The following is a 144,179-nucleotide window of genomic DNA, read 5'->3' on the forward strand; positions in this document are numbered from 1 at the left end:
CAAGTTCCCTCGAAGTCCCTTCCCATCTCCAGCCCCAGCCCACCACTCATCTGCTTTCTGTCACTATACCTTAGTTGTGCCTTTTCAAGAATTTCATATACAGAGAACAAACTCATATAGTAAGTGTTCCTTCTGCACCTGGTTTATTTCTTCGCACACCGTTTTCGTAATTCACCATATTGGCTGCCTGTACTGGTAGTTTGATCCCTTCGTTGCCAAGGAGTGCCCCAATTTGTTTATCCCTTCACCTCCTGGTGGATATTTGGGGGGTTTCCAGTTTGGGCAATAATGTTGCTATAAATATTTGCCGCCAGCTCTCTGTGTAGACATGTATTCTTTCCTCGGTAAATTTCTAGGAAAGCAACTGCTGGATCTTACAGTAAGCGTAGGTTCAACTTTATAGAAAAGTGAAAAATTATTTTCCAAAGTGGTTGCAGTAATTTATATTCTCAAGAGCAGTGTATGACGGTTCCAGTGGCTCTGTAACCTGAAAACCTTTCTGAGTTTCGTTTTCCTAATCAATAATATGTAGACACTATCTACCTCTCATGGTTTAGGAAAGGATCAGAGGAGACTGGGCTCGGCTCAGAGCCTCGATATGTATTATTAAGAATTAGGGATGGCACCATTACATGTTTTCAAGGCCCTTGCTTGACCACGGTGGCCTCTCAATGATTTTCCTATTTTTTTCCAATTCTTCACCATCAAACTTCTTGAAAACTCCCTGCTTTCTGCCTTGTCTCACTAACTCATCCACCTACAGCAATCTGACTTCCAATTCTACTGCCACTCTGAAAAGTCTCTCCCAATGTCCCCAATTGTTTCTATGCAAACGATTCCTAAGTAGCATCTGTTTTAGTTTGCCAAAGGGCTGCTGATGCATAATACCAGAAATATGTTGGCTTTTATAAAGGGCATTTATTTGGGGTAAAAGCTTACAGTTCCAAGACCATGAAAAGTCCAACTCAAAGCTCCCTACGAGGTGCTTTCTCACCCAAGTCACCTGCCGCGTGTTGAAGCAAGATGGCGGGTGGTCCCTGCCTGGTCTCTGCCTCCCCCTCTGGGCCCTACTGGCTCCAGGGCCTCAGATCAGGGCAATGAGGTTTACAGCTCGTCTCTTACTGGGCCGTTTCTCACAGGCTCAGCTGCTCCACTTTCTTCCAGATTTCAAGAGCAGGCTACCAGGCAGATGGCTCATCAGGCAGATGCCTGAGCCTCTCCTTTCTGTCACAGGGCAAGGCTTTCTTTTCCCTGTGTCTAGCAAGAGGGTGGAGACTCCACCCTGCCTCACTGATGGAGTCAACTGAGAAGGTTGCTCACACTCACAGGAGTGGACCAGGCCACAGACATAATCGTTCTCTTTTTGGGATTCAAAAAATAATTTCAAACTGCCACAGTATCCTTGGTACCCAAAGAGCAACGGAACCCACCAGCCCCATTCTACCTGCCTGGTGGATACTCCATGGAGCCTATTTTCCTGGCTCGGAATATCCTTTCTCCATCTCTATCTAACAAAAGTTTATCCAGCCTTCAAAGCGTTCCTCAAGGACCACCTTCTCATGAATCGCCTTCCTCCGTCTCCCAGTGTCTGGCTTTCCAGAGCACTACTTTTTATATTATTAGTGTGTCAAAAAGCAGACGCAGCGCTCGCTTCGGCAGCACATATACTGAAATTGGAATGATACAGGGAAGATTAGCATGACCCTTGCGCAAGGATGACATTCAAATTCGTGAAGTGTTCCATATTTTTATTTTGTGTCCTGCCATGGCCCACTGGGTGGACTGGGGAAGAGTGTGGACTACAATGTGGACCACTGTCCATGTGGTGCAGCGGTGCTCCAGAATGTATTCACCAGGTGCAGTGAATGTGCCACGATGATGGAAGAGGCTGTTGATGTGGGAGGAGTAGGGTGAGGAGGGGTGGGGGTATCTGGGGACCTCTTATTTTTTGAATGTAATATTTAAAAGAAAATAAAGAAGAAGAAAAAAATTTTCTTCAGATTTAAAAAAATTTTTTTTTTTAAAAAAGCAAATGCATTCATTTTAGTGCAAAAATTTCCACTGCCTTATCTCAGACTTTAGATAAGGAGTGCTGTATTTAAATCCTAAATCTGCCATTTTCTCTCATGGGATCGGAGGTAAATTTTTTGGGGTTGTTTTTTTTTTTTCAGCTTCACGTTCCTCTTCTGAAATATGGGGACAAACATAATACCTACCTCATGGGATTAAGGCGAGGATTAGACGAGATAATACAGTAAAGCAATGAAAGCAGTTCCCATAATAAGTGCTAGGGGAGTGTTCGTTTCCAATGTCAAAGACAGAAAAACCAAACAAGGAAGGAAAGTGGTTTCATTCCAGCTACTGCAATAGGAAGACCACCCCAGACTGGGAGACAAGAGGGTGCTGGGCAGGGTGGCTTTGCCTGAGACATCTGGAGGGGGGAGTGGACAAGGTCCAGGAGGGGTGGCTTGTAGGGGGAATTGTTTTATGACAGGAGGAAACAATCAGCAGAATAAGAAGGGTCTGTCTCTTTCAAGCGATTTTGGGGGGCACAGGGGAGCTGGGGGCAGACAGTTGGGCCAATCATATAAGAGACAGCAAATGGGAATTGGGAGGTCTGGCAGGGAAACAAGGAGCCATCTGTGAGTATTACGGGAGTTCCCAGAAAGAGGGGACAGCGAGTCTTATTCAAGTCACCTGAAAAACCAGTCAAACTGTTTCCCAGAACACAAAAGTGTGGACGGTGAACGTCCCTGTTTTCCAGGAGCGTGTGGCTCAGGTAAGTTCTCCACTGCCGGCTCTGCTCACCGCAAGCCTCGATTGGCCAGTGAGGGCAATGGGCAGAAAAGGATCTAAAAGGGCTATGCAGAGCCTCAAAGAGAGCTTCCACCCGGTGGGGGAGGCTCACAAAGGGATGAAGGAAGGAATGAGGCAGCCAAGCAGCAGGACTGCTCTGGACTTCTAAGAGAGAGAAGATATTAAGCCATCGCCAGGGGACACGGGACTGGAGGGACCCATAGGAAAAGGGGATTATTTTTGCCCCAGAACTCTGATTCTGAGTTGACCCAGGTACAGGTACAACACTCTAAGACCTGTAGGGCCTTGGCGGGCTTCCTTTCGTGTCTGCCCTGTGCGGAGAAAGGCCTAGCAGCAGGAAGACTGGCTGGCACAGCCCACCCCCCACCTGCTGGAGAGGTGGCAGGTGCCTCATCAACGGCCTCGTCACGTGTTGGCAAGCACCACACTCGTCCATCCTCCCCATCCGCAAGATTGTGTGGATGTAACTCCCGGATCCCTTATCAACTGGCCACTTAACTAATCTAACTGCGTATTTGCGTCTGATTATGTTTTCAGCTTGGACCCCCTGTTGGGGTCAATGAAGTCAGTCTCCCATTCACTCCCTGTCCTAATCGGGCAGTAGCTGCGTGGACCTCTGAACTCTTCTGGGCCAGGGTGATAAATGTGTAAATGTTGAAAGAGAAAGGCAAACAGGTCCTCTTTGCCCCTGCACGGTGGCAGCCCAGACCTCTGAGCGGGGGTGGAGCCAGGGAAAGGGGTCTTGTAGCAGTTTGATATAGTTATGAATTCCAAAAACAGACCCTGGATTGGCTAGGGGAAAAATACTTTATTTAGTAGTAATATTTTGACAATGCTCTTTAATCATTACTTAAAAAGGTTTAAAAGCAATGTAAGTTATTGGTCGTAGGGTGAGATGTTATATATGTTTGATGTTATATGTTTGTTTCGTAAGTTCCCAAAGCAAGTTATTGGTCGTAGGGTGAGATGTTATATATGTTTGATGTTATATGTTTGTTTCATAAGTTCCCAACTATTATACATTTATTGTTTATGTATGTTTATGTATGAGTGATAAATTTCAATTTTAAAAAAGTTTAAAAAAATAGGCACTGGATTAAGTTTGTAAACTGGTCTGTACCTGGGTGTAATTAAATTATGATTAGGGCTTTGATTGGGCCACATCAGTAGGCTGTTAAGGGGTGGGACTCACAGATAAAAGGCATGGCAAAGGACAGAGTTGGAGGGTTTTTGATGTTGGAGTTGATGCCGCAGTCTGAAGCTGGAGCCCCAGGAAGTAAGCACACAAAGGAGAGAGAAGCAAGCCCTGGGAAGAGAGGACCTGAGCCCAGAGAGAAGAGAGACTTGGGAAGGGAGGAACCCAGGAAGCCTGAACCCTCATAGACATCAGCAGTCATCTTCCTCCCACATGTAGAAATAGACTTTGGTGAGGGAAGTAACTTATGCTTCATGGCCTGGTATCTGTAAGCTCCTACCCACATAAATACCCTTTATAGACGCCAAAAGGCTTCTGGTATTTGCATGAGCACGCCTTTGGCTGACTAATACAGGTCTGTGGCCCATAGCTGTGGCTTCTGAGTCTTGGGGACCCAGTCTTAGCCGCAGATGCCTGCCCCGAGCCATCCCCTTTGAAGATCTGGATTTAGCCGAACGCTTGGAAACCTGTTGGAAAATGAGGCAACTGCCAAGAAGAGAGACGGCGGCCGGAGGAGGTGGGCATGGGGGCGAGGGCACCGCCACGGGAGAACCTGGCCAGGCCAGGCGACCGCGGTCCCCGCCTCCTGCGGCTGCCAACGCCGGCCCGGGCTTTGCTCTCGGGTCGGTGGAGGAGGCCTGGGAACTCCCGCAGAAGCAGGTGAAGGCCAGCCCCGGGCCGGAGCGTGTTTTCTTTTCTCAGGGGACGTGCGAGGCGCGCCAACCTGAGCCCCCCGACTGGGAGCAAAGCTCTCGGGGCAGCAGGATTCCGCGCGCGGGACGCATCGCAGTGGCGCTGCTGGCGGCAGGTGCGGCCCTTGCCCCACGCGAGAGCTCCTATAGCTTGGTGTGGCTTTCCAGTTTTCAAACGCAGACAAGCCCGGGGAAGGATGGTTTATGATCCATTTGCGTAGCGTTAAAGCAATCTGCCTGTCTTCCTGAGAGTTTCTGTAATTTCCAACTTTTTAAGCCGCAAAAGAAAAAAAAAATCCAGAAGAGCAAATCGTCCCTAGAACATAAGGTTTTTCCTTCTGCCAATGTCCCCACACCCTTCTGCCTAAAACAGCTCTTCCAGGCTCACGCCCTCTACCGAAACATGGTATTGTCTCTTAAAATGAAAAATAAAACCCACCAGAGCTGGCAGATGGAGCAGAGGAAGGCGTGGCGTTTCTTGGGCATTCACCTCCCAGGAGTAAACATTCCAGCTTTCCCCCAAGGAAGCGCCGTGTTCCAGGGCGAACCTGGGACACCCATGCTCTTAAATCAGTTTAATGAAAGCATCCACGATGCTCATCCCCGCCCAGGAATTTTTTCATTAAGAATCAGCTGGAATGATGCGCTGGGTCAGCAGATAGGACTGAGCAGAGTGGGACCCAGACACAAAGTGTGAACCCTCTCTCCTGCTAATTAAATCTCTTGCCTTCCCCAGGTTTGATGGGCCCTGGCATTTGCTCGCAGCACAAGGCCCTGCTGCATAAGATGGCGCAGCCCGGTCCAGCTGCAGGAGCTGCCGGCTTGGAGAGGTGGTTCCCAAACAGCTGCACAGCAGCCGGGAAGCATCAGTCTGTCTCCCACCCCCGGTGCCCCACCCCACTGAGCTGCCCCGGGATGAGAAGGGCCGGGCAAGTAGCCACTCCCTCCACACAGCTTGCATTCCAGCTCTTTAGAGCCAGGAGCCTGTGGAGATTCAACAGAGTTCTTGCGAGTGATCTGGAGGGATAAAGCCATGCTGCCTTAAAACAGAGCCCCAGATTCTCGCCTTCCTCTCATTTAAGAAAGAGAATGTATATATTATCCCTGGAGTAAATAAAATAATGAGGACACAAGAGAGAGGAAAGGAAAATAGTTTGCAAATGTCATCCTTCAGGTCCCCAATGGGAGAGACTTTCACATCTAGAAAGGGCTTAATCTGAACTTGATCACTGCACAAAATAGTGGCTGGACTTGACCTGAGGCCCCTCTCCGCAGACATACCGATCCCGTGAGCACGCTGCGCAGCTACAGCAGGAGCTGGGGCTGGGACACTGGTCATGCCTGGGCAGCCACCCTTCCATGTGACCAGTTTGTCCTCAAAGCCAGAGGTCACCGGCTTTGACCCATCTCCATGTGCAGAGTGCTCTTCCCCTTTCCACGACAAGCCTGCACTTTTCAGCCCTGAGGCACCATATTGTCCCCTTCCAAGGGCTGGGGCTGATGTCCCACAGCTCAGTGACCTCCTGGTTAACCCCGGGACACCAGGGAAGGTAAGGGACCTCTCCAGCTCCTACTGATGATGTCTTAGTTTGCCACGGCTGCTATGACAAAGACCACACATGGGAATTTACTGGCTCACAGTTTCTGAGTCTGGAAGGCTTATTTCCTCCCAGCACTAGTAGTATTCCAGCTGCTGGCAGTCCTTGGGTCCCTTGGCTTTCCTGTCCCATGCGATGTCCTCCTTTTTCTTCCAGATTCTGCAGAACCTCTAGGTTTACCTCCCCATAGCTTTCTCTCCCATGAGGATTCCTCTAATAAGATGGAGACCCATCCTGAATCAGCTGGGCCACACCTTAACTAAAAGTAACAACTTCAAAGGGCCCCATTTGACAATGGGTTCACAAACACTGGGATTAAGATTCCAGACACGTCCTTTTCTGGGGCCTGGAGAAAGGCCAGGATGCACCCCTGGGGTCAGAGGGCGGGGGATCCCCAGGTACCATCCTGTACTTTGACATCTGTGGACCTTTGGGGACCAGAATTCCAGGAACCAGCCCATGATTACACAGAGGAGGCTGGGATCGAACCACAGGGGTAAGCCATAGATCATCTCCGCCAGTCTCGTTTTCAAACAGACTTAATCTCCTTTGTAACTGTCCTTTACAGGCCTGTATTAGTCAGCCAAAGGGCTGCTGATGCAAAATACCAGAAACTGGTTGGCTGTTATAAAGGGTATTTATTTGGGGTAGGAGCTTACAGATACCAGGCCATAAAGCATAAGTTACTTCCCTCACCAAAGTCTATTTCCACGTGTTGGAGCAAGATGGCTGTCGATAGCTGCGAGGGTTCAGGCTTCCTGGGTTCCTCCCTTCCAGGGTCTTGCTTCTCTCTGGGCTCAGGTCCTCTCTTCCCAGGGCTTGCTTCTCTTTCCCTTGTGTGCTTACTTCCCGGTACTCCAGTTTAAGACTTCAGCATCAAACTCCAACATCAAAACTCCAACATTAAGAATCCTCAACTCTGTCCTTTGCCATGCCTTTTATCTGTGAGTCCCCACCCACCAAGGGGTAAGGACTCTATGCTCTAATGACGTGGCCCATTTATAACTTAATCACACCCAGGTACAGACCAGATTACAAACATAATCCAATGTCTATTTTTGGAATTCATAACCATATCAAACTGCTACAGGGCCTTTAGGAGAAATGGATGGGGCCAGTCTGAGGTTGGCTGACCTGTCTCTAATGAGGTCATGAGCAGCGAGACCACGAAAGGTGGGCTTCATTCTCTACACAAAGCACCAACTAAATAAACGAGCAAAGGTGGTAAGTCAACAGGCACGTATACCCACTGGTAGAAAGTCTGCCACTGCAGCATCAGAGAGATTCCTGCTCAAGAGAAACAGGCAGCAGAGCCGCTCACAGCAAGGAGATCGGGCAGCCTGAGGGCACCGAGGGCACCGAGGGCACCGATTCCAGAAGGGAAGTCCAGAAACGTCTCCAGGGGCACAGGGATAGGAAGCTTTTCTTGAGGAGTCTCAGGGCAGGAAGGCATCCAGGAAGCTGTGTTGCCGCAGCATTCCCAAGTGGATTCAAACCACGCCTAGACAAGTGCAGGAAGGCAGGATGGGCTGCAGGCAAGAAAAGAGAGAAGAAGTAACGCCAACCAAGGAGGCCCAAGGTCAGAAAAGAGCAACGGCCAAAGAACTGGATTTGTTAACATGGAAAGGAAAAAAGAAGAGCCAGGGCTCGTTTATATCTGAAGCTGTTCTCCGCAACTCATTCATTCGTTCACTCATTCATTCTCCTGCCATGTTCTAGAAAAATTTCAAGAAGCTCCATGTCTCCACACCTTCTTGGAGATGGGGCTTGGGAAGCCCCTAAGAAACCAAGGAGAAGGGAAACCCAGCTGGTCCCTGCACTTCTACGCCGTAGCTTTTCCCTCACTGAAAAGCCCTTTCCGCTGGCTGATGAGAATAAACATTTAAATGGTCCTTGGTCCTCCTGTGTTGAGTGAGAAACCTAATCCTATTGGAAGATGCTCCCCTCTGACACCAGGCTTGGAAGGGCAGCGTCCAGAGCTGGCCAAGTGTCAGCTGCAGAAGTCTTGCTGTGTTCAGCGTTTCCTTTGTCTTTGGCTCGTCTTCAGGTCCTGACAAGTATGTGAATTTTCCCCTAAATTTTCATGGAACACACAAAAAAACTTTTGTGCGGTGGAATTTCCGAGGGGGGGGGGGGCGCTGGTTTTTGCCTGTGGCTTGTTTGTCACTTTTCTTCATCCACTGGGCTGCCCTGGAAAAATGACTGGGGACACCTGCTACATCTGTGCGCACGGAGGAGGCCGGGGTGATGGGGGCTAAGCTCAGGAGACCTGGCGCCGTCTCATTCCCGTTGCTAGATATAAAAAAGGATTGCTCTAGACCAGGGTTTCTCAACCCTGGCGCTATTGCTATTTGGGGTCAGATAATCCTTTGGGGTGGGGTGGGGGGGCTGCCCTGTGCGTTTTAGGCTATTTAGCAGCTTCCCTGGTTTTGACCCCCTGGATGACGGTAGCACTCCCTTTCTCAGCTGTGACCACCAAAAATGCCTCCAGACACTGCCAAATATTCCCTGGAGGGGGAGGGGGGTTTGTTGCCCGTTGAGAGCCGCTGATCTACAACCCCACCATCCAATACAAAGTCATGCATGGCTATAGAACATTCGAAATGTGGCTAGTCCCACTGAGATGTGCTGTAAACCTAAAACAGATGCTGGATTAGGCACATTTAAATGAAAAAAGAAAAAGAACATAAAATGTCTCATTATTACCTTTTATATTATGAATTTTATCTACGACCCCACCATCCAATACAATAGTCACACGTAGCTACACAGCATTTGAAATGTGGCTAGTCCCCATTGAGACGTGCCATAAACCTAAAATAGATTCTGGATTTTGAATATTTAAATGAAAAAAAAAAAAGAACATAAAATATCTCATTCTTTCCTTTCATATTATGAATTCATTTTGTTTTCTCTCATAAAATTAATTTATATTATAGCTTTTATTATTAAATGTACAGTTCTATGTTTCAGTTTTTTTCTGTTTTCTACCGGCTACATGATACCGTGAAAATATATTTAATATATTGGGTTAAATAAAGTATAAAAGGTAGTTTCACCGCCTTGTTTTGCTACTTTTTTTAACGTGGCTCTAAAAATAATGGGAACTACATGTGTGGCTCGTATCGGGCCGGCATGATCTCTGTGGTCAGAGCTGGTCTAAAGTCCCTGTTAATGATTCACTGTGACCGGAGCGAGTTGTTCTTAGGAATAATCTGCAGTTGTGATGGACCAGATAGGCGACCCACAACAGCAGGGACAGGGAATCCTATCAGGACGTTTCCCAGCCTTCTGCCGGGGTGCACTGGAGTCTCTCCTTCCTCGGTGATGAACTAAGCAGAGTCTGCGGCGTCAGCGTTTGCAGGGGAAGCCCTGCTCGGCCCCGCAACGGAAGCAGCCGGACGCCGACATCCTGCTCTGGCTGGGGATGGAGGCGACCAGTAGGACACCCGTGAGCAGCCAGGGAGCCTTCCTCGTGGTGATCACTTTTGCCCCCACACCTCTTCCAGGACGGGACGGGTGAGTGCACCAGGATTTGCTAAGTGCACTCCCAAGCCCCCTTCCTCTCCCAAGCACGCTGGGAGCCCGGCCTCAGGATGTCTCCATCAACGGCCAACACCAACGTGCTTTCTGCTCCAGAAATGTGGGTCTTGGAGAACGAACATTGCCTCATTGTTATCAAGTCAAATGCAACGTGACTGAGCTCCAGTCCCACCAAAATGGCCAGAGATTCCATCTTCGCCCACCCCCGCCCTGCAGGTTGTTTGAAAAGCGAAGCAGAGCTTGCACAGTGGCCCCTCTGGTTTTGTGCTCCCAGTCATCCCTCAGGCACTCACTGCTGGCCTACGGGGCGGCTTGGAGAGATTCTGCCTGCTCCTAACCGGGAGCCTCAAGCATGCCCACGGAAGGTCTGGCCACCTTCCCAGGCTGAAACTACAGCAGCCCAAGGCTCACATCCTTAGGACTCCCCCTAAAATCTCCAAACCACCGACTCTTTCCTAGCCACGGGAAAGCACCCTCTCTTGTCTGCTTTGCAGCTTTCTCCCCTCACTGAGACAAAACAAAACAAAGAGCACCAGCTTCAGTCGCCTCCCCCACAGCACACACCCCATCCTTTGGGCATTCTCTGGAATTATCTCCTAAATGACTTTAAGCTTTCAAAACAACATCCAGCAGGGTGGGTTTGGATTCAGGCAAAATCTGCTTTCAGGGGGGGGTCCCACAAACCTCCCAGCAAGAGAAGGAATTCAGAGAGCCTTCTTGGAATGGAGGCAGAAAAAATATAACAGACAAAACCCAGTGTAAGAGCTCTGTAAATTATACAGCCTTCCGCAAATGGAGAAACCAAGGCTCGGCAGGGTCAAGTGAATTGCTCAATATCACGTGTCTGGTTAACTCAAACCCAGGAGCTCTGACTCCATCTCAATATATCATGAGCTGCTTGCCTGACCCCACTCTGCATCCTGGAAGATTGACTACAGTACATGCAGGAGGTCAGCCAGCTCTTGCCAGCCATAATCATGACATTGGTGACGCTAGGGAAGGGGCAGCTAAACCCCTAAGCCCTTATTTCTATTTCTAGAGAAGCCCCTTCCTCTTAGGAAACGCTGATACTATTCTGTGGCTACCATGCTAACTGATCCTGAGTCTCCTGAACACAGAAATAAGTTGACCTTTTTAAAGGGTCAAGTTTACACACAACTAGATAATCTGGTTTACAAGATATCTTTCTCTCCCAGCTCTCTGCAAAAAAATGGTAGCACGGGAGAGGGAAGTGAGGGCCCACAGGTGCTTCAGGGGTGCTGCAAAGGTGTGATTCATATTGTGTTATTTTAACCGGGTGGGTGTGGATGAAGGGTGCCGTTGGAGAAGATGGTTTGGAGGAGGTGTGGAAATGTAGTGTTATTTTATCTTATGTGGTGGCTATCAGCCAAGATAATTGAACTTGGGCTCAAAGTACTCTGTCATAAGATTATGGAATCAGTCTTAAAACCGGAGAGGACATCTGCCATCCTTGGAGCCCAGCTGTCTTGCACAATACAGGAACCTTCATTCGGATATCTGCGACCTCAGCATATGAAGTGATTCAAGTAGCAGAAAAGCAAAGAGGTGGCCCAGGCCACCACAAAGAAGCAGAATCTTAGAACTTGACAAGCTTCTACTAAATATTTCCCCCAAAGACTCTTTTGAACTCTAAAGAAGCAATGCACTACTCTACTCCATAATCTTACAAAATGCTGCACGGCTAATTAACAGAACTAGATAGATCTATATAGCTTGAATAAGCTATGGGAGGATATGAAACAAAAAATCACCTTCTCCAAGTAAACTATAACTTCTTACAACACTGGATACCTGTTAAAATTTAGAGAAAACCTGAATTTCACAAAATACAAAGTTTAATGAAAAAGGACACAAAAGAGTATAGACTGAATGGGTCCATATATGTAAAGTTAAAAAAAAAATGAAGAAACAGACAAAACTAAATTATGGCGGGGGGTCAAGGAGTGTGCTGGAAATGGGGTGGGGGAGGGGCTCTGGGTGCTAGTCAGGTTTGTTTCTTAAAATAAGTGCTCGTTCCATGCGTGTTTCCACACGCATTTACCGAATTATACACCTATGACTTGGGTACTTTTCTGAATGCATGTTCTACTTTCATTAAAAGTTTGAAAAACTGGGAATGGACGTGGCTCAAGCCATTGAGCACCTGTTTCCCACATAGGCACTGGGTTCAGTCCCCAGTGTCCCCTAAAAACAAAAACAAGCCACAAGTAAGCAAACGAGAAAACCAGACCAGCGGAGCCGATGTGGCACAGTGGTTGAGCACCCTCTTCCCACATACAAGGTCCCGAGTTCAATCCTTGGGCCTGGTATGGGAAAAAAATGTATGTTAACCCAAATAAAAACCCAATTATGTGAGCCGATGAAAGATAAAGTCTATAACATGATAGAGAATCAAGCTAGAGGCAACTTAACTATTCACTTTTGCTCACGTTTGGTTCCATAGTAGCTTCTGGAACTCCCAAGTTTATAGAGCAACTCCTATTTTTGTTTTCATTCCCACTCCTGCTAATGGGCCAAAGCAGCCCCCCCCCACACACACACACACACAAAGAATCAGATTTCTTTGAAATGTTCTCCCTTGGTTCCCTTCACCCACGGGCTGCTCAGCACAATTCCCGCTTAGTCAAGCAGTTAGAGTGAAAAACGTCGCGGCTGGACTCTGTGGCGACCTCATGGTGTGAGCTTTACGTGGATTAGGTAAATCACAGGTGCACACTTACCTGGTCGAGTGGCGGCTTATTCATTAATCAGGTGCTTAACAGGCTCTTGCTCCAAGTTCCCTCCTGGCTGGCAGGCCTGTGGTGTTGGATTAGTGCCCAGTTCGGGGGCTCCCGTGTCCCCTCTTCCACTCCCAGCCAAGACTCCCCCTGCAGGCTCCAGGCCACAAGCCCAAGGTCTGTCTGATCCTCTCCTCTGCGGGGCTCCCTGCCAGCGTGACTCTGCCCCATTTCTCTTCCCCATTCTACCCCTGCTTCTGACTGCCCCCCACACCTTTCACCTTGTGATCTGACCTCGTTTCTCCAAAAGAGACCCTCGCCGCCCCTCTCTCTCTCTGCTTCCTCATCTTTCTCCTGAATTTTTTATTTCTCCGTTCATCCCGAATTCCTTTTCTGGCCTGACCCCAAGCCCAGATGCAGCACAGAGCTCGCATAAGCCAGTTATATGGTTCACTACCTTCGTATCCTTGGAATTCAGCGGCTTTCCTAACAATCACAGCGACTTCTTCCACGGCGCTGAGCGCGTGAGTCCTGCATTCTAACATTCACAGCATCCTTGTTTACCAAGGGGGAAACTGAGGCTCGAGGGGGTCACCTGCCTGCGACCACATGAGAGGCAAGGCCAAGATGCAAGGCGGGCCTGGGTTCGACGTGCCCACCCACTGCATCGGCTCCACTGAGGACCTGACACCTGCTCCCATTGGTTGAGATCCTACTGGCCAGCGCTTCGGCCATTGCCCCAGCCCGCCAGGACGTTGGGGGCACGCTGGGTGCCGGAAGGACAGGTCCCGGAAGAAGCACGCGTGCCAGGAGTTGAGCGTGCCCTTGGAAGTCCTCTGCCTGCAACGTTTTGTTTTAAACATTCCACTTAAGCCTAAAGCCCCTCTGTTTACCCTCAGGTTTACCAAATAAAACCAAGAAGCAGATGTGTGCAGCTCAGCAGGAAGCCGGCGTTGGGGAAACACTTAACTCTCTCGCAAGGGGTCTTGCCTAAAATGTAACGGGTGAGGGAGGGAGTTACCTGGGAATCCAGAGAAAAAGGAAACTTCTCCTAACGCCATACTCAATCTGGAGGGAGAAAATGTACATGTCATTTCAGCTCCAGCATGGGACCCTGGAAGGAGGTGCTCCCAGCTCATCTTTAGAAAGCCACTCGCGCCTTCTGGGGCTGCGCGAGCACCATCAGGCATCCAGAAATGAACAAAGCCAGAGCTGCTGAGCCGCTCCGTCAAAAGAGAGGAAACTTTTTTTCTTTTTGCAGCATTTACTTAAGATTTTCAGAAAGGCGGAAACAGCCATCCTTCAAAATTGAGCGGCGAAGGGGCAGGGAAAGATTTGTTCCCTAACGACACGCTTTTACAGCCAGGGAACCAAATAAAATGAAGAAATAAAAATGCTTCTTTTCCATTTCAACAAGGAGTGGCCATAAAGAAAAGAGGGCTGCTTGTTTAAACCGCACGAGCAAACCAGGCTCATTAACTCAAGTTTCCAGTCCTGGCTTCTCCACTTCTCGCCCTCCGTTACCCAGTAGGGCGGGAGAAAGCACCCGTTTGCCACCCCCAAACAGCTGCTCCGCTTCTGCAGGAATTCGCTCATTAAACTCTGTGACCACCAACCCCAAATTTAAGAAACACTGGAGAAAGCCAGGCTAGGCTGTTTTACACTAAGTCGTTTTCCTCAATAAGCTCCACAATATAAAACGCTTTTAAACTTGCAGAGATGAAATTGCCCGTTCTGTCCCGCTGACCTGCTGAGCTGGCCGCACGATGCGCAGCTCGGCCAGATTTAGGCTCAGTGGAGGGAAATACCAGCTCCCCGCCTAAGCTCCTTTCCATCATTTCTGGAGACAAGCTGCCCAGTTTATCCTCCCACAACTAGGAACGTTTTTCCTTGGTTAAATCCTAGATTCCCCTCTAAACAGAATTGGACAACGTCCAACCCGTTTCTTCAGGCTCTTCAAACATTAACTCAGCAGGTATTATTTCAAGAGATTCCTGTGTTCTCCCTCCCTGTCCACTTGGCTTTGAGTGGGTTCCCAAGACTCCAACTGGAACGTCCGAGGAGTGTTTATCAGCAGCATGCACCCGTCTTCTCACCACCATTCCCCCAGCTCCCCTCTAATTAGAAGGGCCGAAGAAGCAAGCTGCCTTGCCGCCCCAACCTGCCAACTGACATACGCCTTTTTTTTTTAGGTACCAGGACTGGGGATTGAACCCGGGACATCCTATGTAGAAGCTGGTGCTCAACCCCCGAGCCACATCGGCTCCCCTGAGCTGGTTTTTTTCATTTGTTTTGTTTGTTGTTTGATTTTAGGAGGATGATCCTGGGACCTTCCATGTGGGAAGCAGGCACTCAACCGCTTGAGCCCCATGCGCTCGCCCGACATAGGCTCTTGGCGCTTACACGTGCTTCCCTCTCCTGTGTGCACTGAAGAGCAGCAAGGTAGCAGGTGGAAAAGTCCAGCAATGCCTCCCTAGGCTGATAGGGCAGATGGTCCGGGAACCCAGCTAGGACTCAACCAGCCTGGTCAACTCAGGGGGCCATGGCATGTTGGATCAGCTACCACCAGAGCTGCCTGACTTTTTACAGCCACGACTCTTTGACGCAGGGGCAGGGAAGACAGCTAGCTTACCTGGAAGGAAGCTTGCCACTCACCCTCCAGACGCAGGCCTTGGGGCGTGTTTCCTGCAAAGCTTGGAACAAGACAAGCAGGAAACCATTAGAGGGCAGCATGGGGCTAATCCAGGCGCCCAGCGGATTCGTTTCAATCCCAGGATGTCTCCCCGAGCAAAAGCGCTAGGGCTGGAGTCAGCAGAAAAACAAGTTAGAAAGACACCCGGAGAGGGGGGTGAGGGAAACTTCAACCCAGCCCGAAGCTCTGCCAGTGAGAGCGGCTCCTGGGGGGAGCCAGGCTGCGTTTCCAGCACAAGCCAGGAATATAAAACCGGGCGGGGGCGATCGGGTTTTTGAGAGAAGCTGCCGCCCCCTGCCCCAGAGGACTTGGAAGGACTACTTGGCCCTGAGCAAAGAGCCCCGGCGAGCAGGAGGGGCCCTGGGCTCTCGGCCCCTGCTCAGCCTCCTGGACGGCGAGCACAAAGAAGCACCTCGGTGCTGGGGGCACCGCTGGTTTCTCCAAGGAAGGATGAAATCTGATCCCACCAGTCTGGATTTATCATCTGCCTGTCTAGGGGGGTGACCCAATTCTGGAAGCTGCAGCTTGCCCCCCGATCAGCTCCGCCCCATGCTCCCAGCTGGCAACCCTGGGCTGGCCCGGGAGGGAAGAGCGTGGCGTCCTTCTGTGGGACAAACGCAAGCTGGCGCTTGGCTGCATTTAAAAGGGCTGCCAGAGCAAAAAGGTTCTGGCCCTCCTCCCTCTTCCCACACCTGCTTTTGATCACCGAGGAGTCCCACCGGACAGGAAAAGCCCAGGTGCCCTGGCAAGACTGGAGCAGTGGCGTGGAGCCCTCGCCTCTTTCGGCGTAACCAGAGTCAGGGAGCAGAGGCACTTGTGCCATCACAGCCCAAGCTCTCCTGCTTATCCCCGTCTGATTGGAAGACCTGGGAATGTCAGTCTCTCCCCCAGAGGTCTTGGCGGGTAAAAGGCCAAGTGGAAGGCGACAGGGGACCTTGCTCCCAGCACCCAGCCCTCACTGCACGTCCTGGGCCCAGGTGCTCCCACCCCCATTGCCTCACCCCCACTCTCGTCTTTATTTTTAATTTCCTCCCTCCTGAATTCCATCCTGGCCTCAGAAAATGGCAGGCTCTTCCTCACCCAGTCCCTGCGCTGAGCTGATGTTCAGTCTACCGCCTGGCCCAGTGTTTCTTTCTGGAGCGATGCATGGTTTTCGATCACCATCTGCAACTACTGCAGGGTGGCCAGTCTGGAGAGTGGGGCCTCTCCTCTTCCCCCGCTCAGCGCCCCCCAAGTTCCCTGTCTTGGCCATGAGGACAGCTTCTGAGTCTTCCTCCTCCTGCCTTCTCATTCAGTCCAGTGGTTTCAGGTGCGGAGGACCAGGGGCTAAATCGGGTCCATGCTAATTATAGAAATGAGATTGGCCATCTAGAATAGAATGCTCTTGGAACTGACGAGAGAGCCTCACATCTTTGGGAGGGCTTCCAGTTTCCAACAGCATTGGCCGAGTATTCAGACTCGGATTCCCACTGACAACAATTTAAAAGCTGGATAAAGTACAAAAGAACTTCGACTTAGGTTTTGGATTACAGAGAAGTTACAGCTATGGCAGGGAGGGTCACTGGTGCTGGCGGTGGGGGTTGTGCTGGGAAGGGCTCAGGATCCCGGGAAATCGGCAGCCCCTCAGTGGGCTTCACCTTGGAATATCTGAAACTTCAAAAACAAAGTTTAAAAAAAAAAACTTTAAATCTTTTTGTTTTATTGTTAAATATTGAGAAATACAGAATATTGGCTGTTGCTGCAACAAATAATGAAGGCCTACGAGTCGCTCTTCTCCAGTTGATATCAGGTAGAAATTTATTGGGGGAAAGGAATAGAATAGATAGAAGAGGGGCTATTTAGGGGGCAATGAAAGTGTTCTGCATGATCTTGCAATGATGGATACAGGCCACGTGAAATTTCATAAAAATTTTCTAAAAGTGCACAGTCTAAAATGTAAACCAGGCGGTGGACTTGGCCCAGTGGTTTGGGTGTCCATATACCACATGGGAGGTCCGCGGTTCAAACCCCGGGCCTCCTTGACCCGTGTGGAGCTGGCCCACACGCAGTGCTGATGTGCGCAGGGAGTGCCGTGCCACACAGGGGTGTCCCCCACGTAGGGGAGCCCCACGCGCAAGGAGTGCACCCCGAAAGGAGAGCCGCCCAGCGTGAAAGAAAGTGCAGCCTGCCCAGGAATGGTGCCACCCACACGGAGAGCTGACACAGCAAGATGATGCAACAAAAAGAAACAGATTCCCGTGCCGCTGACAACAGCAGAAGCAGACAAAGAAGACGCAGCAAATAGACACAGAAAACAGACAACGAGGTAGGGGAGAGGGAGGGGAGAGAAATAAAACAAATAAATCTTTTAAAAAATAAATAAAATGTAAATCATTGACCATGGTTAGTAGCTATGTTTCTATATTTGTATATCAGTTGTAACAAATGTACCATCCACTTGTAAAAAGGTTATTAATATTCGAAGGGGAAAGGGGGGAGGAAGTTGGGTATATGAGAGTCTCCTATATTCTGTATGTGACTTTACTGTGACATAAAACTTCTTTGAAGACAAAATGAAAAAAAGTAAGACACTGGGGAAGAAATGGAAGAAAATGCTACTGTATATACAGGACAATAGATATTACAGTGGTAAAAGGCAAAACGTCAAAAAATTTTTAATATTTTTCATTATTTTTTAATATCCCAATTTTTTTACTTTTAGTTTTTCTAAATTATTATGTATTTTATTTCTTATGTTTAAACCTATCCTTATTATTTCATTTTCCTATTAATTGTACTTGACAATATTCTTGGTTTCATTTTTTAAGAAGTTTTGGATCACAGAAGGGTTACAGCTATGGCAGGGGAGGATCATTGGTGTAGGGTGTCAGTGATGGGGGATACATGGAAGGAAGTTCACCTGAGCAAACACATAAGGTATATAAATATGTTCAAATGTTCATGGGGCATTGCCACAGTGGGTAGGAATTAATAAAACTACTGAAAGAATATTGAATTCCCATCCTGGGGAGCTCTACCAATTCTCTAATGGAATAGCAACAATCCCCCAAGTACAGGGGCAATGACTAGTGAAAAGTATGGTCCATTGATGGGCCCTTGATATTGATGACTGTGCTTAAGAGCCTTTGCTCCTGAAATTACAACTTAGCCTATGTTGTAGGGTGGGGTGCCTAAGAGTTACCTCCTGAGGGTCACCATGTTGCTCAAATGTGGCCTCTCTCTAAGCCAAACTTGGCCTATAAATCCATTACCTTTCCCCAGCATGGGACATGACTCCCAGGGATGAGCCTCCCTGGCACCAAGAGATAATTACCAAGCACCAGCTGGTGATGCAACTGGAAAAAGTCCTTGAATAAAAGGGAGAAAGGGAAAGGCAAATAAGTTTATATGACTAAGAGACTTCAAAGTGAGTTGGGAGGTCATCAGAGAGGTAACACTTATGCATGTCTCAGCAGGATATCATAGACAGCCAAAGTAGATACTACCCCCACATAGTGGGGCTCCTGAAGGCTCTGGAGACATCCAGGTCCTACAGTCATGGCACATAGTTCTGGAGTTTGGTGCCATGCCAGTGGGCACTACTTTGGAGTTTGTACTTCTGGGTGTGACAGAGTTGGACTCAGATGTGACTTCTATACACATGCCTCTTCTGTCCCTTTTATTTGAATCTATAGTTTGTGCTGGAGGTGGTAGGTATACATCTAAGAGATTTGAATCTCTGGGCTATCCATGAGCCACCTGGGCCCTGAGCCTCAGCAGAGTTGCACAACCTACTCTCCAGTTCGTTGGGCTCACCCAGGACAACTAACAAGGAGGTGAGGATGTACAACCACCATACCAAGGAACTGAGAGAATCTACAACTGCAAGGAGGAGAGTTCCATTCATTAACCATATGGGATTGAAGCCCCCTTTCAATCAGAGGTGGAGTGGGCATCACCATCCCAGAATCCTCAGGACTGAGGAATAAAATATGGACTAGTGTGGACATACTGGTATTCTACTATAGACTTTTTGTGATTCTAGCAATGGAAGAAATTATATCATTGTTTTGGAGACAGTGGCCACTGGAGGTGCTGAAGTCAGGAAGAAGGAAAAAGAGGTGTAACATGGGGGCATTTTCAGGACTTGGAATTGTCCTGAATGATGTTGCAATGACAGATATAGGCCATTATATATCCTGCCATAACCTACAGAATGGAGTGGGAGAGAGGGTAAACTGCAATGTAAACTATAATTCATGCAATGTGGCAATGCTCCAAAAAGTGTTCATCAATTGCAATGAATGTACCACACTAATGAAAGAAGTTGTTAAGGTGGGAGAAGTGGGAGGTATGAGGAGTAGGGCATATTGGAATCCCTTATATTTTTTATGTAACATTTTATATAATTATCTTTTAAAAATAAATCAAAAATATTTTTTTTAAAAAGAAACTTATTGGAGTTGTAATTTAAAAATCAAATTGATACTAGAAGTTTTAATGAAATTCTCTTTGTAAATTATCTTTTAAGAAGTAATTAAGCCAGATAAAATATATACTGCATTCATATTAGCGTGATTTTTTTTTTTTGGGTAGTCTAAATCCCACCTAGAAAAAAAAGATAGCCCTGCTATAGCCCTCTGGGACTCCTTTTTTTCCGATTTATCGCTATACCAATCCCTATACTGAAGCCACAAAAGTAATCTGCCCTTGTTTGCAGCCATAGAGGAGGAAGTCACTAAATGCTGCTCCAGCCTCACAATATCTGCACTTAATAACCATGAGATATTCTCTTCACCTTAACTGGAAGATTTTTAACACCAGTCCCAACAAGATCTTATTCTTTATTGTCTGTTGTCTTGGACTTTATCTTTTTATATATTTACTGTCTGTTGTCTTGGGCTTTACTTTTTCTTTACCTTTCTGAGCCAGTTTCCTCATCCCTAGATCATAGTCATAATAGTAACAGCCTCATTATGTTGTTGTAAGGTGTAAGTAAGAGTATGCAGATAAAACATTGAGCACTGTATACAAAAATTAAGTCAAAACAGATCAAAGACATGAACATAAGAACCAGGACTATAAAACTCCTAGGAAATAAAAATATGGGAGCATCTTCAAATCTTATATTAAGCATGGTTTCTTAGAATTTACATCCAAACCCAAGCAACAAAAGAGAAAAAAAATGGCTAAATGGGATCCATTGAAATCTAAAACTTTTATGTCTGAAAGGACTTTATCATGAAAGTGAAAAGACAACCTACTCAAGGGGAATATTTAGAAACCACATATCAAGAAGAATATCATACCCAGAATATGCGAAGAAATCCTGAAACTCAACAATAAAAAGACAAACAACCCAATTTAAAAATGGGCAAAAGACCTGAACAGACATTTCTTCAATGAGGATATACAAATGGCCAAAAAAGCACATAGGAAAAAATGTTAAACATCATTAGCTATTGGGGAAATGCAAATCAAAACCACAATGAGATACCATTTCACATCCACTAGATTCACCTCTATTAAAAAAAACAGAAAATTACAAGTGTTGGGGAGGATGTGAAGAAATAGGAATTCTCATTCACTGCTGTTGGGAATGGAAAATGGTGCAGCTGCTATGGAAGGCAGTTTGGTAGTTCCTCAGAAAGTTAAATATAGAATTACCGTATGATCTGGCAATCCTACTACTAGGTATATACCCAGAAGACTTGAAAGCAGGAACTTGAACAGATATTTGCACACAGATGTTCATAGCAGCATTATTCACAATTGCCAAAAGATGGAAGCAACCTAAGTGTCTATCAATTGATGAATGGATAAATGTGTACTATACATGCAACAAAATATTATTCAGCTGTCAAAAAAGGAAGGATGTTCTGATTCACACAACAACACAGATGAACTTTGAAAACATGATGAGTAAATATGTCAGACACAAAGGACAAATATTATATGATCTCACTGATATGAAATAATTAGAATAAGCAAACTCATACAGTGAGAATCTGAAGTATAGGTTACCAAGAGCTGGACTGGAGATAGGGAATGGGGAGTTAATGTTTCAGTTGTACAGAGTTTCTATTTGGGTTAACGGTCAAGCTTTGATAATGGATGGTGGTAATGGCAGCACAACATTATGAATATCACCAACAGCACTGACTGTGGTTAAAAGGGACATTTTTAGGTTGTATATATGTTACTAGAATAAAAGAAAACAAAAACGTATAGGACTATAAAACATAATGAACCTTATTGTAAACACTGGAAAATAGCTCAATTTAAAAAATATTCTTTCATGAATTGTAACAAATATAGCACACTAATGCAAGGTGTTAATAATAAGGTGGTCTATGGCAACTTCTGTATTTTAGGTATTTTATGCATGACTTTTCTGAAATCCTCCAACTACCCTAATAAAATAAAAAAATTAAAAATTAAAAAAGGTGAGCACTATATACCCAGCCAATGATAGTGCTCAATCACTGTTAGGCATTATTATTTGCATGATGATCGACCATAAAAGTTATAACTGGTGTCTCGTTCAACCACATGTCCAGTGTTTGAATCTCTTTGGAGACAGTCCACCAAGAGCTCGAGGAGTCCCAGTGACAGGGGGCATACTTCGTGAAGCATCCCATTCCACCTTTGGACAACTCAGCCTGCTGCCAAGCATGCCCTGATGTTGAAAATGAAGTCGCATTCCAGGGAACTTGGCTCTCTTCCTTGGAGCCAAAGTCTGCTACCTCTTCCTCATCACACCTTTCACATCCTTTTTTCTCCCTGCTCACCCAGTTCCTTCGACTCTCCTGGCGTGATATGGTTTCAAGCCCTTCCCCGTCCTAGTTACTCTCAGCAAACGCAGACACTGGGTCATGGCGCTGACCAGCCCAGCTCACTTCAGACACTTCTGGGGGTCCGAGGAGCCGCACCTGCGGGTGGTTCACTTTGAACCTACTGTTGGCTCTAAACCTTTTACGTCATTTTCACTGCTCAGCCGCATGTCTCTCACCCTGTTTTTGTGTAGTTCTCTTTTCCACCCATGCGAAGAAAGTGCCATTCTTCCCCTTCTTAAAAATTTTATTAGATCCATCCATCTTTAAGCCTCCCAAGATCTTTCGGCTCCTGATCTGGGACTCTATGTGTTTGCTCATCTCCCAATGTTGAATGATTAACAAATTTGATAAGGAGTGTCCTTTGACTTCCTACAGGTAACGAGGAAAGGGTTGAACAGGTGGAGCTGGAGAACCCCCTTTCTACATTCAGAGCCCTCCCCAACGGTTACCTCCCACCTTCCTTTTTTGTACCCCGTATCCACTGTCTCTGAAACAAGTTCTGTCCTTTTTTAGGCCTTCTCAATTCATGGCAAGGAGGAAGTGAAGAGCCTTTGGAAAGGGGAAGGGAAGACTGGGGGGAGAAAAGGAAAAGAACAAAACTTGAAACACAAAGGGCAGAGGAGCATTTAAAAAAAGAGGAATGAACAGAACAGGATAGTAAGGAAGCAATAACTTGACATAAATGGTTGGAGGGAGGAAATTAAGGAGGAAGTAGGCATAGGTTAACATAAGGACAAAGAAATGGATAGCAGAGAACACAGTGCAATGATGGTAGCAAGGTGAAAACAAGGCAAGGGTGATAGAAAAGGCAGAACTCCAAGGTAACAGGGGATGACAGAGGAAATAGGGAACAAGATGATAGGAGCCAGGGCTGCCAGGTGGAGTGATGTCCTTCAGGAGATCCTCTATGACCACAGGATGGTAACTGCATGTCATTTCCATGCATGAAGCTGGTGGTGATCTCATCCAGACAGAAGAGAACTTCCCAACCAAGAAGCATTTGATTCTAAAAACATGGGTTTCATTGAAGGATGTTTTCTCTTCCTGAAAATCTTTAAGCACAGGAAGTATATACTTCAGTCCCTGCTGAATACAACTGCTGGAAAGGGCAAGATTGGTGTAAAGGGCCTTGGAAACAAGCCTCAATCCTGCCATGTTTTACAGCTCCAAGTTTACAATAGCGTCTCAGCAGAAGCCTAGCATGTCTCCTCTTCTGAGCTCTCCAAATATCTGGAGAGTGCAGTCTTTTGAGGTTTCTTTGCTGAGAGGATGGATTATGCCCAAAATAGAGATTGGCACATTTTATGAACCAGCCCTGACCACCAGGCACAGGTCTGAGCCAACCTCCATATAATGGGCCTCTTGGTCCTACCTCCCTGCTATCTTGTGAGGGCACAGAGAGTATTTCTGGATCTTGGTCTCTTCCCTTGGAACACAGAAACGAATAGGCCAACCATGATACCATTTGTTTCCAAGAGATTTGAGCAGCTCTGTGGGAGCGCGAGGGCTTTTTGTTGTACCACATGTGATTTCGTATCCACTGAAGTTCAACATGCTTGCTTTGTCCTTCTAACCTCATACAGCTGTAAAACAAACCAAAATAAGACAGGACTTTAGAGCACAAAGTAGTCAGAAGAGATTTCTTTAGAGCAGTGCTTCCCAAAGTTTCTTGAGTGTGACTTACAGCAAGAAACACTTGACATCCCTACGCAGCGTACACGAACATGTACTCAACTGAAGCAAAAGTTTCACGAAACAATAGCAACTCTCAATCTATGCAGTACAACCTGGTATTTTCCATTCTATTTCATGTCTTTAAATTCTTCACATAGCTTACTAATAGGTTAAAACTCACAGTTTGGAAAACACTAGTCTAAAATATATGAAGATGCAAAGATCAAAAGCATTGGCTGGAGGGCTTCCAATTAGAGATGGCAAATTGAACACATGCATTGAACACAATAGCAGAAATCTACCAGTTTGAAAAACACAAGAGAGGGAACAGTAGCAGAGAGGAAACTTTGACAAGTTTTTATAAAATATATCACTAACTCTCCATCAAAATGAATGACATAAAAATCCACACCAAGGACATTGACACTTTTGGTTGCCTACTCAAAGCCTGTGCCTTATTCTTCCTTGAAATGGGATTCAGATTTTATTTGAAATCCCCATGTTCTCAGGGTTACTGACCCTGACTCATCCCCCATTCTAAGAAGTAAATCTCCATTAGTCTAAGACAATCATATTAATTTTATTCCTCTTGTCTAGAGATTAGTTTAGGAAGGGGCATGTAACCTAATTTTGGCCATAGGGCTATGAGAGAAAGTTTGCTAGGGATGGGGATTGGTTCTAGGAAATATTTCATAGTGTTTTAAAGGAGTCACAGGAAAAGATAGTCCCAGTTTCTGCCTCTGAAGTGTACACTGCTGCCATGTTTTGCCCATGAGGCAGCTAACCAATCTAGTCTAGCAAAACAGATTTTTTAACCTGGATCCTTAATGATACAACTTAGCCACTAAGTTAATCAACCCTTAAGCCACTTTATCTCTGGATTTCTTTTTTTTTTTTAAGATTTATTTTATTTATGTATTCCCCCTGCCCTTGTTGCTTGCACTTGCTGTCTGCTCTCTGTGTCCATTTTCTGTGTGCTCTCTGTGTCTGCTTGTCTTCTCTTTAAGAGGTGCTGGGAACTGAACCTGGGAGCTCCCATGTGGGAGAGAGGGGCTCAATCTCTTGAGCCACATCAGCTTCCTGCTTTGTTGTGTCTCTTATTGTCTTTCCTCTTTGTGTCTCCTTGTCACATCATCTTGTTGTGTCAGCTTGCTGTGCTTGCCTGTCATGCCAGTTCACTGCCTTGCTCATCCTCTCTAGGAAGCACTGGGAACTGAACCCAGGACCTCCCACGTGGTAAGCAGGAGCTCAATTGCTTGAGCCACATCTACTTCCCTATCTCTGGACTTCTTAATCAAAATAATAAAACCCACTGAAAGTGTAAGCAGCAAGTTTCTGATATATGTACACACATCACCATACAACTCCACAACCCTAAGGATAAGGTGAAGATTCTAAACTTTCAAGGAGGTAATATACAAAGGAACAAGAAAGAAAATGGTGTTGGGCTTCAAGATTGACATTGGATGCTGGAAGAGGACAATAAATGCCTTCAAAATTCTGGGAGAAAACAATTTTCTACCTAGAATTCTACCAGCAACCAAACTAGCAATCAAGAATAAAAGTAGATAAAACATACTTAGACATTCATGGCCTAAGAAAATTTACCTCCCATGCATCTTTTCCTAGGAGGAGGTGGACTTCTGGGAAAGATAGGAATAAAAATTAAGGAAACAAAGGACAAGAGGTCTAAGAAGCAGTGATTCAGTTAGCAGGGAGGGAAAGGTAACTGCTACTCTCCAGCACTAGAGAAAAAACAGTCCAGACAGAAGAAGGAAGATAGAGGAATGGGGGAGGGAATTAGGCTTGAATGAGTAGATAATATGACAGATATAGTGTGGCAGTTTGAGATTATTTTATGAATCCCAACAAGAGAAAGATTATGTTTGTAAACTGATCTATTTCTCTGAGTGTGATACCCTTTGATTGTATTAAATTCAGCTGAGGGGCGTTTGATTAGCTTACCTGTTAAGATTAGAGGGTTTTTTTTCTTTATTTTTTTAAATGTTACATTCAAAAAATATGAAGTCCCCATATACCCCTCACCCCCCCTCACCCCACTCCTCCCACATCAAAAACTTCTTTCATCATCGTGGCACATCCATTGAATTTGGGGAATACATTTTGGAGCACTGCTGCACCACATGGATAGTGGTTTACATTGCAGTTTACACTCTCTCCCAGTCCACCCACTGGGCCATGGCAGGACATACAATGTCCAGCTTCTGTCCCTGCAGTACCATCCAGGACAACTCCAAGTCCTGAAAATGCCCCCACATCAAATCTCTTCTTCCCTCTCCCTACCCTCAGCAGCTACCATGGCCACTTTCTCCACATCAATGCTACAATTTCTTCCATTACTAATCATAATAGTTCCATAGCAGAGTATCAGTAAGTCCACTCTAATCCATACTCTATTCCTCCAGCCTGTGGACCCTGGAAAGGTTATGTCCACTCCACCTCTCTATCAAGAGGGGGCTTAGATTCCACATGGATGATGGATGCAATTCTCCTGCTTTCAGTTGTAGTCACTCTTGGCTCCCTGTATGGTGGCTGACCTTCTTCACCTCCCTGTTAGCTGGCCAGGGTAAGTCCAATAAACCAGACAGTAGGAGTTGCAAGTCTGCCGAGGCTCAGGGCCTGGCTGTCACGTGGACAGTTCAGAGATTCAGGTCTCCTGAGTATACACCAACCCGAACACCAACCACAGATCTGGTAAAAGTAACAGAGGAGGCATGTGTAGAAAGGTCATATCTGAGTCCAACTCCATCACACTCAGGAACACAAACTCCAAAGTAGGGCCAGCTGACATGGCACTGAACTCCAGAGCCAACTGCCATGACTGTAGAACCCGTGGGTCTCTGTAGCCCTCAGGAGAACCAGTACCTGGGCTTCTATCTATTTTGGCTATCTCTAGGACCCTGCTGAGGTGTACATAAGCATTAGCCCTCTGAAGACCTCCCAACTCTTTTTTGGGGGACTCATAGCCATATAAACTGATTTGTCCTTTCCATTTCCCCCTTTATCCAAAGTCATAAAGCAGTTTTTAACACCAGATATTAAATGTAGGCTGAGATATTCTGCTGGTCTGAGTTGATCTTTTTATTCAAGGTCTTTTTCTAGTTGCATCACCAGCTGGTACTTGGTAGTAATCCCTTGGCACCAGGGAGGCTCATCCCTGGGAGTCATGTTGCATGCTGGGAGGTGGTAATGCATTTACATGCTGAGTTTTTTAGAGTGGCCACATTTGAGCAACATGGAGGCTCTCAGGAGGTAACTCTTAGGCACCCTGCAGCTCTAGGCCTAGTTCATATTTCAGGTGCACAGGCTCAAAATCGTAGCCATTAGTATCAAGGGCTCATTGCTGGACCATCTATCTTTATTGGTCTTTGCCATTGCACTTGGAGGGTTGTTGCTGTTCCATTGGGAATGTGATAGAGCTCCCCTGGCTAGGAACTCAGCACTCCCTCAGTTGTCATTTTTAACTGAAACCGTATGAAAATATCCAAAAATTTATATGTACCCTGTATAAATGCCCTGGAGAACTCCCTCCCAACCATGTGCCCCCTATCAATAACACCCCACACCAGTGTTCCTCTCCTGCCATAGTTGAACCTCTCTGTTGTCTGAAACATCTTTAAAAACGAAGCCTAATATATTGCCAGGTTCCATTAATAGTAAAATGGAATATAGTGATGGGTTTGAAGGTTAGATCTAGAATACATACTAATTTAGAAAAATTAAATAAAGTAAAAATAAATTGGGGTATCAAAAAATGAAAAAATGAAAATGCTCTGTTTTTGACATTTTGCCTTTCATCACTGCTATAGGTGTTGCCCTTTATGTACAGAGGCAAGGCAATTTCTTCCATTTATTCCTCAGTGTCTACATCCTTTTTTTTCTACTTATTAAGTTTGTCTTCACAAAAGTTTTAAATCACAATAATTCACATATACAGTATATGGTACTCCCACATATCCAACATCAAACCCTTTGTCCCTTCACCAGCAATGATCTTTTTTACATGTTCATATTATATTTGCTGCAGCTGATGTACAGATATTGAAACAATAGCTTTCAAACACGGTTCTGTTTGGGTTTACATTATGGTTTATATTTTAGACTATACAATTTTCTAAATTTTTAATTATCTTATGTTTTACATTATGGTTTACATTTTAGCCTATAGACTTTCATACATTTTTGGTGTAATTTAACATGTCCTATATCCATCATTGTATGATCTTGTGGAACACTTCCATTGCCCCACAGTTACACTGATTCCATCTATTCAATACCTCTTCCCCCCTCCCCTCAGGGTCCACAAGTGACAATCAATCTTCATTACTTGAAGGACCATATTCAGAGATACTTGCAACAATGTTGAGGGCTTCACATACTCGACTGCACTAACCCATTGGGAGTCACCAATTCTCTCGAGAGATACAATTCCTTCTGTTTGAGAACATCAGTCCTCCCCAGGATGTGGATATACCTTCACTCTCATTGTATGGGTCTCCACCCAATGATATAACCCACTATGACAAAATGAGCACTCACACACTCCCTAGAAGCTTGCCCTGTGTCAGATGCCCCCTTTTAAGCATCTTAAACAGGTAAACTTCCTTATTATATTTTCTAAAGATCTTTCTCTATATTATAATTTCAACCACATACCTGGCAGTCTCCTATGTTCAAATGTTCCCCCCATCCTCCCCCCAATTTCTTGGGCCATCTGACTCTTCCTCCCATCCCTAGCCCCCCTCAAGCCCACAAAGCCCCACCCAAAGGTATCCCTATGCCCCCATTTTATCCCTTCCCTGAACAAACACTTACCTCCAGCCTATCATAGATTTTACCCATGTAGGTGTCAGCTCGCAACTTTCCTCTACCCCCCAACTTCCTTTAAGCCTATCATCCAGTCTCAAGCTCTCTGAGACAGCTTGGTTTACTTATTTCATATCAGAGAGGTCCTGTAGGTCATGTCCTTTAATGCCTGGGTTGCTTCACTCAACATAAGGTTCTCAAGATAGATTAGAGCTTTTTGATTAAACTAAGTTAGTAAGGTGTGATTCAGGTTGAGTTTCCAGCTCCTTGCTGGGTATGATCTAAATGGACACTTACTCAAGAAGACACACAGAAGAGAGAGCTCTTTCAGTTTTGATCCTGCCATGTGACAGAAAGGAGAAAATTCAAACAGCTAAAGCCCCAGGGAGAGATGAGCCATGTTACCTGATAGTTTACAGCTGACCTTGGGAAGAGATCCAAGACTGATATAGGAAGCCCTGAGAGACAAGCCTTAGGCCAGCCTGCAGTTGACATCAGGAAGAAGCAGAGCCTCAAAAGGAAGAGGAAACAGAGACCAGCCAGAGATCGGTGGCCATCTTGCTTCAAATCGTGGCTACTGACTTTGGTGAGAAAGCAACCTTGAGTTGAACTTTTTGTGGACTTGTAACTGCAAGCTATTACCCCAAATAAAGGCCTTTATAAAGCCAACAGATTCTGGTACTTGGCATCAGCAGTCCTTTGGCAGACTAATACACATAGTATCATCAGAAAGAAAAAATAAAGATATCGTATTAATTATCTATAGCTGCATAACCAACCACCTTATGACTTAGAGCCTAAAACAATAAATATCAATAACCTCATATCATTTCTGATGGGCAGGAACCTAAGAGCACGTAACTAAGGGTGGACTGAGCCCAAGGTCTCTCCTGAGGTTGCAGTTAAGATGTTGGCTGGGTCTGCAGGCAAGAGAAAGCTTGATTAGGACTGTACGATCACCAAGTGATTAGGACCATGGTTCATGCAAGTTATTGGCAATAGGACTTAGTTTCTTGCCATGTGGACCAGTCCATGGGGCTTCTTGAATGGTCTCATGACATGGCAGTGAGGTTTCCCCAAGAGGTAATCCATGAGAAAGGTCAAGCAGGGAGTCACATATAGTCACTTTCCCATATTTTATTTCTTGGAAGCAACTCACAAAGTACACCCACAAGAAAGGAAATTGGGTTCTGCTTTTGGAAAGGAAGCATACCAAAGAATTTGTGGGCATATTTTTTAATAGCCACAAAAACATATATAAAAATAGCATGTAAGTACTACATGAGGCAGATAGGGTAACTCAAAGAAAAATAAAATGCTAAAGAAAAAGCATAATCATAATAGATTACTCAATAGCAACAATAATTTTGGTGATAAAAATGATTATGGATTTAGTAAAAAATAGTGATATCACTCTATCAGGGGAATGGTGAGAGATGAACCAGAAGGTATAAGAGAGCTAACTTCACAATTATCCTAACAGGAAGTCAACAGACATGACCTGCAATGGATAAACCAAATAATAACACTACAGAGATTTGCAGAATTCTGCCCTGCTCCCAGCCAGCCTGGTCCATCTCCTTCCTCCCAGTGGATCTTGTTTTGATATGTGTATTACCAAGAGTAAAGGGGCCCCCAAAGCCTCTCTCTGGATAAAGCACATGGAGTGGATAGATTTTTTTCATAAGAGAGTGGTGGCAGTTTGAAATTGTTGTTTGAATCCCAAAAAGAGAAAGATTATGCTTGTGGGTTGGTCCACTTCCATGGGTGTGAGGCCTTTTTTCAACTGGACTACCTTAGTGAGGTGTGACTCAGGTTCAGTCTCAGCCCTCTTGCTGGGTCCCATAAAAAATGGAGACACAGTGGAAAAGAGAGCTCTGCTACTTTTTATCCTGTCATGTGACAGAAAGGAGGGGCTCAAGCAGCTGAGGCCCTGGGGAAAGATGAGCCATCTGCCTGATAGCTTGCAGCTGAAATCAGGAAGAAAGTGGAGCAGCCAAGCCTGAGGGAGAGAAGAACCCCAGTAAGTGACAAGCTCTATGCCTGGTTGCCCTTAGCTGAGCTCCAGGAGATTGTCCAGCCCCTCAGGGAAGGCAGAGACCAGCAGAGACCGCCCGCCATCTTGCTTCAACACATGGTAGCTGTCTTGGGTAAGAAAGCACCTCTTCTGATGCCTTGAGGTGGGCTTTTCCAAGGTCTTGGCACTGTAAGCTTTTCACCCAAATGAATACCCTTTATAAAAACCTACATATTTCTGGTACTTTGCATCAGCAGCCCTTTGGAAAATTACAACAAGAGCTAAGGGAAGGGAAAGGGAGCAGGCAAAGGAATCCCTATGCCCCAGCTGAAGCTCTCAGCAACCTTGGCCCTGTGGCCCTCTATCTTACCTGCTTAAAACCCTTGAACTCTCCTCTAGTTATCAAGGCATCTTCTTCCCTCCAGCAACCTGACTGCATGATGGAGAATACTCTAGACCACTTGTGCCATGAATACACGAAGCCTGGACCCTCCATAGGCACTCAGGCCTTCTCCCAGCCCCAGCCTGGCCCATCCCAGTCTCTACCCCAGCACATCATTGCCTTCCCACACAATAGGAAACTTGCCTCCTACTGAAGAAAGCAAGTAGAGCTTTCAGGGGTGTCCTGGTTTGAGTCTTTTGTGGATCCCAGAAAATTAGGTTCTTACACTAACCCATTCTTGTATATGTGAACCTATTTTGTTAAAGTCAGGGAAGGGACCTTTTGATTAGATCACTCTTGATTAGATCACTTAGTTAAAGGTCTTTGATTAGAATATGGGACCCAGGTGAGTCTTAGTCTTCTTACTGGAGTCTTATGTAAATGAAGACACAGAGAGAGCCACTCCCATTTTATCAGCCTTGAGAGAGAGGACTCCATGATCACCTACAGCTACAGAAACACAGAGAGACACCCAAGAGTCTGAGAGAGGGGCTGGAGGCTGGAATCACAATGCAGCTCAAAGTTGAAGAAATGAAGTCCAGAGGAGAGGGGAGAGACAAACTATGTGCTTGATAACCCACAGCTGAGCTCAGAGAGAAAGTGAGCCTGGAGGAAAAGGCAGAGAAAGACAGGCAGACCCACCATTTTGCCTTGCCATGTGGCTGGATTTCAGGATCTGTCTCAGCCGACCTTGGTAAGAGAGGACCTCTGATGATGCCTTGATTTGGACACTTTCACAGCCTTTGAGTTGTAAGATTTCACCCTAATAAATCCCCATTCTAAAAGCCAACCCATTCCTGGTATTTTGCACTGGCAGCCTTAAGCAAACTGAAACAAGGGGTGGACTTCCTGGACTTGCTGACCAGTACCTACCTTGCCCTTGCTCCTACCAAGAAGCCCTCTGTCCTCCTGCCCAAGGATGACTTTTCACTGATGATCTTGACCCCATTCATCTTCCCTTCTCTAGGAATCTTACCACCACCTCACCTTTACTTCTCATCCTCTCCCTTTCTACCGATCATTCTCTACAATTAAAACTCAGACAATAAGGAAGACAAATGACAGCAGAGACTATTTTCCCATCCATAACAGAAGCCATACAAAGCAATTTCACTAATGGGGCTGAAATGCCATGCTGATTTTTATTGGACACTGGAAGAGGTGTTTGTCTGGTTTAAAAGTTTCAAACGTGTGGGGTAGACACACAGAGGGGTGGAATTGAATTTGGAAAGTATGTGGCTCTCTTAGCTCATTCCCACCTCACCTATTTTCTTTCACAGCTTTCCTCCAGACACACCTATAGGGAAACTAGTCCTCTTCCTGAAGGAAATCCCATTACAAAGCACCCATCCCAATGTCCAAACAAACCAAACCAAGCAGATCAAACTCCTCCCTCAACCCCATGTTCTCTAACTTCTGCCCTCTGTCTCTCTTTCTTATTTGCCAAATTCTCTAAAAAGCAGTTTCACTCAGTGTCTTTATTTCCTCATTTTTTAATCTACTGGCCTTTAGCCTCATCCCTCCCAACTAAAGAGCTCTTACAAAGGTCACTAGTTACTGCCTCATTTCCAAATCCAATGGACAATTCTCATTCCCTTCTCAATAACTGTCTGCTGTGTGTTGACTCATTGTTTCTTCCATCTTCAAATTCGCTTCTCTCCTGGCTTCCATAAAGCCCTCTCCCCTGGTTCTCCTTCCACCACCTTACCCCACACACTTGTCCTTCTCAATCTGCTTTGTGAGCTCGTTTTCTGCCAACTGCTTTTCCTTGTTGGCTCTCCCCAGAGCTCCATGCCCCATCCTCCTTGCTTCTCACTCTACACACTCCCCCTGGCAATCTGATATTCTACATGGTTTCATATCCTCCACATGCCCTCAAAACTCCTAAATCTACAGTTTTATCCCAGCTGTTTGTAACAAGCCTCCCCACAGGGGGATGAAATCTGAAGGTACAGTCCAGAGAGAAACCCAGGTACAGGCAAAGACCACACACTCTTGGAGGATAACAGGAGGTGGGAGATACCGCTGCTGGGTGGTTGGGCTGGGAGCTGAGGGTCCATCTCTTCCCTTCAGCAAGACACTTGCCACGAGGTTCGGTGGGGATGGAAGTTCACAAGTACAGTGAGGAAGGATCTCATCCTGGGCCCAAACAGAGGGAGTGTCAGGCCACCCTGGGGTCCAGGCTTTCCTGGATGTAAATAAAAATTGCCCTGAACCTTCCTTGCATGGATCCATAGACTCCACACTAGAGCAGAATAAATAGCCCCCAACAGCCCACGCATTTGTTCTGGCCCAATCACACGAGTTTTCAACTCCAATACAAGCGTGTATATGTTTTCCTCCTATCAGGGTAGGGGCCAGCTTGTGGTTATTTTCTTTAGTAAATATATATTATATTTTGTATATTAAAAACCACTGACTGGAACATTGTCACAGTTCATTAAGAGCAAATGCCGACTCTAGTCCTGTATAAAATATAAATTGCATGAAGCATGATAAGCATCAACAGAACAGTTTATCATGGCCTGCAACCTTGTAAATGTGCATCTCTGAGTGACATCCTGACCCGTTCCTCATTGCCAGCTGCCTGGGTACATACCTAGAAATGCTTTTCAAAGCCAGCTGTCAGAACTAAGTTATGGAAATGTACCAGAAACGAATGCACCATTTTCAGCAACATGGATTAAATGGGAACACAAATCATTCATATTTAGTGACTAGTCATTAAATAATAAGGTTATACCTACTGTAAAAATGTCAACAAGCTGGGAGAATATTAAGAAAATTTGAGCCAGCTGATGCAAAAAGATAAACATGGAGGATCCGGGAGGAATGCCATTTGTCAAGGGTCAGAGTGGCAGAGTTTTTATGTCATGTACATGCTCCCATCAATTGCTGGGGGTCACCAGGAGATAAATCCCAGTTGGGGACCTGCAGCAACACTGTTCAGGGATCAGCCAGAACAGGCACTGGATTAGCGAGGGACAGCAGCCATAGGTAGGAGAAGGAAGACCAGGGGTACAGGAGTTTGCATCCCTAGCCTGAGACCCCCACACACTAGCAGCCCATCTATCCAAAGGGTGGAAGCCCTCAGTGAGAGCATCAACAGACACAGCTCAGTTTCCACCTGTTTTAAATACCATCTATAATATGACTTCCAAGTTTCCATCCCAGACCTGACCTCTGTTCATCCTCCAGACTCATGTAGCCAATGTCTATAAACACTTCAAATGAAGACCAAACCCTCCATCTTCTCCACCAACTCAACTCTCCTTCAAGGTCTCCACATCTTAAAGGCATCCCCCTCTACTCAACTGCTCATGCCAGAAACTTAGGGGTCAGCTTTGATTCTTCCCACTCTCCCACCACCCTACTCTGAGTCCACCCTACCTTCCAGCCCATTCGATGGCATATGATTTCTGAGTTCAAATCAAAAAAAGCCTTGCTCTCTGGATCACCTATTCTGGGGTGTCTTAGTCCAGGGCTGCTATGACAAATGTCACAGACTGGCTGGCTTAAGCAACAGGAATTTATTTTATTTTATGTTAAATAATGGCTTCCTGGAATTAGCTATTTACTTATTTATTTATTTTTATTTATTTCTCTCCCCCCACCCCCACCCAAGTTGTCTGCTCTGTGTTCATTCGCTGTGTGTTTTTCTGTGACCGCTTCCATCCTTATCAGCAGCATGGGAATCTGTGTCTCTTTTTGTTGCGTCATCTTGTTGTGTCAGCTCTCCATGTGTGTGGCACCACTCCTGGGCAGGCTGTACTTTCTTTTGTGCTGGGCGGCTCTCCTTACGGAGAGTACTCCTTGTGCATAGGGCTGCCCTGAGCGGGGACACCCCTGCATGGCAGGGCGCTCTTTGCATGCATCAGCACTGCACATGGGCCAGCTCCACACGGCTCAAGGAGGCCCTGGGTTTGAACCTTGGACCTCCCAGGTGGTAGGTGGATGTCCTATCCATTGGGCCAAGTCTGCTTCCCAACAGGAATTTATTGACTCACCACTACTCCAACCTGGTCCAAGCAGCAGCATCACTTGACTTGACTCCATCATCGCCTCTTGCTTCAATTTCTGCCCCGACCCCATAATCTATTCTCTACATGGCAGACAGAATAATCATTTTGCAAGATAAATCTGATGGTTTCCCAGGGTTCATGGACTAAATCCCAGTCACCTGAAGATGGCTTCCCAGAGCTCAAGTGACCTGACCCTGATCTACTTCTCATTTCTCCAGATGAGCACTTCAACCTGCAGGGAAGTATCTGTCTTACGTGGGTTCCGTTCCCAAGTCGTTCTCTTGTGTTTGCCAACACTATTCAAAGAGGAACTGAGTTCCCTTTCAGGCTAAAATACAAAATAGAGTTTGGCTTATCTCCTAAGATGTCTAAACTCCAAGCCAACCTTGTAAAAGCTTTTGCCCACTTCAGAGTTCTTGAAAAGCAATCGCTGATTCCCAGCCAGGTCCCCTCCCATGTCCTTCCCCGGTGTCCCTCCGCGTCATCCGCCTGCTCTGGCCTGTACCGCACTGGGCCCTGCCCCTTCGGAAGCTGATGCTTTGGGAAGGCGGTGGATTTATGGGGCAAGGTTACATGGCCCGTAAATCTGGGCCTCGGGAACCTAGGGCTGTGACATTTTTACAGCCTCCTTCCCCAAGGCCCTGCGTGGATATGAAGCAACTGGAGGGGAACACATCTGGTTTCACTTTTTAAATTCCCAGCCATAGCCCTCATCGGACAAAACCCTCCTTTGCCTAGGTGATCTCATCCACATCCAGAGCTTTCATGCTTACAGCCCCCAGATTAACACCATCAGACAGCTCTTCTCAACCACTGACTCTTGGGTGCCATGGTATGTGAAATATCTATTTGAAAGTCCCAAAGGCATCACACATTTAGCATGTCCTAACCATGCCTTTGGCCTCCTCCAGGACACATCTCCTCTAGCTTGCCCCAGCTCAGACTAATGGTAAGTAGGTTCTAAATTCTGTTGATTCTAGCACCATGAGGTCTCTCAAATCTGTCCCCTTTTCCCAAATTACCCTAGAACTACTAAAAGGATTACAACTCTTTTTCCTCTCTCACCTGGATGACAAAATAAACTCTTGTCTTAAAAACCACCACAAAGGAGTATTTAAATAATGCCCACAAAGTTCTTTGACACTCCCCCCTTCAAAAGGTGGCATCCAATTCCTTTACCCTTGAATGTGAGCTAGACTCAATGACTCCCTTCTAACAAAGGGAATGTGGCTGAAGTAATGGTATGTGATTTCTGAGGTCAGAAATCACCCATTCTCTGGATCACACATTCTGAAGTGTCAGTCCAGAGCTACTATGACAAATGCCACACACCGACTGGCTTAAGCAACAGGAATTTATTGACTCACAGTTTTAAAGGCAAGAAGGCTGACATTGAGATATTGGCAAGGCTTGCTTTCTCCTCAAGTGTGTAACATTCCAGCAATTCCCTGTCACATGCCATCTTTCTGTCTTTGTGCCAGCTCCTGACCTCCCCTGACTTCTAGCTTTTACTTCTGCGTCTAATTTCCTTTGCTTCGAAGGGCTGCAGCCATATGGATTAAGGCCCATCTTGATTCAATTTGGTCTCATCTAAATAGGATCATCAAAGAACCTATTCACAAATGAGACCACACCTTAACTCATAATAACATCTTCAAAGTCCTATTTAAAAGTGACTCCACGTTGGGACTTGAACATGTCTTTATGGGGGACATGATTTAATCCTTAATGTGGGGTAAGCCAGCCACCATGTCATGAGGACATGCCTGCAGAGCAGCTGACATGGAGAGGAACTGGTGATCCCTCAAAAAAGCAACACTTGCCAACCATGCCAAGTCATCCACCTTGAAGATGAGCCCTTCAGACCCAGTCAAGATGCAGAGATGTCCACAAGCCTCGACCAACATCTTAAATGCAACCTCTTAGGAGACCCCGAGCCAGAAATTCTAAGCCAATCAGTTCCTGAATTCTCGACCCAAATAATCATGTGACACTAAATTTTGAGGTCATTTTTCATGCAGCAATGATAACTAAACCCTTCATCCCTTTTTCCCTTTATCACAGCCAGAGTTTTTTTTTAATTCAAGTCTGGTGATGTCATCCCCATTCTTAAAATTCCTTTAGGGCTCTCCATCCCCTCCAAACTAAAAGTGAAACTCCTTAACACAGCACCAAAGCTCTGCAAGATTTGGCCTCTTTGGTCTCATTTCTCAAGACCAAAAATAAGGATTCTGTCTCTAATAGGCCCCATTCCAAGGGTCTCCTTTTGGCGTTAGGTACCACTCTTAAGAGCTACCCATACATTCATTAGCAAACTATTAACACTGACCAGTCCATTTCCCACTCTAACCTCCGAAAGATTGTCTCCCCAGCACCAAAGCATCGGAAGGTACTCGATAAGCAGTTTTGATGGAAGAGATGATAAAATGAATAGAAAAAAAAATTTAAGTCTGTCTGTCTTCAGTAACAATCACTGATGCAATCAAAGTACAGTTCAATCAGATAGTCTTTAGCAATTCATCTAGATAAAACCAACTTTTTGGAGAATCTAAGCCCATTTCTGGAGAGCGGGAGCCCAAAAAACAAATGGGCTGTTTTGCATTTTGCCCGAGAACCCCATGCATACTCCCCCATGCTTACTGTCAAGGCTTTGATGCTGAGGCCTCCCTTCAGGTAGAATTACTTGAATGCACACTTGAGTGCCATTTGAAACTGACTATGAAGTTGGAACAGTGAAACTTCAAGATTAGGGATGGTTTGAGGGATGTGCGTGAAGGACAAGGATGGGACTAAAAGAAGGCACCTCTTTCCTTTTTTCTTAACCACAATGACTTAGCTGGGATACTCCTGGGTGCAAGGGCAATGTTCTAGTTTGCTAAAGCTGCTAAAAGCAATATTCCAAGAAATGGGTTGGCTTTCACATTGGAGTGTATTAGCTTACAAGCTTACAGTTTTGAGGCTGAGAAAAATGTCCAGATCAAGGCATTATCAAAGTAAAGCTTTCTTCCCAAAGACCTACTGCCAATGATCTCGACTTCCCTGCCACAGGGCAAGGCACACAGCGGTGTCTGCTGGGCTCTCCCTCCCTTCCAGGTTTTGTTGCTTTCGGCCTCTTGTTTCCATGGCTTTCTCTCCGATTTTCATTCTCTTCTAAAGGACTTCAGTAAGAGGATTAAGACCCATGCTGGACCATGCCTTAACTGAAGTAACCTAATCAAAAGGCCCTTCTAACACCCACAGGAATGGAGAACATAATTTTCTGGGGTCCATTCAGCTTCACACCATCACACTCCACCCTCTGGGTCCCAAAAAGATACATTCTTTCCATGTGCAAAACACTTTCATTCCATCACAGACACTGACATCGATAAAATACATAAGCAATCATGGAGGGAAGTAAAATTGAATGGCATTTTGTACTGTTGATCTGAGTAACCCACTTTCACATACACTTGGAAATAGCAGTTTTGGTCACTCTTAAAAAAAAAAAAAATACTTGAGTTGGTCCCTCATCTTCGATGTGAAGAGAGCTGTATGAAGGTGCCATCTGCCGACCCTGACTTGAGAAGTTGGTCTCCCTCGGGGACTGGCCCAGTGATATTGAGCTCAACAACACATAGTGACAAGTAGAGTGCTAAAACTATGTGGCCTTAAAGGCAGACATTCTACCCCATGTGTTTCCCAGATGTGGAACTGAAGGACAACAGATAGTAAAGGTCCTTCCTTAAAGCAGAATCAGAGATGGCCAGTTTGATAGGCAACTGCAAGGGCAGAGGGACCTCACCACTCCTATGTAACAAGAAATGATATATGCCATTAAAAAAAAGTAGAATGCCACTTAGATGGGAGGTGGCCTTCCAAATATGCAGGACCTGATGATTTTTATTCAGGCATTCCTTGGAGGTATCATGGATTCAGTTCCAGACCACTGCAATAAAGCTAATATCACAATAAAACAAGCCACATGAATTTGTTGGTTTCCCAGTACAAATAAAAGTTATGTTTACACTATACTAAAATCTATTAAGTGTGCAATAACATTATGTCTAGAAAAACATGTACATACTTAATTAAAACATCACAGAAACAAAGTGAGCCCATGCTGTTGGAAAAATGGAGCCAATTGACTTGCTCAACACAGGGTTGCCGCAAACCTTCCATCTGTAAAAAATGCAATATCTGCAAAGCACAAATAAAGCAAAGTGGTATAAAATAAAATGAGGTATTCCTGTACTTAGAAAACAAAAATCTAAACTCCTCCCCATGACCTACAGGGTCACATATGACACCTTGTCACCTCATCAAAAACAACTTCTCCCGCTGCGCATGCCAGCTTGTTCCTGTTGTGGGAAACTGGCTTACCCAGTTCCTTATTGTAAATATTGCACCTGTTCTATTGTAGATGTTGCAGTCGTTCCCTATTATTGTAGATGATGTTGCAGTTCTGATAGCATACAGCTGCTTGGTAGTTTCCAATAAATACGAGGTGGAAACTAGGGTCAAGTCTCTCAGTTCCAGGAGCTGTGAGTCCTCTAGTCGCATCTTTATCTCCTCTCTATTGTCTTTCTCTCTGTCCTTTACTTGGTAAAGTTCTGCTTCACCTTTGGAACCAACTTATCATTGAGCTGATCACATCAAGTCCCCAGGACTTATGCCTTCTTGACCTCCACATTTTTGTGTGGCTGGTTCCTTCCAACCATCCAATCCTAGCTCAACCAGTACCATTTCAGACCCTATTCCCAGAATTAACTTTCAAAGAAGCTCTCGGCCTGTGTAAGGCAGGCTGGAGAATGGCTTTGCATTACGGCAAAGGAATGGCTGACAATAATAGCTAAGAAAGTGTGAGGAACTCTTGTTCCTTCATTCCAAAACTCGTATCCATTAGGCATTGGTGATGAGCAGGATGAGAATGCCTCCTTGTTGTTTTCAGATCTTTTGGGGAAACGAGTGCTCTCTGGGTTTGCTCCACAAAGGAAACTAAAGGGGAAAAAAAATCCAAAGTTCTCTGGTTTCACTATAATGTTAATGGTTTATTTCATTCTCAAGTATTTGCCTAATTGCCTTTAAAAAAATCTTTTTGGGGGGGAGGTTCTGGGGAACGAACCCAAGACTTTGTACATGGGAAGCACATATTCAACCACTGAGCTACACCTACTCCACTCTAATTGCCTTTACTATGTGTGTGTGTGGGGGGGGGGTTGTTATTTTTTTATTTTTTAATACGTAAAAAAAATTTTAAAGAATACTATAGATTACATAAATGTTACATAAAAAATATAGGGTATTCTCATATGTCCCACTCCCTACCCTTCCCACACTTTCCCCCATTAACAGCATCCTTCTTTAGTGAGGTACATTTGTTACAACTAATGAACTCATACTGAAGCATTGCCACTAATCATGGATTATAGTTTACATTACCATTTATACTCTTTCCTGCATAATATTGTTAATTATAACAAAATATATAATGACCTGTATCTGTCATTGCAGCGTCATGCAGGACAATTCCAATGTCCTGAAAATGCCCCCATATTACACCTATTTTTTCCCTCTCTCTCCCCTTAAAACCTCTGGTGGCCACTGCCTCCATCCACATTAGTGATAAAAGTTCTCCCATTGCTAGAATCACGAGAAGTCTATAGTAGAGTAATAGTGAATCTACTTTAGTCTAATTACCTTTAAGCAGCAAAAACTGAACGATGCTTACACAGGTGTCTCACCTTTCCTGCCCTAGGGTGGAAAGAAGAGAAGATGTGGTGTAAGCTCCAGTCTCTTGGGGCCAGGCAGGCCCCCTTCAGCCAAGCGCACAGCCTGAAGAATGTGAACGTAAGTTATTAGCTGATCCCTGAGCAGCTGGAGATAGGGGCACTTGCTGGAAAGGGCACCTAAGCCAGGTACCAAGAGCAGCCCCTGCAGTGTCTAGATATTGACCACTCATTGCTAAGGCTCAGGGAGTTTGCCCCACATGATTCTTCCCCTTATCAGGGACTGTTACATACTCTAATTGTATGCCTCTCCTCTTGTCCCATTATGAGTACATGTTCTTTGATAAACTTCAGAGCTAAAAAAAAACCAATGTGCAATCATAAGCCAAACTACTTCCCAGGCTGCCCCATTCGGAACCAGCCTCAGTGATATGCTGATAAACTGGTTCTAGAAAAAGAGAAAAAAAAAGAGAGAGAGAAAAGCCCTGATTTGTAGCATCTGCCAATTTTCATGGTGTAAAATACTCTTTAGCATGGAGGGCAAGTTAGTGAAATGTCTGAGTATTTAACAACCTCAGGTCATAGGAACCCAAGCCACCAGCTCTGACACATCCCCGAGAGAGCCCCCTCCCCATCAGCCCCTCCTGAGGGATGTCTTAGCCCCTCAGGGTGCCAACCACAGCCCCCGACTTACAGCAATTCCTCAATAAATACCAGTAGACCCTTTTCTTAGAAGAAATCTGAAAGAGTAAACAAAGTTCTGCATAATAGCGAATATTTGTGAAAAATAACCCATACCCAACGAGGGAAAAAAATCAGTCCATTCCATGAGAATTATACCCTACGACCCATCCTGATGCTAGACTGGTAATAAGTCTTTCTGGGGGTGGGGGCGGTTTCTAGAGGAAGGGATCTTGTCTCTTAAAGCTCCTTTGTCCTCTAGTGTGGTGAGAAAATGCTCAATTCATAGGAAGTTAAATTTTCCTAATAGATGTCTAGATGTTTTTCCTAATGGAGTCAACCAGGTCAAGAGCTACCATCTTTACAAAAGAGTTAGATAAAAGCCAGAGGTGTGCCAGATCAAGATAAGGGACCAGGACTGAATTCCACCCATTTGACAGGTAGGAGCAGCCTTCATCTGGACTGAGCTGGAAGGCAACAGCTGGTGGAGCCTTGCGACGTTCCAACACAGGTTTCAGCCACAAACTTGGGCCAGCCCCGGATAAACTGGAAATTTCAAGGCTAAGCCAGGTATGAGGCTACGTGCGCCCTCTCCCTGCCCCACACCAACAATGCAAACCACATCCCACCCCTGCCAAGGAGCAGCAAAAAATACCAAACCACCAGGCTTAGAAGAAAGAGCACAGCAAATGACTCACTAGACAATACCCCTCAGCCCTGCTAGGGAATGGCTCTGTGCTAGAGCTCCTCGTTGCCTTGGAAAATTTTTTAAATCACATGAGAAGTAAATACCTTGCACGTGTAACTCATCTGTGGATTAAAAAAAAAAAAAGAATCTGTTGTTTCATGGATTTACTCAAAAAACACGTATTATTAAGTGCCAGTAAGTGTAAAAAGTGCTGGGGATACAAAAGTAAAAGGCACAGCCAAGTCCTCCTTCAGCATTCCTCTCCCTGTAAAGGAGTCTTGATCTCTGATTGGAAGGCTGGCAGATGAGGCTGGCAGATGTCTGGGGGAGAATGACTGCAGATTACAGAGCATGGAGCCGAAGGACAGCAGAAAGAAGGAGCCCAGAGGTGAAGCCAAAATTAGACTCAACAGACAGCCTACTGGGATCAACGAAAAAGCCAGGTCGGGAAACAAAAACCAGGTAGGAGACAAAAGGGCTGAAGCCACAGCCATCAAGGTAGGGTCAAATGAAGGTTTAATATCCAGAATACATAAAGAACCCTTAAACTCAACAACAAAAAAAAACAAACTATCCAATTTAAAATATGGGAAAAGGACTTGAATAGGCATTTCTCCAAACAAGATATACAAATGGCCACTAAGCACAGGAAAAGATGCTCAATATCATTAGCCATTAGGGAAATGCAAATCAAAACCACAGTGAGATACCACTTCACACCCATTAAAATGGCTCAGATTTCTTAAAATGGACAATATCAAGTGCTAGTGAGCAGGCAGAAGTAACAAGAACCCTCATGCACCTGCGATGGGAAAGCAAAATGGTACAGCCACTGTAGAGAGCAGTTTGGCAGTTCCTCAAAATGTTAAACATAAAACTACCACATAGCCCAGCAAACCCACTTACACCAGTTTTCATAGCAGCATTAGTCACAGTATCTAAAAGGTGGAAGCAACCCAGTTGTCCATCAACTAGATGAAAGGACAAGCAAAATGTGGTCTGTGCATATGATGGAATATTACCTAGTCAGAAAACGGAATGACTTTTTGATACATACTAAAACATGGGTAAACCTTGACTACATTATGCAAAATGAAATAAGCCTGACATAAAAGGACAGATATCTCTAATTCCACTTCTACGAAATAACTAGAATATGTAATTGATGGAGACAGGAAGCTCAAACTTATGAGGCACAGCAGTGGGAGTGGGGAGTTAATGCTTAATGGTTATATTCATCGGAAAATATCGGTAATGATGGTGACGAAGGTAGCATAGAATTGTGGTTGTAATTAACACCACTGTGGTTAAAATAGGAAATGTTAAGTTGTATATATGTAACCACGATAAAAATTATAAAAAAAAAAAAAGTCAAGTGGGTTGGAGGAGGGAGTCAAAGACAGCACCTGGAAAATTCCTGAAGTGATAGAAGAGAGCCTTTTTGTGTAGGATGTCCACGTCCTTCCTCTGGGTGGGAAGGAAGTTATTAAAAATCATTATCACTGGTTCAGGAACTCTCAAGACTCCCACACGCAATATATTGACAAATCTAAAATACTATCAATCATACCAATTATTTTGTGTGCCACCAAGAAAGAAATAAACCCTAACAATCAAAGTATAATATACCATCAATATTGAATTTATTCCAGTTACAGAAATGTTAAAATAAAAAATGAAATACAGTAGTTGGATAAAGAGCTATTTGGATAAAATACTTGAAAAGAAAATGGATACAGAGAGCAAATTGCCAAAATATATTATTAAAAGAAAAACTATTCATGCAATTTAGGAGTTCACAGCTCTACTGAGTGATTCATGAATCAGGCAGCATCTCACTCACAAAGCAGAAGGAAGCTCCACCAAGGAGGTGGAAAGGGCGAGCTTGTATGGGGCAAACACAGAAGCAAGTGAGGAAAGGTTCTGATTGCCTGACATTAAGTTTCCATTTTGCATACGGGTGGGGTCTTACAGAGTGGGAAGCTGATATACATTGATTAGTGTGGTTTGACAGTCCATTCTGATAAGCCAAGCTGGTTTATCACCAGTGGTGCTTATCTGCAGTTCCGTAGGGTGTATTCCATCATTGCATTTTCTTGGAAAGCCCCTGCAGGTCAATTGCTTTTGTCTTCTGGAAAACTCCTTTCTTGGAGTGGGGTCCCTCCCAGCAACGCCCAGTGCAGGTGGCCCTTGTACTTCCCTTACCCTCATGGAATGATGGTACTTAGTTGAGATGCACTTCTCGAACATTGGGAATCGTGGAAAACCATAGGAGAAAGTCTGGTACAAGGTAGTGGCCACTGGCTTAGCTGTCACAGAGAAAGGGCAATCGAATCTACTGGAAGATCCTAATCAGCTAGTTATGAACCTTAATAAACTCGCTCTGTATTCCTCCATTCTTCTCAACATTATCTTTTCTCCCAGATCATATCTGCACATGGCAGGAATGACAGGCCACACAGAGCTCAAGAAGTATTTCTGGTTTTTCCCTGAAAGACGTTTTTTCGTTGCAATCCTCCTCAGCAGTTATAAACACTGGCCTTTTTTTTTTTTTTTTACTTTTTTTTCATTGAAGTTTATCATTCATACGTGAACATCCATAAACAAGAAGTCTATAGTAAAAGCTGTGAACTTGCAAAACAAATATACACATCATACAGGGCTCCCTTACATCACCAACACCTTGCATTGTTGTGAAACAACTGCTAAAAACTATGAAAGAGCATCATCAAAACATTATAACAAACTATAGCCAATGTCTTACAGACGGTATATTTTTCCCCCCGCAACCCAACCCTGGCCCTCCTAATGGTACACATTCCTGCATCCAATTATCTAGTCAAGGTTGGCCTACTTAGAAATTATCCAAGATGTGAACAGCAGCCAGGAAAAGACTTTGCCTTCCCTGGACCAAAGTGAAGCTGCCGTGCTCCCCTTAATCGGAGAATGTCCCACCCAGAGTCCCTGAGCAGCTCGTATCCAATCATCTCTTTTCAGAAAAGGAAACCAAGACCTAGAGAGAGAGGAGAGGTGGCTTGGCTGGATGTGTTGTTTCCCTAAATCACTGCATGTCTCTCTTCTAGAGGTTTGGCATTAGCCTGGTAGCATAGGAATTTGCCAGCCTGGTGGAGGCTGGACGTGGTGATGGGAGCAATTGCCTGACCCCAGTTCACAGACCAAGACTCAACCCGCGAATGGAGCAAATGATAGGTCTCAGCCTCAGAACCACCCCTGCTGGGCGGGCGAAAGCAGAAAACGGTCTACCATATAAACACACGCATTCCACTGACGTACTCAGGATGGAGCGCAGGGAGCAGGCAGAAGAGACTGCATTTAACAGAAAGGTGGGCAGGTGTGTCCTGACCAGCTTCCCACATCCCTTTGCTGCTCTCCTCCTCTTGTGTCATCTTATGTAGAAATCCCTATCGCCAGGGTTCTGTGACGACACTAGCAAGTAAGAACCAGTGACTCTGCATCTGCCTCTCTCCCGTGGTTCCCTTCGAAGTTACTGGGCATGAGAACGGCCACCAAACGTGGCAGTGGCTGTTGTGAAAGCAGGGCCACTGTCACCAACCTGGAAAAAAATAAAATGGTTTGAGCAATTATTTATGTGGCCTGAGATTCACTGGGTAGGGGAGCAGATGTAGCTCAGGGGTTCGAGCGGCTGCTTCCCCTGTAGGAGGTTCTGGGTTCAATCCCCAGTACCTCCTAAAAAAAAGATAGAAAAAAGAATTGCTGGGTAAAAATAAGCAGTTAACTGCATGGCATGAGGATGTTTGTGCATACCTGTGTGCAACCCGACACACACACAGAGGAATGTGCACAAACATACCCACAGGTACACTCACACACACACATGCACACCACATTTGTATGCCCACAGGGCTTTCCACGTGCTAGGCAGTCAACACACATTTGTTGACTAATGAATGATTGAATGACTGAATGTATCAGTCAGTGAAACATGTGCATCTGCTTTTAAGTCCAGGGTCTAAAATTTGAAAAGTGGAATGGCAGAAATTTCACTACGAGTGCTTAAGCGGTGATGATTTTTAAAAATTGGGAGCTGATGCAGATGGAAAACTCTTTTGAAGGAACTAGAATGCCTAGGAACAATTCGTTATCTATAAATGATTGGTCACTGAAGAAAATTAAAGACTTTCAACAATTTGGAAAATATAAAGGAAATCATCCTTTATACCTATTAGTAAATGTCTTTTTTTGCTTGATTTAGATAGATAGATGATGATAGGTAGGTAGATAGATAAGATAGATGATAGATTAGACAAGATAGGTGATAGATGATAGATTAGATAGGTGGTAGAGGATTAAATAAATTACAGATTAGAAAGATAAGGTAGATGGTAGGTAGATGATAGATTAGATAAATGGAAGAGATTGATAGAGAGAGAGATAGAGAGAGAGAAAGAGAGAGAGAGCGAGCATCCAGTGGCTATTTCCAGATGGCCACTATCCTGGTTTAAAGTGGTATCTAAAGACACTTCAGAATTACAGCCATTGAATTCTGGAAGAACTTCCCAGGAATATGATGAGAAACACTGAAAATCCCAAGATCTGATAGATCCCTCATGTCAGCTTACTCCTAATTGCCTCCAGTAAGTCCAATTAGTTGCAAATCAGATTTCCCCCCCATTTCATCTGATGAAGTAAGCCTTGGCAGAGGCATCTGCCAAAGCAAAACAGGGTCAAGAGGGAGAGAAGGACAAGACTGCAGGGAAGGGGCAGTGAGCACAGAGGCGAGCCGGCTCCCTCCGCCCCTCACCCCTGGGTGCGCATCACCTGATCGTTCCCTCTGGGCACCCTGCCCCGGGCTGCCTCTTCTCTCACCTCCTCTGCTTCTCCCTAAGATGCCAGGGTCTTTCTTCTGTAGCCCATTATTCCTCTCGTCGCAGTGATATCTTCATTGAAGAGCCACTGTTCCTGCACACGGCGTCCAATTTCACAAGTTACTTTATGAGAAGCGAATCTCTCAGGGACTAACCTAGGACAAAACATAACGTTAAATCAGGTTCCCTCTGCCTCTCTATCTTACCTCTCTGTCTTCTCTCTCTCTCTCTCTCTCTCTCCTTCTTCTTCTAAAACACACAAACACGCCTGCTCCCTAGTGCTTGTTCTTTGCTCTCCTAGCCCTGACTCTGTGTCCTTTCAGCCTCCAGGGCCCTCCAAGCATGGAACTGGGCACCGGCAGCAGGCTGGCTCTTCATGGAGCATTTTCTGCCAAAGCCTCTTCCCTAAATCTCAAGGTCACAGTAACAGATTATAAAAGAGTGGAAAAGCACTGAACAAAAAAAAAAATGGGTCATGGGGACTTTCCTCTGGGTAAGGAAGGAGAAAACAATCACAACGCTGCAACAGATCATTTGACACTCAGAGGGAAGGAAACCTGGGAGTGTGGGATCCCCCCATTTGCCAGGTGTCTGCCAACATTTGTTTTCACGTCTACCCCTGGGAGGACTTAGAAAAGCACATGATACGGAAGGCAACCAGAGTAATCGAAAATTACTTCTAAAAGGTCTTCCTTTCAAATAAGTTGTCATAAACCTGGGTTTGTTTCCCAAGAACCCAAAATTCCCAGCAGCTGCTTTTTTTTTTTTAATCCCTTGCAATTTAAGGTGGGACAAATGTTCTCCTAAGGAAACATTTCCCAGTCTTCCAAAACCAGTGAGAAATATTGCAGGCCAATTACTTTTGTCTTTCTCAAAAATATGGGCAAGCTGTTATTCTAGAGTGGCAAATAGAACTGACTCCCTAAGTATCCTGGCAGAAGAGAACACCCCACTGGAAAAAGTTGTGACCTGCCCCCCCCCCACCCCCCACGATGGCATTGGCTACCAAGGGACGAAGCAGCTGCAGCTAGAGAAAACATTTTATGGAAAGATGTAGTAACTATACTTTAAATCTTGGCTTAAGAAATAGCTCAACAACAAAAATAAAATTCCTCTATAAGAGGAACGCTTTCTTTTTATCCAAGCCCCAGTCAAAAGTTTGAAAACGTCTGGAGGTCTTAGCTTTTCCCGAGGATGTAGTAAGTGGCTTAGAGGAACATCAGGCCTGTGGCTACTCCATCAGGGGCCCTCGGATTTTTATTTGCAAGGCACAGCGCAAAAGCCTCTCCCCTGCCTTCCCTCTCCGAGTGGCTGCAGGCCTTTCAAACCAGTCCGACCAGTTCCTGGGCCTCCAGTCACCTTCTCTGAATGTCAGCACGCTGGGCCCTTCCTCCTTGAAGCTGGCCTGCAAGGACCTTCACAGACGTGCACCGAGGGGTGGCTGGCAGGCCTGGCCGGGGGTGGGGGGGGGCACCAGGCTGCCCCGAGAGGCCCCCCCACTGACCACGCAGGCTCGCTGGGACGGCCAGGTCCTGCTCAGCAGGGCTCACGGCCCCGGAAGCGAAGGTCCCAGCTGGGGTTTCTCAGCTCCGGTTTTTTCCCTGCAGGTTATCCTCTCTCTGCAACCTCAGGCGAGTCACCCAGCCGGGCTTGGGGTCTCCTCTCCCCCGCCCTCCCCCCACGCCCTGGCGGGATCGGGAAGATTACTGTTGACTTACCTAGTGATTCATGCGGGATGTTGTTTACAAAGGACTGCAGGGAATAGCCGGGCTGTGATTGCCTCCCCCTGCCCCCTCTGCTGCGGGCTTGGAACGAGCCGAGCTGTTAGGATATGGCTATACCAGGAACAAGGATTTCCTGGTCTGTCCGAACGGGATGCCGGCTCCTGCCTTGCCAAGGTGGGGAGGGGAGGGGGTGCTGTAAAACCTAACCTGTCCACGAATCCAGCATTCCCAACCACCCCACCACTTGCAAGTCTCTTAACCCAGGAGGGGAAAAAGGACAGCCCTTGTCAGGTTGAAAGCTTGGTAACGGGGCTTCCCCAAACAGCTTCTGCTGGACCAAATAAATACCCAGTTCCTTCTTTTCAAAAAAACATTTTTTTCCCTAATTTTGAAATTATTAAGATCTATAGAAAACCACAGACATAATCTAGCAAAGCCCCCAGGTCCCCACCAATTAGCTTTATTGTTTGGCCATATTTGCTTTAGATGTTTTTCTTTTGAAAAACCATGGGACAACTCAATCAAGCACCGAGCCGCTCCCTGTGGGACTCTTAAGGGCCATAAGTCCTGGAACAAGTGCAGCAGCCCGTGAGAACAGCTCAAGTTTTCAGGCAAGGACAGAGAGAGGGGAGGCTCAAGTTTTCCAGCTCAAGTTGAAAGGCTCAGTGCATGGGTATTGTTTCTTTTTCAGAATCCCTTTTGCTGCAAGTGGGCCCCTGGGGCCACTGATCTCAGTCCTGGCTCCACTGCTGCGAGGACAGCTTATCGGTCACATGAATTCCTGCCTTGGGTCACAGCCTACCTGCAAAGGCTGACTCGCCACGCGGCAAAGGAAGCCGCTTCCAGTCCTGCACCAGGGAGCACCGGTAGCTTCTCCTTCCTTCCAGAACCTCCCACCTCCACCAGCTCCCCGGGCTGAGGCTGTCCACAAGCACCTTTTGGCGCCGATTGCCCCACACTAAGCATGTCTGAGGACACAGGCTTTGGGGAAAACGGATGCATGCGCCATTCGCCCCAGAGGAGAAGGAAAGCAGCACCGACACTGTTATCCTCACCGGCCTGGGACAGTCTGCGGGACGCGCTAACTGCGTGCGGAGGCCACGCTGCAAGGAGGCGCACGCGCGGGAGTAAGTAGGGGCAGGCGGGAGCGCCGGGCGCATCGCGCGGAGCCCGGGAGCAGGCCTGGCCGTGCGTGCCCGGGGACTGCAAACCCCAGCCGAGCAGCGCCAGCCTCCGAGTCCCCGAGCCCCCGGGGGGTGAACTTTGCGCTGCAAAAATGTGGGGGCCGTTGTGCTCCTGCTTTCCCAGAGCACCCAGGTCACTGAATTTACCCAATTGTGGTGTCGAAACGCCTAGGGCTGCCCCAGGGGCCTGCCGGAGCCTCCCAAACCTCCCACAAAAGCAGTCGTGGTTTGTTTTGCAAACCGAGAAAGACGCCAGCGGACACTTCGGGTTCTGCAGGGGCTGGGCCCACGCAGGGGGTGCGGCGGGGAGCCCAGTTCCCTGCAGGGCTAACTAGCAACGACGATGCGTTTTGCAATTCCGAGGAGATCCCGAATCCCCCGGCTTAGAGGGCGGCAGGGTTCTGGGAGGGAGAGAGGCGCGGCAGCCCAGCCCCACCCCTTCCCGTCCCGGGCAGTTTGTTCTTTTTCAGGTTTGAGAAATCCAAGCCCTGTGCATCCCGGCTGCCAGCTGTTGCCTTGACTTTTTAAAAGTTTTATTCTTCCGCATTTGTATTGTGGAAACAGATACACAACATAGCCTTTCCCATTTTAATCATTTTCCAGCATACAATTCATTTTCAACGTCCAGTTAATTACATTCTCCAAGTTGTTCAGCCATCACCACCATCCATCGCCAAAAGCTTTTCATCGCCCCCAAAGAGTAACTCTTCACCCATTAGGCAATAACTCCCTGGTTCCCTACTTTCTCCCCTGGCCCTAGTAAACTGTCCTCTACTTTCTGACTCCACAGATTTGCATATTCTAGTTATTTCATTTAAGTGAGATCATACAGTATTTGCCCCTTTTCGTCTGACTGATTTCACTCAACATCATCTTGGCTTTTGAGAGGAGGAAACTGATTCTGAGGTGGTCAAACTGTGGTAGAAACTTAAGACCATTTCTCCGGCTTGCCCAGGGGAGCTCAGCGGACAGGCGTTTCCCCAGCGGTTTCTCACCTCCGAGGCAGGGGTGTATTGGGGAAAACGTCATTGCAATCACACCCAGCGCTGGCAATCCTAAGAGTTGGTAACCATGCAAAATGGAAACTTCCCTAGCCCGGCCCCAAAGCAACCCTGGATTTTGCCGGTGGCCTAGCTGCAGGCCCTGCCAGGTTGGGACACTGGTTGCTGGAAGTTTGGGAAATTCGCCATCGCGGCTGAAACGGCAATGCAGACCCTCCCCGCCCCCAGCAGAGAGTCCAAAGGTCTGAGAGGATGCTTGGCATTCCCTAGGAGCACTCTTCCAGAAACCTGCCGGCTCGGCTTCCCCCCAGGGGATTATGTGAACCGTTGCCCGAGGCCTCCCTTCAGGGTGCCTGGGGAGGCCTGGCCACTGGTCTCCGCTGAGGCAGCTTCCAGAGAGAAGGGAGTGGGGGAAGGGAGGCAAGCTACCTTCAAGAGATAACATCCAACTGAGACCTGTGAGAGACACATTTAAAAGGGATGAAGGGAGGAAGAAAGAACTGGGTTATTAAGAGCTATGTTGTCCAAGAAGAATATTATTTTTTTTTAGGAGGTACTGGGGATTGAACTCAGGATCTCGTACATGGGAAGCAGGTGCTCAACCACTGAGCTACAACTGCCCCCAATAAAAGTTGGTTTTTTTTCGTTTGTTGGTTTGGTTTTTAGAAGGTACCGGGGATTGAACCCAGGACCTCACACATGGGAAGCAGGCAATCAACCACTTAAGCTACATCGCTCCCTAGGAAGTCTTTTTTTTAAGGTCATAAGGATACCAGATCTCCTGGAAATTTTTCCATCAAGCCCCAACTCATCCCCAAATCAAATCCCATACCTTCTACATTTTGCTCAGACACCAGTGGACCTTATAAGGCGTACTCTGAATCTTCCTTTAGCTACTAAACCATACCTGGGAGTTACTGATAAGGAGCCAATCCTCTCTGTCCAGGCTGAGTATCTGTCATCAACACTGGATACTGACTGATGTCTCCCTCAGGCTGGTGATGCCATGCAGCCCCACCTTGCTACCAGCCATCACACAGGTGAGCTCTCCTCCCATGGCCTATAGGACTCTAGGGGGTCAGGGAGCATCTCTAAGAGGCTCTTGAATCCATATTCATACCAGGCACCATCCAATATGGCAGCCACCACCACATGTGGCTATTGAGCATTTGTAACTTGACCAGTCAGAATTGCAGGGTGTCGTAAGTGTAGAATACACCCTGGATTGCAATGACTTAGTATGAAAAAAGAGTGTAAATTGATCATTGTTTTAGTATTGATTACATGTTGACTCTATAATATTTTGGTCCTGTTAGGTTAAACACAATGTATTATTAAAATTACTCCCATCTCTTTCCTTGTTCCAAGTGACTACTAGAAAATGTATTATTAGGTAGGTGGTTTGCATTTTATCTGGATTGGACAGCTCTGGGCCAGCATGAATAAAAATACAACTGCTATCAGATGAGGATCTGAAAGTGTTTTGATTATGAAACAAACTCTGATATTTAAAACCTTTGGATTTGAATGTAATATTTAAAAAAATAAATAAAGACAAAAAATATAATCTTTGGAAAACCCAATTCCAACAATGATCTCTCAGGGTTTTTCCGAGCCATAGCGTTCTATAATCCCTTCTCACTCTATTCTAACACAGTAAATCAGAGCTTTAGTTCATGGGAGAAGGTAGGGGTTATTCCCCTTTCACGAGAAGGGTCTTCTGTACAAGGTAAACACTGCAAAGGTTCAAGGGCCTTCTCCCCTCCGGGGTAGGCTGACTCCTGGGGTGGGCAGAGGTGGGTCTGGGCCGCCAAGCAAGCGTGCTGCTGTCCCGTCCCTGGGAAGGGACACACCCTCATCTAAAAACTCTGCTGGTAAATTTTGCAGGATCTGAGAAAAGAATCTCCAGGGCTGGGGATTGAAAATGTGGTCTCCACAGAAACCTCAACCCTCCTGACACCTTCTGATGGCAAAGAGACGGACGCTTGTTCAAAGGGAGGGTCCGGGGGACAGAGGAATCTCTTTGCTCTTGGCGGGGGGTGGATGCTACAAGTTTGTTCCACTGAAATAAATGCATTCCTTGATTCTGAACGCCACCCCACCCACAGAGGCTGCTATTAACAGATTCCTGGGAGTCTTAAATTGTATGTCGTAGAAGAAGACTACAGACATACACTTTCTATCATTGGACAGTAATAAGAAAAGGATGGATTCCAAAATACTGTCTGTTTTTCACAAATTTCCCTGTTTTCCCCAACGAAACGGCATTGCTCGTCCAGATTTCCTTTCCTTCCTTTTATCTTACAAAAAAATCTCACAGAGATGGCCCACCCATCAGGGAAGAGTTCAGCTTTGCAGATGCAGAAGGCATACAAATGCTATGGTCCATGAAGAAAGGAAAGAAGGAAGGAAAAAAGGAAGGGAGGGAGGAAGGCATGAAGGAAATAAATTTTGTGGAAAAAGCAAGAACTATGGTGGATCTGCCATTTATTTTTTTCTAAGGGGGATGAGCCTAAAGCAAGCCAGCCTTGGGCACGATTAGTAAGGTTTTAAAGGAAAATGATGACAATATTTTAATGCCAATAAAATGGAGACCAGGCAAGAACTTGGGAACAAATTAAAAATCAGTACCTGGTCCCCTATTACAAAAGATAATGTAAAGAAAAATGCTAGGTAGGAGATATTGGAATGTACTGGGGAGAAATGTAGTGTACACATAAAGCTTTATAGTTGGTGTGTAAAATGTATGTATTCTATAGCTTGTAGAAAATTTCTTGGCTGTTTAAATTCATATAAATACAGGAGGATTAGTTATCTTGGTAACAATGCAACTCATATCTTGATATTCTTTTACACCCAAAATTTTAAACCCACAATATCCCAGTAATATAGTCATCTAATTTCTCTTAGGTCAATTTCCTCATCTGAAGAATCAAAGATATAATTTGCCCTATATGATTTTGGGGGTGGTTTTAAGGCTCTAGTGAAATGATGGATGTGCGAGCACTTTAAAACTTAACAGTGCCATAAAAATGATTATTATAAGAGTAGATTTAGTTCATCACACTAGACCTCTTATCAAAGCTACTGAAAAAAAAACATTGATTTCCACAGAAAGAAATGAGAGCATGGACTGTAGTGTTAAAGAAATAAAATACAGGGTTTTGCACCCACTGACCCAAGTAGGATCCACTAGTGTGCTCGGAGGGAAGCTGTGGTGTGAAATGAATCATAATGGCTTATATTTAACGCACAAAAACACTTCCTTAAAGCAAGCTGGATGCGGGGAGGAGATAGTTAACCAAAGAAAACCGAAAATAATACTGTAACCTGTGCTATTATGTGCAGAAAGCTTCCTGCAAGCAGCAGCCAAGTTCCTGGAGAGGAAAAAAAGTAGGTGTGTCTGTGTTTAACTTCAAAATCATAAAGCATTTAAGCACCGTGTCCCTTTCTCCATCCTTCCGTCCAAAAAAGGAGAAAGCACCCAGGCCAAGAGCCCCCCGACCCTTCGGGCTTCCACTCCCCGTTTCGGCCTGGATACTTGACCCGAGGGGCCGCAGCCCCCAGCCCCCAGCCCTGCCGCGCGCCCGAGGCGCAGGGTGGTCGGTTTCCAGGTTGGGGCTGGCACCTTGTGGTCTAGAGCCCCCGGGGCCCTGTTTAGATTTCGTTTCCCCGCAGCGCAGCGTGGCGTTAACCCCTCGGCGTCCAAGGCAGGCCCCTGCACGTTTCTCTCCCACATCCTGTTTCCTCCCTGGGTTGGTGGAAGTCAAGGGGGGAAGGAGAAGAGAGGAGAGGAGAGCAGCCGCCCCGAGGCCCACCTCGCGGGCGCGTCCCGTTCCTCCCGGATGCCCTGCGCCCCGGGCGCGCCGCGTGCCCCGGCTCGGGGCTGGGGCTTGTTTACACCGCGCCTTATTTGCGCTCTGCAGTTGCTATAGCAACCACCAGGGGTCAGTTTATAGAAGGAGAGGAAGTTCACTTTGGGGGAGTTGAGTTTTCCAGCTCCTGGCAGCTCAGCTGAAAACAAAAGACTTAAAGACACCCAGGGAGGAAACACATGGAAGTTTCCCATCATTGGGAAACCATCGCTGGGGGCACGAAAACGCACTCACCGATGCCACGTTCCTTCCCGGCGGAAAGAGCTGCTCTAGAAAAGTGGATCGGAGGTGGACTGTTTGATCCCTGCGTCTTGCAGATCCCCGCTCTCTCACCCAGCTCCCACCCCCTTGCCTTGTCTTAAAGAGACTGTAGACTTTCTCCAGCAGTTAAGGGCAGCTACCAAATTTCATGTCAGGCGATAGCTATCGTTAATATAGTTAATGAACTTAGAATCAGAAAGATCTTTAGGAGCTGTTCCTACTCCCATCTTCTCACGGGGAGGGAGGCAAGACACCATTGGAACAGAATCCTAGCTCAAGGTCCAAACCAAACAAAATTGGGCCACCTGTCCCTACACCAGGCATGCTGGGAAACTCCCAGGAGCCTATTGTGTAAAGATTTCCGGCACGCACCTAACTGATTTTGCAAATGAAAAATGCAGAATGGCCAATTACAATTGAATTTCAGATAAATAATGAATACATTTTTGTTTGTCCCACGCAATATTTGGGACAGATTTATATAACGATCGAATCCAACCCTAGCCTAACCTCTCACTCACTACCACCTCCTTCAAACAGAAGTACAACTGATGAGCTGTCCTGGAAAAGCAAAGAAAGTGTCAGATTATTATTTAGGATTATCTGATCCTTGGACTGTCCTGCTGATCGTGAAAAACTGAGAAGATACCTGGCTAAGGGGGGTGATTTACATATATGCAAATAGCAAGTCGGAGGCAATAGGCAGGCTGAGGGTGAGTTTAGTGATTTTTCCTTAAATCCGAAAGACAGTGTAAAAACTTGAAGTTAAAGAGCAAATAATTCAGTACTAATTCTTGTGAGGTATCTATTTCTACTTTTCTATTAATAGTAAGAATCAGCTTTCTAAAGGATAATGATTATTTCCTTGATCAAAAAATATTTTAATGTGCTTTTTTTCAGGAATAAATTACTTCTGTTTCCGAGAATAAATTTAACCCAGTTTTTCTTAAAAAACAAAACACTTTTTATTGTAGTACCATATATATAACTCAAAATTTCCCTTTTTTAAACTACTTATTTTCTGTCTCTATGAAATTTGTTTCTTCTAGGTATTTCGTATAAGTGAGATCATACAGTATTTGTCTTCTTGAGTCTGGCATATTCCACTCAACATGATGTCGAAGATTCATCCATGTTGTAGCACGCATCAGAACTTCATTCCTTTTTACAGCTGAATAATATTCCAATGTGTATCCATACATTTTGTTTATCCATTCATCTGTTAATGGACACTTGGGTTGCTTCCACCTTTTGGCTATTGTGAAGAAGTCTGCTAAAAACATTGTTGCATAGTATCTGTTGAGTCCCTGCTTTCAGTTCTTTGCAGTATATACCTAGGAGTGGAATTGCCAGATCATTCGGTAATTCTACGTTCAGCTTTCTGAGGAAACACCATATTGATTTCCTTAGTGGATACATCATTTTATAATTCCACCAGCAAGGTATAAGGGTTCCTATTCTCCACATCCTTGTCAATACTTACTTTCTGTTTTTTTAGTAAAAGTCATCCTAATGGGTGTGAATGGTGTCTCATTGTGATTTTTATTAAATCAGCTTTAAGGGTTACATCAGATTGCAAAAGTTGCAGTGAAGAACAAAGCCCACTATCGCGAGTAAATGCCTACCTCAGTTTGGTTTTTTGTGTTTGTGGTGCTCCTACACACACAGACACACAGACAAAACAAGTGTATTCATCAGCATGCTGCACGCTAAGAAGATTTTGCTGCTTTGGCACCAAGGGTAGGCTAATTTCCTGAAAGTTATGTTGAGTTTTGTAAAATTTGTGCAAAGCCCAGACCACCAGCTGTAATGCAGTATCCTGTGGTAGCTTTAGATCTGTTTTGACCCTAAATCCATGATCCCAGAACTTAAGGCAAGTAAGTCAAGAAGCATCAACTTACATAAAAGTAAAGCAAATAGTAGCAATAATACGTTCCAGGAGGCCCCTGCCAACTCAAACTGCTGGAGTTCCCATAGCTCTAATCCAAAACAGGTAATTAAAGGAAAACTGTCGAGATAAAAATCATGTACAATAAAAATGTCCTCACCTGTTACTAACTCTAAGGATCTCAATACGATTTTCACCAAGAAAAAACGAAAGCGTTATTTTAAAAAACTGATACTTCCAGGCTGGAGCCGTGAATTCTATTTTGTGTCTTCTGCTTCTCAGGTGACTCGGTGAAAGTCGATGAACAGCTCTGTGACTTAGTTTCCCCAAGGGCAAAATGCAAATACTGAATCATTATCGTAGGTGTTCCTTATCTAACTGAAGGGGTATTGTGAGCATATCTATAAATCACTCTGAGCTATTCAGACAAAAAGCAGGAAGTATGAAATGGGATTATTTATGCTATTCACTTTTTAAACAAACACCTCGATTCAGGAGTTGGAATCAACTGAGTTTCGTTTTGGTTTACAGCACTGCAAAAGAACTTAATTTTGAAATCCTATTTTCATTTGTTTTTAAAAACCAATTGTTCTCTTCCTTTTTTTAATCATTTGTTAATAAACCCTACATCTGAAGCTCAAGCTGCCAGACAGTGTCTCTTTAACACCATTCAACAGCTGTTAAAGGGGATAATCACCTGTTTATCCTCCTGTCACTAATTCAAATGCTAATTGCACTCCAGACTGGCTTAGTCTCCCACTCCCGCAGACCAGGTGCTCAGCGCTCTGAAAGGATGCTGCAGAAACCGGGGACCTCCATCTCATCCTCGTATACAGAAGCCCTGATGAGATAGGGCAACACACACACACACTCAAGAACGAAGGACCATGTTGTTTATATCTGAAAAATTAGAAATGACCTAAATGTCAAATTACAGTGAAATGGTGAAAGGAACCAAAGTAAAGTATGGAATGTAGTATCATGCAGTCATTGAAAGAATGCTTATGAAGATGGTTAAATTACATGTGGAAAAAAATTACCTGCTTTGTTAAGTGAAAAAAGTAGTATGCAGAACTATAGTATGATTTCAAGTATGGGGGAGCATTTTGCACAGAAAAAGACCTTGACTATATAGTGGTAGAACAAAAATCAATCGATATCCGGAGTCCTGACTAGGGCAAGGACAATTGTAGTTGCTGGCCATGCATAAATAAGGCTCTGCTTTCACTCTACACGCTGAAGGAGAGAGGTAAAGTACAAAGAGGTATTCATAGAGCAATCATCCTAAGAAGATGATTTACAAAGGCTTATGTGACAAAGTGACCAGTCTGTTTAAATATGGGTGGTGAGGTTGAAACCCTCAGATGAAACCTAAATGATGAGAAGCTCCGTCCCCACGACCAGCTTAAATCCCAAGATGGGTGTGGGCTTGGCATGGCTAGGGAAAAGGCAGCAGGTCAGAGTGAGTGAGCAAGAGAGAGGGTGCTAGAAGACGAGTTTGAGAGATGCGCAGAAGCCAGATCATGTTGAAGGAGTCAGATCATGATGTAAAAGTGGGAGTAAAGAAATGGATAGAGAGACCTGCAGAGGCTTGAGGCAGATATATGGTAGCCTGGACTACTGTGGAAACCATCGAGATGGAAAGAGGTTGATGCATATGGGGATTCTTTTGAAGGTCGAGCTGGAATGAATTGTTGATGAACCAGATTGGGGGTGGGGATGGGAAGAAAGCAGATGCTGATCAAAAACAGAAGAATCTCCACATGATAGCCAGGCCCTGAGCCTCAACAGACTTCAGCTCCTACACTCTGGTTTATTGGACTTACCCCACTCAGCTAACATGGAGGTGAAGAAGGTCAACCACCACACCAGGGAGCCTAGAGTGCCTACAACTGAAAGCAGGAGAATTGCATCCAGCATTCATGTGGAATCTAAGCCCCCTCTTGATATAGATGGGGAGTGGACACAACCATTCCAGGGTCCACAGGATGGAGGAATAGACTATGGATTAGAGTGGACTTACTGATACTCTATTCATAAACTATTGTGATTAGTAATCGAAGAAAATGTGGCATTGGTGTGGAGAAAGTGGCCATGGTGGCTGCTGGGGGTGGGGAGTGGGAGGAAGAGATGAGATGTAGAGGCCTTTTTGGAACTTGGAGTTGTCTTGGGTGATGCTGCAGGGACAGTTACCAGACATTCTATGTCTGGCCCACTGGGTGGAACATGGAAGAATGTGGGCTATGATGCGGACCATTGACCATGAGGTGCAGCGGTGCTCAGAGATGTATTCACCAAATGCAATGAATGTCTTATGATGATGGAGGAGATTGTTGCTATGGGGGGAGGAGTGGGGTGAGGGGGGTGGAGGGTATATGGGGACCTCATATTTTTTTAATGTAATATAAAAAAAAGACAAAAAAAATTGTGTTGTGATTGTGAAGTTCAGCTTATGCTCTTCAAAAGCAGCAAATATTACTACATTTGGGTGAGAGGAGCAGCTTCTCTTGTCTCTTTTCCTTGCTGGTCTATTGAAGTGAAACAGAATTGTAAAATATGTATCTTTTTTCTGTTTTTTCCCCCCTATCTTTTGTCTTCATTAGACCAGTGGGGAGAATTTTTAAAAATTATAAATGGATGCACCTCTGACACTTAAATATTTTACTGCCTGGAACATATTTGACCAATGTGTATGTCTATTGGTTAATTTGTTACATTCTGCTCCTTTTGGAGTTGAAAGCATGTTTAGTTTCTTTAACATATACACTGATATTTTTATGACCAATATATATTTTTCAATATATGTATGGAAAACTTAAAAAAAAAAAAAAAGAGAAGAATCTCACACAACTCCTAGATTTTTTACCTCAACAATTGAATAAGCTGTCATACCTCTCAGTGAGCTGAGAAAGACTAGTGGAGGATTAGGCTTGTGGCAGAAAATCAAGAGCTATATTCTAGCCGTTTTAAGTTGGCAATATCTATTCGATATCCCAATGGAAATGTCAAGTAGCTCCAGGGTCAGGATCTCACGGAAGTACACAGGGCTGGAGATATCAGTTTGGGAGTTATTTGCACTTTGATGGTCTTTAAAGTAATGGGACCAGATTGGATAATCTAGAGAGATTATGTAGAGAGGAAAGACACCCAAAGACCGAGAGCTAAAGATCGGGCTGAAAAGAAGTGAGAAAAGGAAATGACCAGTGAGTTCGGAGGAAAGTGGACAGTACGGCATATCAAAAACCAAGAGAAAAAAGTTGTTTAAAGAAAGAGGGAGGGAAGCGAACTTGGCCCAGTGGTTAGGGCATCCGTCTACCACATGGGAGGTCCGCGGTTCAAACCCCGGGCCTCCTTGACCCGTGTGGCGCTGGCCCATGCGCAGTGCTGATGCGTGCAAGGAGTGCCCTGCCATGCAGGGGTGTCCCCCGCATAGGAGAGCCCCACGCGCAAGGAGTGCACCCTGTAAGGAGAGCCGCCCAGCACAAAAGAAAGTGCAGCCTGCCTAAGAATGACACCGCCACACGGAGAGCTGACACAACGAGATGACGTAACAAAAAGAAACACAGATTCCTGTGCCACTGACGACAACAGAAGCAGATGAAGAAGACGCAGCAAATAGACACAGAGAACAGACAACCGGGGCGGGAAGGGGAAATAAATAAATAAATTTTTTTTTTAAAAAAAGAAGGAATTATCAACTGTAAAGTTATGTTGCTGAAAGTTCGAGAATTTAGTCAAGAGAAGTAACCTCTGGTTTTGGCAACAAGGTGACCCTTACAAGATGGAGTTCAGTAGAGAGGAGAGATTGGCATCTTGGTTGCATGCATGGAGGGAGGATGGGATGTGAGATAGTGGCTCAGCAACCCAGGCAACATTTTGTGTTCTTTTGGAAGGGAAGTGGAGAGAGGGGGCAGAGTTGGGGTTGTATTAGCCGGGTCAAGGGAGGAGGTTTTTTGGGGAACAATTTTAGAGCATGTTTGAATACTGATAAGAATAATCTTGTAGAAAAGGATAAAAGAGATGGTGGAGGAAATTACAAGATAATAAAGAAAAGATACTGAAAAACCTGTGGGATGGGATCTAGAGAAGTTTGACCTTTGATCAGAGTAAGAAAACTTCATCCCTTATAACAGGAGAGGAGACAAGAAAGAATTGATACAGATGCTGGCTAGGGTAACAGGAGATTTGGAGGGGTCAGTGTAGGGGGGTTACTTTTGGATTGTTTCTGTTTGCTTGATGCTTCATGAGACAGGGTGGTCACCTCTGCCCTTGTAGCTCAAAAGCAGTCATAGACAATGCGGGAACAAATGAGCATGGCTGTGTTCCAGTAAAACTTTATTTATAGGCACTAAAATTTAAATTTAATGTAATTTTTACGTGTCATGAAATGTGATTCTTCTGATTCTTTTTGCAACCATTTAAAAATGGAAAAACTGTTCTTAGCTCACAAACCATGCAAAAAGAGGCGGGGCTGGGGGTCAGATTTGGCCCACAGACTATAGTTTGCCTGCCCATCCGTACCTTAGAAGAACGTGTGCAGTTCTCCCCTGTGACTGGCTCGGAAAGCAGCGAAGTCCCCTGCCAGGGTATGTTCTTCCAGGCAGCTTGAGGTGGTCTCGCTCCAGGGGTGAGTGGTCCCTAAGCAGTGGGAGGAACGGTTGGGCCTCCTCTTATCTCCTGCTAGCAGAGGTGGGTTTCTTCTTCTTTCAACCCGTATTTTCCAACTTTTCTTTAAAAACCATGCAGTAATTCTAGCATTTCAAAATCCTGTGTGGGGAAGTGGATGTGGCTCAAGCAGTTGGGTGCCCACCTACCACACGGGAAGTCCCAGGTTCAGTTCCTGGTGCTTCCTAAAGAAGATGAGCGAGACAGCTAGCTGATGCAACAGGCTGACACAGAAGATGATACAACCAGATGATACAACAAGAAGATGCAATGAGGAGACACAACAAGGAGAACAACAATCAGGGAGCAAGTGTGGCTCAAGCAATTGGGCACCTCCCTCCCAACATGGGAGGCCCCGAGTTCGGTTCCCAGTGCCTCCTAAAAAAGAGATTGAGCAGACACAGAGAGCACACAATGAGCAGAAAGTGAGTTCAAACAATGAAAAGGGGAGAAAAATAAATAAAATAAATATTTTTTAAAAAGTCCTATGTAGGGGAGCAGGTGTAACTCAGTAGTTTGAGCACCTGCTTCCCATTTATGAGGTCCCTGGTTCAATCTCTGGCACCTCAAAAAAAAATTTTAAAAATAAAAAATTCCTTGTGTGTCTTGCAACAGAGAAAAACAATCCCATTTTAAAATAGAATTGCATTTGTACATTTTTCAGGCATATTTCCATGTTTTACTTTCTTTCCTAGCCATAAAAGATCCATAAGAGGAAACAAAATATTTAAAAGCTATCTTAATAATTAGAATGGGACTTTATTTGTATTATCTGCTTTAAAATGAACACATCTACTTCTTTCTAGGAGTTGGAGATCTGCCTACAAAGAGTGTATTTGCCATTCGGCTGTCCCTTGCTTGCCGACCTATAGCTGTGGCTTTGCAAAGTTTGTGGCATCTTGACTGATTCAGGCATTAAGACCTAGAAGAGGAGCAGGTGTAGCTCAGTGGTTGAGCACCTGCTTCACATATACAAGATCCCAGGTGAGTCATAAATAAATACATACATACATATGTGCATACATAAATAAGGTCCGAGAAGAATTTATGCTTCTGTATGGGGCGGTTTGAAGTAGTGCAAAAAGCACAAGCTTTGCAAAAGACTGACTAGAGTGTCGATCCTGGCCACTCCGCTTACTAGTTGTACCATTTCAGCAAGCGACTTTTCAGAACCTTGGTCTAATCCCCACAGCAAGGACAGTATAGTACTTAACGCTGGGGGGTTGAACGAGATAGTATATGATGGCTGGGATTTGGTAAATTCTCACTAGATTTAGGACTTCTTCCCTTATTTCTAAAGCTGAAAATAATCTCGATTCTAATATCCTCTGTACAATGAGGGGAAAGGGACAAAGCAGAGTGCTTGGCACATGCACATGGTCAACGTCCAATAAATGTTTGGGGGTTGATGAGTTAATTAACTTGTTATTAATTAATATAACCAAGGACCTTCCATAAAAGAAAAGCAAAATCACAATGCCTTACTTCTGCAGAGGTTTCATAGTCTCCCACAATGAATGAGTCGTATCCAGAATGCCACACATTGCACGAAGACAAGGGGAACCAATGGGGAAGGATATTTCTCTCTTCAGTTCCAATTTGCTCTTTCCTCCAACTTGCTTTCTCTTTTTTTTTTAAATTTAGTTCTCTCCCCTTCCGGCCCCTCCCCTGACCCCAGTTGTCTGTTCTTTGTGTCCATTCACTGTGTGTTCTTCTGTGCCCACTTCTCTTTTTGTCAGAGGCACCAGGAATCTGTGTCTCTTTTTGTTGTGTCATCTTGCTGCGTCAGCTCTCCGTGTGTGCAGCGCCACTCCTGGGCAGGCTGCACTCTCTTTCGCACTGGGCGGCTCTCCTTACGGGTGCACTCCTTGCACGTTGGGCTCCCCTACGCAGGGGACACCCCTGTGTGGCAGGGCACTCCCCTGTGTGGCAGGGCACTCCTTGCGCGCATCAGCCCTGCGCATGGGCCAGCTCCACACGGGTCAAGGAGGCCCGGGTTTGAACCGTGGACCTCCCATGTGGTAGGCGGACGCTCTGTCCCTTGAGCCAAGTCCGCTTTCCTCCAACTCGCTTTCAACGAGCACTCTTGTCTTGTCTCTAAGAGGGCAGCCCTGCAGACCATCAGCTTCCCACCACCACCTGCTGGGCACTGGAGGGCTGGATTAGGCAGCAAGTTCTAAAGCTTACCAGGCAGAGCCTCTCTCAAAATGTTGAAGTAAGAGGCCCAGGCACAAATGGCAGGACATGATGAAATCTACAGCACACAGAGGTGAGCTTAGGACCTCAAGGTTGGAAGCACCACTGAGAAGTAAACAAAGGAAGCCAGTGGAAAGAGGAGGGGGAGCAGAGTGTGAGAAAGAGCAAAGATGAGAGGCAATGCAGCTTCCGAGAGAAGCGAGAGAAGGGGCAGCTGCCCCAGTGACTAAGTCGGCCCTGGTATTTATTGCTCTAGATTCCCTAAGCATCCACGGCTGCTGAATGTCCTCCCCTCTGGCCAGTGACCCTAACCTTGACACTGTCAGCTGGGTCAACAGTATACCGTGAAATGAAATATGCTCTGCAACATCGCCTGGCCAGTATGAAGGCGGCATTATTATGCAACAAGATGGCGGAGTCCAGCTGGAGTTGACCTTTCAAATACTAATTTCCAATTCATTCATACTGTCTCCTTATCAGTCAAAAGCCGGAACCCCCATGTCCTCAAGAACACGCAGCAGTCTCTAAGCTGGCTGTACTCTGCACCCTCAGAGCGAAAGAGCAGTGTCGTTATTTGATCTTGGTGACAGTCTAGAGCAACCGAACCCTGGATCATGTGTTCTCGTCATCCTACTTTCATGACTCATTCTCTCAGTGTGCAATTCATATCTCACATCAGCTACGCTTTTGAAAACACAGAAGTATGCGTTCAGAGAAGTAAAGCACCACGGGCCAGAAACAAAATCACTTTCTTTGATACTTCAGCAAAGAAGAGACCAGTTACATATATTTTGTGTTGTTTTTTTTTTTTATTAGAGAAGGTGCAGGTTTACAGAAATGTCACGTGAAAAATACAGCATTTTCCTATGCCCCTTATTATTTGTTTGTTTTTTTTTTCATATTTATTCATTTTTTAAAAAAATATTACATTCAAAAAATATGAGGTCCCCATTCACCCACACCGCCCCCACCCCACCACTCCCCCCACAGTAACACTCTCCCCCGTCATCATGACACATCCGTTGCATCTGGCGAGTACATCTCTGGGCACCACTGCACCCCATGGCCAATGGTCCACACCATAGCCCACACTCTCCCACGTTCCATCCAGTGGGCCATGGCAGGACATACAATGTCCTATGTCCTTTATTGTTGACACTTGCGTGGCACCTGTGTTACAACTGATGAAATAATATTAATTACTACTAACTACAGTCCATGGCTTACAAGGAAATAAAACTGAGAACAAAACTGAAGGACTCAATTACATTAAACCCATCTGTCAAAAGCATCATAAATTAATAAAGTGCAAATGAAAAATGAGGGGGTCATATATGCTTTGAATATAAACTTAAATCTATCTAGTCTAAAGCAAGAAATAAACCTGGGCAGATTCTCTGTGAAGTCCTACGTTTGCCTGGAAAAAGTTAACAGCAGTACTTAACCTGAGGGTTGGAAACCCTGGAAAACGCATCCTGCAAAACGGTGGCTCCCTGCCTACATAGGCCCTGATGACAGGGCTTTTTTTTTTTTTTTTAAGTTTACTTTTAAAGAACGAAACTCAGATAAGGAGAGATGATTTGGGAAAGGAACAGGACCTGCCGTTTGCGTCTCTAGGCGTGGAACGCCAGCCAAGGAAAACCACGGCAGGGTTTCAATCTCCCCAGGTCGGTTCATTTTGTTCCCTGACCTCAATATTCTCCTTCCTCAAGCCCTTCTCCTCTCCCCTTCCGCGCAGGGACGGGGCGATCACATCTCGGCCCCAGGGTCCGCGGTGGTTGTCCTTGGCAGGGCTAGCACAGCGCTTCCTCGTGCGCCACCGGCTCGTTGCGCAACCGGCAGGTGCAAGGAAAGGCGTTCTGTTGGAGCAGCCTGCGGGAGACGCCCCGGCCCGCGAGCTGCAGCTTGCGCTCACACGGCGCTTTCCGCAGAGTGGGTGGGGGCAGCCGCCCTGGCGCAGCCCGCCGCCTGGCCCTGGACTCCCAGGTGGCACCCTGGGCCCAGGACCAGGTGTGTCAGCCCGGAGGGAGAAAACACCACCCCCGGCAGATAGGGGGGCTGCGCGTCCGCTCCCGAGCACGGGGACACGTTCCCCGGGCACAGCCTGACTCTGCAGGGCATGTTCAAGGCATCGAGGGCACAGCCCGGCGGTGGAGGGGTCCCTGGCGGGGGGCGGGTTCCTGCACCACAGCGCACACGCGCGCACCCACGTGCACACACGCGCACACACGCGCACACACGGCTGAGACCCACCGGCCCTGGGGAACCCACGCCCACCTGGGGAGCTGCCCCTGTCTGTCTCTTCTCTGTGTGAGGAAGGCGTCTTTCCATCAGAGCCCGCGGGGGTCGGACGGGCGCTGTCAACCCACGTGCTGGGTCCGGAGTCGTTGACTTCCCTTTGTTGTCTCTCCTTCAGACCCACAGCTTGGTTTGAGAACGGAAAGGGTCAGGGGTTTTACGGTACTTCTAAAAATAAAATTTGAAATTCCATTTGGAAGTCATATATATAGTTTTGCTTTTAAAGATTTATTATTTGTTTCTCTCCCCTTCCCGCCCCCCGCTCCCCTCATTGTCTTCTCTCTGTGTCCATTCTCTGGGTGTGTTCGCCTGTGCCCGCTTGTATTCTTGTATTCAGCGGCACCCGGAATCTGTGCTTCTTTTTGTTGCGTCATCTTGTGTCAGCTGTGTGTGCGGCACCATTCCTGGGCAGGCTGCACTTTTTTCGCACGGGGTGGCTCTCCTTACGGGGCGCACTCCTTGCACATGGGGCACTCCTAAGCAGGGGACGCCCCTGCGTGGCACAGCACTCTGCGCGCATCAGCACTGTGCGTGGGCCAGCTCATCACACGGGTCAGGAGGCCCTGGGTTTGAACCGCGGACCTCCCATGTGGTAGGTGGAATCCGTTGAGCCAAATCTGCATTCTGGAAGTCATATATATTTTTATTTTGCTCTTGGCGACAGCTGGAAACGTATAGGCCTCTAGATTATGTAACAGCTCTTAATGTATTCCTCTTTTGTCATCCAAATGTCCCTCAGGGTTTACAGCCTTCTGGAGTTTCCCTTTCTTTAATCATCAAATGAATACACATAAGTCGCCATCTCAAATAGGAGCACGTGGACCGGCACCTGCCAAATGCGTGAGGGGTTGTTTGCATTACACCTTCTTTCAGCACCCGTTACAGTGAGGTGCTGGGGGCTGGGGAAGAGTGCCAGTACCCCCGGCTCCTGCTGGCTTCTGCCCGTTGTCCGCCATGATCCCACGTGGACACAGCATCACCCCCTCCACTGCATCCCCAAAACGATGTAACGCTGTGTAGGACAGTAGTTTTCCTGAAGGTTTGGTGCTACCGGTGCATGACATTCCAGGAAGGAGCCCCAAACCGCAAATCAGACCTCTTGCCTGGAGGTCACTGTCACGGCCCTGGCACCAGGTCTGGGCTTCTTACCAGGTTGCAGGGGTCCCCACCTCTCTCGTGGACAATTCTCTTCTACCCTTTCTCCCTGGAGGCCGCAGTGCCTTATCTCTAGGACTTCCCAGGGCGGAAACTCAGAATTCTTGCTATTTTTATTGTGCAAAGCAATTTACCTTACTAGGTTTCAATATTTCCCATTATGGTTTTTTTGGAAGATTTATTTTTTTGTTAATTTCTGCCCTCCCATCGTTGTCTGCTCTCTGTGTCCATTCGCTGTTTGTTCTTCTGCATCCACTTGCATTGTCAGGCAGCACCGGGAAACCACGTCTCTTTTTTGTTGCGTCATCTTGCTGCAGCAGCTCTCCATGTGTGCAGCACCACTCCTGGGTGGGCTGTGCTTTTTTCACGTGGGGTGGCTTCCTTGCAGGGTGCACTCCCTGCGCGTGGGGCACCTGTACACGGTGGCGCCCCTGCATGGCACAGCACTTCTTGTATATAGGCCAGCTCACCACACGGGTCAGGAGGCCCTGGGGATCGAACCGTGGACCCTCCATATGGTAGGCGGATGTTCTATCAGTTGAGCCATGTCCGCTTCCCTCCCATTATGTTTTAAGCCCCAATTTCCATAATCAAAATGCCCCTTCATGTGTTTTCCTAAATTAAAGAAGACGTTTTTACATTGGTCTTTCACCAAAAAATGAAGAGAAGACAAAAGGGCAGAAACATTTAAAGTTGTGTTTTCACTAATTGAAAATAACAAGCTCTCCTGATGTTCAAGGCTTTGCTCAATGTCCCTCAGGTTTCACGGCCATGGGTGTTTCCCTTTCTTTAGTCATCAAATTCTCAGCGAGTCTTACAAGGAACCCCCATTTGAGATTTCAACGCATGCTCCCCAGCCCCACACTCTGAATTTCTTGCTGCTGCTGTCTTAGATTGGGGTCCCTGGAGCAAGACTCAGACAGCTGGCATACAGAAGGGGATGCTCACAGAGCACATGTCTGTAAGGAAGTGAAGCAGGCAGGACTGGGCAGAGAGAAAACTAGCATCGATGCGGCCACCGCCGAGATGGGAGTTCCAGAACTGGGGTGGCCCTTAGAGGGTCCCCAGTTAAGGAAGAGGCTGGTCTTTATATCCCTGGAGCTGCTAGATATTGGTGCCCAGTGGTACTTTGAGAGGGATATAACTCTGGATCAGGCAGTTCCCAGAAGCAGAGGGCAAATCCCAATCGGGGCTGCACTGGGAGCTGCTAGCAGGCAGTGTATCCACAGCTGGGGAGTGAGGGAGGTGGGGTCCCTGGAAGGGGCCAGGACCTTGGTATCCACCATCCTGCTCTAATTGTTCTTTCTCTGTGGTACCTAGCACCCCTACTACATCGTATAATACACTTCTTTATCATATCCACTGTTGATTGACTGCCCCTCTTCTGGCCCCTCCCCCACCACACACCTGCCAGAAGGTAAGCTACCTGAGAGGAGGGCACTTTGTTTCACTGGGGAAGTAAACCAAACATTAAGAACAGTGGCCGGGGAAACGGATGTGGCTCAATCAATTAGGCTCCCGTCCACCATAGAGGAGAGGTCCGGGGCTCCATGCCCAGGGCCTCCTGGTGAGGGCACACTGGCCCGTGTGGCGAGCTGGCCCATGCGGGAATGCCGCCCCAAGCAGGAGTGTCCCCCTGCGTGGGAATGCCGCCCAGTGCGGGAAAGCTGCCCGGCGCAGGAGTGCTGGCCGACGCGGAGAGCTGGCACAGCAAGATGACGCAACAAGAGACACAGAGGAGAGAAAATAAGAAGACGTAGCAGAACTGGGAGTTGAGGTGGCTCAAGAGAGTAAGCGCCTCTCTCCCACTCCGGAAGCTCCCAGGATCGATTCCCAGGGCTGCTGAATGAGAATACAAGCAGACACAGAAGAATATACAGTGAGTGGACACAGAGAGCAGACAACGGGGAAACAGGGGCAGGAGAAATAAATTTTAAAAAAAAAGAGCAGCGGCTGGTGCACAGTAGGTATGCAATAGAGCCATCTGTTAACGAATTAAAGGGTTCACATGTCTCAGGCTAAATACTTAGCTAAGACTCAAAGTGTCTCCGCACCCACCATCACAGGGTGAAGAGAATTTACTCTCAAGACCAACTCTGAAATGTTTTTCTTCTCCTTCCTATTCCCCATCAGTGATTTCTGTCCACTCAACCTTGGTCATTAACAAGAGGCATGACCTTGGACTAGTCCCCTGATCTCTCAGGACCTCTCCCTCCTTATCTGGTAAAAGAAATGGGTTCCCACTCAACTTCCTGTTTGCCTCTTCTTAGAATTTGTTGAGCAGCTGCTGTTGCTCCAATATTTTCCCTGTTATTATTTTGAATAGCCCAACTCAAAAGTTCTAGGAAGAAGGTTTAGTATGACATAAAGCATTCTTCTAATCCTTCATGAATAGATACATGTAGCTCTTATACTGAGAAAGAACTTCAGGAAACAAGTCCCAACGACTTCCAGGAAGACATTTAAACATTCAGTTAAAAATTCTACCTCTTTTCTAAATTCCTCCTGCCACTGAGTCTATATAATTCTTTATAATGAATTATTTATCATTAAACTCTGAGTTCTTCTTAGAAAAAAAATCTATCTATCTATCTATCTATCTGTCTATCTATCTATCTATCTATCTATCTGTCTATCTATTTATCTATCTATCTTATCTGGAGCCCATCGAAGTGCCTGAAACATAGCAGGCCTTCCATAAAAGTTTGTGGAGATCAATTAATTAATAAATCCATGCATTTCTAGGCTTGGAAACGTATGCCTCAGCAGTCTCTTTTCCCAAATTAAAATAACTATTAAAATAATTAGACTATACCCAATCAGAGCACTGGACAGCAGTATGTCAAGATAGTTTGCTGCTTTTCATCTTACCTCTTACAGATGAAAACTTTCTGAACTCGTCAACATCTGCTTGCAGATATTTCATTAGACTTAAAACTACTTTGCTTTAAGAGTTATTATTTCTGGGGAAGCAGATTTGGCCCAGTGGTTAGGGCATCTGTCTACCACATGGAATGTCCGCGGTTCAAACCCAGGGCCTCCTGACCCGTGTGGAACTGGCCCACGCGCAGTGCTGATGAGCGCAAGGAGTGCCCTGCCACGCAGGGGTGTCCCCCCAGTAGGGGAGCCCCACGTGCAAGGAGTGCGCCCCGTAAGGAGAGCCGCCCAGCGTGAAAGAAAGTGCAGCCTGCCCAGGAATGGCGCCGCCCACACAGAGAGCCGACACAACAAGATGACGCAACAAAAAGAAACACAGATTCCCGGTGCCGCTGGTAAGGATAGAAGCGGTCACAGAAGAACACACAGCGAATGGACACAGAGCAGACAACTGGGGAAAGGAGGTGAAGGGGAGAACTGGGAGTCTTGAGAGTAAATAAATCTTAAAAAGAAAAAAAGAGTTATTATTTCTAATGTTATTTTTAATAATGTGGCAGGCACTCAGCTTCATATGCATTGTCATCTTTAACCCTGGCAATAACATATGAGTTACAATAATTAAATCACCCATTTTTGCTTGTAAGGACACTGAGGTGCAAAGAAGTGACTTGCCCAAGGTTAAGGACTTGGTAGAACCCAGGTTTGTAACTATTTCTGCCCCAATGCAGTGACTGAACTCTGCTATATCATCTCTTGTATACATAATAATATCCATCTGTATTAATCAACCAAAGTGGCGCTGATGCAAAATACCAGAAATTGGTTGGTTTTTATGAAGGGTATTTATTTGGGATGGGAGCTTACAGACACCAGGCCATAAAGCATAAATTACTTCCCTCACCAAAGTCTATTTTCACATGTTGGAGCAAGATGGCTGCCAACGTCTATGAGAGTTCAAGTTTCCTGTGTTCCTCTCTTCTAGGGTCTTGCTTTTCTCTGGGTTCAGGCTTCCTCTCTTCCCAGGTCTTGCTTCTTCTTGGGCTCAGGTTCCTCTCTTCCTGGGGCTGGCTTCTCTTTCCTCTGTGAGCTTACTTCCCAGGGCTCCAGCTTAAGGCTTCCCCATCAAACTGCAACATCGAAACTACAACGTCAAAAATCCTCAACTCTGTCCTTTGCCATGCCTTTTATCTGTAAGTCCTCACCCCTTGGCCCTAATGACGTGGCCCAAACAAATCCCTAATCATAACTTAATCATGCCCAGGTACAGACCAGGTTACAAATATAATCAATCCAGTATTTTTTTCGAATTCATAACCATATCAAACTGCTACACCATCTTAAGGAAGAATAGAAAAACTAATGGGGGAAAAGAGGAAAATAAACTTACTTGAGTGCTTTTAAAAAGTGAAGGAGGAAAGGTACTATTTGGATACCTAGGATGCAAATGCCTGCAGGGGACAGGCAGGTAACCAAGGCCACCACTGGTGGGAGTGGAGCAGGAGCTAGGCCTGGCAGAGCATTTGGCAGAATGAGGGTCACAACCCTATCCCAGGGACCCTGCTTTTCAGTGATTTCTTTCAAGACAAGCTAGGAATCTGGAATTTTATTTTTTTAAGAATATTTATTTTATTTATTTCTCACTACCCCATTGCTGTTTGCTCTTGCTGTGTCTGTTCATCTTCTTTGTTTCTTTAGGAGGCACTGGGAATGGAACCTGGGACCATCCAATGTGGGAGGGAGGTACCTAATCACTTGAGCCATCTCTGTGCCCTGCTTTGTTGTGTCTCTCATTATGTTTTTCTTCTTGTGTCTCTTGTTGCATTGTCTTGTGTGTCAGCTCATCAGGTCTACCTGTCACACCAGGAGGTACCGGGAACTGAACCGGTGACCTCCATGTGGTAGGCAGGAGCCCAATTGCTTGAGCCACATCCGTTTCCCTGGAATTTTATTTTAAAATCTCCTGATTTGTGAGTATTGGCAATGCATTTACATTTTTTTACTTAAAAAAAAAATCAGGAGCAGATGTAGTTCAAGTGGCTGAGCACCTGCTTCCCATGTATGAGGTCCTGGGTTCTATCCCTGGTACTTCCTAAAAAAAAAAAAATCAAGTCATACAAGAAAACCACCAGCCGGCTACCATTTTGTGGCCTCTATAGGAATTCCCTGTAAGAATGTTACAGCCAGAAAGATATAAATGGGTTCTTGCCTGGTGCAGTTTTTAGACTTGTTAATAAAAGGAGGAAGCCAGGTCTCCAACCCCATCCCATTTACCACTACCTGGAGCAATCATCATAGTCAACTCTTCTACCGGGATCTTTGAGTATTTATCTCCATTTCTTTAAATAATATGCTTATATTGTGACTTCTTGATCATTTTTTAATTTTAGGCATTAGCTATGGACTTTCCATTCTGGAGGACGGCCATTTGACTCTCTTTCATTCTCGTAATCCTGATAGACATACACCCACACACATACCTTTCATGTCTTCTCATCATAGCACCAATATTTCATATTATTAATTTTAATTACTCACCGTTTATTTTATCACGACCGTTGACCATCAACATAGTATACTGCAATACTTTTTCTTTCCTACACAATTGATGTTAATACTTGTCCTTTTTCTTTTGCTTAATTTTCTATTAACGTCCCACTAATTCAATCCCAAACTCTCTACCAACTATCTAAACCTGCTCTCAATACTTTCAGACTATCAGGTATTGTATCACTTTCACTTTGAACTCTTTTGGCTGCTTCTAAGTGACTTTGGCCAGGACTCTTTGTCCTCAATGCCTTGTGTGAAACTGTCCTCGGATCTCTCATCACCCTCCTCCTGGGAATCCCCTTTCTTGTGTATCACTTCCCCTTTGTCCAACATTTTGTATCTTCTTCTTTTTTGTTTCATTTCCCTGTTTTGGCAAAGCCTATCCTCCAGTAACTTTTTGAGTAGCCTGGGAGGTAAACGTTAGGCGCCTTGCACATCTGGAAAAAGGCTTTATTATTCTGCCACACACTCAGTTAAGCGTTTAGATGTAGGCTTCCCGACGGTGACGACCTCCCCACGAGAACATGCCTCTTGCAAAGGACTTCCTTCGCCCCTCTCCAGAAAAGGAGAAGAGGAAACACAAGAAGATGGGCCTGGAGCAGAGCCCCAATTCTACATCATGGAGCCAAAACTCCCAGGATGCTATCAAATCACCACGGTCCTTAGCCACGCACACACAGTAGTTTTGAATGTTGGCTGCTCCCAACGTCCTCTGCCAACCCAGTGGAGGAAAAGCAAGGCTTACAGAGGATGCTCCTTCACATGGAAGCAGCACTAACAGCAGGAAGAGTGGGACATCATCCCAAAAAGCACTTTGGATACCAAAAAAAAACACACATAAAAATAAATCTAGGTATAGAATTCAAGGATGGAATTTGTTTTAAAGACATTGTTCTATTGTCCCCTAGCTTCCAACAATAGTCTCAAAACCCTTTCTGATTAGTTTCTTTTATACGACCTGTTTTGATTTGTTCTCTCTTTTTGAGTTCCAACCATATATTTCTAGTCCCTGTCCCCCCCCCCCCCCCCCAAAGAGCAAGTTAGAAGACCCACACTGAGCATGACAAAGGCTCCTGGGACACTAGCAAAAGAGCAGGAGCCATCACGGGAGAGGAGAACCACACGATCACAAAAAAGAACGAAAACACTGACCCAGACACCAAAACACAAGATGTTCTGCTCTGGGCTGGCAGATTTTGCCTTGGCTCTTTCACAATCCCTCTTCACTGGAGGCGGTGACAGCCCCTTGACCTGTTTCACAAGATTCCTTGGGGCTCGCCCGACTGCCTGACATCTGCCTTACTGGTGTGGGTGGACAATCAGGTAGGCTGGCAGAGTTCTGTTTCTTATATATTGGAGCTGCCAGTTTTGTGTCTGTTGTTACTTCAACCTTGGAACTGAACGATAATTCTGTAATACTGAAGGACACAGTGGTCTAGAAAGTCAGGCTTGAGTACCTTAATTCTGGGTCTAGACTGGGTCCAAAGCTCAAGCCATAGTCTAGTTAGAGTAATTCTGGGAAGCGAGGGCTCTAGACAGGGACAAGGTCGTGTGTAGACCCTAACTGCAAGGTGGAAAGGCCGATATTCAACAACAGCTACCAGATGCATTCCCTCGACAAACATGCACAGAGTGCCTGCCAGACCCTTTGGGTGAAAGAAACGCGCAAGATAGTAAATCAAGTCCCCCAGTCAGTGTTACCATCACCAAACATTTGCATTGCTCGTGACCCATGTCGGTGCCTCTTCACTCATAGACAGAAAATCACCTCCGATAAGTTTAATGAAAATGAAAATGCTTCTGTGACAATTAATTTCATGGGTCAACTCGGCTAAGTCTTGGTGTCCAGTTTTTTGGCCAAACAAGGGCTGGCCTGATTGTTATGGTGAGGGTATTGCGTAGATGGATTTGCATCATTTGTCAGTTGATTATAACTAAGGAGATGACCCTCAGCCATGAGCAGGGTCCCTTCATCCAATCGGTCAGAACCCAGAATTTCAGAAGTCAGAAGAGAAATGTCTGCTTCTTCTTCAGCCAGCCAGATTCTCCTGGAGAACACAGCTTCACCTGTGGAGTTTCCAGCTTGTGGCCTGCCCAGTGGAATTTGGACTGGCCAGACCTCTCTGGTGCCAAGGTACCTTTCTGTCATGATATTAGTAAGTAACTCTAGAGTGATCTCTTGGCACATGTAAATATCCCATCCTCCGACAACCTTTCATCTAAAAGTTTGGCATCCATTGATGATCTTTGGCAATATCAATTATTACGTAAATGTCTAAAAGGAGGCTGGGGAGAGCAGAAAGGAGGGTCTGTTGAGGGAAGAAATAGCAAGCAAGGTAGCTGGGTTACAGAAAGCTGGAAATGTGGGGGAAACCATCCAAAAGCTTTGTTGAGGGCCATCCCCATTTACTTTCAATTGTTTCCAGAGCTGTGATCCCTTTAAGCAAATGCTGGCCTAAGTCAGTGAGCAGAGAGAGCCCCTGGCTCAGGACAGCCAGTTTGGTAAGGCGGGCATGCATCTCATCTCCGCGAATCTGAGTAGCTCAAGTCTTTCCAAACTGCATCCCTGACCGTGACAAAGGAAGGTCAGGAGGAGGTGGGCCGCCAAGCCCAAATCAGACATTGGACAGTGGATTTCCACAACGAGGAAGGAAGCGGCCCAAACCAGGGCACCCCCACCTCGTTGTACAGGGCAGGTTTACAAAGCACGCTCAGCAAGAGGCATTTCTCCCCAACTCTCAGTTCCAAATCTTTAGTCCCTTCAAAACAGTCCTTACCACACTGTCCAAAAGACAGTTTTGCTTTGTTTTTTAAAGAAACGAGAGGCCACTTTGTGGACCAGTGAGACACAGGCAACCCCTCAGGTAAACTGCTCTCTTTCAGATTTCAGGAAATTAGGCCTGCCTCTGTGACGATGAATACCTGAATCAAAACTGCTTCACAGCTACTGGTGTATTTAAAGCACTTTGGGTTATCTCCAAAACATGGGCCTTTTTCAGCCCTGGCGATCAATAGGGTAACAGATGTCACAGCCAGATCACACTCACATCCAGATGGGCCTTTTTCAAAACATCCCGTATGGAAGACTTTGTTCTCATTCTGGAGTGTGGGACTCTTCTAATTGTGGTGAGCAAAAACCCTAATTCCCAAAAGAGAAATTAAAGTTTATTTTAGTAAACCTACGGAGCAAAATACAGAACTTTTGGCAACAGCAGTGAAATATATATCAGAATGTGGTTAAAAGGGGGAAATATTGCATGGTATGTATGGCAACAGAAAAATTTTTTTAAAAAATCCATGGAACTGCAGTGCACACTGAAGCTTAAGTTAAATCATGGACTATATAGTTAAGGACACAATTATAAAAAAGGGTTTTCATCGGTTGTAACAAATGTTTCACACTGATGTAAGATGTTAATAATACAGTGATATGTGGGAATCCTGTAGTTTATGCATGGCTGTAATAGAAACCTGTAATTTCTCTAATATAAAAAAAATTACAGAATATTGGAGATCCAAACCTCTTCAGCAATATTAATAAATAATCAATTATAGGAAAAATCCAAAGGGGATGTACAATACTGATGCATGGTGTTAATAATAGTGTGGTTTGTGGAAAAATACACCACATATAAGCTACAGACTATAAGTCCTGGTAATATTTTGATGGTGTTCTTTCATCATTTATAACAAATGTGCCACAACAATGCACAGAGCTGGGGTGGTGGGGTGAGGTGTGGGAGTCCTGTATGCTATGCATAATTGTTTTGTAAGCTCACAACTTTTCTAATTAAAATAATAATAATAATTTTTAAATTATGCTAAGTGATAGAAACTAGACATAAAGTAATACATACTGTATTATTCCATTTATATAAAATGTAAATATATATATATATTTTTTAATTTCTCTCCCCTTTCCCCCCCCAGTTGTCTGTTCTCTGTGTCCATTTGCTGCGTGTTCTTCTTTGTCTGCTTCTGTTGTTGTCAGCGACACGGGAATCTGTGTTTCTTTTTGTTGCATCATCTTGTTGTGTCAGCTCTCAGTGTGGGCGGCGCCATTCCTGGGCAGGCTGCACTATCTTTCACACTGGGCGGCTCTCCTTACGGGGCGCACTCTTTGCACGTGGGGCTCTCCTACGTAGGCACAGCACTCTTTGTGTGCATCAGCACTGCGCATGGGCCAGCTCCACACGGGTCAAGGAGGCCTGGGGTTTGAACCGCGGACATCCCATGTGGTAGACGGACGCCCTAACCACTGGGCCAAGTCCGCTTCCCAAAATGTAAATATAAATAAACCTATAGAGGTAGGACTAGATAGGTGGTTATATAGGGTTGAGAGATTGAGAGGTGACTGTTAAGGTGTATGGGGTTTTTCTATTTGCAGTAATGAAAATTTCTAAAATTGATTTTGGTAATGAATGCACAACTCTGTGATTATATTAAAAGCTACTGATTGTACACTTTGGATGGACTAAATGGCATATGAGTATATCTCAATAAAACAGCTTTTTAAAAAATCCAACGAGGAGCACAATAGCCAAAAGGTAGAAGCACCCAAGTGTCCACAGATGGATGGGTAAATAAAATATGGTATACACACACAATGAAATATTATTAAGCCATAGAAAGGCATGAAGTTCTAGTATACGCCACGCATGGATGAACCTTGGAATCTTGATGTTCAGTGAAATAAGCCAGACACTAATGGACAAATATTTCATGATCTCACAAGAATAAGCAAATCCTTTGGTAGAAGTTGAGAGGTATCCAGGGACCAGGGGGAGGGGACAAGGAGGAGTTATTGCTTAATTGGCACAGAGTTTCTATTTGAGATGATGAAAAAGTTTTGGTGATGATGGTAACACAACATTGGGCACGTAAATTTTTTTTAAAAGATTTTATGTATTAATTTCAGCTCCCTCCCTCCATTGTCTGCTCTCTGTGTCCATTTGCTGTGTGTTCTTTTGTGTCTGCTTGTATTCTCATTGGGCAGCTCCAGGAACCGATCCTGGGACCTTCCAGAGTGGGAGAGAGGTGATCACTCTCTTGCGCCACCTCAGCTCCCTGATCTGCTATGTCTCTTATTATCTCTCCTCTCTGTCTCTTTTTGTTGTGTCATCTTGCTGCACCAGCACTCCACATGGGCCAGCTCACCACACGAGCCAGCTTGCCTTCACCAGGAGGCCCTGAGCATCGAACCCTGGACCTCCTGTATGGTCGATGGGAGCCCAATTGCCTGAGCCACATCTGCTTCCCTGGGAATGTAATTTAATGCCACTGAATAGTGCACATGAAAGTGGTTAAATGAGAAATTTTGTGTTATATAGATGTTACCACAATGAAAAATTTTAAATATATGTTATCTCATTGTTGCTATAATATGAATCTAATCTAATACAAATTCTGCAGTACATAGTAGAACATGATACTGAGCAAGTGTCTCTGAGGAAGGCAGCAGTGCTAACCGCTTCTCTGACTCATGGAATCAGAGAAGGTGTCTCCTAGGGGAACTCCCCCAGGAATGGAAAATTATTCCCCACTGGTGGGAATGAAGCCCTGGGAAGTCAGCCAGTGCTGATTCACCAGGTAATTATGAGAAGTCTAAAGGGATGCTGCTCTCAGCAAGTTATGCTGTGTGACTCCTGAAAGATGACTGCAATTATTGCGAGGGGAATTATTTCAAACCTTTTTTTAAAAATGTATTTTAAAACTAGGCCAATTTAAACTTACTTTCGTTTCACTTTATGCACTATTTTTAAGAAAAGGGAGAAGAAAGGAATTGTATTATCAAGTGACAGCAACAGAATGAGCCGGCTTCTCATAGCTTGGGAATTTGGAATCACTATCCCAGACAGCAGATGCTAGATAAATGCTGAGAGGACAAATTCTTCAGATGCTTTTTCTTTGAAAAAGATGGGTTGTAGTGCCTCCTTTCAGCAATTTCACCATACCCCTGTCTTCTAACCTGGATCCCCACTAGTTTTTGCAGGGTATCTTGTCTACTACTGCATCACCAACAAATTAATTTTACATAAGCCTTGCATTGCTCTCCTTCAGTAGTGAATACACATTTCCCAAAGACTGACATTACGGCGGCTCAGAAAAACCAAACTAAACAAAATATTCCAACCTTCCAAAAGGGACATGGCAAGAAGCTCTTTGTGCAAGAAACTTATTACCAATTACTCAGTCTCATTAATAGTATCAGCAGCAGAGAGGTTTAGGTGCTGTCAGCAAATTCTGACTTTAAAAATAAAATCCAGGGGGAAAAAAATAAGTCCAATGCTTCTGCATGCATTTTACCCTGCACACTGAAACTGTGTGATGATTTTTAACAGATACAACTCTGGGTAGTTCTAATAATGAAGGAGAATACCATCAATCTCTGTTTTGAAACATTTTGATCTGGAAAACATCCCCAGTGTTAGGGACAAAAATTCCTCTTGAAGGTTCTATTCCCACCCCTTCAACCATATCCTTTTTTTCCTCCCTTTCATCATCGAGCAACAACAACAACATATTAATAAAAACAAACCCGGGGAGTAGATGCAGCTCAAGCAGTTGAGCACCTGCTTCCCACATGGGAGGTCCTAGGTTCGGTTCCTGGTGCCTCCTAAACACAAAAACACAAACAACAAGCAAAACAAACAGAAAAACCAACTCAGGGATGCCGAAGGGGCTCAGTGGTTGAGCGCTGGCCTCCCACATGTGAAGTCCGGGGGTCATTCCCCGGCCTGGTACCTTTAAAAAAAATCTTAAAAATTAAAAAAAAAAAACAACTGTCATCTCTTTTTACAGTGTATGACTTTTAAACAGTGAGACATAGATGTCCTGCCCAGTCTGCTAAAACAGAACTGTTGAAGAAAAAGCATCCTCTTAATTCTGGTGAAGATTAACTTTCAGCCACCAAACATAGTTTTGCAAATGGATTTGCTTCCAGCTCATCTTTTTTTTTTTTTTTTTAAGATTTATTTTTTATTTATTTCTCTCCCCTCCTCCCCGGCCCCCCAAGTTGTCTGTTCTGTGTCCATTTGCTGCGTGTTCTTGTTTTTTTATCCGCTTCTGTTGTTGTCAGTGGAACGGGAATCTGTGTTTCTGTTTGTTGCGTCATCTTGCTGTGTCAGCTCTCCGTGTGTACGGCACCATTCCTGGGCAGGCTGCACTTTTTCGCGCTGGGCGGCTCTCCTTATGGGGCACACTCCTTGTACATGGGGCTCCCCTACATGGGGGGCACCCCTGCGTGGCACGGCACTCCTTGTGCGCATCAGCACTGCGCATGGCCAGCTCCACACGGGTCAAGGAGGCCCGGGGTTTGAACCGTGGACCTCCCATGTGGTAGACGGACGCCCTAACCACTGGGCCAAGTCCGCTTCCCCAGCTCATCTGGAAAGCCCCTTACCATAAAGAAGGTTCATTTCCTACCTTCCTTTTTTTTTTTAAAGATTTATTATTTATTTATTTCTCTCCCCTTGCTCCCTCCCCGCCCCCCCCAGTTGTCTGCTCTCTGTGCCTCTTTGCTTTATGTTCTTCTATGTCTGCTTGGATTCTTGTGAGCAGCACCGGGAATCTGTGTCTCTTTTTGTTGTGTCATCTTGCTACATCAGCTCTCCGTGTGTGCGGTGCCACTCCTGGGCAGGCTGCACTTTTCTCATGCGGGGTGGCTCTCCGTAAAGGTGCACTCCTTACATGTGGGGTTCCCCTACACGGGGGACACGGCCAGCTCATCACATGGATCAGGAGGCCCTGGGTTTGAACCCTGGACCTCCCATGTGGTAGGCAGACACTCTACAAGTTGAGCCAAATCCGCTTTCTGATTTCCTATCTTCTCAGCTTCTGATCACAACAGAAGAGCAGCCGTATTAGTACGTTGTACCACCAAATGCAGGAACAACCAAATTAAAGCACTTCCCACTAAAGACATAGTGAAAGTAATCAGGAAAAGCACAGCCCACGGGAGTGCTCAGACCAAAGGCCACAAGTTGGTAACATTGGACACCTTTGATGGTTTCAGGGCGCTCTCTCCTTAGCACTGGCCTCGTCCCTGGAAGGCGGTTCCAGTGAGGTTATGCCGGTCAAAATATTTGCTCAGACAAAGGAAAGGGGGCAAATGAGCCCACAAGCAATCGCTGCCAGAATTATAATATGGTAGAAAATTATGCAAGTGCTCAAACTCACAGTAAGTCATTAAAGCAAGACTTAAAGAAACACAAGAATTCATGCACAACTGGGTGAGTTTCTCACAGCTAAGCTTGCGCTATGGAGTGATTACCATTTCATTGAAATCTTTTTTTTCCCCTACAAAAGGAACATTTAACTTTACAGCTTACTTTGAAAATAACCTCTTATTATCTCTCCTCTCTGTCTCTTTTCATCATCTTGCTGTTCCAGCTCTCCGTGTGGGCCAGCACTCCTGCGCGGGGCAGTACTCTGCGCAGGCCGGCACTTTGCATGGGCTGGCCTGCCTTCACCAGGCAGCCCTGGGTTCGAATCCCGGACCTCCCATATAGTAGATGGGAGCCCAATTGCTTGAGCCACAGCCGCTTTCCCTCTCCTTCCTCTGACATGAAGAAATCCCTGGGAAGCAGACTTGTCCCAGTGTTTAGGGCGTCCGTCTACCACATGGGAGGTCCGCGGTTCAAACCCTGGGCCTCCTTGACCCATGTGGAGCTGGCCCATGCGCAGTGCTGAGGCATGCAAGGAGTGCCGTGCCACACAGGGGAGCCCCACATGCAAGGAGTGCGCCCGGTAAGGAGAGCCGCCCAGCGCGAAAGAAAGTGCAGCCTGCCCAGGAGTGGCGCCACACACACAAAGAGCTGACACAGCAAGATGACACAACAAAAAGAAACACAGATTCCTGTGCCATTGACAACATAAGCAGACAAAGAACACGCAGCAAATAGACACAGAGAACAGACAACCAGGGGGCGGGGGTGAGGGAGAGAAATAAATAAATAAATCTTTAAAAAAAAGAAAAAGAAATCCCTGACAACCAGTTTACGACTTCTCAGGGAGAACTTCCAAGAGCAGGTAGCCCAATGCACTTGGTCATTCAGTCTTGGCCTTGAACTTAGGTAAGGGGTTTAACTCCACTCTGCCTCAGTGTCTTTGTCTATAAAATGGGGATAACTAAAACGACAAAACTACTCTCTCACGTGATTTTTTGGTGGATGGAATTAAACAAGCCATGGCAAGTGTTTGGCCCAGAGCCTGACTGCACATCATGTTTGTCACTATTATTGTAATTATGATTCTCACCATCGGCCTCGTGAGCAACCCCAGCTAATCCCTGAGCAATTAGATCTTCCTCTGTTTCTCCCAAAGAGCTCTGTGCAAAGACCAAGGAATCTCCCCCTCCAGGAAGCTTTGACTGCAAAATAAATACTGAATGATGAATAATTAAATGACAATTAAAAAAGAACGTAAACATTTACACAATCTGCTACCACAGTCCAAGACTGCCTCCTTCTAATCAATAAAGCTTCCTCTGGCAGCTTTTTTTTTTTTTAAGATTTATTTATTTATTTTATTTCTCTCCCCCTCCCCCTCCCGTTGTCTGTTCTGTGTCTATTTGCTGCGTCTTCTTTGTCCGCTTCTGTTGTTGTCAGTGGCACGGGAATCTGTGTCTCTTTTGGTTGCGTCATCTTGCTGTGTTAGCTCTCCATGTGTGCAGCGCCATTCCTGGGCAGGCTGCACTTTCTTCCGCACTGGGCAGCTCTCCTTAAGGGGCACACTCCTTGCGCGCATCAGCACTGCACATGGCCTGGCAGCTTTTTAATGTCCCTCTCTTCCCACCCATGTCAACCACGCAGAAGAATCCAAAAACAAAGTTATCCAGTGGTGTCCTTAGATTCCAAATTTAATTCAGTTAAAGAAAAGGAAAGAGATAAAGGGTTAAGGTAATTGGTGGCTAGTTAGAAAACGGAACATATGTATACTAAAAATAAGTCCACTGACTGTTTTCTGAATTTGTATGTACGAGTACCGAGGGCTTGTTTGTTCTATTTGCTTTTAAGTGTTTCAGGTTATAGGTGGCAAGCTTAATATGCCCCATCTCCCGAAGGAATAAGTAAGTGTACTTCAAGACATGAGTCTTCATCTGAATCTATCTTGGTTAATGCTAAATGACTATTTAGCATTAACCAAAGGCCGCACAAAGGACTGAATTAAAACAAATCCCAAGAAAACTGCACTCTTCTGTTCAGTAGCAAACCCTGCTACTTTTGACCACTGGTAGAAAGCCAAGCAAACTGCGAGTCCCTGTTTCTTCACCAATCACATAGCTCAGTCTCAGCATTCCCCAAAAAGTCCACGAGGTTTGCAAACCTTTCAGGTAAGGCTCGCCTGAACTTTGGCTCACCTTGCCTTCGTGCTTCTGCCTCCCAGAGCCAGAAGGTATGTGGGTGGTTTAGTTCTCTTTCTGTACAAAACAAAGCCATGAAGGCCCCGTTTAAGGCACAACCACCAAACAGAGCAGAAAAAGGTTGCCGTGCGGCGACGGGAACCCTCTTCCGATGCTCTACTGCATTCTTACCATTCTTCTGGAGAATTACCTATAAAATTAGTTTACTTGTGCTGTGATTCTAAGCATTAAATCTTGCTGCTAATCCTTTGCCTCCCAATCCCTACCACCCACTGTGAGGATAATAAAAAGTTGAACCCTGGACTCCTTCTGAAATAAGTTTGCAAAAGCAAATCACTCAAAATATAAAATATTCACAAAGGTTTTAGTCTTACCCAAACAGGAATGTGTGGGTGGGTTTGGTTGCTGCTTTCATCCGTTTGTGAGTACTTAATCCTGATGTATAATGCTTCCCCACCATCTACTCGTCAACTTCAGAAATCACCTATCCATGGAACCTGGTTTTCTGGAGTAGCACAGCACAGGAAGACGAAGTTAAGAAAATGCTTTCGGGAAACGGACTTGGCCCAGTGGTTAGGGCGTCCGTCTACCACACGGGAGGTCCGCGGTTCAAACCCCGGGCCTCCCTGACCCGTGTGGAGCTGGCCCATGCGCAGTGCTGATGCGCGCAAGGAGTGCCCTGTCACGCAGCGGTGTCCCCCGCGTAGGGGAGCCCCACGCGCAAGGAGTGCGCCCCGTAAGGAGAGCCGCCCAGCGCGAAAGAAAGTGCAGCCTGCCCAGGAATGGCGCCACCCACACGAGAGCTGACACAACAAGATGACGCAACAAAAAGAGATACAGATTCCCGTGCAGCTGACAACAACAGAAGCGGACAAAGAAACAAGACGCAGCAAATAGAGAGAACAGACAACCGGGGAGGGAGGGAGTTAAATAAATAAATAAATCTTTAAAAAAAAAAAAAAGGCTTTCATCCCCAGAACCTCAAGATTAAGGAATGAGCAAACAGAAGAGGGGATTACAACTATGGACCAAAGTAAACATTACTATTCTAGTAATGGAGGAACTTGTAACATTGATATAAAGGCAGTGGCCACCAGAGGTTCTGAGGGGAGGGAAAAGGAGGAATAGGGGAAACATGGGGCATTTTGGGGACATGGGAATTGTTTTGCAGGATGTTATAATGATGGATACAGGCCATTATACATTTTGTCAAAACCTATGAAATTGGGCAGTGCAAAGAGTAAACCATAATTTAAACTATAGCCCATGGTTAGTAACACTGCTTCAATATGTGTTCCTCAACTATAACCAACGTACCACACTAATGAAAGATGTTAATCAGGAAAAGTGTGGGAGTGGGACTGGGAGGGGTGGGATAGATGGGAATCTCCTCTATTTTCGATGTAACATTTGTGAAATATAATGCTCCTTTACAGTAAAGAAAAAATATTGAAAATGAAAATGCTTTCACAAAGAGTACGCTGGGAAAGCGATGGTAAAATGGAATCTTGGAAACCAGTGTAGTAACATTCAATGCCTAATCAAGCCCATCCCCTCTAAAATGGAGAGAAGTGTGTCCACCCAATTGGTACAAGTTTTCTTTAAAAAAAAAAAATGCTAAAGGTTCAAATCCATTTTATAGACCAGTGGCTTCCAGATCTTATTTTACCAGTTTCCATGGAAAGAAATAGATTTATATCCTGATCTCATACACAGGCACATAAGCTGAAACAAAGAGTTCACAAATCCACATTTTCCCTGACTGCAGGCAAAACGCTCCGGTAAATGCTCATTGTGACTTAATTATTTGTTTCTTGGGGCTGCAGTACCACAAGTAGGGTGCCTTAAATCAACATAAACGTGTCCTTTCTCAGTTCAGTTCTAGAGGCAAGTTGTCTTAAATTAAGGCATCAGCAGGGCCATCCACTCCGTGACCTCTTCCAGCTTCCGGGGGCTCCCAGCAATCCGTGGGGTCCCCTGGCTTGGAGCTACATCACTCCAATCCGTCTCCATCTTCACATGGCCTTCTTCTCTGTATGTTTCTCTGTGTCCTCCTCTCTTTTTATAAAGTACATCAGGCATTGGATTTAGGGTCTATATTAGTTTCTCAGCTGTTAAAACAAATAGCATACAAGGGGTTGACTTAAACAATAGGAATTTATTGACTCATGGTTTTGAGGTTAGGACAAGCCCAAAATCTAGGCCTTAGCCACGTGATGCGTTCCCCCGAAAGACCGCAGCGTTCTGGGGCTGGCTGCGGCAATCCTGGCTCCTTGGCTTTTCCGTCACATGGCAATGCACATGGTGGCTTCGGATCCTTTCTCTTCTTCTCTTCCAGGTCCGATTGGCTTCCAGCTTCTGGATGCTCCCTTTGATGGTTAGGCTAATGTGTCACCTCATCCAGGTAATTGTGCCCAGTTGTTTGGTCAAGCAAGCACTGGGCTACCTGTAATACAAGGGCATTTATGGACTTCAGTCACCATTGACTTTACTGCAGTGGTAAATCATAGACAGCTGGTTACAATGACATCAATCAGCGAGATTGCCATCAGCAATGAGTGGCGCTTAACCCAACCAGTGGAATGCCTTAAAAGGGGCAGTGATTCCAGCATTGAGTGAGAATTTCCCAGCTCGTCTTTGGACAGCCAACATCTCCCAGAACTCATCAAGAACCTTTCTTCAACTTTCATCGGAGCTCCTGGTTGCAGTCTGCCTGCGGAACCTGGACTTGTGCATCTCCACTGTTATGTGAGCGACTCTGATAAAATCTCTTACTATCGACAGATATCTCTTGCTGATTCTGTTTCCCTAAAGAAGTCTAACTAATACACTCCCCATGATTTCTTCCTCTGTGGCCTTATCCATAAGACCTCCAATAATAGGATTAAAACCTATCTTGATTCAGTTGGACCACACTTTAACTGAAATAAATTCATCAAACCCATTTACAAGAGATTCACACCCACAGGAAAGGATTAAGATTAAGAACACTCTTTTCAGTATATTAACCCAATCTATCACAAGGTTTCAGCTCAAGATTCTTAACTAATTACATCTGCAAAGACCCTACTTACAAACAAGGTTGCATTCCCCGTGACCATGAGTTTTGGGAACCACTATTCAAGCCACACTATTCACACTACTACTTTCTTGGTAAATGATTTCACTATGTACTTCTCGGTTGCAGCTCACAATTTGCAAAAGCACATCCTGAAAAAGCACTTCTTACACAGCTATCTAGGTAGAGCAAAGCATTCAAGAGGCAAAGCCTGGTTTTCTAAATACCATTTAAATCATTGATTTGTTTCCCAGACAAAGTGTGGTCAATAAAAAGATAGAAATCATTTTATTATTGTTGTTGGAGGGAAAACCCATCAGAGCAGATATTGAGGTCACCGTGCAGAAGGCAGGGTTACCTTAGAAGCATGGGCTTTGGGACTTGTAGCTAAACAGAGCAGGTTTAGCTCCAGAGACTGCTGGAAAGAAAATAAAGGAATTAAAGGAGAACAGAAAAGGAGACTTCAGAAAAGGAAAGAATTCAACAGTTGTTTCGTTTTGTTTTGTTTTTTTTTTTGGAAGATGTAGAACAAGTAGAAAAATAGTAATAATTTAGCAGAAAGCTTCAGGTTAGGGTACTTGCCCAGGATAGTGCATGAGAAGTGGCCCACTCCCCCTTCTAGAATCCCAAGAGTTTTCAACCTCAAAGGTCCAAAGCACCCCACAACAGACATGAGTTTCAGACCTAAAATAGGGAACAGACCCAGTGTGGGTATGGGCTGGTTGGATCTCCATGTTCCCTTTCCTACCTCATACTGCCAGCAGCCACTCCCAGCCACACTACTTCCCATCACCACCCAGGCAGGAGCTGAAGGTTACACTATGGAGAAAATTAGCCTGGGTTCTCCTGACTTGGGGACGTCAGACATAGTGCAAGGAGGGAGTAAATAAAATGAGGGAATTGGGGTAAGTGCATACAGTGAAGGCTGAGACACACCAGGCACCCCCCACCTTACCACCACTCACCCTCCAAGCATTTACCAACCAGGCAAAATATGAAAGCTTATTTTCTGGATAGACTAACTGGTCCCAGGGAAAAGAGACTCCTTTAAATATTGAAATGTGGGAGTGCTCAGCAAAAATGTCCAGTTTACCACTCACTCTACTTTGCGTACTAAAAGCCCAACCTTGAAAACATAGAGCTGCCATCAGCTGTGTGTGTCCAGGCATTTGAGGTAAACCTCTAAGATGTGAGAAACCTAAATAGAAACACCAAAAATAGAAACCCAGAAGAAACAGAGACAAGACAGGCAATAGGGGGAAAATGTTTTTAAATTTAAAATTGATTACTCTCTGTAGGGAAATAGAAAGATATTGACTATGTAAAACCAGAAAAAAATGCTTTTAAAATGAAACAATCAGAACACAAGAAAAAAAATAATCGAATTAAAATTTTAATAAACAATTGGAAAATAAAGTCAAAGAAGTCTTCCAGAAACAGAACCAGAGAGAGAGAAAATAAAGGAAGAGACTTACAGACTTAATCCACAATTCTCAAATCCCACTACAATCTTACTTGTAGGAAATCCTGACACAATCAATATATAAATTGGAAGGAAGAAAATTAAACATATAAGAGAACTATACAAGAAAAATTCCCATAATGGAAAGTTAAGATTCTCCAAACTGGGGGAAAAAAGAAAAAAACAATAAAATGTAAAAGACCCAAACCAAAGTCATGTGTTATAAAATTTTAGAATACCAGGGTTAGAAAGAAAGTCCTAAAGAGAAGTACATCACGAACAAAAGAATGGGGATCAGATGGCTTCAGACTCATCTCCAGCAACACTAGATATTAGAAGACAATGGAGAAATACTTTGACTTTTTAAGGAAAACTATTTACAACTCAAAAACCTTACACTTGTTCAAAGTGGAAAGTAGAATAAATACATTTTCAGACACATAAGAACTTGAGAAGTTTACTTTCCAGGCATTCTTTCTTACAAAGCTACTAAAGGATATGCTCCAGCAAAACAAAGGCATAAACAAAAAAAAAAAAAAGAGAAAGGTGTGGAATTCAGAAAACAGGAAATCCAGCACAGAGTAGACAAAGGGCAATATCATATGATGCTGAAGGAAACTCTCAGTGTGTTGGCCAACTGCAGGAGAACAGAGGGCTACAAAGAGGGTTCCCTAGGGAAACGATGTGAAAAATAAAATGTCAGTTTCAGAATTTCAAAATAAGGAAGGGTATCCTAACCAGTCAGAGATTTGGGCCCAGCACACACCAGTTCTGTAACAAATAAAATCTACTGACTTTCTTGTATGCAGGAGTACACCTAAATAGTGCCTTGTGATCCATGAGGGAGAAAGAGCCTTGGGGTAGAGAAAGTGAGACCTGTGATATTCAGCAAGCAAGGAGTAAGTAGACCCTATAGTCAAAAGTTAGCAAACTTAAAAACATACTGTTTGAAAAGGAGGATGATAATATACATTTGAAAGGGGTCATAATATTTATCAAATAATGTACTTAGGGTCTTCAAAGTTGTTACAATATTTGCGAAGGGGAGTAAAACCGTTACGATCAATGAAAGTTCCTGGAGAGCTAAACTTCCTGTTCCCCTCACATTGTTAGTTTGTGAGGAAGGAATTTAATTTCAGAACCTCAAGTTCTGACTGACTTCACACAATGCCTCTCCCTCCCTCCCAAAGAAAAAGATATAGAAAAATGATAATTTTTGAGCCTTTGAAAATAGCATTTAGAGGCATTTAACAGATCCAATGGAGCATGTAGAAAGAATTAAAGAAAGAAATACAGTAAACTAAGGAATTTTTTTTAAGGGAGCAGTTACCTGCAGTAAAAAACAAAAAAGTGCTTGATAAAGGAAACGTAATCAGAATTCACCTCTTGGCTAAGTAGTCAACAATATTTATATAGTTTTCATAACATCAACACGGTGTTAACTATAACCAAAATGCAAAGTATTGAGAGGAAGCTGGAAGGTGGGTGATGTGTGGGAGTGTGAGGAGGCAGAGGTAAGAGACTGTAATAAAACTACTATTTCCAAAGGTGTGGGCAGGGTTCAGCGAAACAAAGATAGTGCTAGCCCTGGACCTAACAATAGCAAGGAGTGGTTGCTTCTCCTAGACCTCAAAGCTTAAGGGCAAGAGGAGAGCAATTACCAGAACCCAACACAGGAGCTGTATGGAAGGCTGCCTGGAGAAGAGAAGGAGGGGGCACATCTAGGAAAATAAATACCCCACTCTTCCACCACACCCCACCTTCCAGTCCAATCTCCTGCTGATATCTCCTTTTTTTCCCTTCTTCCTGATATCTCCTTTAACCTGACCCAACCTGGAGTCAGCAGATAAGAGATCCTGTCTATAAAGGTCCATAAAGTTCAAACACCCGGGGAAATGCCTGGGTAAGATGAGTAGACCTGGAAAAAAAAAAAAAAGAAAACATCCAGATTAGAGAGCTAACATTGCATCTCTAATGACCAGAAGACAATCGACAATGTCTAAAATTAATGAATGAATCAAAACAAGCACCATTAGCATATCATTTCAGATTTATATTATATGTTTACTTAGTTACATATATTTATATATTAGTACATATATATTTATATATCTTTAGATATTAGTATATAGTAAAAGAACTAGCAAACATACAAAAGTGGTTGCCTCGGGAAGCAAGAAGGGTTGATCGAAGAGGTCAATGAAAATGCTCTTTTTCACCAAGTCTTAGGACTATTTCATTTTTAAAGTATTTGTGTATATTACTTAAGTAGAAATAAAAAATTAATAAAATATTGGGGAATGCTAGGGTGAAAAGGGGGGGGAAATGTTTGCACAAACGCACAAGGTTCAAGCAGCACCCTCGTCATCAGCACCCACCTGGGCTCGGGCCTCACTCACGTGGGACCCTGGGTCAGCCCCTTCACCCCTCCCAGCCTCGGTTTGCAAAAGGAAAGTAAGAATCCCTTCCTCAGAGGGTGGCTGTGGGATTTAAATGAGACCATGTCCAGAAAGCACAGAGAGGGAGAATCTTCAAGTCGCTGCAAGATGGCGAAGAGCTTCGTAACTGATTGAGTTCTGGCTGTGGTAACTTCTCTTGAAACCTCAGCACCTAAGGCAGGCGCTGGCTCATGGCAAATGCTCAAGGAAAGCGTGTTGGGGGGAAATAGAAGTGCTCCCAGACACGCGGCTCGGGCTGCCCCTTCTGCCCCGCTCCCCATTGGACGTAAGAGGCCAAACCGCAAGGCCTTGTCATCTGCTTCTCAAGGTTTCTCCTTGCCCCTCCTTCCCTCTTCGGTCCCACTCCTCTGAGCACCCCTCCTGGCAACTAGGCTCCTGCTGAGTCCTATCTGGCCTGTGGAGGCCCTCAGAGGCACCCCCCCTCCCCAAGGCTGATCCCCCCACGTGTAGCACCACTCCTGGGCCTCTTTGGTGAGTCGATAATGGCGCACCCTGCGGGACAGACCTCGAATGGGGAAGGGGCTTTATCAGCACTCCATTGATGGTGCTCTCTGGGTGGTTTCCCAGCAAGGAAACTGAGACCAGGGATCCTGTTCCAACAGGTTACAGGTGGAAGAGGCAAAAATCCAGACAGTCCCGAGTTCTCACCTGCTCGTACAGCTTTCCAGGAACACCCAAAGGAAGGGTTCTGATTTTACCTGCCTGCCACGAAACGCAACACCCAGGTTGGAGAAACCATCTGTCTTCGTTAATGTTTGTTCACCATGCATTGTGGACTGAACCCTGTTCCCTGCAAAGATACATTTCAAGTCCCAATCCCTAGTCCTGTGGATTGACCCATTTGTAAGTAAGATCTTTGAAGATGTTCTTAGTTGAGACTAAACCAAAAGAGGCTGGGGCTTCACCCAATATGCTTAGAAGCTTTCCAAGGGGAGGAGCTCTGGACAGAGACCCCGAGGAGTGAGGAGGAGGTAGAAGGAGACAGACGGCCCGAAGGAGGCAGAGGCGGAGCTATGGATTGCCCGAAAGCCACCACCAGAACGCCACAGGCTTTGGAGAAAGCACGGTCCTGCCAGCACTCTGATTTTCTTTTTTTTAGGAGGCCCTGAAGATTGAACCCAGGACCTTGTACATTGGAAGCAGGTGCTCAGCCACTGAGCTACATCCACTCCCCAATGAGAGCTAGTTTTTTCATTTGTTCGTTGGTTTGTTTTTAGGAGGTGCCAGGAATCGAACCCAGGACCTTGTACATGGGAAGTGTGTGCTCAACCACTGAACTACATCCACTCCCCAAAGAGAGTTGGTTTTTTGCATTTGTTTGCTTTTGTTTTTAGGAGGTACCAGGGATCAAACCCCGGACCTCGTACATGGGAAGCAGGTGCCCAACCACCTGAGCCACATCCGCTCCCCTCAATACTTGGATTTTTCACTTCTAGCCTTCAAAACTGTGAGACAATAAATTCTTGTTTCAGCCACATAGTCTGTGGTATTTGTTAGAGAAACTCTGGCAAACGAAGCCACCAGGTATGGTGTATTTTTGATGGCCGACCAGTGGCCAGTCCGGCTTTCATTACTAACAGAACCCTGGTTTTTGTGGCAGCTGTTGCTCTTTTTCAGTCACCACCTCCTCTTTGCCAGTCACTGGTCTAGGAGTGTACCTGGGGCCTAGCCTGCCTCTGGAAACAAATCTTTCTCCCTGAAGAGAGTGCTACCCTCCTCCCAAGGTTCTGCACACTTCCTGCTTGCATTCCTTTATTTTTTTTCAAGATTTATTTTTTATGTATTTCTTTCCCCCCACCCCATTGTGTGCTCTCTGTGTCCATTCGCTGTGTGTTCTTCTGTGTCTACTTGGATTCTTGTCAGTGGCATGGGAATCTGTGTTTCTTTTTGTTGCATCATCTTGTTGCGTCAACTCTCTGTGTGTGCGGCACCACACCTGGGCAGGCTGCACTTTCTTGGCACGGGGCAGCTCTCCTTACAGGGTGCACTCCTTGCGCGTGGGGCTCCCCTATGCGGGGGACACCCCTGCGTGGCAGGCACTCCTTGCACATATCAGCACTGCGCATGGGCCAGCTCCACACGGGTCAAGGAGGCCCGGGGTTTGAACTGCAGACCTCCCATGTGGTAGGCTGACGCTCTACAGATTGAGCCAAATCCGCTTCCCATTCCTGCTTGGATTCTCTGTGCACAGAGGCAACCTGAGAGCCGGGGAGCCAAGTTTAATCAGAAAGTGGGATGTCGTTTTTATACTACAGACGGCGGAGTAGCCGGACAGAAAGAGCCCGAGCCCTTGAGGGGCTGCGCCAGGGGTCCCGCCCTGGTCTCATGTAAGGGGTTTAGGCTGAGGGTCACTGGATTTTCTGTTGCTTGCAGCCCAAGCGATCCCGAATGACACAGTGGGTGTGTGCCATGAATAGAGATATCAGCGTCAGGCTTGTCTGTGTCAAATTGTCTGAGAGGGCATGAATGCCCTTTTGTTGAAACCTCAACTCCAAATGTGTGCGCGGGACATTCTCACAATGACAACCATGATGTCTGTGGGTAGAAGCAGACAACTTTCCTCCTCCAGGAAATAACGGAGGCATTCATTCGTGCACATGCGCCGCCCAAATACTGTGCATGTTGACGGACCACAGGGGAGACACAGCTCACCTGCCTTCCAGGGCGCGGAGACCTGACGCCACCCTTCAAGCTCTTCCACCGTGAGTCACCTTGCTCAGGAGGGCACGCGGAGAGGCCTTGACGGCGAGCTCTTTCGGCTGGCAGGAAAGAGAGGAGCAAATCGTCTTTCCTGTCCCCGCGCCAACCAGCCCGCAGCAGCCGGAGCCCCTCCAGGGCCGTGCTGGGCTGTGCCTGTCGAGAGAGGACACCGCCTGCGCCTCACCCTCTGAAAGGCGACTCGTGCGGTTCCGAGGAGGCTGGCTGCTCTGCCAGGGGTTTCCTAGAAGAGTTGCAGCCTGCTTTGGAATTGCTGGGGATGGAACCCCGCTTTAGTGGGGAACCCCGCTTTAGTGATCCCTGTGATGTCAGAGGAGATCATTTCAAATCACACAACTGTCTGTGGATAACAGAGGCCAAGTTCTCAGACGCCAGTGAGCACAAGTGTCCCCTAAAGAGCTTGTAGAAAATGCAGATTCTGGGTCTCAGCTCAGGGGCTTGGATTCAGTAAGTCAGGCCCAAGGCCCCCAAATCTCCTTTTTAAAAAAGCCCCATAGCTTGTTTAGTACATGGGCATCGGATGCTTTGAGAAGTGGATCTAAACACTTCAAAGCCATAGTTTAGCCCCTCCACCCCACCACCAAGATTTCATTTTTAGCAATGATCTTAAGCTCATCCTCATTCTCCTTTCTTTGCGTTCTAATTGGAGCCATCAGCCCCCTCCTCCTAGCACCTCCTTCCTCCCTGCCGCCCACCTACCCCCACACCAGGACCATCTCCAAATCCCACCCCAGAATGACTGGAATGCACTGGCATGGCCCTAGCAATGAGGACTTTTTTAAAAACCAGAATTTATATTACCAAAATTCTCCTACCCTCTTTCTCAGACAAGCTCAGCAGACATCCAGGCCATGTTTGCCTGGGACCGGGACACCAAAGGTGATTGTGCATCCTCCCAGGCCCTCTTCTGGTTTTGCCTCCCTCGACTGACCTTCACCACTTCGGTGTCCTTCCTCAGAAGCATCCTATGGCCCCTTACCCTTCTGTATTAGCCCACCAGAGGGGTGCTGATGCAAAATACCAGAAATGGGTTGGTTTTTATAAAGGGTATTTATTTGGGGTAGGAGCTTACAGATACCAGGCCATAAAGCATAAGTTCCTTCCCTCACCAAAGTCTATTTGGAACAAGATGGCTGCCACGTCTGTGAGGGTTCAGGCTTCCTGGGTTCCTCTGGGCTCAGCAACTATGTTTTCTCCACAAGGTAAGCTGTAGACTGTCAGGTGAATGACCTGTTTCTCTTCCTGGGGCCCTCTCTTTCCTTATGACCAAGCTCCTCTGTGTGCTTGCATCCCAGGGCTCCAGCTCAAGACTCCCACCTCCCTTCTCTGCGGTGCAGTTTCTCTGTGAGTCCTGCTCCCTTGGTAGGCGGAGACTCAACATCCTACTGATATGGCCCAATCAAAGCCTCAATCATTATTTAATCAAGTAAAAACAAAACCTCTGAATCCAATATGCTCTAATATGCCCAGAGGAAAAGACCAGTTTATAAACATAATGCAATATCTATGTTTGGAATTCATAAACAATGCCAAACTGCTACAAACCCCTAATGATCTTTTAGTTCAAGTGCTCTCTAATCTCCGTACAGTCTTTGCTGTCCATGTGATGGCCAGGCCCTGAGCCTCAACAGACTTGCAACTCCTACCCTCTGGTTTATTGGACTTACCCTGGCCAGCTAACAGGGAGGTGAAGAAGGTCAACCACCACACCAGGGAGCCAAGAGTGCCTACAACTGAAAGCAGGAGAATTTCATCCATCATCCATCATAAGCCCCCTCTCGATATAGAGGTGGAGTGGACATCACCATCCCAGTGTGCACAGGCTGGAGGAAAAGAGTATGGATTAAAGTGGACTTACTGGTATTCTATTCTGGAACTATTGTGATTAGCAATCAAAGAAAATGTAGCATTGACGTCAAGAAAGTGGCCATGTTAGCTACTGAGGGTACAGAGTGGGAAGAAGAGACGTGATGTGGGGGCATTTTCAGGACTTGGAGTTGTCCTGGGTGGTGCTGCAGGGGGAGATGCTACACATTGTATGTCCTGCCATGGCCCACTGGGTGGACTGGGGGAGAGTGTAAACTATAATGTGGACCATTGACCATGAGGTGCAGTGGTGCTCAGAGATGTATTCACCAAGTGCAATGAAGGTCCCATGATGATGGAGGAGGTTGTGGTTATGGGAGGAGTGGGGTGAGGGGGGTGGGGGTATATGGGGACCTCATTTTTTTTTTAATGTAACATTTAAAAAAATAAATAAAGACAAGAAAAAAATACAGTCTCTGTCACTTGGTTCAAGTTCTGGAAAGAAAGCTTTGATGGGTGCCTGTCATCTAAAAGATTGGACCAGCCTGGTGCCAGGATCTGGAACAGGCCAGGTTGGAACTTAGGTACCAGGTATGCTCCTTCAGTAGCAGCTGTTGATGAGGACCATTCCCATACAAAGGGGCTTTGGGGGAGGCACCCCACAATGTTGTACTACAGTAGTCCCTAAAAGTTGGGCTAAGGATCAGTGGCAAATCCAGAGCTAAGTTCATATCTTTCTTTTATGAAATGAGAAAAATAACAACTGTGTCTGTGTGTCTGTGTGTGTTGGGAAAAGGGGGTCGTTTGTTGGTATAAAGTTCCATATGTCCTCTCCTGGGCAAAGATAATCTCCTTCCTGCTACTGGAGAATAACATGTCTTTCCACCGATGAAATGTTAGTGGGTGTGATTGTTTGAAGGTGGATGGACCCCAGAAAATCATGTTCTTAGAGCTAATCCATTCCTGTGGGTGTGAACCTGCTGTAAATAGGGCCTTTTGATTAAGTTATGGCAGTGAAGGCACGGCCCAGGGTGGGTCTTGATCCTCTTCCTGGAGTCCTTTATAAACAGCATGAATATGGAGAGAAGGGGAAAAAAGCCATGAAAGCAGGAAGCTGGGGGCAAGAAGCCCAGGTGAGAGGGGACAGAGCAGCCAAAGCCGCCGTGTGCCTTGCCAGGTGACAATGTGACGGAGTCCAGGACCGCTGGCGTCTGGTCTTCAGGACGACAGCATCGCCTGAGGATGGCTTGATTTGGACATTTTTCTCAGCCTCAAAACTGTAAGCTTGTAAAGTAATAAATTCCCATTGTTAAGGCCAACCCATCTCTGGAATATTGCTTTCGGCAACCTAGCAGACCAGAACAGATCTTGGTACCAGGAAAGTGGGGTGCTGCTATGGCAAATACCAAAAATGTGGGAAAGGTTTATAATGGGTCTTAGGGGTAGAGTCTGTAAGAATTGTGACGTGCTTGATAGAAAAGGCGTAGATTGTTTTGAGAGACTATTAGTAGACATAATGGATCCTAGAGGTGCCTTACACAGAAATGATGAATGTGTCATTGCAAACTGGAAGAAAGGCAATCCTTGTTTCCAAATGGCAGGAAACTTGGCAAAATTGAGTCCTGATGCCAGATGGAAGGCAGAATTTGTAAGTGAGGAGCTTGGATATTTAGCTGAGATTTCCAGGTTAAATGTGGAAGTGCAGCCTGGTTTCTCCTTGCAGCTTATAGCAAATGAGGGGAAAGGGATACACTGAGAACTGAACTCCTGGGCACAAAGAAACCAGAAACTGATGGCTTCGAAAATTCTGAGCTTCTGGAAAGAGAGTCCCCAGAGAATCGTGCTCCCTGTGAGGGTTTAACTGAACACGGACCCAGTCATCCATTTCAGTGCAGGTCAGGCCTGGAAATGCAGTTATCCAGGAAGGATCTGTGGACAGTCCTGTTGTCTTACGGCTTTGACCCCTGGGTACTTCATGCAAAACTGACAAGTTTTCTTTTGCAAGATCTGTATGAACAGAAGCACTGCCAGCCTGGACTAAAGGGGACAGAAGAGGGACCGACTGAAGGAAAAATGACTTCAGCGGCAGAACCATGGATGCTGAGATCTGGACCGAAGATATATTCTCAGGCCAAGCAAACAGGCCCACCCACATATGTGGAAAAGGTGAGTCTGCCCTGGTGCTTGGGGTGGGTGGGCCTTCTGCTGCACTGGGGGCCGCCACCAGGTTTCTCGATGCTGGGGGGATCGTGGAAGGGCTGGCCGCCACTCAAATGCTTAGGGAGGGCGGAGCCTAGACTACACCTGCCACCGCAATGCTTGGCAAGGGCAGAGCCAAGAGCCTGGCCAATACCCCCAAGCTTGAAGACGCTGAAGCCTTCCACCCTGTGTCTGGGGTGAGCATGGCCACCCTGCAAGCCCTTGGAATGGGTGGGGCCACTGCTCCATCAAGCCCAGAGGGCAAGCCATCGCTCCATAGACATTTAATGGAATATGTCCTACAGCATTTCAGAATTGTTTGGGACCCATGACCCCTGTTCTCCTTCCAATTTCTTTGTATGGAAATGGGAATGTTTATCCTATGACTCTCTCTCCATTGTGTATTGGAAGATCTGTTCCCTAAATTGCACACATCCACAGCAGGAAGGGAATTGTACCTCAGGGCAGATCGCTCCAGTAACTGATTTTTTTTTTTAATTCCCCCCCCTCCCCGGTCGTCTGTTCTCTGTGTCTTTTTGCTGCGTCTTGTTTCTTTGTCCCCTTCTGTTGTCGTCAGCGGCACGGGAAGTGTGGGCGGCGCCATTCCTGGGCAGGCTGCGTTTTCTCTCGCGCTGGGCGGCTCTCCTTACGGGGCGCACTCCTTGCGCGTGGGGCTCCCCTACGCGGGGGACACCCCTGCGTGGCAGGGCACTCCTTGCGCGCATCAGCACTGCGCATGGGCCAGCTCCACACGGGTCAAGGAGGCCCGGGGTTTGAACTACAGACCTCCCATGTGGTAGACAGACGCCCTAACCACTGGGCCAAGTCCGTTTCCCAACCAGTAAATGATTTTGATGAGACTTTGTTTTTGTTTTTTTTTTAAGATTTATTTTATATATTTATTTCTTTCCCCTTGTCCATTCACTGTGTCCATTCGCTGTGTGTTCCTCTGTGTCTCCTTGCATTATCCAGCGGAACTGGGAAATTGCATTTCTTTTTTGTTGCATCATCTTGCTGTGTCAGCTCTCCGTGTGTGCACTGCCACTCCTGGACAGGTTGCGCTTTTTTCATGCAGGGCAGCTCTCCTTGCAGGGTGCACTCTTTGGCTTGGGGCACCCCTGCGTGGGGACACCCCTGCGTGGCAGGGCACTCCTTGCGCACAGCAGCACTGCGCGTGGGCCAGCTCCACACGGGTCAAGGAGGCCCTGGGGCTCGAACCCTGGACCCTCCGTATGGTAGATGGATGCTCTATCAGTAAAGCCACATCTGCTTCCCTGACTTTGTTCTTAATATTTTTACTGAAATGATTTAAGGCTTATGGAATATTGTGATGGAATGAATGTATTTTGCCTATAGAAAGAACATGCCATTTTGGGGTCCAGAGGATTGTGTGTGATGGTTTGAAGCTTGAAAGCGTTCCCAGAAAAACTGGCCCATTCCTGTGGGTGGGACCTTTTTATTAGGTTAAAAAAGGTTTAACCTAAGGGCTTTGGGATTAGATTATTTCAACAAGGCATGGCCCAGGGTGGGTCTTGATCCTCTTACTGGAGTCCTGTATAAACGGCAAGACTATGGAAAGAAAAGGAAGCCCTGGAAGCAGGAGGCTGGAGGCACTGAACCCAGGAGAGAAGGGAAAGGCCAGCAGAGGCCACCACGTCTTGTCGTGTGACACAGAAGTCCAGGATCACCAGCAGCAGGTCTTCGGGAAGAAAGCTTCACCTGGCGATGCTTTGCTTTGGACTCTCAGCCTTGAAACTGTAAGCTTGGAAAGTAATAAATTCCCACAGCAAAAGCCATCCCATTTCTGGTACATTGCTTTCACCAGCAGCAGACTAGAACAAGGGGATTCGACTTTTTTTTTTTTTACCTTCTGATCTTGGCAAAATAAAATTTGGGGATGCCGATGTCGTTCCTTAGATTTAGGGGAGACCTGGCTGCTCCATGAAACCCAAACATCTAAGAAGCGCTGTACTATGTCTTGACTATTTTAACCACTTCCTAAATGGTCCCTCTACTTTCATCCCTTTTGCACGTTTCTTTCAAATTAAAGTCTCTAAAATGTTTTTGAGAAGATCATTTCCTCATTTAAATCATCAAGATTCTTGCAATGATTATGAAATAAAGTACAAAGTCCTCGACCTCCACAAACAGTTCCAACCTAATTTCTCAGTCTTTCTCCCTCATCACTGCTCTCGGTGAACAGCGCATAAAATATTGGCAACTATGCCAAATACTGAAATTTTTAATGCAGCTCTACACCTCTGTTAGGCTTATTGGCACTCACTTACCATTAAGATGTATTTGCTCAGAGATGTATTCACCAAATGCAATGAATGTCTCATGATGATGGAGGAGATTGTTGTTATGGGCGGAGGAGTGGGGTGAGGGGGGTGGGGGGTACATGGGGACCTCATATTTTTTTAATGTAACATTAAAAATATAAATAAAGAGGAAAAAAGATGTATTTAACACATCTTTTTTTATTAAAACTTTTTTTCTCACAAAAAACAATATAGACTGAGTGTATTCCATTTTTAGTGGAGGCAAGGTAACAGCTTTTGTTCCTTTTCTGACTGGAGATATTTGCCATTCCTTAGCCACACCACTACAGGCTTTGCTTTGCCAACAATAAACACTGATGAGGTTTCTAAGGCGCGCCAGGAACTGTGATGAAGCAGCAGGGAAACCAAAATGTATGAAGCACAGTCCTCAGTGGTCAATGCAGTGTTTGGTAAGATGATAACACATTTCCCTCGTAGAGCTCCTTCTCACCTTAACAGCTACACGGCATTTCATAAACAATTGCATTAATAGCTGCTGGGGGGAGGCGGATTTGGCTCAACTGACAGAGCGTCCGCCTACACACGGGAGGTCCGCGGTTCAAACCCCGGGCCTCCTGACCCGTGTGGAGCTGGCCCATGCGCAGTGCTGATGCGCGCAAGGAGTGCCGTGCCACACAGGGGTGCCCCCCGCGTACGGGAGCCCCACGTGCAAGGAGTGAGCCCTGCAAAGAAAGCCGCCCCACTCGAAAAAGGAGTGGCATGGCACACACACACAGATGATGCGGCAAGATGACACAACAAAAAGAGACACATTCCCGGTGCTGCCAACAAGAATACAAGTGGACACAGAAGGACACACAGCGAATGGACACAGAGAGCAGACAACAGGGTGGGGCAAGGGGAGAGAGAAAAATAAATAAACCTTAAAAAAAAAAAAAGCTGCTGTGCCCACACACAGGGAGGTCCCATGGCCATCGAGGGGAAGCGGGGGTCAGGACTCAGGATTTCCACGGCTCGTTGACTCCTGGAATCGCTCCTGGCGCTCCTCGATGCTCTTCTTGACTGCCTCTGTGGGTAAACTGATGTGTCCTTCAAACCCACGTACCAAGAAAGCTACCTTGATGCCCCAAGACTCAGCTGCCTCCTCTGTGATCCCCACCGCGTCTCGCGACGGCCTCCTTCACTGAGTAAGCATTGGTTGGCAGCTTTGAAAGGACGAGGACTGACTTTCCTGGTCCTTGGAATCCTCAGCCTCTCTCGCCCCACCCCTCAGAGCACCCTGCTGCCCCTGGCAAAGCGGGGGAGCTGAGGTTGACGGAATCGAGGAAGAATGAGCAGGTGCTACAATGTTTCCCGTTGTGGAGAAAGCTTAATCCACTCGAGCAGGTCAAAATGCTCCACAAACAGGCGGAAATGTCCTCTCCTCCTGCCTCTCCCCTTCCCATCCCAACTTGAAAGAGAAGAAATGGGAAGAGCCTCCTAATGACATCCTTCCTCGGAAATTCCTTTTCAGCTGCGTAAAGCTCTTCCAAAACTGGCTTCTTGGCTTTCATGTGGCAGGAGCACTTTGTGAGAACCAACTGCGGCTAAAAGAAAAGACTTTTAAAAATTTATGTATTTTCTTAATTAGAAAAGTTGTGGGTTTACCGAGAAGTCACGCAGAAATTGCGGAGTTCCCATATACAGGAAAAGACTTTGCTAAGCGAGGTGAAACCCCTCCCGTCAATGTCTTCAGGCTCTGCTGTTCCTCCCCGAGCACATCCGCGCAGCTGCCTCTTCCGTGGGGCAAGGGGCACAAGGGAGGCTTTGCCCCCAAGCCCCAGGCCTCAGGGAGAGGAAAGAGCTGCCAGCAGCAGACGCTTTCCCCCTGCCCAGAATGCCCTTCCCCACAGCTCTTGTTTTATTTTTTATTTTTTATTTATTTCTCTCCCCTCTCCACCCCCTCCACCCCACTGTCTGCTCTCTGTGTCCATTCACTGTGTGTTCTTCTGTGTCCGCTTGCATTCTTGTCAGCGGCACCGGGAATCTGCAACTCTTTCTGCTGCATCATCTTGCTGCATCAGCTCTGCGTGTGTGCGGCACCACTCCAGGGCAGGCTGCGCTTTTTACACGAGGGGCAGCTCTCTTTACGGGGCACACTCTGCACGTGGGGCTCCCCTACACAGGGATACCCCTGCGTGGCAGGGCACTCCTTGCATGCATCAGCACTGTGCGTGGGCCAGCTTATCACACGGGTCAGGAGGCCCTGGGTTTGAACCCTGGACCTCCCATGTGGTAGGCGGACGCCCTATCCCTTGAGCCAAATCTGCTTCCCCCCATAGCTCTTCACCCAGTTCCAATGCCAAATGCCACCTCCTCTGCGGCAGGCAGGTCCTTCCAGGCAGGTGGAGTGCCCCTGCCTCGGCAGTCCTCCCCCGGCCTCCCTTGTGTGTGCCCTGATCCTGCTCTGAGCGCGTTACAGGTGAAGTGCTGAGGTCAGCAGGCATCTCCCACCCCACCCCACGGTGAGCCTTCAGGTCGGGGACTGTATCTTCCTCCTCTCCCACCACCTTGGTTTCCCCTCTCCCTGTTCACACACATTGCGTCTCTCTCTTTTTCTCTTAAACACTCACACACACACACCTTCTGAAAGGGCATGCTGAGGTGCAGAGACTCTCCTCTCCATGTCCACAGGGAAGTGTGACTAAATCCCTCCAGCCCTCACAGCTGAGCCCCCATTTTTCGTTCTCTCTGAAACACAAATACTGAACTTGAGCCACACCATCCCACCCCCCTTTTATGTCTTGAGAAAATATTTCTCCCCTTTGGGACCAACCCCTGCATTTCCCAAGTCACCTTTCATAAGAAAGTACTTGTGTTCTTTAAAAAAAAACAGAACAGTTTGACTTTTTTCCCGGCATCTCGCGTTGTGGCCCTCTTATCTGCTTGCAGGCTGTTTCCTGGGACTCTAGGTATCCTAATGTTAAAAGCTGGAGGAGCCTGGGGGAAATAGCCTCCACCTGCGCCATTTTACAGGAAAGGAAACTGAGGCCCCGGAGAGAGGAGGGACTTGCCCAAGGTCACATGGTCAGCTGGTGGCAGGGGGCGCAGGGACGGCACCCCTGGGTGATTAGCTGAGAGTTCACTAGGCAGTGGCTTCCGTCTGTTTAGTTTTCAGCTTAAAAGGCAGAATTGAGCGTCTCAAATGCGATGGTACCATCACCTCTCAAGAGCCAACAAGTAAAAAGGACAAAAGCCATTCTTTAAAGGAGGCCGCACTTCCCTTCCCCAACCACCCCCCACCCCCCCCCCCCCACCCCGCCCAGCCTCCCTGGCCCTCCTCCTTGGCTGGGAGTATCTGGGGTCTGCAGCCGCCTGTCACCCCCTCCCACCCCAGACCTCCAGAAAAGCCAGCGCCTGTCGCCGCCCAGTCCCCTTCCCGGCTTAGACAGCTGAGCTGGGCTTAGGTACGTGGGGGCGTTTTCCTGATTGTCCAGGGCTGGCAAAAGGGAGAGAAGCGGTTGGATGGGTGTAATCTCGCTGTGCAGGGCAGCCCGGCTCCAAGCCTCCTTCCAGCACCTGCAAGGGGGGGCGGGAGAGGGGGGAGAAGAAAAGCAGCTGAACTTGACAAAGGCGCTTGTGTGTGGCTGCAGTTTGGGGCGAAGCCGGCCCGAGAGCAAAGGCGGGGAGGGGGCGGGGAGGAAAAGGGCCAAGAGCCGTGCACGGAGAAGGGGGCCCTGCTCCACTAATCAGAGCACCCCGGCTTTTAAAAGGACTGGGAGCGACTAACTGCTACTACACCCCAGCTCCCCCACCTCTCCGGGCCTGGGGGGGGGGCCCTGCCTCAGTTTACCCATCTGAAAACGCCCAAAGGAGGCGGGTCCTCTGGTAGCCCACGGTGCACGGGAGGAAAGGATGAGGGTGCTGGTGAGAGGGGGGAGCTTCAGGGGGCAGGTGCGGGCAGGGGCATCCGCATTTCACGCGGCCCAGACGCGCCGCAAAGCCGCCCCCTGCGTTTCAAGGCCCTCCCGGGCGCCCTGCCTCGGGGGCCTCTCTCTTCCCCTCGAGACTCTAGAGCCTCCAGCCCAAGAGGACAGGCGTCTCCAAGGCACGCCCGGGCCAGGCGTGCGTGGCTAGCTCGCCAGTTCTCTCCCCGCCCAAGGCGGAGAACCCTGCGCTCACCCACCCGCAGCGCCCGCCCCGCGCACGTGCGGGAAGGAACGCGGCTTGGGCTCCTCGCGCGCGCCTCTCCTTCCCCGCCCCTGGGTGCGCCCACCCACCGCAGGCCTCGCACCGCGGTGCCTGGCTGCGCCCAGCACGCCCCCTCCTTGAAAAAGGAGGGCTCCCCGAGTGTTTCGGGGTCGCCCGGCACGCTGGTGACACAGCACCGTCGTCACCTGCCCCCCTGGCCTCTCTTCACCCTGAGAACGTGGTGGGGCTCGTGGCGGCGAAACTCGCCAAAGAGAAGGCCCCCCTGCCTCCCCACCCCAGAGTTGATCTCTCAAGCTGGTCCACGCTGGGCAATTAATCTGCCTTTCAGGGGGCCCCCCAGGCCCCAGGAGCAGCTTCCGCTCGCTGTGAGCTGTGCTCTCTGTTCACCTGCCTCTCCAGTTTTGGGGATGGCTGTTTACCCTCTGGCCCCAGTTCTCTGGTGGATCCAAGAAGAGTGGTTGAATTTCAGCTTGCTCGGCGTTTTTCTTGTGATGACAGGAGGGCTTCCAAGCTCTTTGTGAGTGGGTCACTGGAAACCAGAAATAGACCTGTTCTTTTTTTACTCTTCAAAATGAGTAAACTTTATTTCGACTTCAAAAAAATAAACTAGACAAAGGGTAGGTTAACAAATTAGGGAAGCATTACTTTTTAAAAATTCCTGTCCAGGCACATTTATCTTATTTAATTCTAAAAATAAACTCAGTTGTTTCTGCAATGTTCAGAAAGATGAAGAAATGAGCACAGATAGGTTACATGACATGACAAGGTCTCCTTTTTAACGAAGAAAATGAAAGAACAATACTTGATCGTAATCACAGCTCATAAAACTAAATCTCGTGTTCTTTTCTTTACCTTTAGCATTAATGCAGTACCTTCTTTGCCTTTGCTACAATATTCCTGTTAACTGTAGTCTACGAGTTACATTAATTGTATTTTCCCATGTATCACCATATTCTTAACACCTTGTAATAGAGGAACACTCTTGTATTTTACCATTAACCACAACCTTCATTTACCACCACCAATTTGTTCTTTGTAGGAAAAAAAAAAAAAGGTGGGGAATATTATTCGTCAATAAAAAGTTTAAGAGGAGCAGGTGTAGCTCAGTGGTTTGAACCCCTGCTTCCCTTGTACAAGTCGGGGGTTCAATTTCCGGTACCTACCGTAAAAAAAATTTAAGGGAAAAAATGGGGGGGGGGGCGGGAATGTAAAGGAGGGGGTGGAAATTAGCATGCGGGGAATTTTGATTCCGGCATCAGTTCAAAAAGGAGCCAATGGAGGCGGGAAAATGACGCCGCGGACCCTGAGGTTAACTGAGGGAGGCGGTGGGTTCCCTCCCAGCACATCACTTGAGGGGTTCCCCGGAGCCCCCCATAAGCTGGGGGATCTGAGGAGCAACGGGGCGAGGCGGCGGGAAGGAGGCGCAGGGACGCGGCTCTTCCAGCCCAGCGCAGCCGCCGGCAGCCCCAGGCCCGTGCCCTGCAGGGGCAGGCCCCCTGCCTGCCAGGTAGGACGCGGGGCTCCGTTTCTCAGCCTGCAAGGAGACCCCCTGCAGAGGAAGCATTGTGTTCCCAATTGCTGGTGCTAAATATTTGATGGCGGCAGCTCTCCAGGTGCAGGTCCTCCCACTGAAGGCTGGGGCAAGCAGCCCAGCCCTCTGGGGCCTGGGGGTGAGGGGAGTGGGTGGCACCGGCCCGGAGCTGCGGGGCACCTTTGCTCAGAGGCTGTTCAAGCATGGATCGGTTTCAGCCACACTACAATCCAATCACGCATATAATGATATCCCCATTTTTAAAAAAGGTTTATTTCTACCCCCCTTATTTTCTGCTGAGTTTTCTTCAGTGTCTGCTTCTCTTTAAGCACCACTGGGTACCGATCCTGAGACCTTCCGGAGCGGGAGAGAGGTGCTCAGTCTCTTACACCACCTCAGCTCCCTGGTCTGCTGTGTCTCTTATTGTCTCTTCTGTGTCTCTCTTTGATGCGTCATCTGGCTGCACCCGCTCTCCGCGCGGGCCAGCACTCCTGCGTGGGGCAGCCCTGCACTCCGCTCACTGCTTGGGCCAGCTCGCCACGCAGGCCAGCTTGCCCTCACCATGGGGCCCTGGGAGGTGAACCCTGGACCTCCCATAGGGTAGACAGGAGTCTAATTGCTTGAGTCACATCCGATTCCCAATAATATCCTCATTTTAAAGGCTCAGAACAGTTGCCATTCGGCTAAGGTTCCTCAGCCTCTGGGGGAGCTGGGATTTGAACCCAGGACTCCAAACTCCTCTTTGTATTCTCCACACTGCCCTCCAGAGAGATCCCCGGAGGCACTAATGCACAATCCCGCATCTAAAGCCATGGGTGAAGGAAGCGGTAAAGGAGGAGTAAAAAAAAAAAACAAAGTTAAAAAATTATCCCCTAATTCATTTACAGCTTGTTAAAGGATGTCATTTGTCCTAACCATCTGTAAACATTCTGTCTGCTTGCAAATTTTCCTTTTGTCTTTGGGTCTTAACAGCCATTGAAAAGCACGTTGCATTCCCTCTTCACATGGGCATCTTATGATGCTTAAAAATATCCATAGCATTAAAGAAATGAGCGATTTAAATAGGGGAGCCCCTTCCTGCTCTCAGGCAAACAAAGCCCCTCGGGGAGGAAACGCCTGCAGCGGCAGAATTCTTTCCGAGGGGCAGATGCTTGCCTCTCTGTCCGGGGAATGAGTGAGTGGAGGCTTCTGGCCACCAGCGGGAAGGCTAGAGCCAGAGCAGTTTGCAGGGTGGAAACGCGAGCAGCCGGGCTCCTTCCGGGCAGAAGGAAGACTCAGGAAGAGGGAGGATGTGGCTCAGTAGAGAAGGACGCCTGAGGGTTCCCGTTCACGCGGTTTTGGGGAAGCATCAGCCAGTTTCGGTTCGGGATTCTCAATCGGTGGGGAGTTTCTCTTCACCCTACGTTCAGGACTGTCGCAGGCGGTGAGGCCAGGGCCACCGATCCGGAGCCAAGGCGGCCATTAAGTCCCGGCACGGGCAGGCAACCCGACCCGCCCGGGAAAAGCCGGGCTGCTTGGTTCGGGGCCTTCCTATCACGCTGGCTGCACCCTATTTTTTTTCTTTCCCAGAAGCTTCTTAGATCAGAGAGGTCATTTCAGAGCTGAGGGGGGCCCCAGGAGATCTTGAGGTCGGCGCCGGGGGGATGCCAGGTGGATGCCAGGCCATGCAACCTGAAGGAAACATCTGACTTCTTAATTCTAAGTGTGTGGGGGGGAGCGGGGGAACAGACGATAGACACGTGGGGGCATCCGCCCTGGCCAGGGGCTATGAGGAGTGGGGGGATGAGGAGGTGCACGTCGAGGGTAATATGGGGTCAGAGCAGCCTTGGCGGAAGCGGGATAGAGGGTGCCGGCCAAGCCCCTCCACCATGCACCTCATCACCTGTTGCCCATTGCAGAATCGGTGGTTCCCACAGAACAAAACGAGCCCCGTCTAGGCAGGGGGCTTCGCTTGCCCCTCTCTCTTTCCCATTCACACCCCCCACCTTTCTCACTTCCCCCCTCCTCCATTCTTCTTCCTCTAAATCTGTCTTCCCGCAGACACCACCATTCACCACTTCCCGCTGTCCTTCCTTCTTCTCTCTCCATTCCCACTTGTGTTTATGTGTCATATGGACACACACTGGACACTGTTGTGCCAGGTCTGGGGTTCCCAACCCTGGCTGCCATGGCACAAACTGCTAGTTGGCCCCGGTCTCCTGAGCTACCTTCCTCCCAATTGTTAGCTGAGCACCCAGAATAAAAACTACACTTAACATTTAAGTGCGGTTCTTTGACTGTGCTCTGGCTCATGGGAAGCACAGCAAGTACATCATGTGCAACTTTTGGGAAGTGATCATAAATGAGGAAGATGCACTTTAGCTTTCCTTTCCATTTCCTTGTTAGTAGTAGGTGGACGTGATGGCTGGCACTCAAGCAGCCATTTTGGTCTATGGAATGTGTGTGTCAGAGTCAGTTCCTGTACCTCCCAGAATTTGCTCAACCATGATTTTCTGCCCCATGCCACTAACTGTTCTCTGAAAGAATTGCCTGAAATCAACCACATTCTTGTAAGCCACAGAGGGATCTCAATTTTTGTTGAAGGGAGACTTACAGTGTTCCATGCCATCTTGTGGCAGGGGTTATGGTACTGTGACATTTTACCTGCTTGACTGGGCTGGTTCCTTACCTTCCCTGCATGCACAGCCGGGAGCACATTGCTTCAAGCTTCCCACCTTCTGCCCCACAGCTTCCCTGTTGCTTCTGTGGCGCAAGACACCAGGGGATCTGCTCACCACGCATTCTTCACCAGATGTTCCAGGCCAGGCCCGTTGGGTGAGCGCCACTGGCTCACGCTCATTCACGGGTAGGTTCACGCTGCAGAGGGTTCTGCTGCTTTCCTGCCATCGAGCTTTCGCTTGCAGAGAGTACCACCTGCAAGTGTGGGGTTATGATGCTCCATGAAGCAAACTTTCACCACTGGGAGACAGAGCCGGGCAGATAAAGTCTTCACCTTTCCTCTTCTCACATTCACTGTGCCAGGGCTTGAGAATAAACCATTGGTTGCATTTCTTAAAAACTGTGACTGGCCTGGTAACACATCCCCTTTGTCTTTCTCCACCTTACTTCCCTTTTCTCCCTCCTTCTGGCTTTCTGGGGTTGTAGCCCCCAATAAAGTATTAGTACGTGAGCGTGTGCCTCTAGCTCGGGCTGAAACAGGAAGACATCTGGAGGATGGCAGAGAAGCAAGGCTCTGGGCTTTTCATCTGAGAGAGAAATGCAGGTCTATCATAGGGAAGCTCTGGCTACTTTGGATTTTCTGTTGCTAGCAACCTTAAGCCTAATAAACACAGCTGCACAGGGAGAATCACCTCTGGGTTACAAATCACTGGACCGAGGGCTAGTCCATCATTAAGATAACACTTATCGCCCTTAGTTTCTATTTTACTTTCAGTGGCACTGCCTTCTTTCGATTCATTCGGCCATTCCTCGCCTGTGGGCGTCCACAGATAGAATCACTCCTTTGTGTTCTCCTGGCCCCTCCCACCAACCCCCTGTTTAAAGGATAAGGGAACCATATCTCTTGGAAGGTTAGGATTTGCCTAAGGGCATGAGCTCTTGAGTGGAGAGCCCTGGCTTTCCAGCTTCCAGTCTCTTAGCCTGCACCAGAGTTTCATCTCCTCCCCTACAGAGATGGCACAGTCTGGAAGTCATGAATGCTGCTCTCCAAATTTCCAGTTTTCCTTCTGGTCACAGGGAGGGATTGCTCTTTCCCAATCCCCTTGAAGTTAGAAAAGGTCCTATGTCCTGCCCAGGCCCAAGCAGTGTGAGTGGAAGGAATAGGGATCTGGGAAGAAGTTTGAAAAAGTAGCATCTTTCTCCTCTGGCCTGGAAACCAGTAGCACTGGGGGAAGTGCCAGCTTGGGCAGCCTGAGCCCTGGAGGGAAGATGACATGCAGGAAAAAAAAAAAAACCCCAGCCAAACCCCAAGGGACACAGCGAGAAAGGGATGTGCAAAGGGGCTGTTTGTTTATAGGAGCTTAACTCAACCCAACCTGACTAATGCAAGACTTAAAGAGACAGGTCAGTAGCAGAGGTTCTGGTGCCTTTAAATTTGTTTTGAAAGGGGACCAAATGAAGCCAATTTTATTACAACAGCGGAGCTCTTCTCAAATTCCTACAACCCTGAGATTTTCAGGAAGGGCGTGTCTGTGTTAGTGGAAACTTACCCGCGAGGGTCCTGAACCGCTTTCAAGCCGAGATCCTTTGTTTCTGTGCTCCAGGACCTGCACGTTAAGGAGTTGTTTCCAGGTCTCTCCCATCCATTCCAGCTTTTCCACAGCTCTAATCTACGGTGAGGTTGGGCATCCTCCCTCCAACCAAACTGGCTTTAAAAAGCAAAATGAAACAATTTAACATGCAAGGGATTTATAGTGGGGTGTTTTTTTTTTTGCTTAGAAAGAGACAAGTGGCCCTTGCAGGAAATCCCTGCAAGCTGATGAAGAAGTCCCCTCTGCGGAATTCCAGGAGCTCCTGGGCCATTCTGCTGGGGACAGAGGGAACTGGTGCAGGGCTGGGGTGAACAAAATAGGGGGAAAGACATCCATGCCTCCTGGAACCCAGCGGCTTGCCCAGAGGCAGCACATTTCCCGGGGAACTGACCCGGCCGCCTCCCTTTAGAGTGGCCTCATAAGACAGACGTGGCTCCCACGGGGACGGGGAGAGTGGCCCCCACGGAAGGGAGGCCGGCCCCGCGCCGCCCCTTTCTCTGGGCAAACACGCCCGAGCGTTGAGGCACTTCTGGCCAAACCCTCTGCCTGGGAGAGTTAACACAGGGCGAGGGGGGCAGGGACTCATGCCTGGAAGCTGAGCTCCTCGCTTCAGGAAAGAGACCCGGGGCTCCTCTGGGCTTGCAGACGTTGCAAAAGCTTGGCCTGCTCCAGGAGCGAGTGGAGGCCGCCCCAGCCTTCCCAGGACTCGCCGGCAGGGCTCGTCGATGCCCTGGGCTTTCTCCCGGCCGCCCTGCCTTCGAAACCCTGCAGAGCCTTCCCAGTGGACCCCTCTGGCCGCCGGGCTCCTCCTCGCTGTAAACGTTCACTTTATTGCCAGCCACTAAGGGAACCCCTCTCCCTGCGCTGCGTAATTCACCCTCTCAGCGCCGGTCTCCTACTCCAGCTGCCTTGTCCTGAGGGCAGGAATCACACCCCACTGTCTTGTCTTTTCATCCCACCCTCAGAGGTAGGAGATCTTGCTGGGGACAGACGGTCATTTAGCAAATGCTCTGTCGGCTTCATTTAACTCGGAGGCTGGGCTCAAGCCTGGCTTCCAGCTTCATTTTTTAGAATAGAATTTTCCCCTTCAGGTTTTTATTATGATGACTGGTGTTGTTATTATTATTCCAGAAGCTGGAAGCTATCAGTAAAAATAAAATCGTGCACAAAAATACCGAGTTTCCACCCGCCTCCCTGCTATTAACACCTTGTATTGGCAGAGTACGTGGATTACAAGGCATGAAAGAACATTTTTTGTCATCGCACTATTAACTAGAGTCCATGGCTTATAACAGCGTTCTCGTTCCTATTGTTTTTCTTTTAATTTTTATTCTAGCGACACATATGACCTAACATGTCCCCCTTTCAACCATGTTCACATATGCAATTCAGGGCCGTTAACGAGGTCCCAGTGTCGTGCTACCGTCACCGCCGCCCATTGCCAAAGCTTTATGACGACCCCAGATAGAAACTCTACACGCCACCCTGGGCCCTGGTGGCCCAGATTCTAGTTTCTGACTCTATTGTTGCTGGGTTTACTCTAGGTTCTTGCCTAAGCTACAAAAATATGAATTTTAAGAGCAAGTCAAGTTAGTTAGGCCAGTAATTTATTAAGGAAGGAAGAGAAGAGAAATGGGAGAAAATAACAGATCAGGGGCCCCAGGCAAAGAGGAAGGGGCTGAAAAGGGATGAAGAGGGCTGATTTACAGACTACAATTCCCATTACAGATTACAAATGTCCAGGTTTACGTGCATGCTGATCCAGGTGGGGTGGGGGAGAAAAAGGCAAAGACAAGGGGAAATCATGGCTAGAACAGGTCAAGGAAAAAGGGCCAGATTTAGCTTCCACCTTGGGTTTTTTTTTTTTCCCCTTAATTTTTTCCTAAATGTTACATTTAAAAAATATGAGGTCCCCATATACCCCCCACCCCCCTCACCCCACTCCTCCCACATCAACAACCTCTTTCATCATCGCGGCACATTCATTGCATTTGGTGAATACATTTTGGAGCCCTGCTGCACCACATGGATTATAGTTTACATTGTAGTTTACACTCTTCCCCAGTACATTCAGTAGGTTATGGCAGGATATATAATGTCCTGCATCTGTCCCTGTAATATCATTTAGGACAACTCCAAGTCCCGAAAATGCCCCCACTTCTCATCTCTTCTTCCCTCTCCCTGCCCTCAGCAGCTCCTGTGGCCACTTCGTTTATTGAACATTTAATTATTCCTTTGCTAATGGCTGGGGAGGAGCCCCAGCTGCTGGCTGTTTTGACTGGTCACCCCACCCCTCAATCCCCCCCCGGGCGGCCCCAATGATAAGGCCCCTGGAGAATACCCAGGGCTTCTCCTTGATTCTGCAGGAAATCTCGTTCAGAATGGGGGTTCTCGCAGCCATCTTGTGGCCACGTGGGCTCCCCACCAGGTCCCAGATGTCTATGGATTCCCTATCTACCAGCCTGCCTCACTGTGAATTTACTCCTTCTGGTTATTTCATAGCCATTTGATCATCCCATATTTGGCATATCTTCAGGGTTCACCCACATTGTTGCATCTCAAATAGACTGGATTCCGAGGGTCACGGACCCTTAACTAACTCTTTGTGGCTATGTGGTCCGAGCTCTGCTCAGTGTCGAGCACCCGTTCTCTGAGAATTTTATACCCTTTCTTATTTGGAGGACAAGATGACCCATGTGTTTCTGATATTGTTTGGAAGGAGCCTCTAACTGTCCAAGAAAAAGTAGAAGAACTTTCCAAGACTAAAAGCATGAAAACTAACTGCAGTCTAGAAAACGTCGCAAAGAAGATCCCGCGCACCAGTTCCACCACCGCCGTCCTGAGCTGCCATCATCTGTCTTCGCTCCACTGAATTTGTACAACAGATTCCTGACTGTCCCCTGCCCTGTGGGTAGCCCCCCTGCTACCTATTGCAATAGCCAGCCCCTGGGAGATCTTGTCTCTAAAATAGAAGCCAGCTGGCACAGCCCCTCCTTTTTTTTTTTTAAGATTTATTTTTTAATTTATTTCTCTCCCCTCCCCCAGTTGTCTGCTCTCTGTGTCCATTCACTGTGTGTTCTTCTGTGTTCACTTGTATTCTTGTCAGCAGCACCAGGAATCTGCGACTCTTTTTGTTGCATCATCTTGCTGCGTCAGCTCTCCGTGTGTGCAGCTCTCCTTTTGGGGCACACTCCTCGTGCGTGGGGCTCCCCTGCACAGGGGACACCCCTGCATGCCACGGCACTCCTTGCATGCATCAGCACTGCATGGGCCAGTTCACCACACGGGTCAGGAGCCCCTGGGTTTGAACTGTGGCCCTCCCATGTGGTAGGCGGACGCTCTATCAGTTGAGCCAAATCTGTTTCCCTGGTCCAGCTTCTCCCATGTGGTAGGCGGACGCTCTATCAGTTGAGCCAAATCTGCTTCCCTGGTCCAGCTTTTAATTATTATTATTTTTTATTTTAACTCAGTTAATCCTTTATTAAATTATGTTCTACCTTCAGGCTGGACCAGAGTTTCCTAGGATGTGAGGTACTGTGGATAATGGGGCTCCCCACCTGTTTAAGTGGGGGAGGCTGGCGAGGGTGCAGTGTGCTTGGAAGCTGTGGCCACACTCTGTTGGACCTGCTGATCTACTGGCCCGTCTTCCTCACTAGCCAGCGGGCCTCTGAGGGCAGCAAGGACGCCTGGCTGGTCCCTGGCTACAGTGCCCGGTACCAGCAGATGCTCTATATTTTCTTGGTTAAATGAGATGGCTAAATGCACGAGAGAATGAGTCAATCAATGAAAGACATAAGGAGACATGGGGATTGAAAGCCAAATAGCAGACCAAAAAGAAGGAAAGGAAACTCTCCTCTCATGTCAAATAAGGTTAGAAATGGACTCCGTGGGGTTGTCGTGAAGATTAAGTGAAAAAACCCAACGGGAGGCCCCTCACAGACCTGGTGCGCAGCGGGCACCCGCTGACTGTTAGATGCCGCTGGTCTTCATCCTCGGCTCATCATCATCCTCATCAACCCACTGCACGCACAGGGACACCGAGCGCCCACAGCAGGAGCCAAGCCTGGAGCCAGCAGTCCTGCCCCCGGGGGAGGCCGACGCGTGCAGGCCGATGCGAAGTCAGAATAAGCTGCCCTTATCCTGGGTGCCGGGAGTTCTAGAACCCGGGCCCGGCCATTACGCGAAGGAAGTGACCCTGCGGAAGGAGATTGGGGTGTCACCCCGCCGGACCCCAGCCCGGCACAGGGCCAGGCTCTTCCGGGCGCGGAGCGGGGCTCGGGCGGCAGCGCCCCTGCCCGGGGGGCCCCTGAGCGCCCCTGCGTCCCCCTGGCGCCCTCCTCCGCTCCCCACCTCCCGCTGCCTCACTGGGGGTGGATGGACATCGCCGCACGGTGGCCTGCGCTCAGACAGGCGGGGAGGGCTACGGAAAGTATGCCCCTTGGCCTGAGAACAAAAAGCGAAGCAGCCCCCAGAAAAACTCCCCGGGCGCTGGAGGGGCGGCGAGGACGGCGCTGCCCGGGCCGCGCAGGGGGCCTGGCGGGGTCTGCGGCTCCTCCGGGGGCGCACGCCCCCTCGGGACCCATTTCCCCTCTGGGCTTTTCTCCGGGTGGTTTCTGTTGTAACTGGAGAAACCCAGGCCCCGATGGGGTGGGGGGGCGGTCCCGACCTCCAGGGAAACCCTGGGGTGGGGGGGGCTGCCTTGTCACCGTGACACCGTGAGCCTGGGGACCCAGCGAGGAAGGAAGAGGGGAGCGCGGGGGAGGGGGCGGGGGCTGCACGGGGACAGGACGACGGCGCAGGGGTTGTCACCCGAGGGTCGCCCTCATCACCGTGCCCCGTGTCTCCTGAGCCAGAAGCGCGCCCGGCGCTCGGGGCTGTCCTCAGAGCACACACCTCGGAAAACAGGGCCCTCCGGCCTCAAAGCGTCCAGCTACCCGCGTCCCAACAGCACAGCTTTGGGAGGTTTCCTGGGGGCTGTTTTTTGTTTGTTTGTTTTTTACGTAAATAACATTTTATTTTATTTTTTAATTCATTTTAAGAAAATATTACATTAAAAAAATATGAGGTCCCCATTCACCCCCACCGACCCCACCCCACCACTCCCCCCACAGCCACACTCTCCCCCCGTCATCATGACACATCCATTGCATCTGGTGAGTACATCTCTGGGCATCGCTGCACCTCATGGCCTGTGGTCCACACCATAGCCCACACTCTCCCACGTTCCATCCAGTGGGCCCTGGGAGGATCTAATGTCTGGTAATTGTCTCTGCAGCACCACTCAGGACAACTCCAAGTCCCGAAAATGCCTCCACATCTCATCTCTTCCTCCCATTCCCCGCACCCAACAGCCACCATGGCCACTTTTTCCACACCAATGCCACTTTTTCTCGATTACTAACCACAATATTTCATGAATAGGATATCAGTAAGTCCACTCTAATCCTTACTGTATTCCTCCTTCCTGTGAACCTTGGCTTGGTTGTGTCCATTGCACATCTATGTCAAGAGGGGGTTTAGATTCCACATGGATACTGGATGCAATCCTCCTGCTTTCAGTTGTAGGCACTCTAGGCTCCATGGTGTGGTGGTTGACAGTCTTCAACTCCATGTTAGCTGAGTGGAGTAAGTCCAATAAATCAGAGTGTAGGAGCTGAAGTCTGTTGAGGCTCAGGCCTGGCTATCATATTGTCAGTCCAGAGATTCAGATCCCCTAGATATATCTTAAACCCCAGCACCAACTACAATTCCAGTAAAGTAACAGGGAAGGCTTGTGAAAAGAGATCACATCTGAGTCCAGCTCCATCATGCAGAAACACCAACTCCAAAGAAGGGCCAACTGACATGGCAGTGAACTCCATCTGCCATGACCATAAAACCTGTGGGTCTCTTTAGCCCTCAGAAGAACCAATACCTGGGGTTGTATCTGCTTTATCTGTCTCTGAGACTCTGCTCAGTTGTGCATAAGGGCAATCCTTCTGACAACCTCCAGACTCTTTTTTAGAGACTCATAGCCATATAAACTCATTTGTCCTTTCCATTTCCCCCTTAATTTAGATCAAAAAGCATTTTTAATTCCTGTTATTATATGTAGACAGGGATATTCTGCTGGTCCACATTGAACCTTTTATTCAAGGTCATTTTCTAGTTACATCATCAGCTGGTACTTGGTAGTGATCCCTCGGTGCCAGGGAGGATCATCCCCAGGTGTCTTGTCCCACACTGGGGGGAAGGCAGTGCATTTACATGCTGAGTTTGGCTTCGAGACTGGCCACATTTGAGTAACACAGAGGCTGTCAGGAGGGAACTCTTAGGCACAGTGCTGCTCTAGGCCTTGTTCTTATTTCAGGTGTATAGGCTCACAAGCATAGTCATTAGTATCAGGGGCTCACTGTTGGACCCTCATTCCTTCCTGGTCCTTGCCGTTTCACCTGGGGGACTGCCGCTGCTCCCCTAGGACCACGACAGAGCCCCCCCGGCCAGGAACCCAGCACCCCCCCAGCTGTTGTTTTTAATTGTTTCCTTTGGGTGGGGCTTTGTGGGCTTGAGGGGGACTAGGGATGGGCGGATGGGTAATATTGCCCAAGAAATTGGGGGGAGGGTGGGGCAACATACAAACATAAGAAATTATCAGGTATTGGTTGAGAGTATAATGCTGAGAAAACCTTTTCAAAATATAATTAGGAAAGTTACCTGTTTAAGATACTTAAAGGGGATAATCTGATGTAGGACAGACTCTTAGGGAATATGTGAATGCTCATTTTGCCAGAGTGGGTTATACCATTGGGTAGAGACCCATATAATGAGAGTGAAGGTAGACCCACATCCTGGGGAGGACTGATGCCATCAAATAGAGGGAACTGTATCTCTCAAGAGAAATGGTGGCTCCCAGGGCATTAGGGCAGTTGAGCAAGTCAAGCCCTCAACACTGTTGCAAGTATCTCTGAACATAGCCCTTCAAGCAATGAAGATTGACTGTCACTGTGGGCCCCAAGGGGAGGGGGAAATAGATATTGAATAGATGGAACCAACGTAAGTGTGAGGGTAAAAGAAGTGTTTCACAAGAGTACACAAGGATGGATATAAAACATGTAATATTACACCAAAAACATATAGGGGCCGACAGACTAATAATGTAAATCATAATGTAAAACATAGGATAACTAAAAATTTAGAAAATTGTATAGCTTAAAGTATAAACCACAATTTAAACACAAATGTTACCTTGTTTGAAAGCTATTGTCTCAATATCTGTACATCAGTTTCAGTAAATATGGTATGAATATGTTAAAAGATTATTGCTGTGGAAGGGAAAAGGTTTTATACTGGATATGTGGGAGTACTGTATATTGTATATATGAATTACTGTGATCTATAGCTCTTGTGAAGAGAAGCTTAATAATTAGGAAAAAAGAAAAGAAAAAGATAGAATGTAGAATTTTTCCAAATCAATATGTATTCTATATCTAACCTTTAAACTCATTGCTATATTCCATTTACAGTTAAGGGAACCTGGCATTATACTGGGCTTCACTTTTCAGGAAGTTCTGGATCACAGAGTGGTTCAACAATGGCAGCAGAGGAATACTGGTATGGGATGTTATTGACAGGGGACATATGGTTGACAGGGAGTTATACAGGGCACGTGTCCAGGGTGCATGGAAATGTCTGGGGGCTGTTTTTAAAAACGTCAGCGCTTTGTCTTGCCAGCAGCACTGGAACCACAAAGGTGCCCACTGAACATCTGCGGGGAGGGCGGGATGGGCAGCGGCAGATCCACATGAGTCTTGTCTGTCTGTCTTTCTCTAACGTGTGCCCATTCCTACGGTCAGAGGTAAACACTGCGTCCGGAAGACAGAATGCTGCCCTTGTGCCCTGCCCCATAGGTCCACTGACAGGGCCTTCGATGGGAAACTGGCCTCCACCAGGCTGCTAGACCAGGCGAGGAACAGCCCACCGCCATTCCCAGGCACCTGCTCGGTCAAGTCCATCCAGAAGGCTGAAAAGCGCTGGTGGAGGGGCTTTGTTCTTTTCAAACATCTTAAAGGCAGCAAACTGAGAGCACCACGAACCTGAGAAGTCAGAGCCCTTACCTGGCTGGGCTTTGACTGCAGGCTGATGGGCCCAAATACAGCCCTGCTGCTTCCTACCTGTGTGAGTGTGAACGAGTTGCTGGCCCTCTCTGAACCTCGGTTTCTTCTTCTGTAAAATGGGAATTGCAATTGTACCTACTTCATACAGTTATCGTGCATTATGTATTTTAAACAGAAAGTGCTTAGAGAAAGTGCAAGAACTCGTTGAAGATGAAACGGTGGTCCAATTCTTGAACTTGGCAGACAGGGAAACTGCAACGCAGATCATTTAAGCTAACATAAGTCAACTCAGGGAAGCAGATTTGGTTCAACTAATAGAGCATCCGCCTACCATATGGGAGATCCAGGGTTCAAACCCGGGGCCTCCTGGCCCATGTGGTGAGCTGGCCCACACGCAGTGCTGCCGCTCACAAGGAGTGCTGTGCCTCGCAGGGGTGTCCCACATGTAGGGGACCCCCACACGCAAGGAGTGCACCCCTCAAGGGGAGCCACCCCGCATGAAAAGCACAGTCTACCCAGGAGTGGCGCCCCACACACAGAGAGCTGACGCAGCAAGATGGCACAACAAAAAGAAACACAGATTCCCGGTACCACCGACAAGAATGCAAGCAGACACAGAAGAATACACAGCGAATGGATACAGAGAGCAGACGGGGTGGGGGAGAAATAAATAAAATAAATAAATCTTAAAAAATAATCATAATAAGTCAGTTCAGAGTCAAGTTCAGGACCCAGACCTTTGACTCACCATCTAAAGGGTTTGGGATTGTTAAAAAATTATTTTAATTTTTTATTAGTAATTTTTAGAGATGGTATACATTTACAGAGCTATCACACAGAAAATAAATAAAATACAGAGTTTCCATATACTACCCTATTATTATCACCTTACATTAGTGTGGAACATTTGTTATAATTTATGAAAGAACATTTTTAATGCTGTAGTATTACAATTACTAGATGTACATTAGACCATCATGTACAATAGGGTTCACTGTGTTGTACAGTCCTGTCTTTTGTCTTTTAATTTTTATTCTAGTAACACACATATGGCCTAAAATTTCCCTTTTGACCACATTCACATATATAATTCAGTGCTGCTAATTACCTTCACGATATTGTGCTACCATCACCACCATCCATTACCAAGACTTTACAGGCAACAGCAATAGAAAAATTATTATTTTTATGCATCAATCAAAAGGCTCCTAGGTGGTATTGCCCTTTAAAAAAAAAGAAAAAAAGGAAGAGCAGGAGTTGTGGAAAGTGTACCTTTAGGCTTTTGGAGCTAAACTCTTTCCAAACTGAGGGCCTGCTCGCCCAATACTGGGAACCCCGGGAGCTTGTGGCCACAGCCCAGACCTCATGCTGGGCTGCTCTGAGCCTCGCCTAGCATTCTAGGAGGGAAAAAGCCACGCATTCCACAAGGAGCGCCTTTCATCCTTAGCGCAGCCCGTGGGGGTAATTTAAGGCTGGAAAAGCTGAGCGATTTGCCCAGGACCACATGATGGACGAGTGGCCGCACTGGAACTCCCAGCTGGTCTCCTGGCTCCCAGCCCAGCTCAGGGCCCTGGCCCCGTGGGCCCCAGTCCGTGGGGAGAAGGAGAATGGGGAGGGGAGAGGAGAAAGGTCCAGGGTGCAGCGACCTCTCCACAGTCAGGGAAGAAAAGCACCTGCTGCGCTGAGGGTTTGCATAGGTGGTTTTGATGGGATCGAGTCATTGAACTACCAGGAGCCTGGAGCTCTGGCCAGCTAGCACTCGGGCCAAACGTGGACTGACCCTGCTACCGCAGGACACAAGCTCTGCCGTGGCATGAAGAGCAAAAGGGGAAATGTGCGTTCTGTGAAAAAAGTCAGGAACCACACTCCCTCGTATTAGTTTGAAAGCCCTGATCAGCGAGATGATTCACTCACTCACTACGAGGGGAAAGACACATGTAAGCAAATTTGAAATATTTAAAGATGTGTTTGGAAAGAATTGGGAAGGGAAACAATTTGCACATATCTTGGAGATGTTCTGCTCCCTGCTAGTTCAGAAGATGGCTTCCCTCCCTCCCTCCCTGTTCCTTCCTTCCTGCCTCCCTTCCTTCCCTCCCTCCCTCCTTTTTTCCTTCCTCCCTTCCTTCTCTCCCTCCCTCCCTCTCTCCTTCCTTCCTTCCCTCTGTCCCTCTCTCCTTTCTTCCTTCCTTCCCTCCCTCTCTCCCTCCCTCCCTTCCTTCCTTCCTTCCTTCCTTCCTTCCTTCCTTCCTTCCTTCCTTCCATCCCTCTCTCGCTTATTTCTCTCCTTCCTGCCAATGGATGCTAATCAATCATTTACGCATCCAACAAATACTGAATGCCACTCTGACCAGGCCGTGCCGTGGGTGCCAGGGATACAGTGGATAAGAAGGCATGAAGCCCGCCTCTCACGGGGCCTCAGTCTTAAATTGTCGTCTGTTTTGTTGAACACACACTGCAGCACTCACGTAGAAAAATATAGCCATCTCCTAAAACCTACAGCGTTCCAGTCCAAGAGTATTCCCTATTGAACAGGTGTTTCTTCCTTAATGCTCAAAAGTTCCTATTTTCCTCTGGGGAAACCAAAACACAAATGAAGTCAAATGAGAAAGTGACATCATTCCTATCAGACAGTAAGTGGATGGCAGAAATAATAATTATAACCACGGCGACAACCACACACCGGAAAAGAACCCAAGTTCAAGTCACAAATTGAACTCAAATCATTATTTCAGAAAGCAAGCAAGAAAAACTTCAGTCCACCTCCATTTTACATCAAGGCTATCCCCAGCACAAAATTGTCCAGTGAAACAGTCATAAAGTGGTACTGAGTTCCCGAAGGTGAAGGTAACGCTCTAACTTTAGAGAACAGTGCTTTAAAATAGCATCCTGGAGCACAGAGCGTGTTGGTTGGTTTTTCGTGGGAGAGAACTTATCTCCTCTGCAAGACCAGCCATGCAAATGGATCTACCCTGGCCCCCATATATTCTCGGATCCTGAGAAATCTGGGCTGTCAAAATGCTACCAGGCTTGGGTTTTCTGAACAAATTTCCTACTTTCTTTAGTCAATTTGCGCTAGCCTAACTGCCCAAGAGGGCTGCTGGCCTTCCCCGCAGAGGCTGCCTGATCCAATATGGTAGCTGCTAGTCACGTAGGAGCATTTGCAGTGTGGCTAATGCAACAAGGGGCCTGAGTTTTCAATTTTGTTTAATATTAATGAGATTTTATTTAAATTCGGAAGAATCATGTAAACCATTTTTATATTAAACATATTGTGATTGTCATAATAAGCTACTTCTTACTTTGATTGTCACATTGTGTAAAATGTTGTTGTATTGTAGTGAACAAGTTGGGAAGATGCCTCATTGCTATTATGTAAGGATGGGAACTTGTAATGTGTTTCATTGGTATACATTATAGATATCCAAGTAAAGCAAAATTTGTAATAAAAAAAATTGCTGCCAGATCAGGGGACAATCACACTCTTTACCATCCATAGCACAAGACTACAGAAGGCGAGCAGTTGAAGGAATAAGAGAAATTCAGAGAGGGGAGCAGATGTGACTCAAGCAGTTGAGCACCCGCCTTCCACAGAGAAGGTCCTGGGTTCGGTTCCCAGAGCCTCCTAAAGAAGATGACCCAGACGGGAAGCTGAGGCAACGAGGAGACATGATGAAAAGACACAATAGGCAGGGAGAGGATGTGGCTCAAGTGATTGGGCCCCTCCGTCCCACATGGGAGGTCCCGGGTTTGATTCAGGTGTCTCTTAAAAAGAGGATGAGCAGACACAAAAGAGTAGACAGTGAGAGCAAACAACAAGGGGGTGGCAATAAATAAATAAAATCCTTTAAAAAAGAGGGAAGTTCAGGGAGATTCAGTTGGAAGCTGCTCTCGTGGGCCTGTAACTCCCCACGGCTGGATGGGCCCGCGGGTGCCTTTCCTGCACTACCCCAGTCTAAGGGGCCACTTGTATTTTTCTATTTTTTTCTGAGTACCTGGAGGAGCAACAAGAGACCAGGCAGCCCCTGCAAATGCAGAGAGGGAGCTTCGTGGAAATTTCCCCTGGTGCTTCATTGAGTCATTCCCCGTCGTCACTTTGCACATTTTGCACAGTGGCTATAGGCTGGGAGGATACAGAAGTCCCCTGAGGGAAGCGGATGTGGCTCAAGTGACAGGCCTCCACCTACCATATGGGAGGACCCTGGTTCCATCCCTGGGGCCTCCTGGGGAAAAAGGAAAAGAGAAAGCGTGGCGCCCGTGCAAGTGAGTCACGCAGCAAGATGACGACACAACCAAAGGGAGACGAAGGGGAGAGTCAAGGTCAAGCACAGCAGAGACCGGGAACTGAGGTGGCGCAAGTGACGGGGAACCTCTCTCCACATCAGAGGTCTGCAGGATCGAATCCCGGTGAATCCTAGAAGAGAAAAGATGAGAAGAGAAGACAAAAAGAGATAGATACAGAAGATCACACAGCGAATGGACTCAGACAGCAAAAACAGCAGGGCAGGGGCAAAAGCCTCCTGAGCTGCGCAGGGCTGGGAGTGGCGTGGGTAGGACCAGCATTCCTTGGTCCACACAGATGCCGCCTTCGGACATTTGAGCTGCATTTCTCTTGATGAAGGACTCGAAACAGTTCCGCTGTGGAGAAAGCAGTTTAGCTCTGCTTAATTCCCCATGGCCCAGACTTACCTGAGCAGGGAGCTCTTTTTCCTCTAACACCCATTAACATCTCTTGGATTCTAGAAACGCTGTTTGGGAAACACCGATTCTCTCTCTCTCTCACTACGTACGAGGATCTCAATAAAATAGACCAAGATCACAAAAGGTGCACAAGAAAGGTTCATTGAATGAATGACTGGATGAGAAAATGAATGAGCCGTGACTCGGTGGAGTCCCGGTAAGGCGCTCACACCCTCCAGGGCCAGCCTCCGCAGGGACGGGCCAAGCGCTCGCCACCCCTCACCCTCCGTGAGGAGTCGGGGACACGGGGGTCACCCCTGGGCCCCTTCGGCCCTAGGCCCGGCTGCCTGTGCTGGGACCAGGCGGGGGAAGTGTCACCGAGGCTTGACCTGGGCTCACGCCGCCTTCGGCTTGGTTACCAGGGGCTGAAAATCTGGCAAGTGGGGCCACCTGCTTCCATCACATCCCCGCTCAGAAAAGTCACATGATGCTTTGGAGCAAGAAAAGAAAAGCTTATGCTCCTGGTCTGCCACCTTTTATCCCAAACCCCTGGGGCCAGATGTGTTGTGGAATTCAGAACGTTGCAGATTTTTAGAAGATAATCTGGTGCCTATACCATATGTAAGTGAGATAAATAAAGACTATCAATGGCCTGGCCTCAAGTCAGTTCGGGGCAGATTTTGCTGCCAAAGGAGTTTGGGTGTCAAATTTACCAAAATGCTTTTGGATTTCAGAGCTTTTTGGATTGCAGGATTGCAGGAGCCTATCATGTGCCTCCCAGGAAAAGGATACTTGATGCAAAAAGAAAAGGACGGCTGGTGAGTCTGGTGGAATAAATGTAAGGACTTCTGTCTAAGGAAAAGGCTAAAAAAAAATCACATTGCCATTGCATCACGTTGCCCTCATTTGAAAACAAAATGTTCCCATATTTTATTCAGAATCAAAGGACTTGGGACCTTGCTTTAATCTTGTTTGCTTTGGATTGGAATCACTATAAAAGGCATCTACCTAAAAGATCCATTTTTAGATTCTTGAAAAACTTGAAGAACTTTTAAGTTTTAACCATAATGGAGAATGACCCAAAAAAGAGAGGGAGTTTCCAAGGCAAATAATGAAGAATGAAGATTTAGGAAGTCTCCGGTGAATTTCTAAAGTGTTTACGACCAAAGTACCTACCATTTTGGGGGAATTTAAGTCTAATCACATAGTTTTGAGTGGCATCGGTGACAATGAAACAATGCCTTGCTTCTCTCCTTACATGAGCTTACATGAGCTCAGATGCCCCCAGTCTACTGGGGAACAAAGAACTGTGATCACACTGTCTATGGATGACCTTTTCTTTTTCACTTCTGACGTTATGGGTCTCAAGGTCTAACCTAGAAAGCCTGGTTAAATGACAAATACTTGCGGCTGTCATTCCGAGAGGGCCTCTGATTTTCCTAACCCACACAATCAGTCACAACCCAGTCAATATTTTTTGCTTTAATAAATAAAGGACACATGTTCTACAACATGAGGTGCTTGGCCTCAAAGCTCATCAAACAGTGACAGGTGTCCAACTCTTAAACTGGTCGTAAATACTCAAGCCAAGTCCACTCCTAGAATATAATACCAGAGGATTGCACCTGAAGAATAACTGTAGTGTGATTAAATTAAATGATGTCCAGGTGTATTAGCCAAAGGGGTGCTGATGCAAAATACCAGGAATTGGTTGGTTTTTATAAAGGGTATTTATTTGGGGTAGGAGCTTACAGATACCAGGCCATAAAGCATAAGTTACTTCCCTCACCAAAGTCTGTTTGGAGCAAGACGGCTGCCAACGTCTGCGAGGGTTCAGGCTTCCTGGGTTCCTACGTTCCTGGGGCTTGCTTTTCTCTGGCTTCAAGGTTCCTCTCTTCCTGGGGCTGGCTTCTCTTTCCTCTGTGAGTTCACTTGCCGGGACTCCAGCTAAAGTCTTCAGCATCAAACTCCAACATCAAAATTCTAACATCAGAAACCCTCAACTCTGCCCTTTGCCATGCCTTTTATCTGTGAGTCCCTACCCACCAGGGGGCGGGGACTCAATGCCCTAATCATAACTCAATCAGGCCCAGGTACAGATCAGATCACAAGCATAATCCAATATCTATTTTTGGAATTCATAACCATATCAAACTGCTACACCAGGCACCATTGAAACACCCAGATTGTATCTTCTCTGCATCAGGTCAGGTCCTTGGACAAATGGAAGAAGAGAAACTTTGCAAACTCAAGGTGCAGCCAAGGTTCTAAATAAAGCATCCTTTAGTTTATGCCTTTTCTTCGGGTGAGACCGCCCCTAGCTCATCGGACCGCCCCTAACTTTCACAGCTCTCTAGATAGAACGACTCACCAATGCCTGAATGATCCATCCCTGGGTCTACATCCCCCCAGTGTATGTCTGTGGCAATTTGGCTCAAAGTTCCCAGATAATTGGCCTGTTTCGTTATGTCACCGGAGACCTGGCCTCACCAGCCACTCAGTCTCAGTAACCTCAAGAGGGGAATTTCCTTCATCGCATATCCAGCGGGGGATTTAGGAAAGCGGGTTCCTCTGCACTCATCTGCAATTCCCGAAAATGCAGAGAGCACCCATCGCAGCGTGTGTGTTTCTCTCCACGTCTTCAGGGGCGAGAACCGGAGTCAGGCGCGGTGGCTGCAGGAATGACGCCCACGGCCAAGGCCGCAAGCCTCTCGCTCCCAGGAGGCATTTGGGCTGAGCTGCTGGAGCTCTGGGGGCGGCGAAGAAGTAGAATTCAGCTTCCTGCACAGCCAGGGCTTGGCCGACGTCCAGGGGAGGGCCAAACAAACTGGAGCCCTCGGTGGCCAGAGTGCCTGTGGTTCGAGTCTAGCTCTATCGGTAGCCAGACCCCGATTGGATGGGGTGCGAGGAGAAGCCCAGAGGGAAGCTGCCTTTCACGGGCTCCATTCTGCAGGACGTCCACGTGAAACCTTAGAAAAGTGCCTGGATGTAGTAAGTGCTTAAGAAAAACAAATACTTCTCTTGTTGCCTGCCCTGCCCCTCTCCAGCCACCAGATTCTCCTTGGGATTACCATGGAAATGGTAAGATTTCCATGGAAATCTTTAGCTCGTATGGAACTTTGCAGGGAAAGAATTAGTTTTAGAAGGGCTGAATGCCGGAGAGGATGTGGAGAAATTGAAATGCTAGTGCACTGTTGGTGGAAATGGAGAATGCCGCAGCCACCGGGGCATGTGATATGGCAGGTCCACAGAATGCTGAACACTGAATTCCCATATGACCCAACAATTCCGCTTCTAGGTATATTCCCAAAGAAAGTAAAAACAGCACCTCAAACACTCAGTTCTACACAAACGTTTATAGCCAAAAGGAGGAAACAGCCAAGTGTCCATCAACAAATGACGGGGTAAAACAAAATGTGGTAGACACAATACGATGTTATTTGGCCAGATGAAAGAATGAAGTTCTGAGGCACGCTGCAACACAGAATAACCTTGAAAATGTTATTCTCTGGGAAACGGATGTGGCTCAAGCAATTGGGCTTCCATCTACCATGTAGGAGGTCCAGGGCTCACAGCCCAGGGCCTTCTGGTGAGGGCGAGCTGGCCCACATGGGAATGCCACCCCGTGCAGGAGTGCCGCCCAGTGTGGGAGGGCTACCCAGTGCAGGAAAGCTTCCCCGCGCAGGAGTGCCAGCCGACAAGGAGAGCTGGCACAGCAAGATAGTACAGCAAGAGACACAGAGGAGAGAAAATAAGAAGACGTAGCAGAACAGGGAATTGAGGTGGCACAAGAGAGTAAGCGCCTCTCTCCACTCCGGAAGGTCCCAGGATTGGTTCCTGGAGCTGCTAATGAGAAGACAAGTGGAATCAGAGAGCAGCCAATGGGGGGAACAGGGTGGGGGGAGAAATAAAAAATTTAAAAAAAGAAAAGAAAGTGTTATTCTCTGTGCAATAAGCAAGGCACACGAGGACCAATGTTGTATGATGTCCTTCATAAAGGTGGACTAGAAATAGCGAATTCTCTTGAGATAGAAAGTCAATTCATGGTGGCTAGGGAATGGGAGGAGGAGTGTTTGGTTGGAAAAACAAAAAATAAAACACAAAGACTGACTTTCCATTTAAGTAGCTTCCTTGAAGTAGCAAAAGTATAGAGATGGAGGGAAGCGGCTATGGCTCAATCAATTGGGCTCCCGTCTACCATTTGGGAGGCCCTGGGTTCGTGTCCTGGGGCCTCCTTGTGAAGGCAAGTTGGCCCACACCGGCAGAGAGCTGACAGCCCGCGCCACCCACAACAAAGGGAGATAAGCAGACACAGAAGAACACGCAACGAATGGACGGAAGGCAGACAGCAAGCAAGCAGCGGGGAAGGGGTGGGAATAAATAAATAAAATTAAATTTTAAAAAGTATAGAGATGGAACTAGATCTGGGGTTTCTATGGTTAGGGGTAGAAGGAGGTGGAAGCCCGTGAAGAGATCCCGGAGGAGTAGCAGAGTTCTGCATCTCACTGTGGAGGACACACCACTCTCTGCATGTGAGGAAACTGCACAGAGCCACACACACACACACACACACTGAGTACATGTAAAAATGACAATACTTACATAAGCTCCTTAGATCGTACTGCTGTTAATTTTCTGGTTTTACTACTGTATTCTAGTTACGTAGGATTTTACTGTTGGGGAAGACTCTGTGAAGGGTACGTGGGGTCTCCCTGCACATTTTTAGCAACTTCCTATTACTAAAATTAATTTCCTGAGAAACCATTTTTAAATGACAGAGTCCACATGAGTGAATTATACATGCAGAATGATCAACAGCTAAAGTAAGCATGTATAGATATACAGACAAACTGTAAATAATACTCACTGTTTTGTTCCAGTGTCATCTTTGCACACGTCCCTCACTATGGGGTTGGAAAAGCCCTTAGCCAGAGGTATCATTTGACAAAACTCCAGGGGTCATCCTTCATGTTGTTGTCTCTGTGAATAACACCCGTTGGAGTTGTGCAGTGTACAACCTATGCAGCAGGACACAGCAACCCTGCCCTTAGCCAACTACTGTAAACAGATGCACCTCAGCCGCTGATTCTTTCTTTCATCCTCCAGGTTTCAGGACCTTTCTGTATCTCAAACTGCTTCACCTTTAAGTCAGTCTGCATTGGAAAAAATCATTTGTTGGTATCGGCACTGGTATTCTGACGGCAGAGAATTTTCCATTTCTCCGTCTGCAATTGCTCAAACTTTGTACAGGAAAACAGAAATGCTAGCAATCTAGACATGGCCCCTCTCGGTAGCTCCGGTGTATAAATAGCTCCCCAACTTCTTTGCAGAAAGAGAACCTCCAGCATGAAAGCTACCGGAAGCAAAACTCCCCAGCGTGCCAAAAAGTGATTCTGGTTCTCTTTTCAAGTTGGACTGTCAACTGTGGCTGCTGCTGGGTTTTTCTTGCTCAGGCGTTTCAACCCACTGATGTGTGGGCCTTTCATGATGTAATGGGTCATAGCGGGCCGGGTCCCAGGACGAGCCCAGGGCAGACTCAGGGAGGGGAGCAAATACGAGACAGGTGAGTAATGGCCGGCGGGGTGAGCAGGTAGTGGCAGGGCAGGTGCTGGCGGGCGGGCTGGACGGGCGGGGCAGCGCCCCGGCTGCTGACTCACGGGGCCTCCCCTTTGTCAGAGGGGTGAGGTGGGGCCGCTCACCCACGCACCTGGTGCCGGGCAGCTCCCCAGCACAGGTTCTTTCCTGAGCTGCTCCTCTGGCCCCCGATTTCCCATCAGACGCAGGTGCAAGGGGGGCACACAGGCCTGCTTCCTCAACAGCCGGCTGGCCCGGGGCCCGCAGGTGATCTCAGCGCCTGGCGCGTTCCCGGTGCTCCTGAAAGGAGACCTAGCCGGCAGCCTCTAGAAAGGCTCGAGACGCAGTGGGAGGGGGCGGGGGCACTTGTGGGGCTCTGGGAGCCACAGGTTTTCCGGGAGCCACTTTTCGCTCGGCGTGCACCCACACACCTGCTCCCGTCCCAATTCCTCACCCGGTGCCCACCCACCCAGCCCGACTCTTTCCCTGGGCTGAGGCAGGAAGGGGGCGGTGTGGCCGAGAGGCTCAGGGTCCCCGCTCTGGAGCCAGACTGCCTGACTTGAATCCCTGCTGCGTCACTTGTTGGCTCAGTGACAATGACCTTGGGCATACTTCTTTTTTTTTTATAGACTTTATTTTTTAGAGCTGTTGTAGATGTACAGGGGAAAAAACCATGCAGAAAGGACAGTTCCCATATGCTCCCCAGCCCCCCACAGCTGTTCCTTTTAACAACATTTTGCAGGTGTGACACCTCTGTTACAATTGACGAAACATTACTAGAATTTTATTATTACTTAAAGTCCATAGTTGATTCTTGATGTACGATTCCGGGGTCTGTGTTTTCGTTTTAATTTTTATTGTGGTGACGGACACACGAGCTAAAACGTCCCATTGGAACCGCTTGCAAGTACACAATTCAGGGGCGTGAATTATATTCACATTTGGTTGTGCTGCCGTCACCACCGGCCACGGCCAAAACACCTCCCTCACCCCAAAGAGAAACTCTGCACTTGGTCAGCCTTGACCCCAGGCCTGGTACGTCTAAGCTCCTTTCTGTCTCCGTGAACTTGACCTATTTCTTAACCCCTCTGTGCCTCACTGCTGTTTATAAAACGATGACGGTGAGGACCCCGCCGGCCTTCGCGGCTGGCCCGGAGACTTGAACCTGTCAACACGTGGACAAGCGTAGAGCGAGGCTTAAAACGTGGGAACCCCCAGTCGGGGGACACCCCTCGCCGCACCCCAGCTCCTCCCGAGGTGTCGTTTTCTCACCCTGCCTCTTCCCGCCTCGCCTCCCCCTTGCTTTCTTGGGGTTCCTTTGGGAGCGGCCCCCTCCCCTCTCCCCTTAGGCAGTGGCACAGGCTCATGATTCAAGCAAGATCTGGGGACTGACGGGCTTGGATTCAAATCCCGACGCCCCCACGCCCTTGCTCGGGAACACGGGGGCCTTCCCCGCGCCGGATGACCTGCCACGAAGCCCGCGCCCTGCGAGCGGCCAAGCAACCCTGCCGTTCCCAGGCAGGCCAGGGTGGACCCCAGAAGGGAAGCGGGGTGCGCCCACCTCCAGGACCCCCTCGGCTTGCCCTGCCTGGGCCCGCCCTCCGCAGCGCGCCCCGCTAACAGGAGCTGCGCCCTCGTGAGCATCGGCGCCGCGCCCGGCCCTGCGCTCGGGACTCACCCCCTTTCATCCTGACAGCAGCCTCCCACTTCAGCTCAGCTCTCTGCCCCCAGCGCCTTGTTGTTCCCAAGGATATGACCCAAGTCCCAGTGGCTGAGAAGATCAAAAGCAGGACACGGCCCTGTGGGAGAGGAAGAGGAAGAGCAGGAGGGGATTTTAACCCGCCACACCCTTCCCGCTTTGTGGTTTGCCCTGGAGACAGGTCTCCCAGGATGAGGCCGTTCCAGGCTGCAACGGGGACCGTTCCGGGCAGAGGTGGAGCACCCAGTCATCCCTGATGCCCCTGGAACCCGGGAATGGGCTGTTGTGCTGCGGCAGCAGCTCCCGACCCAGAGCGGCGATTTCAGGGAGGCCCTTTCCTCGGCTGAGCGAGGTTTCCTCCTCTGTAAAATGCCATGGCAATAGCTCCCTTCTCACAGGGCTGCCCCAAGACGAGAAGGGGTCGAGTCGGTTCCTCTCTCAGGATGAGCCCTCAGTAAATGTCCTCCACGTCCCTCTGCCGGCTCAGAGGCTCGACGGGCACACGGAGCTGCGTCCACCCACCGTGACCTGGCCGTTGACGTACCCTCACCCAACCTCAGCTACCTGACCTGTAAAATGGGCCTAGGCGGAGATTCAATATGCACCATAAAGCCTGTCTCCCCGTCCTCAGCACCCCAGGCAGGTTTCCTCCCCTCGGTATATTCACCTTTTCTATAAGAAAGAAAAACACAACAACAAAAACAAAAAATACAGGACGGGGAGGAGCTGGTTGAACAGAGAACTGAGAGAAATCACCTGGATTGCACGGCCTAGGCCGCTGCAGGTAAAGGCAAGGCTGCATACCTAAAAAATAAAAATAAGAAGAGGGGAGCCAAGAGTGGGGGGCATCCTACAGACCCAGACTGGCTAGCAACCCCCAGTGGCTCTTGTTCTTAACCATCGGACAAGGCCGTCTCAGGTTGAACAATGGTGGGACAGAAATCCTGGTGGGCAAAGAAGAGAATGTTCCAGAAGGGCAGCGGCGTCAGCCCATGGAGCGGTTCTGAAATGCCTAGGTCACGAGCACGGCGTCAGATGTTGACTGGGTCCAGCTGACACTGGCCTCAAGACGAAGAAATCGCCTGGGTGGCCCGGGCGAGGCGGAGGCCCTTTTCACAGGAGCAGAAAAAGGAGGGAAACGGCAAAGCCGCGCATTTTCCCGGGGGCGCAGATTGAGCGCCCCGTCTCTGGGGGACTGTATGGTCCCCGTGTGAATGTCCTTCTCCCTCTCTCCAGGCTTGGGCCGCCTGGCGGGCACCAACCCGCCCCACAGCGGAGGAACCCGTGCAGGTGAAGGGCACCGGCTCATCTGTTACCACTTTTTATCATTTTTTAAATGCCGACGGCATGCGGAGCCCTGTGAAGAAGGCAGAGGAAGAGAGGGACACGGCCTGCCCGTCGGACGGAGACAAACAAATGCGTGGCATTCCAGGGCTCTGAGCGAAGATGCCTCCTGAGGAAAGGAAGGCGACATTTGTCTCTGCTGTCACCTTCAGGAACATTCCCAGAAACTTCCACCCCGGCGTTTAACGATAGGATAAACCAGAGCCTACGACATCTGGGCGGCTGTGGCGCTCGGCTCTGAACCCCAGCGCTGCCGGCCACACGATTCGCGTTGGCCTCCGAGCCCCTTTCGGCTGCCTGAATTCCGGGCACAACATAATCCAAGGACAGCTGGAGGGAGGGGAACAGCCAGCCGCAGGCCTGCCCCTCGCCCAGGGCTGAGGTGGTGGAGGGTTTGGGGTCCACCCAGAAGGAAAAACGCCCATGTTTGGAGATGTCCACCAAGGGGAGGCCGAGGGGGCGGCAGAGCAAGGAGGACAGGCACTGAGCTAGCGGCGGCCTCTGCCATCTCCCACGGCTCCCCCACGCCGCGGGCCCCTGTGTGTCACGCCCCACGCACAGACAGGGAGGCCCCCAGGGGTGGGAGCATAGAGGGGTGCCCCTGTCTGGCTGAGGTGTCAAGCAGGGTCCAACCCCAGGGCCACCTTGACTTTGGACGACTCACTTCTCTGAGCTTCAGTTTCGTCATCTGTAAAGGGCTTGGACGTGATGGGTTTTAAAGGGACCTTCCAGGCTTCTGAGTCAGCAAGTGGCCCGAGCGTGTGGCCAGCCCACTGTCTGCCAGGCCCAGAGCGGGGAGGGACGGAGGGCCGTTCACGGGAGCAGTGGGATGGCAGCGGGGAGGCGCTCTTCCCAGGCCGTTACTCACTCTCATGCGCCTGGCCGGATCTGGTCTTGGCACAGGGGCTCCCCACCCCCCAGCCTGCATCCTTTGCTCACCTTGGTGACTCACAGCTGCGGGGACGGGCCAGCTCTGGCCGCCTCTTCCCCAGGTGCTGCCGGGCTGTCAGCTGTTCCTAAGCCCCAGCAGCTACTTGAGTTACAAAAGCGAGAGGAGATGAAAATTGAAACAGGAGAAGCAGCGAGCAGGGCCCAGAGGGCTCCAGGGGCAGCTATGGAAAGACAACCCCGCCAGAGTAACCGCATTATTTATTGGTTCTCGGGTAGAGACATATATGGTTGTAAAAAGCACCTCTCTGTACGGCAGGACAGCTCTCTTCGTAGGGCGCCCAAACCATCCAAACCACCCAATTTACTCAAAGACAATGGCCAGGAGGCTGGGAAGCCCGGAACAATTGCATGAGAGCATCACTGCTATTTTTTGCTCAGTGTCTCACGGGATGTGGGGTGCAGGGAAACAGCAGGAAGGGAAGGGTCCCGCGCAGGGGACGGCCCTCCTCGGGGCCACCCAGAGAGATCGGGAGGAGCCGGAGCTGCGTCTCTGCGCACAGAAGGGACGCGCATTCCTGGAGCCCCCCAGCCTGGCTCTCTCCACGCTGGGAAGGATTACAGCGGCCGGGGGAGGGGTATTCTGAGAAGCAAAGGGAACTGGCCCCCCAGAAGAGCCCCGAGGCGTTCCCAGCGCCCCCCACACCGCCACCCTGGTGGGCTGGGAGGAGCGCGGCGGAAGGAGGAGAAGGCTGGCGGGCGAGGCCACGTGGCCGCAGTGGCGCGCACACGCGCAGGGGCTGCCACCCCGGGAAATGCCCCCTCGGGCTTCCAGGGGGAAGCGCGTTGACATTGAAGAAGAGCTGGGGGTCTTCAGCCATGGAGAAGCAGTCCCCCCCCCCCCCCCCCCACGGCTCCTTGGCTTCCCGGCTGCCCCGATGGGCCTGGGGCTCAGATGACCTCCCGAGGTCGGCGGCCTCTGAAACTGCGGGGTGGCAATCCCCAAGGGACACGAGCAGGTCCACAAAGCCTGCTCGGACCTGCGCGCGCGCTGGCGCCCCGCGGAGGCGCTGACCCCGTAGGAAGGCGGGCCAGGGGCGTGGCACGCGGGGCAGTAACCTGGCTGCTCAGCAGCGGGGGCGGGAAGCCCCTGCCTGGGACCCGCGCGACCTGACCCTGGAGCCTCGTGTTTACAGTCTGGGCCGGGAGCTGGTGCCACGGGGCACTTTCAAAGGGAAACGGCTTTGTAACGGGGACCTTCGGTGATACAGGAAATAAAACCCGGGGCAGGGAGCCAGGGCTGGCCGACTCACACTCGTGTCTGTCCCTTAGAGCAGTGCTGTAACAAGGGGCCCTTTAAATTCCGTTTCCATCCACTCCCAGGACACCTTGCCTGGGACACGCCCACCGTTTTCTGTATCCCCCCGAGGCCCCATCCATACACAGCTGATGATTCAGTGTTTCTCTGACAATCCTTGCAGGTATCAAGAGCTCCCTCAGCAGGAGGGGTGCGAGCTCCCAGCTCAAGCTTAGGGCCTCCAGGCGCCTATGCGGTCGGAACCCCCCTGGCAGTTCTGCTCAACGAAGATCCCGGGGCCAGAGCTGACCACTTCCTCTTTGACTCACCACATCCTATTTCTGATCTGACAGTGGAAATGAAAAGCTAATGGTTCCAGCTACTTCTCTGTGATGCTCTAGTCAGCCGAGATACTCCCCAGAGCACTGAGATGAAGAAACACGGGAGATCTGGAACTATGGGCCCAGTCAGGCAGAACCGGAAGGTGGGGACACAGAAGGCAGGGCAGAGAGGCGCTTGCCACGAGGAAGGAAATGGGCTGGAACGCGTTTAGAGAAGAACGGAAAACGCAAAGTCAGGATAAATCCGCACTAAAAACAAAAAAATTAGAAAGGGGGGAGAGACTGTAAAGCCCAAGGAGAAAGCTAGAACCGAGCTACAAGCTGAGACAGACTGAAAGTTTAAAGCAAGAGGCAAACAATAAATATATACAAACATGAGTAAAGGAAACAAACAAGAAATAAGAATTTAATTAGAGCAATCATTTTGATTCCAGAAAGTTAATAATCTATGAAAAAGGATTAAGTACTTTGTAAAGTTAAAGTTTTTTTAAATGGGACATGACAATCACAAAAATACATTTAAAGAATGCAGCAGGAGTCTTCAAACTTTTCAGACTGGTACACTTATCAGGAAAAACAATTTCAAACAGCATTAAGGTATAGATATTTATTTATAAATTTTATATATTTGCCTCTATATTGCTATTTCAGAAACATAAATTTTTTAGTTTTTAAAAATAAACAATAGCTTAAAATATTATTTATTTATCCATGATATTAAAACTCTTATAAGTAATTTTAATATTTTTTCATGAGAGCAGTGTGATTGAATAATTTTTATTTTTAAAATCTTGATTTAGTATTTCATGATATAGTGATTTAAAAGCCATCTTTAAAAAATTTTTAATTTTTTAATTAAATTGTCTTTTTTTTAAGGTACATAGATCACAAAAAATGTTACATAAAAAAATATAAGAGGTTCCCACATACTCCCCCCCCCCCCCACTCCTCCCACATCAACAACCTCTTTCATTGTCGTGGCACATTCATTGCATTTGGTAAATCCATTTTGGAGCACTGCTGCACCACATGGATTATAGTTTACATTGTAGTTTACACTCTCCCTCAGTACATTCAGTGGGTTATGGCAAGATATACAATGTCCAGATAACTGTCAGAGGTGAAAAATATCCCTCACAAAGACAGGTAAGTCCAAATAGGAAATGTACTTACTGACTGCCTTATCTTTTATTTTTATTCTATCTACCACCTAGATGAAGGATTTATTATAATTTGGCTGGTATCCATCAGTGTTCTCTAATGTCAATTGGCTGTTATTGCAAAACTTAATTGGAAGTTGTTGCACTTCATATTTTTAACGAATGGGTTAAAAATCAAATTTCCCATTTGAAAAATTGGGAACAGATTAGAAAATTCACTTTCTGGACTTTAAAGAATGCAGGTATGAGGTTTTATAGTTAATGCATTTTCAAAAGGAAGGAAGGAGGGAGGGAAAGTAGAAAAGAGAGAGGAAGGGAGAGAGGGGGAAAGAGGAAAGGATGAAAAGAAGAGGGGGCAGAAATGCAAAGAAAGCATTAGAAATATTTTCGAAGGTCTGTTTTCAACATGCTCTCTCCATGACCTGCTTTTCTTTTGAAAATCAATTATTCTTTCACTCCTTGATAAAAGGTCACCTTTACTCTGAAAAATCATATTAAGTGTATTTTTATAATTTTCTAGGTGGCTTATAACTGATAGCCACTTATCACGGAAAAGGTCAGAAATGGGAACGCACATCCAAAGGTTCGATAATTCCCTTGAGGACTTCACTTGGCTCGGCTATGACCAGCGACTCTCTAATGTCTCTCCTCGTTAGGAGTCAGCCCTACGGTTAAATCGATGACGCCCTGTAACACGTGAACGACCTGTAGCAGCAAAGCGAGCCACTGTCGCCACCATCCTCTCAAACGGTCGCCTCGCCTCTCTCCCCGAGGGCGCCTGGGGTACCAGAAGCTTCAAGGACCATCTGACATACCGAACACTGTTAATCCACACGCTTCCTATTACTCCACTTTAGTCTACTTCGTAATTTAAGATGCTCTGATGTAGAAGCTCTAAAATTCGCCACCCAGGATGCCTTCAGGGGACCCCGCATCTGCTCGGGAAGCATCTGAAGAGGGCGCGGTATGTGGGGAACTGCACGGATGCTGGCTGCACAGAGCTTGTGTTCAAATCCCCCCTCAGCCACCTTTCGCTGTGACCCGAGTACTCCGTGCCTTGGTTTCCCTTCTCCATAAAGGAGACTATCAAGTACTTCTTTCCGGAGGTGGATGTGGCCATTAGATGAACTAGCTAGTCCATATAAAGCTCTTTGAACCATTCCTCACTTATAGGGGAGACCCAGAATGTTAGCTGTTATTATTATCACATGGAATAATCACACACCTTTCTTTAATCTGGAAATACTCAGACCCCAAGAAACTAGTTAGAGGGCTATTTTAATCATCTCCAAAACCAAGGAAGGGGCCGTGGGACTGGAGAGGAGGATTTAAGGGGTGTTTGAGAAGTTGAATCAAGAGACTCCGGAACTGATACAATACGGGCAATGAGGAGAAAGGAGAGCAGTCAGATGTGACCTAGAAGGTTCCAGCCTGGATGACCAAGGTGTATTAACCAAGCTAAGCAAATGAGCGGGGGCTTGAGATTAGTATTGAATAATGACTTATTGAGTGTTTATTATGGGCTGGGCAATATTCTAAGCATTTTACATGTATTATTACCTCATTTAATTCAAAACAACCCTATGCAATAGGTGTTATCTCCATTTTTATAGACAAAAAGCAGAGCCACCAAGATGTTATGGTGTGATTTGCCCAAAGTTGCACAGCTAATAAGTGGCCCACCTGGGATTTTAATCCATGTGACTCCAGAGTCTGCAACCTGAATCACTCTTCAAATACTTTTCCTAAAAGATAATGAGTTCAGATGAGTGTGAGGGTCATCTGGAAGGGTATCTTTAGTAGTTGATTGAATATAAGTCTGAAACTCAGAAGAGAGGCAGGAGATAGCAAAGGCACCAGAGATTTCAGACTTACGGGTGTAGAAGTAGGCTTGCGACCGTAGAAGGGACAGACTGTACAGGTAGGGAGGAGACGAGGATTTGGGTGAAAACCCTGGGAAAGTGGGCATCACCAACATTCCCACACGCACTTGAGTGATGGCTGCCATTTATTATAAAAGTGCACGTAGACAAAGTGGGTGGGAGGTCTTCGGCGGCCCACCAGCTGAAGCCCCTAGCCATATTAGAGGATTCCACTACTGTCTTGGTTGGACTCGCACCCTCCACCACAGTAGGCCAGAAGCCGGGTGTTTGTGGTCGACTCCTGGCAGGAGGCCAGACACGAGCAAACACGTGCCTGTCCAATCTGATGCTCACACCAGGGCGCCGCCTCCGTACCATTGCCGTAAAAACCAAAGGACACTCAGGATGAACTCCTCCGACAGCAGTGGCACCCGTGTCCTGTGGGGTGCAGGGCGGGGGAGGCAGTGCAGGCCAGCCCTGGCTCTCCATCTTCCCCTGTTTCTGCCCATTTTCTAAGTCTTGGCTCTACACTGTGTATTCCATGAAAATCTCAACAGAATCCAAAAATCATTTCCTAGGGTCAGTTTCTCTTGTTTTAATTTGGCTCTCTGACTGGTATAATAGCAACCCTCCATTCCTTAGGCAATTCTCTTTTCCTTGCACACCATTCTAACATTGACTGCCAGATTATGGAAGCAGTTGCATATTTCCACCTATGAGCATCCCCAAGAAAAAACGTCTCTGCGATTTTACTGTAGGGCAAAATACAACAGTAAAGAATGATCATCCTTTATCATATCAGTTAACCCACTGTACAAATGTAACAGGCATATAAGTTCTTCCACCATACTTGGAGTCTAAAAAGTAGCTTCTTTAATTCTTTCAATCAAATTAAATCCTAATTCCAGCCCCCATGTATTAGTCTGCCAAAGGGGTGCTGATGCAAAATACCAGAAATTGGCTGGTTTTCATAAAGGGTATGTATTTGGGGTAGGAGCTTACAGATACCAGGCCTTAAAGCATAAGTTACTTCCCTCACCAAAGTCTATTTGGAGCAAGATGGCTGCCGACGTCTGCGAGGGTTCAGGCTTCCTGGGTTCCTACATTCCTGGGGCTTGCTTTTCTCTGGGTTCAAGGTTCCTTTCTTCCCAGGGCTGGCTTCTCTTTCCTCGGTGAGTTCACTTGCTGGGACTCCAGCTAAAGTCTTCAGCATTAAACTCAAACATCAAAACTCCAACATCAGAAACCCTCAACTCTGTCCTTTGCCATGCCTTTTATCTGTGAGTCCCCACCCACTAAGGGGTGGGGGCTCAGTGCCCTAATGAAGTGGCCCAATCAAAGCCCAAATCATAACTCAATCATGCCCAGTAATAGAACAGATTACAAACATAATCCAATATCTATTTTTGGAATTCATAACCATGCCAAACTGCTACACCCCACTTGCCAAGGTTGGTTAGAATGGCCAAATTCAGACACTATTCCAAATCCACCACCCTGTAGTATGTAGGAATCCCAGGGCTTACTTGCTTCAGAAAAAAATGAGGACAAGCCTTTTCTTCAGTCTTGGCTGGCCACTTGTTTCTCTCTCTGCTACCTAAAAGCTGGTTTCCCCCCTTTGGCCATGCCCAGCTGCTCTGGGCGGGCTGCAGAGATGCCCTCCTAGGGGCCCTCTATGGACCATAGGGCTAGTGGCCCAGCCCCACTGTCATCTGCACCCCGTGTCTTCAGAAGTGCTGGTCAAGAGACGCCCTTGTCCAGGTCCCAAGAATCCCGGCGGTCCTCTCCCCAGATTGCATCTATGGCACCTAACCCTCAGGGGACACACCTGCACTTCTTTGGGGACTCCAGCTTCCTGCCCCTCTACGATTCCAAGAGAAGGACATTGCCTTCAGATACCAAGAGAGCAAAGGACACGAGAACCCCATGACAGAAAGCCCCACGTTCCTCTTTTCTGGGGGAAGGAAAAGCATCTCCTTCTTTTACTAATGTGTCTTCTAGGGAAGGGGCAAAACACAGCACAGAGTAATTCCGCCTGTCTAACAAATATAAAATAAAATCAAAGAATACCTCAATTCCTGAGCCAAGATGACAACAGCCACCAAAATGCAATTTATTTTTAATAAGAATGAATTTCGATATGAAAACTTTATTAGTTGAGGTTCTGGATAGATACACGTGAAAGAAACCATATCATCCTCACTTAAACAAAATTCGAAAATATTCTTAAGAAAATGGGTATCTCAGCAGAGCAGAAATGTAGCTGTGCCAACCCCCTCAGCCACCCCCATGTGTCCCTCACCTCGGCTCCCCTCTGCTGATGAGCTGAACTGCCTCAGTTCCTCAGAACATGTGGCAGAAATTGTGTGAAGCTCCCTGCGTATTTGTCTCAGTTTCATTCCCACCTGGAGAAAGATTTTCGCCATCTCTCCGTGGCCCTGCCTCTCTGTCTCCCTCTCTTTCTCTTCCCCTCCCACCCCCAGTTCACCTCTGCGGATTTTTGAGGGAAGGCAACCTGATTGCCCAACTTGGGTCAGTTCCCTCTCCCTGTGCAATCAACTGTGACCAGGGCGACAGACGCTTGTTATACAAACATGGCACTCAAGAGCTTCAGAGTCTGGTGAGTGGGGGGACGGGGATAGAGAGGGAGGCGAAGCTGAGAAGTGTCTTGTCTGGGTTCCCTGAGACCAGGACTTCAGTACAAGTAGGTTATTCAGGAGAGGCAAGCCACACCTATCAGGGCGTGGGAGAATGATGCACCGAGAAGAAGGAAGCTGAAGAGGAAACTCTGGGAAACGGTGCAAAGCACACACCTTGACATCACTGCAGTGAGGGTCAAGGGAGCTCCACGCCCCGACGGAAGACTGTGCTAATTCTCTGCCTGGAATTCTCTTCCAGTCTGCCTGGAGTGTGAGAGCAGAGGGGCCTTCTCCAGTTCCTGAGCAAGCCCTAGCGCACGCAGATGCAGTCCCGGGCAGCTGGAGCCCAAGGAAACACGCGAGGCCCAATGGATGGGACTGGGCCCCTGACAGCTTTTGCTAAAGCTGATTCTGGGCTCTGCGGGTGCCTCGTGGGGACTAATCGCCACCCACCTCGTGAGCACCATTCTGCTTTTTGTCTTAATGCATTTGGCTTTATAAGTCAGAAAGAAGAAAACAGAGTCTCTGAGATGCCACCAAAGGCAATCCAGGGCTACTCACGTGGGAACAAGAGGTGTCGTCAGAACAAGAGGGGCACTGGCAAGACCTTCAAACAACTGCTTATAGTGAATGTGGTCCTTTTTGCTTTGTTTTAAATTGACTCTGTGGCTGTAGAGGTTTTCGAATGAGATCCCAAACTTCTGGGTCTCCACAAAAATTTATCAATGGTTCTACAGACAAAAAATTTCCAACGATCAACGATGATTTAATGTGCCCAGGCACCTTTCATTGTGTTGCTTTTTCATTTTACATTTTTTGTACACTGTGTAAAATGTTCATTCAAACAGATATTGGAGTGTGTCAGCGATAGCTGCCATTTTTAAAAGAAAAAAAAAAGGAGAAATCAAGTAGTCCCAGGAAGTTGTTTTACTTTTTAAGAATTTTTAAAATTTTTACTTTTATTTATCCCCCCACCTCCAGATGATTCTCTCATCTGTCCGATCACCTCCTCCTGGAGGCACTGGGAACCGAACCAGGACCTCCCACACGGGAGGCGGGTGCCCAACGGCCTGAGCCACATCTGCTGCCCACCAGCTGCAGTGTCTGCTGGCTTGTGGCCTCTGCTTGTTGTGGTGGGGCTGGTGTCTAGCTCTGTTGTGGCAGCATCTTGCTCTGTTGCAGTGGGAGGCAGCATCTGCTCATCTTCTTTTAGGAGGCACCAGGACCTGAACCCGGGCGTCTCCCATGTGCGGGCGAGTGCTCAAGAGGTTGAGCCACATCTGCTTCCCATCCCCTAAGAGGTTTGGAGGCTGGAAGTTCTTATTATTTTCCTGGGCTCAGTATCACACGACTCTGGAGCTTTTCTTGAGTGGTGATAAAACCAGCAGTGTTGACATTTTTAAGACAATCAGAGCAGAAGAAACGGGCCCATCTCAATTTTTGTTTTTAGTTCTATGACCAATGGATTGAACATTAGCAATAATCGTGGCTTAAACAAAGGGAATGTAAAGGCATTCACTCATGGTTGGAGTCCAGGAGAATGTTCAAATCAAGGCATCATCGAACAGATGCTCTCTTCCCAAAGACAGACTGCCCTGGCTCCTCTACCACATGCCAAGGCACATAGAGGCATCTGCTGGTTCCTGCCTTCTCTCCCAGGTTTCATTGCTTCAGGTTTTGGCTCCTATGGCTTTGTGTCCCACCCCCTCTATTCATTCTGTTTATACAGGACTCCAGTAATAGGATTAAGACGCGTCCAGAATGAGGTGGGCCACATCTTAGCTGAAGTAGCCTCATCACAAGGTCCTCTTTACAATGAGTCCACACCCACAGGAACGGATCAACTTTAAGAACATGTTTTTCTGGGAGACATACAGTTCCAAACCACCACAGATGCTAAACGACTTACTCAAAGCATACTATTTCAAAAAAGATTCTCCCTGTGGTTAGACTTTAGTACCAGCACCAGCGGATGCCACCTGAATTATACCACTGAATTGAGACTCTCCTAATTAGATGCACACATTTTCTTTAAGTTTTCCCATTAGTGCAAAAGGTACCTGTCTAGGTGCTGAGAACATCTAGGAAAATCTACTAACTATCTTCTGTAGTGGGGCTGGGCTGATGGTATGACTGCCTGGGGCACATCCCCAGGAGTGGGAACCAACCCTTCTCAGTTTCCATCACCCCTTCGCTTCTCTGAAAGAAGCCAGACCCCATGCTCCTAACACACTTTCTAACAATAGCTACTGTGTGATCGCTGTCACCACAAAGAAAGCAGGACATCAATGAAGGAATAAAGTCGATGCAGCCAACGTGTTGGGGTCCCTGGGTCACGAGGGGCCCTCAAATCAGTGCTCCCGAGTTTCCCAAGTGGAGTAACATATGCAGAATAATTTCTGTGCCATCAAAGTCCCCAGCACTCCAGCATATGAGCAGATGGAAGTTTTCTGTAGAACAGCTGGAAAAGAAGGAAGAGAATCAGGGAAGCCCCAGTCCATCTGTGCTTTCAGTCCATCCTTAGTTTCAGGAAAGTCTTGTTTTATTCTTGTAGCACCAGGTATAAGCAACTGATTCGATCCATCTTGTTTCATGAGATACTTAACTCTCTAGAGTTGTTCTTTAGTGCAAAAGTAAAGGCCTCGTTGCTTAGGGAATAATGTGGCGACATCTCCTCTCATGAGTAGAAGGAGGTTATTTTTCAGTGTACATGAGCAGACCACCACTGGCACTGACACAAGCTCCATTCAGTAGCTGTACTGAGTTTCTACACAAATACTACATCAATATGGTGTCCTGGGCTCCATAAACAATATTACCCTCAAGTCTGGGCATTTACCTCTTCTTTGGCGGGTGTCCTCCTACCTGTCTCCATGGCAGTGTCAGCGATTTTGGCAAAAGACTTGATTTTAAGATATTGTAAACAGAATTTTTTTAACCAACATTAGAAATACGACAACCAGAGTCAAATTCAATTCCCTCTCCTGCTTACTGGATGATATTTGGAAGTGCTGTTGTAAATATTGCAGTAATATAAGACATTTTTATAGGGTTCTCTGAATATGAATCAATTCCTGGCTTTAGTGAATTGTTAAACAAGGTGACAAAAGATCCTAAATTTTATTCAGGTGGGTTTTTTTCCTAGAATTCAATATGTGTTTACAAGTTTCTTTTCTTTTGTGGTAAAATCTGCATACAATAAAATGCACTAGTTACAAATATGTATTTGGTAAGTTTTGACAGATGTGTACACTTAGGTAACTGTGATGGTTTGAAGCTGGATGGACCCCAGAAAATCATGTCCTGATGGCTAATCTATTCCTGGGGGTATAAACCTGTGGCAGGCAGGACCTTCTCTTGCTTAGATCACTTTGGTAGGGTATGGCCCAGGGTGGATCTTTTTTTTTTTTTTTTTTTTTTTATTGACTTTGTAATAATATTACATCAAAAATATATATGTGAGGTCCCATTCAACCCCGCTCCCCCACCCCCCCCTTTCCCCCCCCAACAACACTCGTTCCCATCATCATGACACATCCATTGGATTTGGTAAGTACATCTTTGGGCACCTCTGCACCTCATAGTCAATGGTCCACATCATGGCCCATACTCTCCCCCATTCCATCCAGTGGGCCCTGTGAGGATTTACAATGTCCGGTGATTGCCTCTGAAGCACCATCCAGGGCAGCTCCATGTCCCAAAGACACCTCCACCTCTCATCTCTTCCTGCCTTTCCCCATACCCATCGTCCACCATGTCCACTTTTCTCAATCCAATACCACCTCTTCTATGTGGACATTGGATTGGTTGTGTCCATTGCACCTCTATGTCAAGAGGAGGCTCAAATTCCACATGGATGCTGGATGCAATCCTCCCATTTTCAGTTGTAATCACTCTAGGCTCCATGGTGTGGTGATTGTCCTTCTTCAACTCCATCTTAGCTGAGTGCGGTAAGTCCAATAAATCAGATTGTAGGTGCTGGAGTCTGTTGAGGTTCAGGACCTGGCTATCACATTGTCAGTCCAGAGATTCAAATCCCCTAAATATATCTTAAATCCCAACGTTAACTGCAGCTCCAGCACATTAGCATGAAAGTCTTATGAAGGGAGATCCCATCTGAGTCCAGATTCATCACACATAAACACCATTTCCAAAGAGGGGCCATCTGCCCTGGTAGTTAACCCCATCGGCCATGGCCATAACTCTCATGGGTCTCTTTAGCCTTCAAAGGAACCAATATCTGGGGGTTGTATCCGCTTTATCTGTCTCTCTGACTCTGCTCAGTTGTGCATGAGGGCAATCCTTCTGCCAGCCTCCAGACTCTTTTTTAGAAACTCGTAGCCATATAAACTCATTTCTCCTTTCCATTTCCCCCTTACTTTAGGTCAAACAGCATTTTAAAGTCATGTTATTTTATGTAGACATGGATATTCTGCTGATGCCCAGGGTGGATCTTAATCCTCTTATTGGCATCCTTTATAAACAGGATGAAGACAGAAACAAACCCCAAGAAGCTGACAGAGAGAAAGCCATAAGCTCAAGAAGCTGAAATCAACAGAACCCAGGGACGGGGCAGCCAGAAGCTGAAGTAATGAAGCCCGGAAGAGAAGGAAGAGAGAACAGTAAAGCCATCACGTGTCGGTCTTCAGAGAGAAAGCATTGCTTGATGCCTTAACTTGGATGTTTTCAGAATTTCGTATGTCCTCTTTAGTATAAGGCCTCAGAACTGTCAGCTTGCAGCCTAATAAACCCCATTGTAAAAGCCAACCCGTTTCTGGTATATTGCATCCCAGCATCCCCGCAGATGAAACATAACCCAGACTCCTATCAGGACACAGACGGTCCATCACCCAGAATGTTCCTTCATGGCCCTTCCCAGACAATCAACACCCCAACCTCCTCGTAGGCAACCACTGCTGTGGTTTCTTTTTCCACCAGAGATTTGCTTGTACTATGGAACTTCATATGTACTCTTTAGTATAAGACCTTTTCCACTCAAGAAAGTATTCTTGAGATCTATCCATGTTATTGCATGTATCAAATCCATTCTTTTTATCACCAAATAATATCTTTTGTTGGAGTATACCACAGTGTGTCTATCCATTTCCCTACTGATGGATACCTGGGTTGTTTCCAGTTTGTTGACTATTATGAATAAAGCTACTATGAATATTCTTGTGCAAGTCTTTTTGTGAATAAGTGTTTTCATTTCTCTTGAGTAAATACCTAGGAGTGGAATTGCTGGGTCATAAGGTAGGTGTTCGTTTTGTTTTATAAGAAACTGCTAAAACTTGTTCTAAAGCGGTCATACCCCTTTATGCTCTACCAAAAAAGTATAAGAATTCTGATTGCTCCACATACTTGCCAATTTTTGGTGTTTTCGGCCAGTTATTTCAATTTTGGCCTTCTTGTAGATAGTATCTAACAGATTTTAAATAGCATGCTGTTTCAGGACGGCCCCTCCTTTCACTTGCGCACATTTTTTCTTCATTCTGATATTGATAAACCGAACTTAAGCACAATCCTCAGGAGACTGCATTTCTACTTATAAAATCATTGCTACATTGCTAGGTATTAGTTTACACTAAGTATGTTTGTAAACTGATGGAGTTAATAACT

The 144,179-nt window shown here is 47.1% G+C and overlaps 3 long non-coding RNA genes and 1 other non-coding gene across 9 annotated transcripts; 2 read left to right on the top strand and 2 right to left on the bottom strand.

The window, feature by feature from the left end:
- The first annotated feature begins 1,643 nt into the window (after nt 1-1,643).
- LOC111762434 (U6 spliceosomal RNA) lies at nt 1,644-1,750 on the top strand. The gene has a single exon (XR_002795546.1). It is a non-coding gene; the product is annotated as a U6 spliceosomal RNA (small nuclear RNA).
- A 5,176-nt stretch (nt 1,751-6,926) lies between these two features.
- LOC131275317 (uncharacterized) lies at nt 6,927-55,305 on the bottom strand. Of its 3 annotated transcripts, XR_009182736.2 has the most exons (7): nt 55,015-55,305; nt 46,998-47,151; nt 16,356-23,673; nt 15,216-15,276; nt 13,605-13,651; nt 12,587-12,662; nt 6,927-7,831 (listed from the first exon to the last, which is right to left on the bottom strand). It is a non-coding gene; the product is annotated as an uncharacterized lncRNA (long non-coding RNA). The 3 variants fall into 3 exon arrangements; XR_001118144.4 differs by lacking the exons at nt 6,927-7,831; nt 12,587-12,662; nt 13,605-13,651; nt 15,216-15,276; nt 16,356-23,673 and adding an exon at nt 43,769-45,723; XR_011647034.1 differs by lacking the exons at nt 6,927-7,831; nt 12,587-12,662; nt 13,605-13,651; ... (1 more) ...; nt 16,356-23,673; nt 55,015-55,305 and adding exons at nt 43,769-45,723; nt 48,715-48,882.
- Nucleotides 49,292-56,564, top strand: LOC105745444 (uncharacterized). 2 transcript variants are annotated; one of them, XR_001118143.4, is made up of 3 exons: nt 49,292-49,847; nt 51,799-51,945; nt 52,793-53,771. It is a non-coding gene; the product is annotated as an uncharacterized lncRNA (long non-coding RNA). The 2 variants fall into 2 exon arrangements; XR_001118142.4 differs by lacking the exon at nt 52,793-53,771 and adding an exon at nt 56,091-56,564 and having other exon boundaries at nt 49,293-49,847.
- A 42,628-nt stretch (nt 56,565-99,192) lies between these two features.
- On the bottom strand, nt 99,193-127,133 carry LOC101423366 (uncharacterized). 3 transcript variants are annotated; one of them, XR_011647035.1, is made up of 6 exons: nt 126,624-127,133; nt 108,945-109,103; nt 107,405-107,649; nt 103,625-103,734; nt 101,637-102,572; nt 99,193-100,600 (listed from the first exon to the last, which is right to left on the bottom strand). It is a non-coding gene; the product is annotated as an uncharacterized lncRNA (long non-coding RNA). The 3 variants fall into 3 exon arrangements; XR_009182737.1 differs by having other exon boundaries at nt 107,405-107,759; XR_001118139.3 differs by lacking the exons at nt 99,193-100,600; nt 101,637-102,572; nt 103,625-103,734 and adding an exon at nt 103,760-106,407 and having other exon boundaries at nt 107,405-107,759.
- Nucleotides 127,134-144,179: the final 17,046 nt, after the last annotated feature.

Source organism: Dasypus novemcinctus, chromosome 22, assembly GCF_030445035.2.
Source record: "Dasypus novemcinctus isolate mDasNov1 chromosome 22, mDasNov1.1.hap2, whole genome shotgun sequence".
NCBI classification, from domain to species: Eukaryota; Metazoa; Chordata; class Mammalia; order Cingulata; family Dasypodidae; genus Dasypus; species Dasypus novemcinctus.